The sequence below is a fragment of the Rhamphochromis longiceps genome, linkage group LG10 (assembly GCF_057381845.1).
Source record: "Rhamphochromis longiceps isolate RC_006_pf linkage group LG10, R_longiceps_female_GT1.1, whole genome shotgun sequence".
Classification (NCBI taxonomy): domain Eukaryota; kingdom Metazoa; phylum Chordata; class Actinopteri; order Cichliformes; family Cichlidae; genus Rhamphochromis; species Rhamphochromis longiceps.
In genome coordinates this window covers 20,721,311-20,862,325 of record NC_140566.1, presented here as the reverse complement: position 1 = coordinate 20,862,325, position 141,015 = coordinate 20,721,311, and the positions used below count along the sequence as shown (strand labels likewise).

At 39.9% G+C, this 141,015-nt stretch overlaps 5 protein-coding genes, 3 long non-coding RNA genes and 4 other non-coding genes across 20 annotated transcripts; 10 read left to right on the top strand and 2 right to left on the bottom strand.

The window, feature by feature from the left end:
• Positions 1 to 46,178: 46,178 nt before the first annotated feature.
• Positions 46,179 to 71,064, top strand: caln2 (calneuron 2). Its single transcript, XM_085420840.1, has 5 exons — positions 46,179 to 46,296; positions 51,670 to 51,813; positions 53,693 to 53,805; positions 66,346 to 66,499; positions 70,937 to 71,064. Exons 1-5 carry the CDS (start codon positions 46,179 to 46,181, stop codon positions 71,062 to 71,064), a joined length of 657 nt encoding a protein of 218 aa, XP_085276966.1.
• LOC146660807 (uncharacterized) lies at positions 56,055 to 56,899 on the top strand. The gene is made up of 2 exons (XR_014913461.1): positions 56,055 to 56,564; positions 56,737 to 56,899. It is a non-coding gene; the product is annotated as an uncharacterized LOC146660807 (long non-coding RNA).
• Positions 71,065 to 75,981: 4,917 nt separating the features above from the next.
• On the bottom strand, positions 75,982 to 82,548 carry sdf2 (stromal cell-derived factor 2). The gene is made up of 3 exons (XM_085420839.1): positions 81,638 to 82,548; positions 79,813 to 80,009; positions 75,982 to 76,789 (listed from the first exon to the last, which is right to left on the bottom strand). Exons 1-3 carry the CDS (start codon positions 81,819 to 81,821, stop codon positions 76,490 to 76,492), a joined length of 681 nt encoding a protein of 226 aa, XP_085276965.1. The 5' UTR covers positions 81,822 to 82,548; the 3' UTR covers positions 75,982 to 76,489.
• Positions 82,549 to 83,674: 1,126 nt separating this feature from the next.
• Positions 83,675 to 100,780, top strand: supt6h (SPT6 homolog, histone chaperone and transcription elongation factor). 4 transcript variants are annotated; one of them, XM_085420833.1, is made up of 37 exons: positions 83,675 to 83,829; positions 85,177 to 85,287; positions 85,370 to 85,540; positions 87,489 to 87,562; positions 87,674 to 87,851; positions 87,951 to 88,032; positions 88,243 to 88,498; positions 88,589 to 88,690; positions 89,351 to 89,464; positions 89,570 to 89,659; positions 89,798 to 89,940; positions 90,044 to 90,189; positions 90,275 to 90,382; positions 90,469 to 90,749; positions 90,842 to 90,996; positions 91,789 to 91,984; positions 92,199 to 92,338; positions 92,458 to 92,575; positions 92,670 to 92,746; positions 92,855 to 92,990; positions 93,137 to 93,274; positions 94,196 to 94,363; positions 94,451 to 94,578; positions 94,719 to 94,926; positions 95,186 to 95,333; positions 95,501 to 95,643; positions 95,749 to 95,889; positions 96,063 to 96,258; positions 96,387 to 96,532; positions 96,724 to 96,816; positions 96,893 to 97,006; positions 97,131 to 97,255; positions 97,424 to 97,536; positions 97,631 to 97,708; positions 97,808 to 97,983; positions 98,478 to 98,737; positions 99,024 to 100,780. In XM_085420833.1, the coding sequence occupies exons 2-37, from the start codon at positions 85,188 to 85,190 to the stop codon at positions 99,214 to 99,216; spliced, it is 5,235 nt and encodes a 1,744-aa protein (XP_085276959.1). In that variant the 5' UTR covers positions 83,675 to 83,829; positions 85,177 to 85,187; the 3' UTR covers positions 99,217 to 100,780. The 4 variants fall into 4 exon arrangements, with proteins under 4 accessions (XP_085276959.1, XP_085276956.1, XP_085276960.1 ...); XM_085420830.1 differs by having other exon boundaries at positions 85,367 to 85,540; XM_085420834.1 differs by having other exon boundaries at positions 83,700 to 83,833.
• Positions 100,781 to 101,339: 559 nt separating this feature from the next.
• LOC146660803 (ras-related protein Rab-34-like) lies at positions 101,340 to 110,188 on the bottom strand. Of its 4 annotated transcripts, XM_085420836.1 has the most exons (12): positions 109,931 to 110,188; positions 109,655 to 109,752; positions 109,165 to 109,222; positions 108,658 to 108,749; positions 107,974 to 108,039; positions 105,892 to 105,993; positions 105,422 to 105,486; positions 105,268 to 105,319; positions 105,091 to 105,172; positions 104,627 to 104,717; positions 104,427 to 104,534; positions 101,340 to 101,775 (listed from the first exon to the last, which is right to left on the bottom strand). In XM_085420836.1, exons 2-12 carry the CDS (start codon positions 109,747 to 109,749, stop codon positions 101,717 to 101,719), a joined length of 870 nt encoding a protein of 289 aa, XP_085276962.1. In that variant the 5' UTR covers positions 109,750 to 109,752; positions 109,931 to 110,188; the 3' UTR covers positions 101,340 to 101,716. The 4 variants fall into 4 exon arrangements, with proteins under 4 accessions (XP_085276962.1, XP_085276961.1, XP_085276963.1 ...); XM_085420835.1 differs by having other exon boundaries at positions 109,655 to 110,188; XM_085420837.1 differs by having other exon boundaries at positions 109,165 to 109,280; positions 109,655 to 110,186.
• Positions 110,189 to 110,231: 43 nt separating this feature from the next.
• Positions 110,232 to 112,627, top strand: LOC146660798 (uncharacterized). Of its 2 annotated transcripts, XR_014913559.1 has the most exons (8): positions 110,232 to 110,373; positions 110,770 to 110,854; positions 111,051 to 111,098; positions 111,188 to 111,281; positions 111,478 to 111,532; positions 111,992 to 112,036; positions 112,227 to 112,282; positions 112,521 to 112,627. It is a non-coding gene; the product is annotated as an uncharacterized LOC146660798 (long non-coding RNA). The 2 variants fall into 2 exon arrangements; XR_014913558.1 differs by having other exon boundaries at positions 110,233 to 110,373; positions 111,051 to 111,281.
• LOC146660802 (small nucleolar RNA SNORD49) lies at positions 110,901 to 110,972 on the top strand. Its single transcript, XR_014913626.1, has one exon. It is a non-coding gene; the product is annotated as a small nucleolar RNA SNORD49 (small nucleolar RNA).
• Positions 111,329 to 111,403, top strand: LOC146660801 (small nucleolar RNA SNORD65). Its single transcript, XR_014913630.1, has one exon. It is a non-coding gene; the product is annotated as a small nucleolar RNA SNORD65 (small nucleolar RNA).
• Positions 111,841 to 111,918, top strand: LOC146660800 (small nucleolar RNA SNORD49). Its single transcript, XR_014913627.1, has one exon. It is a non-coding gene; the product is annotated as a small nucleolar RNA SNORD49 (small nucleolar RNA).
• LOC146660799 (small nucleolar RNA SNORD65) lies at positions 112,079 to 112,151 on the top strand. Its single transcript, XR_014913632.1, has one exon. It is a non-coding gene; the product is annotated as a small nucleolar RNA SNORD65 (small nucleolar RNA).
• A 5,202-nt stretch (positions 112,628 to 117,829) lies between the features above and the next one.
• On the top strand, positions 117,830 to 130,800 carry LOC146660797 (calpain-1 catalytic subunit-like). Of its 2 annotated transcripts, XM_085420829.1 has the most exons (13): positions 126,663 to 126,771; positions 126,854 to 127,120; positions 127,261 to 127,348; positions 127,809 to 127,924; positions 128,025 to 128,158; positions 128,253 to 128,442; positions 128,546 to 128,608; positions 128,771 to 128,856; positions 129,281 to 129,352; positions 129,534 to 129,691; positions 129,839 to 129,996; positions 130,267 to 130,278; positions 130,405 to 130,800. In XM_085420829.1, the coding sequence occupies exons 1-13, from the start codon at positions 126,694 to 126,696 to the stop codon at positions 130,600 to 130,602; spliced, it is 1,620 nt and encodes a 539-aa protein (XP_085276955.1). In that variant the 5' UTR covers positions 126,663 to 126,693; the 3' UTR covers positions 130,603 to 130,800. The 2 variants fall into 2 exon arrangements, with proteins under 2 accessions (XP_085276954.1, XP_085276955.1); XM_085420828.1 differs by lacking the exons at positions 126,663 to 126,771; positions 126,854 to 127,120 and adding an exon at positions 117,830 to 118,066.
• Positions 130,801 to 139,552: 8,752 nt separating this feature from the next.
• Positions 139,553 to 140,004, top strand: LOC146660796 (uncharacterized). The gene is made up of 3 exons (XR_014913557.1): positions 139,553 to 139,584; positions 139,729 to 139,797; positions 139,958 to 140,004. It is a non-coding gene; the product is annotated as an uncharacterized LOC146660796 (long non-coding RNA).
• Positions 140,005 to 141,015: the final 1,011 nt, after the last annotated feature.

Sequence of the window (141,015 nt, the reverse complement as noted above, 5' to 3'; positions counted from 1 at the left end):
TGGGAGGAAGTCAGAGCACTGAGAGATGGGGTGGTGGAGTCCAGTTTAGAGCTTGGGAACATGGAGGACAGACTAAAGGACAATGGCAAGAAGGTGAAAGTATTAAAAGCTGAGCCGACTAATCAAAAGGTAAATTAAACCCACACAAGAGAAAATTTTTCTGTTAAGCGTTAATATAAAGAAATTGGTGATATTTAAGCTACAGCTTCAGTTCATTTTAGCTGAAACATATGACCAACTACACTTTTATATAAAATTATACTTTAGGCCTCTAGGACATGTAATATTTGAAAATGCTTAAAAGGTTTCATGAAAAGAAAGAATGAAAACAAGGTAAGCAATTTCAGGTTGGTTACCAAAGAGTCTCTTTGTCTTTCTAGGACTGGGATTAAACACAGGTAATGCTAGGGAACTAAACCAGCTCCTTTCTTCTTTTCTCCTGAGAGCAGAGCTCCAGTGCTGTAGTAGGTGGGATGAGAGTGGGTCAGGCAGAAAAGGAGGTAAGTCTAGTAGCTGGCTTCCAATATCTTTCTACAGAGGGGAATGCACAGATGCATAACTACAGGCAAAGGATCCAGGAAGTGATAACTTTGGGACTGCCGACACTACTGTACTACAAGTGGACGATGACCATCTGGTAAGATCTTTAGGTCAATACCATGAACAGAGGTCTTAAACTCTGATATCAAGCATAAAAAAATCTGACTAACAGCTCTCATTCCAAAATCAAAATTGAACTCATCTTAATAACCATGATTAATCCCTATCAAATTTACAAAACTTTAGAGTCTGTATATATTTATATTTAATATGCACAGACTGAGTCAAAGTGAGATTGAATTTCTCATTTTCAAATCCATGATTGATCAGCTGGAGAGAGAAAATGCAGGTGATGATTTCATCTCTTCATTCATCACAGATACGTTACATAACTCATTTAACCCGATTTAAGATAAATGATGCATTCCCTTTTGTGTTAGAGAGGCCTTCTATACAACTCTGACAAATGACTTTTACACTAAACCCAACAAAACAGATATCACCCTGAAATTCAATGTGGGGTTCATCAACACTGGTGATTACAGAGGAGGGTTTGGGCCGCTGGGGAAAAAAGGTAAGTGGAGATGAGCTTTTTTGTTTCCCTTTTCCAGTATTCTGGGGGGGGAAGTCAACAAATTTTGAAATCTCAAAAATTCTGACTTAAATCTCAGAATTCTGAGATTAAAGTTAGAGTATGGATAAACAAAAAAAAAAGACGTTCCTGCTTTTTTTTTCTTTCTTCCAGTGGCCCTAATCCTCTTCCGTAGGTAATGCTTAAAATCCAGCTACAGCTAAATATTGGAAGAAATATTAGTATTACTAGGATTAGGGTTCTACTATTTCTGTTTTTACTGTGTGTGGTAACTCCTGATGTCTTCTAGGTGTAAATTTGATCCTGGCAGGCTTGGTGTTTCTTGCTCCCAGTTGGAGTTGCAGGTGGAGTTGTGCACAAGTGTCTCTCGCTGGTTTGCCTGTGGGTGGAGACTGACTTCCTGGATTTTCCCTTATGCACCCATTCTGAGTTAATCCATCAAGATCCTGCTATTTAAGGACTGGATGGTGCAGTTGCTCTCTGCCAGAGTTGATAAATAGGCTCTCTTTGAAGTTAGTTTACTAGTTTGTAACTTCACTTCTCTAAAAGCTGAACCAGTTTCCCAAGAATCCTGTTCTAATGAGGAATTTTGTAAACAATGTTAGTCACACTCACCTGAAACATCTTGCTGAACTCCAAACCTGAAAGAGGAAATCCCTACCCAAGTAAGGCCACTAAACCTGATCTCGGGATCCTTACACCTAGCACCCTTTAACTTTTCTCCTCTCTGGCAGTGACTCTGTTTGCAAGATCTTTATTGACTTTTAATTAAAATTTCAAAACTGCAGTGGGTATGTGCAGTCTGCTTTTTGAGTCTTCTTTTAGCCCAAACTTGACAACATACTGGTAATTGCTGTGATACAAATCTGTAAAACAGCATGTTGTAAAGTCTGAACAATCCCCTCTTTTCCCTTTTCCCCATGCCATTCCATTTAAAAAAAAATCCTTGAAATCCTGAAGTTCCATTTTGAAACCTTGTAATGAGGATGTGCCAGCAAGGGGTGTGTATTACCGAGAAACGCCACGCTAACTGGCTAATGTATTATCAATTATAAGTCATTAGCCAGTGAATCTACCCTGGGTAATCTGCCTTTTTGACATGTAATATGATCAAAATTTACTAAATGGACTTAATGTTGTTGTTTTTTCAGTGTGACCAATAATGACTGACAGCAGAAACTCAATGGAAAAGTGTTTACAGAGGCCAAGTCAGAGAACCGTTTTCCCATAGACTTCTACAATACCTGAAGTCTTTTTGCAACCACAGCTTTGTACTCCAGGTGTCATTACAGATGGGGGAAGTTTAGCTATGATAATGCAGGAAATGTTGGAGAAGCTGACTGGAAATGGGACATTAGCCTGGACTTTTAAGATTAGCCATTCTTATGGTTCTTTGTGCAGGCTGCTGGGGAATTCCCATGATGCACTCAGTGTTTCTTCTTCACTCACCTTTTTTACTTCTGGCATTTAATCATGAGCTATTATTAATCTCTGGCTCTCTTCAGTGTTACTTTGTCTTGTCTTCCTCCCCTCAGCTGATGGCCTCCACTCCCTGATCCTGGTTCTCACTAAAGTTTCTTCCTGTTAAAATTGAGTCTTTCCTTCCCACTGTTGCTAAAATGCTTGCTCATAGGGAGTCAAAGAATTGTTGTCCTTTTCTCTGTTTTCACTGTATTACTGTAAAGTCTTTACCTTAAATATAGGACACCTTGAGGCAACTGGTGTTGTGATTTGGTGCTATATAAATAAACCTGAATTGAATAGCCTGCTGACGTGATTTAATGATGTGAAAGGGTGAATTTTACTTGAAACTCTGTTTTTCACAAACCCTAAACAAGCAGTTTTAATGTCTAAGCCGAAGTGGGTAATCCAATGGCTGAACTTAAGTAAATTTTCATTTTCAATTTCAGTTTAAGTTTTAGTTTAGTTTTGTTTAACTATAATAAAGTTGGTTAGAGATCATGTTACTTTATTGTTTTCACTTTCATGTCATTATTCTTCCTGACGTTCGAGACAGATGATAAATCCTTTTAAAATAGAAGCCGTTCCTGACAAAAGTTGGGAATAAGATGCAGCCCACCCAAGCCATCCTCAAATCCAAAGTAATTTTAAGCATGTTTGTTAGCAGCTAAGGCTGCTAGACAATACAATTGAATTTTCGAAAGCCTTAGTGATTAAAAATTATCAACCCTAAAGCTCATAAATAAGTCAAAACTTAATAACAGGGGAGTGTTTATTCATCCATTTATCATAATTTCATATGAAACAATGTGAGATAAGTAATGAGGTGAATAAAAGAAAGAGGCACTTCTCTTGGACTTAATTTATAAAATAACTCTCAGTCACACTAAAAGGAGTGAGCATAATGATGTGTGCTTCTCAGTGTGTGTTATGAAACATTATGTATGCACAGCTGTGACTGAATGAATTAATGTGTATGAAAGCAGCTTGAGTATTTTTTTCTCACCAGCACAAAGATCAGATCTTAAATCTTCTCCGAACCCGCGTTTCCCATTCAAACTTAGTTTGAAGCTCACATACAGTGCTGTGGAAAAGTCCTTTTTTGAATATTTGCCACACTAGACTAGTCACATTAGACAAAGATCAACTGAGTAAATACAAAATGCATTTTTTAAAGCGATTATCACCCCAACATATTATTTGTGAATAACCACATTTTGTGTAAAGCTGAATTCAATTTTGCCTGATGATTGCCAGACCTGTTCAAGAAGAGATAATCAAGAAATCGCTGCCTGGCGAGCGATCTAACGAAATTCAAGAGGAGATGAGAAACAAAGTCACTGAAGTCTGTTTTTTACTGTTATAAGAACAAAAAAACAGAATTTTGTTGTATTTGTTCTCACATGCCAATACAAAATAAGCTTCACATCTTCAGGTAGTCTTGATTTATTTTTGGTTTGCAGGCTGTTTTTTTTGGGGGGGGGGGGGGATCGTCTCAGAGGATTGTATTGTCTGTGCATCCGCAATGACTGAGTGCATCTGAAGGTTTTAAACTTACTATGCGTTACACGTATGTGGACTTGATTCACATAATCAGTATGTAAGCCATCGTGCAGGATGATTTGGTATGAGTCTATTTCATTCTTCTTCCACAATCCCACTTCAGAAGTAAACTCACAGGGAGAGGCTTCAGCAGTGGTGGAAGCTGCATTTGGATCTCTTATTGCTCATAACATTAGAATGCAACAGTGGAAAAATACAATACATGCTACAGTCACACAAGGGAAAATGGTGGTTGGGAACCATTGCACAAAGAAAATTAGAGTGACCATTTGCAATGAACTTGCTGTCTTGTTCCCTTTTTAAATAGTTGCTTGACAAATGGAGAGCAGATGTAGGGTGAAGTTTGCAGATACATGCAATTAGTTTGTAATGATACAGCGAGTAACTGAGATAAAGCAGTCAAAATCCCAATTCTCTTTCAAACTGCTTAATTACTTGCAGCCAGAACCCCACAGAAATTCAGACATTCCTCCACAAATAGTGACATGGTTGCTGTGATTTAACTGTAGAATGAAATGAGGGCTTGACAGCTTTGATTTTAAATAGGAATAGAACCAGTCGGCAGCCAGTTATGTCAGGTATCCTACTGCAGAGAGACGTGACACAGATGAGACACACCCATCAGCACAGGCTGACTCAGACTGGTTGCAACATGTTTGTCACAGTTTTTAAATTCGACTTCCAAACCTTTGCCAGTTTCTCTGAGAGTGATTGCGGTGCATCTGAATTGGACTGCAATTCTTTGGAAACAGGTTCATCGACAGTGGTCCCCAGCTTGTCCTCTGGATGAACAGTTTAAACTGTTTAAATTCCAGGTTTGCTCAGATGAAGTTCATTCTATACTTTCTTCATTGTTAGCTTAACAATGCTCTTTAATTTTTAAACTGATCGTATCTGAATTTCAACACAGGACTTGCATTGCAGATTTTCTGTTTCCTTGCTGCAGGGTTTCCCCGGCTTTTGTTTGTTTTTACTTTCATGCAAAGGAAGCTGAAATGAGGTGATCTGGTTGTTTCATAGTAATATATATTTAAAAAAACAAAAACCCTGAAACATACCTTTATTATTACTATAGGGGCTTTTGTCTCATTGACAATGATAGATCTGCCAGGATGAGATTATGATTACACAGAAAAAAGGATTTTCAAAGAACTAAAGAGTGCGGGAGATAAGTTGGTGGTGAAGGAGAGGGTTTCCTTCACAGGGATTCATCACAGCGTGGTGTCCAGCAGCCACAGGAATATCAGATTTGGGAGAATGAGTATCATTCAGAGAGTTCATTTTGCCTGGAGATTGGTTTTTTACCTCTTTAACTCTGGACACCCTGAGACTGTTTCTTCCATCTGTTTTAACTGCGATCTGTCCCACGGCATTTGGCACACAGATTAGAGTAACAGTGGAGAATGGGCAAGGGTACATTTAGAGACTGTGAATTGCATTCAAGGCAGGGCTGACTGGAGAGGAAGGGACACGGAGATATAAAGGAGTGAAATCACGTTCTACACGGCGAGAATGAGCGAATAGGCCTTTGAAGGGGTTTTGCTGTGAAGGCATTTAAAAGAGTGAAATAATTGGATGCTGGAGGCCTCGTCTCAGCAAAAGCAGGAATGCAAACCTCATTCTTTCCATGAGTGTGCTGCATGTGAAGGAGGCAAAGTGAAAGGTGCTGTCATCCAACGAAATTGCAAACAAGAGGTTTTAATATTATCTTTTCCCATTAGACCATATATTCAATCTAAACAAAATCATTTTTTTCTGCAAAATTTGATCTTGGGAAAAAGCCAAGTTATCCACAGGTATCAAGGGATGTACACAGTGTATTGCTTTTTCCCAGATATTGATTTTTTTTCCATCCTTTCATGGCTATTCTGCTTTGAGCAGCCATGTGCTGCCCTGCTTTGTATCATCCTGGTGAACCTGATGATAAACGAATGAATTCCTGAGAAAGAAATGGAATCAGAACACTTGAATGTAATCCTGTGACTTACTCTAGCAGCAACTGGGCTGTGGTTTATAGAACAATACAGCAAGGACGGACAAGTTCATCTTTATTCATCCTTTTTCTGCTGATGACAACTGACTGAAGCTGAGCTTAGGTTATTTAACCCATTTCATTCAAAAGTATCACTGTTGAACACGTTAAGATTGAAGTAGTGTTGCAGTGTTGGTTGATTGGTCTCTAACCTGCAGATATATGCCTCATCTGCAGCGGCTACTGAATACAGACACCAACAATATTTATTTAGCGTAACTGTAAGTCATACTTTATATTCTCCAACTGTAAAAAATTATTAGCTTATAAACCAACGTTTAAAAAGAATGTTGAAATGTGAGTCATTGGCTTTTTTCTATCAACTGATACCCTGTCCTCTTAATTTTTTTGAACATCAGTAGTGGTAGTGAGCATGATGGAAAAACATGCACTGGCCACTGTTCAGCTGCATGTTAATGCAAATATCTCATTAGCCACACATATGACAACAGAAACTGTTGATCTCCTGGGATTTTCCCACACAACCCCCTCTAGGGTTTACAGAGAATGGTGGAGAAAAGAGAAAATATCCAGCGAGCAGCAGTTTTCTGGGCGAAAATGCCTTGCTAATGCCAGAGACCAGAAAAGGATGGCCCAACTGACTTGAGCTGACATGAATATGGCAGTAACACAAATAACCACTCATTACACCCAAGATATGCACAACACATTGAACCCTAAAGCAGATACATCAGCTGAAGTCTAGACAAAGTGCCACTCCTGTCAGCTAAGAACAGGAAACTGAGGCTACAATTCACACAGGCTCACCAAAATGGCACCGTAAAAAACTGCTTTCTCTCTGAGTCTTGACTTCCTCTGCAGCATTCGGATTGGTAGGGTCAGAGTTTTCCATAAAGGACAAATGCATGAAAGCATGGATCCATCCTGCTTGTATCAGCAGTTCAGGCTTATGGCGGTGTTATGTTCTGGGGGATATTTTTTAACTGATATCCAAGAAGTTATCAGTTAAAACTGAAAATTAGATATGTAATATGAAGCAGTAACAGGCACAATTTTTATACATGTGTATATATTTTCTTGACACAGTTTGCACCCTTTAATACAAACTGACCATCATTTCAATGCCACAGTCTACCTAAGTATGACTGCTGTATGTTTTTTGAATTTTGACAGTTAAACACAAAATACTATTGATATTATCACATGTTGACTGTCTAGTCAGTAGTATTTTAATCTTTACTTTGTTGCTGACTGGTGATAGTCATGAAGACACCAGGCACACAGATACAACTGCAGTATCAACAGCACACACACAAACAGGCAAAGCAAAGGAAAATATAAATATATCCCAGAGTATTTGCATAAACATGTTATGCATGTGTGTGTGTATTTTGGTGTGTCTTTCTGTGTGTGCACCATTTCTCTGTACCTTGCAAGGTCAATGCTGTTCATCAGTCATCTAGGCCATTGGGATTCCTCTAATCTGTCAAAATCTGGCATCACTTGACTCCATGGAACAAGTGACAGATGTAGACTTTCTGTTTTATACCTAAAGGGCTTGTTTCAATGCAATTTATATGCGTGGTTGTGCGTTACTTTTCTTCCGTCTGTGGTTTGCTGAGACAAACCTATTTATGAGTATTTCATTTGTGATACTGCAATCACTGCAGCCGCAGAGCGGACTAAACAGGAAGGAAAATGAGAGCTTCGTGTTCCATTTAAATTGACACAGAGAGTACAGCTAAGGAAACCAATGATTTTCTTGTGGTCTAAATGGGCCGTTACAGAGCCTTTTTGGTGCAACTAAAAAAGAGGGTCTTCTTTAGCTGATAAACTTTGTCAATGAGATGCAAATCCATGCAGTACTGAGGAGAAAAAGAGCCAGCGGAGCTGGGCAACTTCACACACACACACACCGTTAAAACAGGTGCTGCTGTTCATGCTTCGTATACAAATTAGGTCATTTCGAGCTTCACACAAGAACTTTTTTCTTTGAAATATAATTTAATTGTCATTGTGTTCGTTTGCATAATTTTGGCTTGCAATGGTTTCCATTTTTGGAACTTACTTTTATTCATAATGCATGCCTTCTATTGCTTGCCTATGTTTACATGTACCTCCTCAGAGTGGAACATGCAAACACACACACACACACACACACACACACACACACACACACACACACACACACACACACACACACACACACATAAAAGCCTGACTTTCTTCTTCAAACATGCATGCGTTTTCTGAGACACTGCATCGTAAAAATGTCTGCCTGCTTGATCAGTCACTTAGTGATTCACACACCATCAGTGTCATCTGCAGCTACACAAAGCCGTCTGGGCAATCCTAAGCACAAATTGAATCAAGCCAATCATCCTCACAAAATCCAATCATTCTGCAATACAGATATGCCATGTGGGGCTTTATTCAATAAAAGAGGAATTATATTCCAAAACATGATATATCCATTTCAGATTTAAAATATATAACCAAAAGTTTCAGTTAACTCAGAGGGGTTGATGAGATTTAATTTGTAAATGCTATTATCACAATCAATGTTAAATGTTCCTGGAGGTAAATCCAGCAGAGCTGCAGTTACAAAAGCAATTAGTGTAAATTAGAAAAGCTTTAGTGTAAAAGCTTTAGAAAAGTCAACACATTGAAACTTGAGGATTCGTAGAATTTGTGCCATTTTGTCTTCGGTAACGAGGGCCTCAGCCTGGGAAGACAGGCAATTACTGTGACACCGACTCGAACATCAGTGAGTGTAAAACCATTTTGTCACTCCTGCTTTTGATGTGTGACTAATTTTATGGATCTGAAAACACAATGTATTTTTGTTTACTTTTTTTTTTTTTAAATAGTGGCTGTGAAATATTAAGCCAAAGATAAATCATAAGTCATAGAGAAATGCTCAGTGCAAAATATAAGTCAATAAATTTCCAGAGACTCACCCACACAACATGTCTGAATTTACAGTATAAGAATGTTTCTAAAAGAAATACATACATTTCTTGATATGTTTGGAATATAGCCTTGGGTTATTTGACAATGAGGTAGAGGTCTTTCCATATTTGCAGTTGCGAAGAAAAGTAATGGAGGAAAAGATACAGTAGAAGTTCAGTGTGTAACAATTTTTGGTAGTTACACATGTTGACCCTGGAAAGTGAAGCTATATGCCATGCAATATGAGTATAAGATTAGTGTGCTCATAACCAATGTTGGGATTGTTGCTCATGTTATAACACACTACTTGTTACTTTTAAAAAAAAAAAAAGTAATTCAGTAAGTTACTCAATTCCTTGACAAAGAGTGTAACTTATTATACTACGTATTACGTTACTTTTGTGTTACTCCATAAGATAACATAATAATTTATATGAACAATGAAAAATCATTTTGCAGCTCTTTGGTTTAAGAGAATAGCTCTAAAATACACTGTGACATAATTACAAGTAAAAATTATAAACTTTAGGCTACATTTCCACAGACCAACACAAATCTCTGTCCTATATGATCTTTCTTTCAGCTTTAGCATATGAACACAAAAATGACAACACAAATTGGTTGAAAAGACTTCTAAATGATCACCACAATGAATTTACTTTTACCCCCGCCACACGTACACACACACACACACACACACACACACACACACACACACACACACACACACACACACACACACACACACACACACACACACAAATGTCAGTGTTTGCCGATTAAAAAACGCTGTATAGTCACATATAATTTTCCTCCTCCCAGAACAATCGGCTGATTGTAGTGTAAGTGTGCAGGAAGAATAATTCAGATTCAGATAATTGAAGAGCCTTTGTAACACAAGCAATGACATCATTCTGACTTAAAGTAATCACTGAATTTAGTACAGTAATGTGTTACATTACTGCATTACTTAAAAGATTTCATATGAGCAATGTCTTACTTTGGAATGTGTTACACCCAAGACTGCTAATAACAGTGCAATACTTCATTGGAAATGCAATACACTGCAGACTAAATGGTTTCTATCTTGACTTCATAGAGGGGCCAACTCTCAGTTTTCATCCAGTCACTGGAAAATGTGTCAGTGAAGATGGTGTTGCCAATGCTACCACTAGTATTGGCTAGATAGCCACGCATTGCTAGGTAGTTGCTTTCTAGCAATGGCATTTTGTGTGTTGTCTGGATAAATTGTACTTGATGTAGAAGAATTTAGGGTAACACGTGTAGCTCAAACTGAGGCTAAACAAGTTGTAAATCTTCACAAAAAACATCACAATGAAATGTTGCTGTAGATATTTAGTGCAACTTGTCATGTTTAGAGAGTTTGACATACCATTATCCTGTATGAATGTACCCACTGTGATGGTAAAAAAACAATTTGTTTCTCATCAAAGAACAGCAAACAATGTCTCAAATGAGAGATACTGGTTTTATAACCCTAAAAAGGCAATTATTATGTATGTGTAATAGACACACCGGTCCACCGTGTCCATTTCACAGTTTGCCTCTCCAAAGCATGAAATGTACACGCATGCAGAAGTTGCAGTAAATTGCTGTAAGCTGCAGTAACAGTAAAAAGAAAGTGTTTAAACAGACATTATTAACACATTTACATGTAAATACATATTAGCTGCAAATGTTTTTCGCTCACTACCGGCTTCTTGTCTTCAAATATATTATCTGCCCCTGCTGGTAATGCAACTTCTGTATGCAGTAATGTGGTTTTTGAAAACATGTCCATATCTAAATGGACACGGTAGACCGAAGTGTCTATCACAGGCTTTGTCGTGATAGTGCTGCTTGGTTGTGTTTAACTGTTACTAGTGTTATGGCCCTAGCAGGGCCTCCTCCTGAAGTTGCCTGTGTGGGCGTGTCCTACCAGCTCTCCTTTTCCTTTTCTTCTCCCTTTTCAGATCCCGGACGAGCCCCCACTTGTTATGTTCCCCTAAAAGGTTCCAGGCTGTCAGGGGGGGAAGGCAGCTGTACAAGAGAAAAAGGTGGCACCTAAGGCAGGAGAGCTGGTAGGACACGCCCACACAGGCAACTTCAGGAGGAGGCCCTGCTAGGGCCGTAACACTAGTAACAGTTAAACACAACCAAGCAGCACTATCACTATTGTAACACTAGATTTTCATCCTTATGTGGCAGCAATATTAACTGAACTTTCTGTAAATAATCAAAATTAAGTGCTACTAAGTGCTACTAAGTGCTATTAAGTGCTATTAAATACTAGGGGTGTGCGATACTGCATATATTGGTATCAATCCAATACCAAGTAAATACAGGCCAGTATGGCCGATACCGATACTTTTCAATAGTACCGGTATCGTCATTGAATTGATGCGTCATTGAATTGCTAAATCTCAAATAATTTTCATGACCTGAAGTGTTTTTTATGATGTTTACTTTTATTATTATTATTATTATTATTATTATTGTTGTTGTTGTTGTTGTTGTTGTTGTTATTATTATTATTATTATCATTATATAGTTAAAACCCAGGACATATTAGGACAAAGTTTATAATTAAATAGAAAATGCTTTATTATCAATTTTTTTTTAGAAGACTTAAATAAAAAGTGCACGCAAACCAGTAAACAAATTAAAACAAACAAGTACTGTTGAGAAACTATAATACAAAACTTACAATTAAAATGCTCAACAACAAAAACAACAACTGGTGAAAATATAAATAATATGTAAACAACTTACACAGACTGAAACAATGAAAAGATGTCCAAGTTGCAATTTCTTCACTTGCAACTCTTTTAGTGAACCAGAGACCTGAGTCTTTTCTTGTTTTCAATTATTTAAACAACAGCACATAACAATATGGATGATACTTTATGACACACTACTGAGAATGAAATGAATGTTATCTGTGTTCCTGCATGCACTCAGGGGGCGCTATGATCTCTCCCACTCACTGAAAACAACCTGTATGGTCACTGCTCATTGTTCGGAGGTCATACTGTGTTTTGCTTTGCTCCGCAGATCTTGTGAAGTGGATGGCTCTGTCAGATTAGATATTGATTTCATGTGTGAGCTTATGTAGTCTTATTTTTCCGGTCTCCCTATAATCAGGTTACCTTAATAGCCTTATAGTTTTTGTAAGCTGCAGGTCATTCTTTGATAGCAAGTAGCTCGAGGCATGTTGGTAATTAGCCAGCAGATTGTTAAATATTTGATGTCTTTTTTCTTCTGTGAGTGATGTGAGTGAGTGAGTGAGTGTGTTGCACTGAGGAAATATTAATGAATCAATTCTCGTTTACGTGGACGGACTCTGAATTTGAAGGTGGACTTTTTTTCTTTTTATCTGTTACACTGCTCACCAGCAGGAGGTGACATTGTTAATTCAATGGCGGATCAATGGGACAGGATACTGCCAAACCAGGGGATAATTAGACATCTTGCATCATCAGGTGTTTATTGAATACATTTTATTGATTACTTATTTTGAAGGCTAAAATGTGGGGAGGATAAGGATCCATTTTTCAATGTGAAACACATGAACTGCCACATAAAAGTTTATTTGGACTTTTTTCAGTTTAATAGTTTCAGGGTCTATAAAAGCTCTCAATCATTTTTGGAAATTTTAGCAACGAAGTAAATGTCCAATAATTTATTTTTATTATTCAACAAAGTCTAACTCTTTGCCCACTTTTATACTCTATTATTGCCATGCTATCAAATCTCTGAAATTAAATACAGACTGTACACTTTTACTGCATTTTCTGTGTATCTTCTGCTCTGAAAGGGAATAGTCCAGAATAATTTATTTAGAAATCATTACCTAGCTTCCTCAGTATTTCCTTGAGCTTAGATATTTTCAGTCTGTAACATGATGCATTTGATCCCCTTAGTTGGCCTTCGTGTTAAAAACTTCACCTGAATGAATGAATAGGTTATAGTGCACTATGATGTCTGCGGCTGAGCCTCTGATGATTAGATTTATGAAAAGTTTTTATTATGAGAATGTAGCTACAGCACAGCAGAAGGGAGTTGTTAATGATATTAATTCCTTTTAGGGAAAAGAAATTCACAAGCAAAGACCTTAACTCAGTAGTGTGCATATTATTAGACATTAAATGATGTTAACAATCTGGATAATTAGTAATTGTTAAAAGGCAAGTAAGATAAAGAGGGGAAGCCGCTGAGTTAGGCTGGTCAGATTACAAGGTCGAAAAGAAAGATGAACTTCCAAGATATTAAGTGATTCTAGACACTCAACTTCTATAACCAGGAAAATTACAAATTTATAGAGAATGATCCAAATCAGTGCAAGTTTTTGTGAGCGTTTTGCTGCTTCTATGCTAATCAAGGTTGCCCTATATACTACATCCAGGGAATAGGCATACTCTCTAACATCAGACATTACAGAAGCACTGTCGTTCTCGGCTTTCATATATGGCTTCACCTAAGGCAATTTAGATTTTAAAAACACACACACACACACACACATGTGCAACTTTATTTTCATATATTGCCATTTACAGGTCCCCAAGAGAGGTAATCAGACTTTGATATGTAAAACTGGTGGAGTTACCCTTTAACTGTAATATATGATAATTACAGTAACTTAACTGTACTGCACCCTGATTGTTTCTATATTAGCGGTGGATCCAATGTGCACTGTGAAGGGGGTGACCTATACTGATAAATAATCATCCTGCTCCACGCTTTAACATTTTCCATTTCATTATTTTGGTTTAATGTTTGTTTTCTCACTCTCAGTGGTGTGATCAGCAAAATTTTCCATCGACACAGGCAGCTGTTTTCAGCACAAAAAGAACAAACCCCCCCAGTATCCCCCTGTATACTACCTGCTCAGCACCATACAGCAGACAGACTTAATGACTTGCTGGTGAACATGTGGAGCATTTAGTAGCCAAAGAGATATATATTTCTCTGAAGAGACCAAAAACAGAGATAAAAGCGAGAGAGCGCTGAACTTACTTTTCCCAGGTGGGCAGAAAGATGACTTCAAATGAATGCTTATGAATGTTTATAGTGCTCTGTGTATATATATATATATATATATATATATATATATATATATATATATATATATATATATATATATATATATATATATATATATATATATATATATATATATATATATATATATATATATATCAGACACAGACAGACACAGCTGTTTACAATGAAAGCCACCCACTTATATGATTACATCAGCCACAACACTGAAACCTCTGACATATCAACAAAATAACACGTTCTGTTTGAAAGCCTGTAGCCCAGGTATGTACCACCATCCTAAAACACTTTCATATTCATAATCCTCTTTACAGCCTGCACAACATGCACAACAAATTCAGGCCTAAACAACCCACTTTAGATCACATCTTGAACTAATTGCAATCAACCACATATAATATGTTAATATAGAAATGTAGCCACCGTTATAGAATTGCAAAAATATGTGCCTTAGATTGCAAAGTGTACAATACAGGAGAGACATTTTCTCAAAGTGCAGAACTGAATTGCACAAGTTGGCGTCACTAACTGTCAGTGCAGAGTCTCCTTGACACATTTCCATTTGTTTTGCAATTTGTGACTGGAATCATGCTTTAAAACTAGCTGCACAAGCTAATGTGTGACATCTCTTTGCTTCCAAAGAGAGATAAAGGGGATGTCTGACCTGCATAGCGCCCTCCACTCTAAAATCAGTGTTTTTCTCAACTGCTGTTGATGCACTAATTTACTGTTGACTGAAAAGCTTGGTTATTACTGCGATAACTTATCAGCTAAGGGGGTCTTTAACCTTTTTATTGCAGAATTGTATGATTTCATTTTACTTAAAGTTTTAGTAGAGTTGTGCTGAGGACGTACAGTGTCCTTTTTGGTCTGGCCTGAACCGGTGGCCCCTCCATAACACTGTGATACTGTGTCCAAGGTACTGGCCTCAAAACAAACCTGACTAACAGAGGCTCCACCCCATCACTGTCAGGTTCTCCCAGTGCCAAACATCGCAGGACACCTCCAGACATCTTGTGTCCATGAAGTAACAGTTGAAGTTCTGAGTGGGACCTATAAAATATTAAACAATACTAATTTTAATATCGTGTCTAATCGCTCTATATTGTGTTATTGCAATTAAAGTCTCCTTTATGCCAAACTGTGTTTACAATTTCACAAATTACTAATTACATTAGGGGATTGTCGGAGCTGCCAGAGCCACAGTTTCAGCTGTCTGCTTTAAAAAATGATTTGGAATGAACAAAGACAATTTGCAGAAGATGAGTCAGCAGACAAAGCTGCAGAATGATAGATGTTTGCACAGAACAACAAGCTGCAGCTCTGGCCTCTGTTGTCAGAGGCTGGTGCGAGAGGAGGATTTTTTCCTTATCTCTGAAAACATAAAATGCTTGTGCGCATTTGCGCTGTCAGAGTTTGAAGATGCCATCTAAAATAGATCTGTACTTATCTATATGTAACACTGTAAACGTGTAAATAAAATCAAAAGATATGGATGTGGTGGTGGTGGTGGTGGGGGGGGGGGGGGGGGGGGGGATCAGGTGCTGCTTATCTTTAAGAGATTTCAGTAGATTTGACTGAGAGACTGAGGGTGAGGAAGTGTATGTGTGTATGCTCATGTCATAGGGAAAGAAATGTATCACATTTACTGTTGTTTAAAGGTTAAAATAAGCTAATATCTGGGTTAGAGTTAAGCTAAGAGTTACTTTTACTGTACCAAGTACTGCTTATGGCTTGAATGAGCATATGTCTCCAGAAAATGAATATAAGCCAATGTAATGTCCTCTGAAAAGATGGAAGCCGTGTGTGTGTGTGTCTGATTTGGCACAGCCTCATAAATCCTTGGGCTGTTCATCTTGTCATCTGAGATTTGGCAGCTTCTCCCTGTTTGTGTATGTATATTTAGATATTAAAATGTGTGTGTATGTGTGCCTCTGTGTGTCTTGATATGTGCTGGTGGTCTAAGTATGCTAATACTCTCTCTTTTTTTTTCTCAATTATGCTTTTGCTCTTTCTCTGTCTCACACAAAAACCCCTGTCTCATGCACTTGTGGTTTTCCCTGCTTGTCTATTATGGCCTAGTTCCTCTCTAATCATGTGACCAGCAGGTAAGAGAGTGGGAGAACTGCAGGTCTAATGATGCCAAAGGGCACTGCAGGCCCCGGGGTGGAATGGGGCGCTGCTCTGCTTTCTTTGGCCTCTTGAGAATCCTCTTGTCGGTAATTACAAAAACTCTGGTGTGTGTGTTTCTCTGTGTTTGATAGGTAGATTTTTGTTTGCACTTCTAACAGAGAATATCCAGGCCCGAGCTGTTCTCCGCTTTTAGTCTAAACCTCCAGTTGTTGTGTATTTGTATATTAAGTGCTTTACATTTGTGAACAAAATGGAACACACTCTGCAGCAATAAAATCCCTGTTGCAGATGTACTTATGTCCTTTTATGGCATTTTGCAGACACTCATCAATTTAAAAAGAGTGGAATTTCTTACTAAAGTGCACTCTGACTGGACTTTTAAAGAACTACAGTTGCTTTGTGAAGGGACTGAATTAAAAAGTGATATCTGAATGTCTTTAGCAGCATTACAAATCCCTCTAGACTCAACAGAGAACACAATCGCATGCTAATTGTAGAGAATGTAAAAATTATTCACTTTTCTCATTACATTACTGAGGGCTGATGGGGCTAACACAGAGGTCCAAAGCCAGCGATTCTCATCTACAATTAGAGTGAGAAATCTTAACATTGTAATTTCATTAGCAAACAGCAGATTAGCTCCACATTAACAGCTACCTGCTTCATTTAGCACTGCAAAGGTTTTGTCTACACAGTGATCCCATAGGCAACTGGATTTTGTATTTGAAATGAAAAAATAAAACCTGCATTATCCAGAGCTGTAAGCTCGGGATAGTAACAGAATACATGCACTGGTCAGTTATAAAAGCTCTCTGCAGAAGATCAGAGTCATTTTAGTATAAATGTTTAGTGTGCTTCCCGAATGCAATGCAACCAATTTAGCAATATAAAATGTATTCTGTTAGGCTGCCTACCCACTCTTCAGCAAAGTCAGACAGTTATTACTTTGTGCCGGTACAGAAATAAAAGATATGTCTCCTTCTAAAACATCTGCTCTGTGACCTCAGCTTTACCGTTAAAGGAGAGCACAGAGGTTGTACTGCAAACTTATTTCCATTCATATAAGGGTCAGGATGAATGTATATCAGAGGTGGAAATGACTAGCAAGCAAGACATATGTTCAGTTGTATCCTTCTGGCTAAATCAGGGTGTCAAACATGCGGCCCCTGGATAACAACTGGCCCTTCTTAATAGTCCAACCTGCCCAACTGTAGGGTTTTGCAAGATCCACTAAGTGCAGATAAAGAGAGCATCATTTTTTAACTTTTCTTTTTACTTTGCATTGGATTGTCTTGTTAAGATTAACTCACAAAATGCTCTCTCAGTTTTTAAATTCATCCAGACCAGAGGTCTCAATGATTGTCTGTTTTTCAACTGTACCCATGGCCTGCCACACCACAGCAAACTAAGACGTTTAAGTCAAGAAGCCATGCGTACAGATTTCTTTAAGTAAAGTTTCTGCAGAACGAGTCAAATGTGAAAAAACTATTAATAACATACAGTTCTGTGCAAAAATGTTGAGTGACCCTTTACATCTTTTATTTTTTTCTAGGGAAATAGGACATATTTTTATTCAAACATGTGCAAACAAACAAGTAAACACAGCAAAAACAGAGTTTGTACAATTCTAGTTTTGAAAGGCCATTTGGCATGTACACCTTTATTCTTCAACACAGACTGGGCTCTCTTAGCCACACTTTCTTGTAATTTCTGGCACATTTTAATAATAATTCTCAAGGCTTCCTAAAGGACATTGGATGTTTTCTGCCTTTGTTTTGTTCTCTGTCGAGATGATTGCACGCGGCTTCAATAATACTGACTGATCATGACTGATAGCGCTCTATTCTGTGTTTTTCTATCCAGGTATGCTTTTACTGCATCTCTACTATGTTTAGGATCACTGTCATGCTGAAAAATGATCCTTTTCAGCTTTTACCGTATGGTGGATCAAAATCAGACTGTGAATTTCTGTGTTCATAATTCCATCAATTTGGACAATTTCCGACAGACGGATGTTGAAAATTACTGTTGTAATTCTCTGGCACCTTATGTACATATTGACCATAACTTGAACAAAAAATGTAAAATTTGAATTGTTCACTCTATAAAAGCTGTTGCCAATGATTTTTTGTCCTGTTCTTGTGTAATTTGGAATTTGTCCTCGTTTCCCTTCCTTACCGATGGTTTCTTGACCATTTCTGATGAGGTTTCAGTGAAAAATAGATGGATCAACTGAGGGAACAGATACATTTCTCATGTAGGTCTCTGCTAGATTTTTTCCAATTATTTCTTTCTGATACTGTTGATCTGCTGTAGATAGATTTTTAGACGTGTCACTTCTTTGTCCTCTGCTTGTCCAAAGTTTCCTGCTTTTATGTTTGTTTGTTTTTAATTGTGGTCTACACACCATGCAGAGATATGCCAAGTTTTCAGGTAATAGCTCTACGAGAATCACCTTGTTGGTGTAAAAGTACTATTTCATGTCTGTCAAACTGTGTTATCTGTAAATTTGTTGTAAATTTAACTAAAAAAATAGGAATAAATGATACAAATGATTGCAACATGCTGGTAATGAAGTGATTACAGATACAATTTAAAAGTAATTCTTTGCAAAGTTTTCTCTTTTTATGCTTGAAGGATTCATAATTAATAAACAAAATAGTAAACAAAACAAAATAAACAACATACCTCTGAAATTGCCAGGTACAAAAGTGAAAACATGAGTGAAAAAGCAAAGAGAAAACTTCGAAAGAATATCACAACTGCTGCTCAAGAGCACTTTAAAAATCATTAGAAAGTCTGGCTCCTTGGATACAAAACATAAAGAAATGATGGCTCAAGTCATGTACCGTACTGTAATTGTCAAGTCTTTTTGTCATTAACACTTCTCATACTTTTCATCTATTGCTGTGTAAACAGATATATAATTAAATTCGATTTTTTTTTGTCAAACGGTACTTGAAATTGTTTACACTAAAGAATGAAACATTTTTTATTATATCGGTAGGTTATTATGCAGCAGTTTTAGTCTGGCAAGGCAGAAGACCTAACCCCTCCCCTGGGCTAAATAGTCAATAGCAGGGATTATTCAATAAAAAAATAAATACATTAAAAAAAAACTCTTTTGCTCACAGTTCTCCTGAAAATAGCCGTGACAAAAAGAGTAAAGCGAGGGTGTTCAGGTGCTCTCGTTTGGTTGCTCTTCAGTTTGCTGTCATGCTAATGGGAAGCATCTCTCCATATTAAGTGCGCCCTTGATCTTGTCGTCCTTCCACCAGTGTGTTTCTGAATCACATTATAATTACACACAAACATGTACACACACGTGCATTTTAAGCTCACAAATCCACGCACGTGCACAAACAACAACACGCACACACGCCCATTCACCCAGCCTTGTTTTATGTTATCCAAAGTCCAATCACCTCATTCACTCAAACTCTATCGGATCCACTCGCTTATCATTTCCCCATTCTTTCCACATTACGTCGCTGGCTCATGGTCTCTCTTTTATGATGAAGCTACTAAGCAGACAATGACAGAGGAAATTAAAAAATTAGTTTAGACACAACCCTCATTATTTCCACTCACAGCACCAATTGCAGAAAAACCTTCTTTTTCCTAACATGCACCATTTAGGGCTGAATCCCAGAAATAACAAGTGATTGATGTCTCTCGCTCTCTCTCTCTCTAAACCCTCCACTCCCCAATTTCCTTTCCACGAGCTCTCTTTCATGTTCTTGGAACATCCGCCACACATGAAAAGACCACATGAATATTAAAGGAAGAGAGGTAACCTTCAGCAAGCGGGTGAAGTTCTCTGTAGTCACAGTGAGTGACACAAACTAACCTCCAAGTGTTCGCTCAAAAGCTTGCTTCCCACGTGCCTTTGATCTTCTTGTTGCAGAATCAATACTGTGTTTAGAGACACACATGGATGCGTACTGACAAGCACGTGCACACCGTCACAAATGAGGACACACAGAAGCGCCGGCATTCACACATAATCGATTGGCGCATTCAATCTCAGTGTTTTGATTGGCTCTCTCGAAGAAGTGAAGAAGTGAATGTAGGAAAAAACAGTGCTCTTCAATCTGAAGGTAGCTCTCTCTCTTCACACCTATAACAGACAGACATCAGTTGCCACCATCTGCGATCGTGGCTCAAGAGTTGGGAGTTCGCCTTGTAATTGGAAGGTTGCTGGTTCGAGCCCCGGCTTGGACAGTCTCGGTCGTTGTGTCCTTGGGCGAGACACTTCACCCGTTGCCTACTGGGGGTGGTCAGAGGGCCCGGTGGCGCCAGTGTCCGGCAGCCTCGCCTCTGTCAGTGCGCCCCAGGGCAGCTGTGGCTACAACGTAGCTTGCCATCACCAGTGTGTGAATGTGTGTGTGAATGGGTGGATGACTGGATGTGTAAAGTGCTTTGGGGTCCTTAGGGACTAGTAAAGCGCTATATAAATACAGGCCATTTACCATTTACCATGCTTTGTGTTTGTGTGTGCAAAGTGGGTGCATGACGCTCCCTGACAATGTGACATAGAGATGGTATCACTGCTAACCCACTCTTCTGCTTGTTGTTTTTCTGGCACCACATGAAAAGGATAGATAGCTTGGTCTTTGATTGGCTGTTCATACCAAGGTGAAGTTGTCCCTGAACATCTACCCTGCTCTGCTCTGTTCATGTTTCAGTCTCTGCAACTAAAAGCAGCAGCCTGTGCTTCAGTATGCTGTCCATCCATCCATCCATCCATCCATCACTTGATTTTACAGCTGTGCGAAGGTTAAACACCTAGACTCAAATTTAATTTGTGTTTGATGGCACGCACAGTAAAAGAGGAAGCAGTTTATTATGAACACCTGGATATGTGTACATGCTGCATGTATGTTTGCTCAAGCTGATGGCAGATGGTGCGGCAAAGAAGATAGATCTAATGAAATATGAACGAAGACCTGTACAACAAGATTTAGAGATTTTTTTCACCTCACTTTCACTCAATTTCCTACAACACCCTAATGAGTGGATAAGTATTGGAGATTTCGTTTTGTTAGAACAGAAAATGTGTGACGTCAAACCCAAACCAAATGTAGACCTTTGCCCGCAGTTCAAGATCAACAAGGGCAAGGGTAATTTTGTCTTGTTCCTGGTCTCATTTGAACCTGTGCAAATTTGTGTGTGTGTGTGTGTGTGTGTGTGTGTGTGTGTGTGTGTGTGTGTGTGTGTGTGTGTGTGTGTGTGTGTGTGTGTGTGTGTGTGTGTGAGAGAGAGAGAGAGAGAGAGTGAGAGCGAGAGAGTGAACTCACACCTGCTTGATGTTGCTAATCTGCGCTTTATAAATTAGTATTAATGAATCTTGCTGCATCTTATTATTTCTGTCTCTTTCAGATGAATTCAGAGAGACATTATTAGTGAACATGAAACAAAATATAAAGCACATAACAGGAAAGACAGAAAATCAATATTTATGACCTATAATGACCATGGCCATGGATGATCAGCCTTCAGACTTCAGCACAAAAATATGGATGTCATGTCTGATATTTAGAGAGCTTTAGCCATTTGTTGATACCATGCAAACTGCTTGCAGAGTGAGCAGCAGCTAGCACAGATTAGTGTACACCTAGTACTCTGAGACAGAGCTTCTCGAAATCTCGATGACCGAGTGCCAATTTGGGACCACAGCATGTAACTGAGCTCTTTACAGGAAAAATTCTCACACTACAGTCAAAGATTGTAACGTGTCTGTGCAGTCTTTGGCCGTTTATGTTGCTACCTGATATTTCTGTGCTAGTGTAAATGTTTTGTAAGCATTACTGAGGTGGTTACTTCTTTCCTTGGTTCCTACTGTATTTATCAAAGTCAGGAGGGTTTGTTCTGGGACAGCACAATGGTGCAGTGGTCACCTCACAGTAAGAAGGTTGTGGGTTTGTGAGGTTGCATGCATTCCCTGTGTGTACCCCAGCTTTCTCTCACAGTCCTAAAATTAGGTGAAACTGTGATTCTAAATTGGCTGCAGGTCTGACTGTAAAAGTAAATGGTTGTCTATGTCTCTGTGTTGCTTGTGTTATAGACTGGTCACATGTCCAGGGTGAACCCTGTATGTGTATCCTACAGCCAGGGATAGGCTACAGCCCTCCCTGCAGCCCTGAGTTAAGCAGTTGGGAAAATGGATGGTTTGCGCTATAATGACTCAATTAGAAAAGTTGAAATTTATGAAAAGTGCTTCCTTAGTGTTGTTGGGCACTGCTGCATCATGGTATGTCATGGATTGTGGAGGAATGAAATGTACAGCAATGCTTCTTTCCTTGTTGTGCCTGAGAGCCCCATAAAATGTTACCAGTGGCCACTATGGGCCAGAAAACTGCACTTCAGGAAATCTGGCCCTGAAAAATCAGCAAAGAAAGTACTACAGAGCTATCCATCCATCTTTCCACTTCGCCAATTCATAGCTGGAGCCTACCTGTGCTGTCATATTGCAAAAGCTGGAGTACATCTTGGACAGTATATCGCAGGGCTATTTCAAGAGATGCCACGTTCAATTCATGTGCTGCACTAGTAAAAAATGAGAGAAGTCTATAAATGTAAATTGGAAAACAGGTCGATGAAATATTGCCCATTTTTCCAGTTACTTATGCTTAGCTTTGTGTGGTAGCAAGGATCCCAGCTGATGGTCCTTCTTCACCTTGGTCAGACTGTTAGGATATCACAAGGCTAAATCGATAGATGCACCCACACGGGCACAGGGAGAGTGTGCAGTCTCCACACAGAGACACCAGTCAACCAGCAGTTTTGTACCCACAACGTGATGAACCTGCTAATCACTGCAGCATAGTGATGTGAATTTTGCACCTGCACTCAACATTTAAAAAGTCTTTTTTTTAAATATTTTCACTGCCCATAATTGTACTGTCATAATTCACTTGTTGTTCTACTCAGTCTTGTTTTAAGCCAGCAGCTGTTTCCATTAGTCAACATAAGAAAAATTCACTGTACTAAATGTTTCAGCACCAAACAACAGGTTAGAAAACAGCTGGTGTTAGTGAAGCATTTAGCAGAAATTTCCCTCTGGACTTGACCAAAATAGAGCTTCAACAAGAGAAAATATTGGACTTCATTCATCAGGTGGACAAACACATGAATGTTATAGTTGCGCCTCAGTTTCTCTATTTGTACATTAATGACTTTTCTCACACCACCATTACATTCATGACAACCTAAATTGAAAGACAGACTTATCTTCTTTCTACTTTGTTATCTTTGGTCTTCTTTAGATTCATTTCTCTCTAAATGATGATGTCTGCTTTACAGCTGCTCTCTAGCCCAGTGGAAAAGCCCCAAACCATCAATTCAAGATCCAGGCAGCCCCATCGCAGTGGCAATGAAATGAGAATCTATGTTGTGACAAAGCTGACCTCCTTTTCCTTGTCTCGAGAGATTTTGCCAGTAGGAGGTGAGAAGAGAGGATGGGGGAGAAGGGAAAAGGGAAAAGGGAAAAGGCAACTGTCAACGAAAAACTGAGAAAATTGGGTTGGTGGAGGCACAGATGAGGTAAGGCAGTTAAATGAAATCTGCAGAAGCACTGGAATGTAATGGGGAGGGGGAGGAAACTTGCAGGAATGTAAAAAGGAAGAGGCCAGGAGGTGGAAAAGTATGGGGGAAAGAGAGGGAGATTAAAGGAGAAGAGAGGTCAACGAAATAAGGGTAAGTTACTGCCAACAGGAGTTGGAGTGCTATCCTTTTCTCTTGTTTCATCCTCCTTGTGCCTCTAGCAGGAGTTGATTTACTGCCCACTACCGAATGAAGATACCCTCCACGGTCATCTGCCTCCATCTCCCCAGTTTACTGCTCCTTCCCAGAGGTGATATTAACACCTGAGGAAACACAGTGCTCCTTTTCCCCTGCTGTAGCAGGGTCTTTATGGAGCCCCGCACTGGCAGAGAGAAAGAGCATTACTCAGGCAAAAGTGTGTGGTGCTATAATAGTTGCAAAATATCTCTGCTTTGCAATAGCGACACTCCACAGAGTTGTAATGGCCCTTCAGCAGAACTTGAATGGAACAAAACAGCCTTTTGTTGTAATGCTGCACTAAACTCAGTGGCAGTCTGACTCTAAAATCTGGAATAATATTGTCACAGAAATTAGTGCTATCTCTAATTTTGTCCCAAAGAACACATGGGTAAGAAAGCCAGCACACACAGAAGGTCCTTCTGACTCCTGTGTGTGCTTGTGTACTCTCACCTCTCTGATCTCTCTTCTCACCACCTCGTGTTACTCCTTCCCTGTTTCATTTTTGCTCCCTTACTTCCCTTTCCTCTTCTCTCCCATCTTCACCTCTCTCCCTCCACGACCTTTCTTTCACCTTAAAGCCATATAATCAGTTTTGCTGCCTCTCTTTGCCACTTCTCCTTCCCTTCACTGTCCCCACGCCACTCTTCCATCCTCTCGTCCATGCTCCGCTGTGATGTTTCATTTACTTTAATCTAATTTGATGTTATTTAATTTAGAGCGCAGTGACTTGTGATGGCTCAGCAGGGATTCGGGGGTGTAGCTGCACTGTTGCACTATTATGTGTGTCTGTGTGTCTCTGCATGTGTACAGTCACACATATGCATACGTTCACAAGTCTGCAGTGTGCACACATGCACGGATGTGCCCTTCGGCAGAGCAGAAATGTTTAATTTTTGCAGCCTGTGTTTGTCTCTGAGAAAACAAACGAACTTACAATCATGCCAAGATGGTCATCATTTATTTACATGGTTGAGTAAGATTTAGGAGACAGTGGGGAGAATGAGAATGAAAAGATGATGTGGGTAATGTTTAGACAGCCATACTTACAAATAAATGAGGGGTGCAGGAGGAGAAATACATGGTGAGAAGAAGGGGAAGAAGACAACGAGTGACCTTGGGGAGGACAGATAAATAGACGTATTGTGATTTATATGACTTCATGCATTATTGACAAGGAAAGTATTAGCTGCAGGGAACATTTTTCACTTGCAATAATCTCCAGACTGTTATGACATGCTGCTATAGACGCCGACTATCAAGACAGAAGTGTATTGAACATTAAAAATTCAAGCCAGTGGACATACTCCAAGCTACAGAGGACAGATCACAATGTATGAGATAAAGTAAAATCTGGTTTCTGCATTACTATCTTTGATATGTATCTGTTGGAATAAGGTGCCTTTGGCACAAAGCTGCTACGAGAGGAATAAAGTTACAAATTGATTGTAACTACAGATATTTTTCAGATATCTTCAGTACAATACAGCATGCCGGTGAACACAAATAATGAAGTAATGTTGGACATTTGTTTCTTTTTTTTATGTTATATACTGTGATAATACTCTTGATTTGTGAATTCAGGTGTTTTCAGCCACATTGCCACAGGTGTGTAAAAACAGCTTAGGCACAAAGTGGGAGACCACATAAAGTTACAGAGCAGACTATGTGTTGAGGCACGTCGTGTATAAATGTAATCAGTCCTCTGCTGATTCAGTACTCTCCAAGTTCCAAACATCCTCTGTTATTAACATCTGCACAAAAATCATGGAAAGTCATGGAAGCCTGGAAACCCACGTTTCATGGTGTGGATTTCTATGGCTGATCAGCTCCTGCAGGTGTGTAGTGTGCGTGACCAATACTTTTGTACATATACTGTATGACTAGAAATATTCTCTTACATATTCATTTGCTAATTGAATAGAGTGAATTGTTTCCTGATGTAGTTACTTGTCATAATAAAGAATGCAAATGTAAGTAAGCAATACAAATACAGGAAAATATGAAATCCAATTTCAGAGTGTGTTTTTATGTCCACAATTGACACTTTGCTTTTTTGCTTCACCATTGTGTATTCTGTATTGTTTGTTTACCTAGAAAGTCTCAAAGCTTTGAGCTCAGATGAACTTGTAATCCTGTTAGTTTTATCCCTCAGACGTTCTCAGAGAGCAGCAGGGATGCCAGCAGCATTACCATATCATGAATTAAAAGTAATTTAATCGTGTTTTAATTAAACCTCATTTGGGTCTGTTGCCAGCGTGTGTGGGTGTGTGTATGTGCATGTGTCTTTGTTTAAGTGGAAGATGGGTTTTTTAAAAATGACTGTCTACAGACTTGAGCCTTCTCTCTATATCGCTCTCTCTTTCTGTGTGTGTTTGTGTGCGTGCGCACATGCGTGTGTGTGCTTTACACAGTGTGATGGGTTTTTTCTGTCTTTTTAGGGGAACTCTTCTTGTTAGTTTGTGATGATGCTCACACAGAAAGAGGGTACTTTTCTCTCTTTATGTCATTTATTAATTTTTTTGTTTGTTTTTTTCTTTTTGCCACTTATCTCTCACTCTGGGGTTTTTGTATTTACCTTTCAATGGCCTAAATTAAATCAGGTATGGCTGTGTGACTTTAATGTAGCTTTTAAAACTGTTATACACAAAGATCCAAATATATGAACACGGAAATAATACGTGAAACATTTTTATTGGTTTGCTTGTGCCTGCGTTTGCACTTTTTGGATATAACTTGCACCTGATTCAAACTCAAACCATTTGGAACTTGACAGGGATGAGAAGAAAACTGCTGCTGCTGCTGCTGGATTCGGATGTCTGAAGGGATGATGGACTGGCAGCTGCCTGGCTCAGAAGAGAAAACAGACTAGAACAGCTTAAACCTACCAAGGTGTGAGATTTATTCATGCCGTGTGTGTGTGGGTGTGTGTCTGCTGAGGTTCAGCTGATATGGGTTTTTTGGATTTTCTGATATTTTTGAACTAAAGTTTCCTGCAGCTGGTGCATTACATTTGAGCATTTCATGGTGAAAAGGACATGCACTATATCAGTATATATATATATACACATATATATACACATATATATACACATATATACACACACACACACACACACACACATATACATATATATGAACCTTTGGAGGTAGCATTTAGCAGCCAGGGGCACTGAAACACTGAAAGTTCCTCTCGAACACATTAAATATGTAACTGTTCCAGGATTTAGCAGCCTCTATTGAATGCTCAGGAAATCTCTGGGATAAAATGAGTTTTTAATCTGCTGAAACATTACTAGGTAATTAAACGAAGGAATGAGATCTGCAGAGAACATAAGAGATGGATCTTTGCATCAACATATCCACAATAATAAACACTGACTGTCAGTGTAGCAGGGTGATTTAAATGCTCCGTTATTGTGCGAGCTTTCATGCTTGTTAGTGTTTGTGTGCCGCTCATGTGCATCACTAAGTGTATCCAGCTATTTCAAGCAGATGATGAGTCACCAGTGGTAATCTCCAAATGACAGTGGGTTACATTTTGAGGGTATATCCATCATGTTTGTGGGAAGTACCTGCAGGTGATCAAGGTAGTCCCTGTGCACAGTTAACTTGTTAGCTGTCCTACCAACTCTGACTTTGCCAGCCGCTGCTCTAAAAGGGGCAGTAATTTCTAATTTTATGGTCTTGTGGGCAGCGGGGGCAACAAGCTATGTTAAAGTTACCGTGACTAATGTCATTACAGGCTGTCAGACAGACTTTGCTTTAGATGTGTAGCTCACAGCTTACAAACAGGGAGCAGGTAAAGCTTCATTGACTTTCCCAAAGGCACTCTCTGTCCCATTACAATTCAAACTGTGTTTTCATTTGTGCAAATACACCACTTTTAGAGTGGAAAAAGTTTTAGATTAGATATGCCTAATAATGAAAGCATGCAAGCTAAACCAAGTTCATTTTGAGTGTGGCACTGATACACACTGTTACACCCTAATTCAATTTGCAAAGGAAATGGAGGATTTATCACTGAAAATAAATTGTGGAAACAGTGGATGGTTCTGGAAATATATCTTAATTTTATATGCACTACTTGTATATGCGCTAATCAGCCACTTTATTTGGTACAACTGATCGACTGTTTGCTAACACAACTATGTAATACGCCAACCGCATTGCAGCACCTTAGTGCATTTAGGGATATAGATACTGATCCACTGGAATTTTCCCAAATAACCACAGTATTTGCAGAGAATTGTCCAAAAAGAGAAAATATCCAGCAAAGAGCAGTTTCCACTGTGACAGTGCCTCCTTCATGTCAGAGGTCAGAGGAGAAGGACCAGAGTGCTTTCAGATGATGGGAAGGTACCGGCTGATTACAATAAATAACTACTTGTTACAACCAATATGCAGCAGAGCATATTTAAACTCACCAGGCATCAAACCTTGAAGCAGTGGTGTGATGAGTCAGAATCTGGTGTAAACAGCATGAATGTGAGTTTAAAATACACATAATTATCTGAAAAAATGTGTTAGCCCTGTGACAAACTGGTGACCTGTCCAGGGTGTACCCTGCTTCGTGCCCTAGGATAGCTGCGATAGGCAGCTCGACTCTGACCCTGATAAGGATAAGAAGAAGAGAATGGATGGATTACTTTAAAACTATTCAGATGTAAGTGGCATTAAAGTTGTATTCAGATTTTTTTTCATGTGCAGTGGTGATTGAAGTTTTTTATTTTATTTGTGCAGAGCTACATGTCTCATGATGTTAGTTATCTTTCTCTTTTTTTTATTTTTCAGTGTCACATCTGTCAGCAGCTGGCCCTCCACCCCCATTCTCCATCACACATGCTTGCACACACTCTTTCCTCCAAAGGTCTAGATGTGAAATCCCATAAGCGTTGTATTATTGATGTGGTGTTGCAGATGTAACCTTCTGAGAGGGAACTTTACGTTTTGCCCCGGGGCTTTTGAGCTTATTACTTTTTATAGAAAGCATATTTATTTGTGTTTAGGAAACAGTTTGAGGCAGAGTTTTATAAGAACACTCGATGGGCAGGCTTATTGTTGGCTGTCTGACCTTTCAGCCGTACCGTTATGTGTAGTATATTTATGTCTGTTCCATTTCAGGCATCCAGCTGTTTACCACAGATTTCTTGTGATCTCTTCCTCACTTACACACTTTGTCCCTTTGTTCAACCTGTATGTATTCATGTATGCAAACACATATGGTAGAGCCAAAAAGGCACTATATCACTGATTTTTGAGTATCTCCTCATAATGTTCCCGATCCTGGGTACATAGGTGAAAGTGAATTACCCCGCATAGGGAGTTTAAATTTAATTTTCGATGATGCCCACGGTGCTAAACTCTAGCTGACAGGATAAATTTTTTCCCCATGGAAGGTCATCATTGCTTCAGGACTTCAAATAAGCATGGCAGGGAGGTGGAGTGGAATGGATGATGACAATATTTAAATGCAAATGAAAATGAGGTTGGATTTGGTGAGATGACGCACGTATTATCGAGCAGGGTAGTGATCTGAAACTGTAATCTGGTTTCTCAGGTTTCCACTGCATGAGGGAGCAGGAAACAAGATTAAGGCCCAGTTCCTCAGCCAGCTGCAAGTTTACTAAGTAGACAGAGTTTATGTAAAAAGTATTTCAAGTACCACCCAGATATAGAATATGGTGTCTTATACACTTTTGCACGGCAGTAAAAAAAACAAAACATAAGGTCACAGTTCATTTTCAATTATTTCTCTACTGAAATTACAAACGTTGTTGTCCTTCAAGACAGTCCTTTCATTCTCATGAAACTGTGGAGGAGGCTATTAAAGCAGTACATTATCATCACCTTTCACTCTGGTGGAGGAAATAAACTGCCATATCTGAACGTGGACTTTGAAATGCTAATGTTCTTGCTAGGAGGCTGATGTACTATGACCTCAACAGAGACTCTTTCAGTCTGTATACTTAATCTGGCCTGTTTCACTTAACGATCTGCTCCTGCACAATTCTGTTTCCCTGTTTAACTTGAAACGCTTGATACTGTTATTTTACTTACATGCCAAATATGTTTTGACTTGATTTGAGTCTTAGGGGCATCTTGATGGCAGGTCAGAGTTTCAATTCTGACCTTTCTGTTTCATTGCATGTCTTTCTGTATAATTTGTTGGCACTCTCTGCTGTCAACAATCTAAATGTGTGAAGTCTGTCTCTCCGGGCTATGATTTGGTCATGGTCCCATTTATGTAGTGATTAAAGCTCAGGAGGCCAAAAGCGTGCCTCTATTACCAAGCAATAAATGGTGTGTGAGAGCAAAACATGTCCGTGGTAGAAGATGCAATTTTATATGGTGCAGTTTGCTGATGCTGATGGTTGAACATCAGGGAGGTTAGTAAACTTAACAAGCTCCTTAGGGTTGCCAGTTCTGTCCTAAGCTCCATGGACACTCTGGGTGCAGCGGTGGAGAGAAGGACTTTGTCCAAACTAGGAGCTATAATTGACAACCCCTCAGGAGGAGTGTGTTCAGCAGGATGATCCTCCAGCTGAGATACAGGACAGCAGAACCGAGTGCCGGGATGCAGCTTCTGTCTGCTATATAACCATGTAATTCCTAAATAGTTAATGCAGCACTTTTGTTAAACCCTTTGAATTAAAACTGAAATTCTGCAGTTTAATCACATCTTGAATATTTGATTTAAGCCCCTCTTTGGTGGTATACTGAAGAAAATTAATTCAATTAAGTGTTATTTCTAGGGCTGGGTATCGTCACTGATTTCTAGAATCGATTCAATTCCGATTCACAAGGTCCCGAATTGATTCGATCCACGATTCGATTTAATTCGATTCGATTCGATTCGATTCGATTTGAATCTGGGAAATTCTGACAGTCAGAAATATTATAATTCAGATCAGTAGATTTACATATTTTTGTATCTGTAAAAAGGAAGCTGACACACGCAAGACTTTATCAAAGGTGTAAGCGTCACAGCAGATGCCTTTGTGTCAAAGTAGCTGAGGATAAAACAGAAAAACATGAAGGTGATTTTCCTGGCCTGGGATTTTATAAAAATATTCTGCAGTACATCAAAAACGAAAGAAAACCATTAATCAACACATGAACATTGCCTCTGAAGTTACAGAGGTTTTACTAGAGACACGGCTAGCCGTTTTGCATTTTGCTAATTTTAAAAAGTTTAAATTTGCTCAGAAGCCTATTGAACCTATTGAGAAATTAGGTTTTCTTTTCGGAAGTATATAAAACGGAAAAAAAAAACGTCGGCCGACAGCGCTGTGGTAGACTTGTGCTTAATAAACAAGCGAATAATGAAGAAAACAGATTTTTAGACGGGAAACTGTTGTTGAAGTACAGAGAGAGAGAGAGAGAGAGAGAGCTGTGCATCATGGTCGAAGCAAAACAGTAAAAGTCAGAGTGAATCCATGACGATGTTTATGTGAAGCTTAGTTTGGATCTTCTTTTGCTGCTGGTTCGGTCAATATTGTTTGGAGAGACATCAAACTAACAGCTTTAGAATCAGCGCATAAAGGGCGTGAACACAAAGTGCCGACCTGCCGACAGATCAGAATCAGCAAGCTGTCGGCTTTCAGCCCCGACTGTGAGAAAGGCGACATCTAACTGATTCTGATCCGCGGGTCGCGCTGTGTGTCTAAGTCTTTGTGCAGAATCCATGTTCCTGCTCTCATTTACTGTTTTAGCTGTTTGGTGGTTGTTGAAATTTTGTGAGATGTCACCAGAGATTCTGGCATTTCGGGCAAAATAAATTTATATTAAAAAATCGATTCAGGATTTTAATGAATCGATTTTACGTTATCCAAGCCAGAATCTATTTTAATCAATAAATCGATTATAAAAACCCACCCCTGGTTATTCCTATAGTGCCAAATCATAACAGCAAGGTGCTTTATAAAGTAAAAGACCCAATAATACAGAGAAAACCACAACAATCAAGCACTGTGAGCAAGCACTTGGCAACAGTGGGAAGGAAAAAACTCCCTTTTAACAGGAAGAAAGCTCAGGGAGGGGCAGTCATCTGTTGTTGGGGGTGAGGGGAGGGAGACAAGACAAAGACATGCTGGGGTTGAGAGCCAGATATTAATGACAACTAATGATTAAATGAAGAATGGTGAAAAAACATAGTAAGTAAAAACAGTGAGTGTAGAAGAAATACTCAGCAGCCTGGCCCTAGTGCAATGTAACTAAGGGTGGATCCGCGTCACTTGATCTAGCTCTACCTAAAAGCTTTATCAAAAAGGAGAGTTTTAGGCCTAATCTTAAAAGTAGAGAGGGTGTCTGACTCCTGAATCCAAGCTGGGAGCTGGTTCAAGAGTAGAAGGGCCTGAAGGCTGAAGGCTCCGCCTCTCATTCACAGAAGTACGCCTGTAGTCTGAGAGTGAAACGCTCTACTGGGGTGATCTGGTAATATGAGATCTTTGAATGTAAATGTAAATAGAAGTCAGTGTCCAATAATTTATGGATGTAACTAAATATATATGATCATTTCAGACCATTGTGATGGATTGCTGACCTGTCCAGGGTGTACCCTGCCTCTCCCCCTATGACAGCTGGGATAGGCTCCAGCTTGACTCTGATTCTGAATTGAATAGGCACAAGAAAATGGATAGATGTTCAGATTTAAAACTTCTTCTCGTCATTCCTCTGTTCGTATTTGAAGCTGCATGTTTCACCAGTTGTCAGTTCTCCAAGGTCACTTGGCAGGATCCAATTGTGAATGTGAAATCCATGTAATAGTCCAGGTGAGGTGTATTATTCAGTCAGCAGGGAAATGCAAAAGCATGAATGAGGATGCTGAAAATAATTCAGATTGTTAGACTCGGCGTGGAAACCAGTTATGAAGCAAACATAAAAAAGAACTGCTGACATTTGAGTTCTCAATACTGAAGAAAACCACAGTGAGTTCAACATAAAATTCAGATTATGACCAGACACCATCTGCACAGCTGGGTCAAGTGGATATTAAGGACGGATGGACAGATGGACTCCAGAAATATGGCAATGATGAAAGAAGGGACTGGACAGAATCCAGTAGTGGGCTGAATTTGAGTTTTCAATTCTGAAATTTTATATTTAGAATTTTGTATTTAGGAATCCCTGCTGTAACAGTTCAATAGTGGCAGAAAAAGGCCAAAGTTCTAACTTGTAAAGAAGAGGCACGGACTACATTGTAGACCTTTTACACCACATTCATCTAAAAATGGAATTAGGTAATATATATTTTAAAGAGCTCTCAGTTCTGCACTATATTTGAGATACTTGTAATACATGCAGGCTACATGGAGAAAAGGGAAAAAAAAACAATACCAGTGTTTGGTTGATAATTTTGTTGGATGAAGATATATTTTTTTGTACTTTTGCTTCTGGATGCTGTTACAGTTCTTTTAAAATTAAACAGTCATGGTTAATTAATATGCAGATGTTGTCCACGTTTCAGCTGAGATTCAAGGGGTTTTACAAAAAAATTCTAGTAAATGTTTACTCACTGGAGATATAATCAGCCCATTTTCAAAGGCTTAAAGTTAATTGGGCTACTGACTGTCCAGCTATTTTGTGGCCAGGTAAGGGCTGTCCACTTGTTATTTAATGAGAAAAGAAGCAGACATGATATAAGAATCAGAATCAGCATATTTTATTAATCTCTGAGAAAATTAGTTAGTCGCATCTGAAAAAGTGTTGAAATGTGTTTTATGGCTTTTACTGTATTGATAAAAATGAGGGCCAAACAAAGAGCTTGTAAGTTAGTGAGGTTGCCAATATAAATAGATAAATAGATAAACCTTTCATTGAGATACTAAAAAATGTAGAAGAGGCCAAATCAACAATCAATGGAACCTGGCCAGCTTAGCAACATCTAAAGACCCAAAAGGTCTAAAAAAGAAGAAAAGTGCATGATGACAGAATTATTTCTATAGTTAAGAAAAACAACAACACAACATCTGTCTTTGGACAAATGAAACCAAGATGAACTTGAACCAGAATGATGGGAATAAAGGAGTAGGAGAGAAACAGCTTATGGTCTTAAATTAATTAAACATACAACATTATATGTCTAACATAGTGGAGGTAGCATTATGGAAAAGGTATGTATGGCTGCCAGTGGAATCAGGTCACTAGTGTTTATTGATAATGTGACTGCTGATAGAGGAAGCAGGATGAATTCTAAAGTGTGCAGGGCTATACTCTCTGCACAGATTCAGCCAAATGTTGCAAAACTGATCAGTGTTTCAGTGCAAATGGATAATGACCCAAGGATGCTCCAAAAGCAACCCAAACGTTTGTCCAGATCAAAGAAATAGGATATTTTTGAGATCATGTGACCAAGAGCATGCTTTTCCAGCACAGAGGCCTACAAGCAAGCAGCAACTGAAGGTTGCATTAAAAGCCTGGAAGAGAACCTCAACAGGGGAGACGCAGCATTCGGTGATCCATTTGTTCTAAACTTCAGGCAGTCACTGATTTTCATCCAAGTGTTAAAAATCAATCATTATTTATTTAAAAATATAAAAAATACAACTGCAGGTCAAAGCTCTATCATGCACAGAAGAAGCCAAATGAGAGCATGCAGCTATCTTAAAGCGAATCTAAAATCAGCTGATCAAAAGTAGAGAAGTGTTTTGTGGTAAGATTAATCAAAATTTGTAATTTATCATTTCTTTTTAGAACTCGTGGAAAAAGCATTCTCCAGACTAAAGAGGATAATGACCACTTGCCTTGTTATCAGCGCTCAGGTGAAAAGCCTGCATCTTTGATGGAATGGGGGTACATTAGTACCTATTGTATTGGCAACTTGCACATCTGGAAACGCTCCATCCATGCATAAAGGAATATACAGGTTTTAGAGCAACTAATGCTGCCATCCAGAAGACATTTTCTTCTAAGGGAAGGCCTTCGATACATTAGTAAGATAATGCTAAACTGCATACTGCAGCTATTACAAAACCATGACTTTCCAGTGGAAAAGTCGGATGCTTAACTGGTTTGCCTGCAGTCCAGACCATTCAGCAATTAAAAACATCTGGTGCATCATGAAATGAAAAATACAACAAAGAAGACTCAGTACTGTTCAGCAGTTAGAATCCTGTGTCAGACAGGAGTGGGACAATATTCCTCTTCCAAAAGTCCCGCAGCTGCTTATTTTTTCAGTATTCCAGACACACTCAGGATCACCTTCACTTCTCAGGGCATGTTGATAAACCTGCAGGTGCAGAAAGAAAAACAGAGGAGAAGGTTTCAATTTTGTTTTGCAGTTTAACCAGTGTTCTTAGTTGGTTCGCTAATCTTAAGTTAATGTTCCTTGTTTTTCTTTTACAGCTTCACTAACATATACTGAAAAAAGGGGACTGGCCATCTCTTGGATTTATGTAGGCATCTTGCGTGTATTTAACACAATTGCCTCATGCTTTAAAGTTCAGTGTAACTATAGAAATTACATGATATGCAGAGAGGGTATATTAAGTTGTTCATATCTTGTTCGAGTGAAGTACGTCAATAATATAGCAATGTTAAATCTCGCGACACCGCACGTGATTTTGTCTCGCGCCCTTTGGATTGTGGTTTGAGGAAGGCGTCCATCTCGAGTCTCAAGTCAAGCAGCCGCCTCTGCTTTTTTTGGTATACCAAAAAAGGAAATTGGGTACTTGTTTCATTTACAAAAGTCTAACTTGTAATTTGAACAAAATAATTTCATGTTTCTATGGTGAACGCAATTAAATCATGTAGGGTCTTAATGAAATTCAGCAACTTAATTTGTTCTTGTTGAGATGACATGATAGAATCTAGTAAGAGTGGTTAGTAGCTGGACTCATGAAATTCACAAGATCACATAAGATTTCAAACTGCAGGAAAATCACTGGAGTTATAAGAGGCAGACAACTATACACACACCATCCTAGCTGCTATCTGCATCAAGCCTTGTAATCATAGCTTTCTTACTGTTGTTAAGCCTGGATTGGTGGCGTGGTGGTTAGTGCTGTTGCCTCACAGCAAGGAGGTCCTGGGTTCAAATCTACAATCTAACTAGCTTGCAGTTGCTTCTCTCTGGGGATTCTTGTTTCCTCCCACAGTTAGAAGTCCTGTACTCATTAGAGTTAGGTTAATTGGTCATTCTAAACTACCCATGTATGTGTGAGTGCAAATGGTTGTTTGTCTCTATGTGATAGACTGGTGAGCTTTCCAGGGTGGACCCTGCCTCTTAACCTATCACTTTGGGGTTATGCCCCTGCAACTCAGATAAAGATATGGAAGTTGTTGTAAATCCATTCAATTTTTTATGTTAACTAGACTTTGTTGATGTAATATGAAGACAACATGTAGTATTTAAGTGACCAAGTAGTACTGGTTATTGAATAGTGTTGGAATAAAAATGACAAAATTGTGAAGGATTAATATATTCCAAGAGCTCAACTTACAGTGGGGCAAAAAAGTATTTAGTCAGCCACCGATTGTGCAAGTTCCCCCACCTAAAATGATGACAGAGGTAAGTAATTTGCACCAGAGGTACACTTCAACTGTGAGAGACAGAATGTGAAAAAAAAATCCATGAATCCACATGGTAGGATTTGTAAAGAATTTATTCGTAAATCAGGGTGGAAAATAAGTATTTGGTCAATAACAAAAATACAACTCAATACTTTGTAACATAACCTTTGTTGGCAATAACAGAGGTCAAACGTTTACTATAGGTCTTTACCAGGTTTGCACACACAGTAGCTGGTATTTTGGCCCATTCCTCCATGCAGATCTCTCAAGAGCAGTGATGTTTTGGGGCTGTCGCCGAGCAACACGGACTTTCAACTCCCGCCACAGATTTTCTATGGGGTTGAGGTCTGGAGACTGGCTAGGCCACTCCAGGACTTTCAAATGCTTCTTACGGAGCCACTCCTTTGTTGCCCGGGCGGTGTGTTTTGGATCATTGTCATGTTGGAAGACCCAGCCTCGTTTCATCTTCAAAGTTCTTACTGATGGAAGGAGGTTTTGGCTCAAAATCTCACGATACATGGCCCCATTCATTCTGTCCTTAACACGGATCAGTCGTCCTGTCCCCTTGGCAGAAAAACAGCCCCATAGCATGATGTTTCCACCCCCATGCTTCACAGTAGGTATGGTGTTCTTGGGATGCAACTCAGTATTCTTCTTCCTCCAAACACGACGAGTTGAGTTTATACCAAAAAGTTCTACTTTGGTTTCATCTGACCACATGACATTCTCCCAATCCTCTGCTGCATCATCCATGTGCTCTCTGGCAAACTTCAGACGGGCCTGGACATGCACTGGCTTCAGCAGCGGAACACGTCTGGCACTGCGGGATTTGATTCCCTGCCGTTGTAGTGTGTTACTGATGGTGACCTTTGTTACTTTGGTCCCAGCTCTCTGCAGGTCATTCACCAGGTCCCCCCGTGTGGTTCTGGGATCTTTGCTCACCGTTCTCATGATCATTTTGACCCCACGGGATGAGATCTTGCATGGAGCCCCAGATCGAGGGAGATTATCAGTGGTCTTGTATGTCTTCCATTTTCTGATGATTGCTCCCACAGTTGATTTTTTCACACCAAGCTGCTTGCCTATTGTAGATTCACTCTTCCCAGTCTGGTGCAGGTCTACAATACTTTTCCTGGTGTCCTTCGAAAGCTCTTTGGTCTTGGCCATGGCGGAGTTTGGAGTCTGACTGTTTGAGGCTGTGAACAGGTGTCTTTTATACAGATGATGAGTTCAAACAGGTGCCATTCATACAGGTAACGAGTGGGGGACAGAAAAGCTTCTTACAGAAGACGTTACAGGTCTGTGAGAGCCAGAGATTTTCCTTGTTTGAGGTGACCAAATACTTATTTTCCACCCTGATTTACGAATAAATTCTTTACAAATCCTACCATGTGAATTCATGGATTTTTTTTTTCACATTCTGTCTCTCACAGTTGAAGTGTACCTCTGGTGCAAATTACTGACCTCTGTCATCATTTTAAGTGGGGGAACTTGCACAATCGGTGGCTGACTAAATACTTTTTTGCCCCACTGTACTTCATCTAGACATGTTTCAATCATGTTTTCTCAACACAAAATGCACAGGTTTATTGAATATGAATGAGTTGTGTTGATTTAACTCAGTTGTTTAAGTTTCTGCCAAAGCAAAACAATTGTGTGCAACCAATGTCCACTATTGAATTAAATAAATCCAACATGCTCTGTGTTTCAGAGTTGAGATGGACAAGATTAACAAAACTCATCCTGAAAGACACGTTTTGAATATGCAGAAAGCTTGAAATCTTGCAGAACTACATCAGAATATATGCACATCTTGTTACCCTCCAACATCTGAACCCAGGCTAACAGAAAAGGAAGAAGATTAAATCGCTCCTTTGTGTGTCTTGAATAATAAGACAAAATGAGAAATGTTAAGAAATAAATCTATTTGAAACCAATACAGAAAGTATTTCAGCATAGTGATGCACATGGATGTATAAAGATTCACATGAATGCAGGGCATAAACAGTCTGATGCTCAGAATTTCCTCGAAAAGGACAACACCTTTCTCAATGTCCTGTCATAATGTTTAAGTTACATATATACATAGATGTTTCCTTGTGGTACGTGTTTTAGTGTCCACCAACTGTACTAAAAAAATACATTATTATTTTTTAAAGACACCTTTTGTATAGTTCTGTCCTTAAAGTGCGGATCTTAAAGTATTAGAGAAGTACAGAAATTAGATTTTGACATTTAAAAAGGTCAGCGAGTGGCCATAGAGTGTTATTTTAGAGATGAAGTATGATAATATGTTTACGTGTTTTTAAAAAAAATATCGTAATAGATCCCAAATCCTTCTAAATGTTGAGGCATTTTACTTCACCTTCATTTGTCCCGCCTCTAATGGAAAACAAGGGGGAGCCATTCAGCACCATGGACAGCGCCCCCTTCAAGAAAAATGCTCATGTTTAGGAAACTTTAGAAAAACAGAAGTAAAGTTCAGAGCTTTGTAGGTCAGGTTCAAAACCTTCGATAGCCTCATTAACTCTGTACCCAGCACCGTCAGAGCGCCACGGTGAAACATTTATGGCTCGCTTGTGTTGTCTTTACTTTTCACTGATGTCTCAAATCCCAGGGAGAAACAGCAGTCTAGCGGCCCATCACGCTGCTACATCCCTGAGGCGAACGCATAATGTATTAACCCTTTGCGACCAGCGCGAGGAGAGTGCGCCGGGTGTTGAAAAGGGCTGCTCCAACTACTTTTAAATATTACGGCGGAGCAGCGCGGTAGACACAGTTTTCAACCTCAAGGCTAAAGACTGCAATCGAGCTGCTGCGGTCCCACTGATGGGGGGAAGCTGAGGCTTCACATGGTCTATTATATAATTAGTATACGGAGTGTAAAATGGGGGTATTTTCATCAGAGGCTGGAAACACAGACAGCCTGATAAGAACGAAAGGAAGGTCTAATAACAGTGGTTTAAAAATAAAAGGAAAAGAAAGAAAAAGGCTTGGGTGGAGGAAGGTGCCTTGAATCTTGCAAGAAGATGAAAAAGATGAAGACCTGGGAAGGGTGGTGGGAGTGAGGGATGGAGTGGGGGGTAGACACACTGCATCATTTAAGTACTGCGGCTGATGTCACTTCCTAAACACCATAATTGGTCATCAATGACTCTTATAGCTGTGAAGAATGGCTAAATGAAAAAACACAAACACACTTCCCCGGGGCTTTGTTTCAGTGATTCGTTGAACCCTTAATTGCTCGGACCTCACAGCCTCTCTCTCTCACACACACACCTGATAGAAGGGCAACTCCCACTGAGGACGGCGTCGCATATCTTCCCGCTCACCTATACACAGCCTGCTGCCGTCGCCCCCCTTATGTGCCCCCTCCCTTACCGGACTGGACTGACAAATGGGTTAAATCTGTCAGCAGGAGTAGCCGTGATAGATGCACCAGGAGCGTCGGGAGATCCCTTCCCGTCCCTTTGCTGCTTGACAAATCTGCGCTCAAAGCTTTCGCCGTGCATCATCCACGCTGTGGTTTGAATTCGACAAGGAAGACTGAATTAGATCGTGTTTTTTCTTCATTTCTTTCTTTTTAAAATTTGTTTTATAACAGGCGACTGAGAGAAGCAGCTGCAACAGCAGCACCGGTTCTTAGACCCAGACCCGTGGGCGGCTGGGTGGCGTTCGTCTGGGCGAGCTGATAGGACGCAGATTTGGCACTCTACCTACCAACTGCTTCATCCCAAAACGACCCCAAATTCTCGAGACATGGCGATGAGAAGTGAGATGTAGGAAGCGGACATAAGGCCATTCATGTGGGTCTGTGTTTCAGCCAAAACGGACAACATTTCACACCATCACCACCACCAGCGTCCTCCCCATCTAACCAGTTGATTTTTTAAAATAACTATCTAAAAAGTGTGGAACACATGACACGCTGGTGAATTCCCCAGGCAGGTCCAACACACAGACTGAATGAGTCCATCTTTGACTGTCGGACGGACTCCTCAAGAGCACAGGACGGATGCAAACAGAATAAACACATCTTGGCAATTCACACAAACACCTTCAGCGTCTCCGCCAACGGTGCTCTAACAGAACGGGGTGACTCGCACACCGGAGGAAAAGTCGTTTCACGGGCAGGTAGGCTATACCCTCACGGCCAATTAGCGTGCTGCCTCCGGGGCGGCGTGTTAAAGGTGATAAAGGTGATTACCGCGACCTAGAGCCCATGCGTCGGTCCTTCTGATCGCCGTGGAGACGCGCAGGCGACTGCACCTGTTGTAATCTCGTCCGTGTGAATGTGTAGGGCTTGTGTGCGCGTGGGCGTATGCGCGTGCGGAGCACATATAGACCTCAGTATGCGTTGACGAGGTGTGAGCCGTGCTTTTTTTGTTAATGGGTGACAAAGTGACAAAACAGCGTGGTGTGTGTGTGTGTGTGTGTGTGTGTGTGTGTGTGTGTGTGTGTGTGTGTGTGTGTGTGTGTGTGTGTGTGTGTGTGTGTGTGTGTGTGTGCATATCTGAAAATATATATTATTTCTTAAAATCTTTCTGTCTGCGCGAGTCAGAGCGCTGTGTGGGTTTGATCGATATGATTAGGTGATTATAGGTCCATCTCACACGCGCCATAAGTGTAATTACAGTATGATTGTCTCAGTACGCAGCAGGGTGCATAACACTCCATCTCACTCTATGCATTATGCTCTGTGGCTTCTTCAGCCGTTCTCCGGTTCTCTCAGGCTTTAGCAGCTCACATATTGGTTCTGATAAATGGAGACTGGCTGCAGTCTAAAGCCCAGTTGTATTCGTTCTCATTGCCAGATGCTCTAAAACTCCACAGTCATAAAGCGTGATGGCCAAATCTGTCACCTGCCTTACACACATTCATCATCTGATACCCTGGAGGAGACTCGCCTGTGGATGGTAACGGATGGTGGGTATTATAGGTAATTGGGAGTGTAGATTTAGTTTGACTTTTTTTTTTTTTTCGTGTAGTCTTCGTTTAAAGAGGTTGAGGTGGGGGGTGGGGGGGTATTAGCATACATGAATGTTTTTCTTTATTTTCAAATCCTCGCACACCCCATTATGCGGTGAGTGTGTGTGACAGATCAGCAGCTTGGCAGCTTGGAGTGGTGTGTGTCCAGCTGCGCTCCCTCCGCCGCAGAGGCGCGCAGTATGGAACACTATCATGAGTGTCCAGCTTTTTTCCCCCTTGTTGGGTGGGATGCTAACAGCCTCTTTCAAAACACCTGATATAAGATCACATACTCAGCAGAGCTGCTCAATTAGCGCAGCAGCTGCAGATGGGGATTGAAATTGACCCAAGTTGAACTCCAGCAGAGGGGGTTTGGGGCGGCAGGATTCACAGCCCATACAGCGCCTCGTTGGAGAGATGTTTTTAGAATACAGCCTTGATGGGCAGAAGAAAGACAACTGATATCACAGCTGTGCAGTGACAGCTAGACAGTTTGCCCAAGGTGACTTCAGTGGGATGCTGACAATGTGACATTGTGCAGAGGCACAGTGAATTATTTAATTAACCATTTCTGTTGGTTTAAAATCTGTAAATCTAATAAGACACAACTTTATTGTGGGCTTCTTGTCGATCTTACACATGTCTTTCTTTGATCCATAAATTCACAAGACCTTCTCTCCATATTTCTTTTTCCTTTGTGGTTTATAGTAACTGAAGGATGATGAATCACAGAGTGGCATTTTAGCTGTTTCCAGCACTGGTGCTTCAGATGATCAGCTGTGCTCTTTCATTGTTGTTGGCAGGTGGCATAGGCTTTAACTGAAAGTGAAGGAGACATGAAGAGAAAAAATGATGTTTTACTGGCTTGAAGTGCAGAGAGGATCATTGGTTCGTTTATCTGGTATCTATCTCCTGGGCCTGCTTACAGCTCTTGTGCACATCAGAGAAGCCTTGGATGATGTTTAATGGCTTAGTTGTAGTTAGTAGTTGTATGTTTCGATGGTTAACTGTTGGCTGCAGTAGAAGTAAAAACCTGTTCTCCTTGATGTGGAAGAGAAAATCTGATATTGTTAATCTGTTGTAGGATTGCCTGCTTTTGATGGTTGCACTGTGCATATGCTGCTGGAAAAAAAGCAATGGTGTGATCCCCTCATCTCTTTCCTACTATTCTGCTAATGCATTTTACTCCATGGGGAAGAGGTGAGGAAGGTGAGAAAAAAAACCATTATTCTCCATTTTCCCTATGCAACGCTTTTTTTTTTCTCTCTCACTCACAGTACCTCGTTTCGCTTCATCTCAGCCTCTCCTCTCTGAGCTCAAATCTGTTCTGATCACCACCATTGCAGACTTGAAAATGGGCTACCTGGGGTGCAAGTGACCCCACAGTTCAAACACTGTCAGTCAGCCCACTTTGATTCGCTCCTTTCATCCCCTTTGCCCCTGCATGCCCCACGAACACACCTGCCTTTATGTCCACTATTCCACTATTCCTCATCCTGCTCTCACACAGTGAATGAAGCTTATCAGATGGTGGCTCTCTGCTAAATCATGTCAGCGCTAATGTCCATCTCTGTGACAACAGTGGGTGATTTCACAAGTAGAAAAAAACCCACCATCCAAAAATATACAGGAGAAGGATGGAAAACAACAGAGAGAAAGGACCGGTGTGCAAGTGTTTGATTTTTGTGCACGCGTGTCTGCTGGTTTTTGCCACGAGTGAGTGGGCGTTTCTGTCAGGGGAACAATTGTGTGAACAGATGGACTGTTGCAATACATTCTCATATTAATTTCATATCATATGTCTTATTTATTTGTCCGCTGATTGAATAATTCCCATTTCCTGCTCATTTGAGTCGTTGAAGAATTTGAGAATTTATTCTGTGGCTAATGTTCACACATTAAATCTTCATTACTGCCGTCGTCGTTTTGTTCCCATAGGCTAAATACTGGATATCTGCAGCAGACTGCTAAACCATGACAAATAAACAGCATGCATGCATACATCAGAACAAATGTGCCAAAAGCAAGGATCAGGTTATGCACATGACTTGTTCTGAATCCCCCAAATCAAAAGTAACTATCGTATAGCTTTTAACTGCAGCACTGGAGGGTGGAGTGTCTTATCAAATATGCAGATAATGCCACATTTTTAGGCTGGACAGCATTCATAGTGCTCACATATGGGGTTAGATTTATGTCACTGTGAATGAACAAAATCTGACAGAAAAAATAAAAAAATTAATTGAGCATGAAAGATATAAGTCGAATGAAAAAAAATGATGTCAGTGGCAATAAAATTCGGCATCAATGCTGCATTTGACTAGGAGATTGTCACCTTCTCATCTTTTGCACATTTTCCCAGATGCAATGTTTATTGTTTTAGTTTTAGTTCAGACTGAGATGTCATGTGTATCCCAGTGCTGGGTTACTTAATGGGAAATATTCATTTTAAGTTATTTTATTACATTTTTTTTCTACCACAATACAAAGTAAGAGTCATTTTAATTGTCTTAATTTATTGTTAATACTATTTCGTTAATGGGCAGCAGGCTAACATAGACAAAATTAAGAGGAGTCTTAAGTAATAATGTGATTAGGTGAGGGGAAGACAGTTTATAAAGCTGTTCAACTACCTACCTGCTGCTGCTGAGCTTAGCAACAATGAAACAAAATGACTTGACAAGTATGACCCAAACCTTGCTTTAAGTTATTAAATTCTGCTGTGAGAACGTGAAGATGAAGGATTTGAACCTGCAGCCATGCAAGCCAGTTTCTAAATGAGCTGAATCTCAGTGTGGTTGTATTTCACTGATGTTGCCAATCCACACAAAGCACCTTCGAGTAATTTTTGGAAAACAGGAGCCAGCGTGGCAGCAAAGTGCAGTAAATGTGGGGTAAAAGCAACAGAATTAATGAGCCATTATCACACATGCACTGCAGCCCTGGAGTGTTTTTGTGTTGTTTCTCACTTCTCTGTAGTGCTGCATGTGACAAAGCAAATGTCCGAATAGCTTTGATGTGATATCAAAGCCTCTTTTACCTGCAGCTCCTTATAGTTTAAAGTCTGCGAGATGACCAGTCAAGCCCATGTGGTCTTCTTTGTGCATGCTCTAAGTAAGCACCACCCTTCTCCAAAACCAACTGGAGCTCTAGTAGTGAGAATGCATTTGAAGTTTATGTGTGAAAACAGCTCAGTGTCTGTTACAAAGCAACAGTAGTTAGTAACAACCACCCTCCACTGGTCACACCAAAGTAAGTATAGCTGAAGCAGAAAGCCCTGTGATTCTATTAAACTGTTTGGAAACATTTGAACTTTTTAATTATGAATTAACGCAAATATTCTCACATTAAGCTTTCATTTTATTTCTCCATGTGACATGCAGCCACTGCAGGTAGTACCTGGAAATGTTTAATAATGAGGCCTCAGTGTGTCTGTGTGTGTTTGCGTCTTGTTGGCTGAGACCGATGTCTGCAGAACAGATATATGTTGCCACGGTGACCGCAGTACCTTTAATGTGCAGGTGAGGCACGAGTAGACCCAGGAGCAGATGGACCGAAGAGCAAATTTCCTCCGAGCGCACAAAACTATGGATACATAAATACTTCCCCGCACGCACTTTGTTTGCTGTCTGCCTCTGTCTCATGCACATATGCAATTTTCACCCCTGATGCCCTCCACAGATCATCAGAACAGGCAATCGCACTGCTCTTAACCTTTTAGGCTGTTTTTGTCTTTGCACACTTTGGGTAATTTTCTTCCCTCTGCTCCAATTCCAAAATCCAAAAAGGATTTCAGTCTAGAAGGAGAGGAGATGGTTTATATTTCTGCCATGTTTCCCATCTCATAGATACCCCCACTTCCAAATCTATCTCTCCTGTCTGGCAGTGGCTGGCTCGCAAAATCCTATTGGGATCTCTATCTCTTCCTACCTACCTATCTATCCATCTATCTTTCTTTCTTTCTTTTTCTCCCTCCTTTCAGCTCAGTTCACTGTGTACTATTGGCAGGAATATAACATGAAGCATATCGCCAAAGTGTCAAAATATTACAAGCCCTCAGAGGCATGACTCTCATGAATCAAAACAGAGAATGGCTCTGATCATACGACAGCGTGGGCCACGGTTGATTGATGCCCTGTCTCGCCCCGAGGTGTCTCAGCGAGGTGTTGGGTGGCGTTTGGGACTGTCTGGAGGGACAGCTAGTCAGTAGATCTGACAGGGAGGGTTAGAAGAAATTATATCTGGCAAGCGTGTGGCGCTTCTCCTCTGTGGACCAAGGAGACTGAACAAAGACCAAGCAGGACAAAGACAAAAGGAGATGAATCGCCTGACTGTACTATGAGGGTATTATCAGAACAATAGTAGTGGAATATTTTCTGTGACTCCGTTGAATTATAATGTGATTACATAATTTGTCACTGCGATTCTGAAAGGAGGAGACTGGATTGAACATTAGAAGTGTGGAAGGAACAATGTTGCCTCAGCAGGACCTCGTGTTTCTAAAAAAGGGCTCATGACTGCTTAGAATACCCATGCGTTGCCACACATTCTCACCTCATTCTTACCTGTGGCATGCATAGCTTATTTAGATTGTGTGTATGTGTGCTCTGCAGGGAGAAGATGCCATTCCACCATGTGCGGGCGGGCCTGCTCTATCCAGACAACTACCTGAGCAGCTCCCTGGCAGAGGGGAACGAAGCCTTCCAGCTAACCAGCCTCTCCACTGAGGAGCTGGGAGGTGAGTGTGCTGACAAAGGGAGCGAGAGAAGGGGGGAGTGTGTGGGGATGCAGAATGAAGTGTGAGGTACTAGCAATTAATGGTTCGCTGCCAGAACAATGCAGTTACACTGCTCCAAGTCTCCAGAGGAAAAGTTTTTCCATTTAGCCACTTTGTCTGAGCTTGACTGGATTCATTGGTTTCCAATTATAGTGCTCAGGAAATAAAATCAATTCAATGGGCTCAGAAGGAAGCAGTGTCTGACAGAATGTATATATGACCAGTTGATACTGGTATGGTAATTTAAGTTTTCAATTCAAATTCATCTTCCATGAAAATTGATGTTACGTGTTCACACCAAAGGCTTTGATGTGGCAAATAGATTCTTGGAAAGCAACGCTACACATTAATAATTTGAGCAAAAATACACCTTTTTGTAATGTTTGTGTGTGTAAATAACCAGAAAAAGACTATTTTAAGGAGGTTTATTTTTGCAGCTCTGACCAATACTTTTATCAGTTAAGATCTTAATCTACTACGAGGAATCTAGCAACATTACTAAAAAAAAAACATGGATTCAGTACAGCAAGTGTTCCCTTTAAACTGGTTCATAGACTCTTTGTAAACAAATCCCCACAGTTAGTCAGATTTATAAGGACCACGAAAGAAAAGTGATAAAACTGCAGCCATGTTATAAACACAAGAATCAACATCTAACCCACTGTGGGGCCCAAGTTTTATCTGTTTATTGCATCATGAAAACTAACTTTTTGAGCGTCTGGCTCATAAAGGTCTGATGAAGAGCTGCAATGTGCAGGCTGTTTATTTTTCTCTAGTGAATGCTGGGTTGTTTCAGCCCAAGACTTGCCTCGACTCTTGTGTTGATGCGCATGTAACCGTATAAACATTCACCACAGTAGGAAGAAAGACTTCCTAAATCAAATTCGACATCCAAAATAAACAGTAGATGTGTCCTACAGGGTTGATAACGATCAACCCTGTAGGTGCTAACTGCCAGTAGTGCTGGTAAATTAAATGGCAACTAATCTGACGTAATTATGCTTTTCTTTCCCGGCGATTACCTTGGTGAGTGAAAATTTATCTTTATTGTGCTTTAACCTGGGAAAACAAATAGGGTTTTCCTTTAAACTGGCCTTTACTGAATTTATACATCATGGGCGCACTTCACTGAGTGCCAGCTTTTCTGCAGCGATCCAAAATCGTGCTGTGCATGCAGTACATCTGGGTCCTGATTTGATGTGATTGACCAGGTGTAAAAAACAAAGACTTCTTACCCTGTGGTTGTGCTTTGATATGAAACAAACCGCTAATCCTGCCATAGACCGAGGAATGAGAGCATGAGCGTTTGTCTCTGACTCTCTGACTGTGCCTGTTTGTTTGTGCTTATACATGTGGCCCATTGTAGCTTGCTCGAATGAGCTTTAGTATGAAGTACTTTGTAGTATAAATCTTTTAATCCAGCGTCCCTTGTGCACAACTAAACTCAACCCAGTTCAATAAAACAGTTGCTTTACTGCGAGCAGAGCAGGTACAGTAAAACGTCTCATCATCATTAGTCTGGTTGGCCTCTGTCTGTGTCTTGTTAGTCAAGGGCAGCAAGAACGTGAAAGTAGTCTGGCCGTGTGTAGAGCTTTTATATAAATTGAATCTGGACTCTTAGGTTCCAGACATCCTGATGTGGTCTTATCTAGTGCCTGTCAGCTACAGCTTCGTTGTAAGCAATGGGACTGTTTGATGTGGACCAAATATCAGTGGTATATGCTGCCAGCATTTGAAAACTCCTAATCCCACTTCAGAGAGATGCTGAAGGTTCTTCTAGGATCATCTGTTACTGCAGATAGAAAGCTAGTTAATCACCCCTGTGTAGATCCCTCCTATCATTTCTCTAGTTTTAAGGCATTTCATCAATCACATCAAGAACATGTATAGTCCTGGGGGTTGACCACATAATACCGAGTCATGCACAGGCAGGGTTGGAGCCTAACACACGAACACACGCAGGCATTTCACAGTAATATATCAGGGACTAGCTCATTTGTACCCTGTTGAAAATCTACTCTTCACTGTTGAGCTGCATACAAATACATTTCACTTTGTTTTGGGAGGCCGCGCATTCACCCGCATTCCCAATCCCTCGCCTCTGTTTCTCACTTTATTTTGTTGGGGGAGGCAGTGGCATGGTGCTTGAGTCTAGTTATCAGCCGTAGGGGATATTTACAGGCTTAGGCGGGGGCTGTGACTGAACTTCAGCTCTCACGCAACTGACAGTGAAAAGACAGGCATAGGAGACAGATCTGAGGCTGACTTAATACACAAAGGAAGGAAGGAGCTGCATGTCAGGATAAGAATATTAATGACACGAGGCCTGAGAGAGACACAGAGAGATGAACTTCATGTAAAATTCATTGTTTAAGGTTTGAAAAAGGGATTAGTCTTTGGGAAATTGTGCTTTTGGTTGTGTTCCTTCTGTAAAGATTTGCAAAACGCTAGGTGAAATGGCACCCGCTCCGACCCCTGAAGCAAAAAAAGATCCGCAACGCACTGAATGCTTGCTCGCTAAAAGATATTAGATAAAGTCCTGCAAAGCTTGTCCCACCTCTGTCGTCTTTATAGCGTCGTTGAGTTCGACCCCTAACTCCAAATCAGAGCTCCCTCCTCTTCTCAGACAGCGCTAACTGATTGACAGGTAATTAGCCCCGAGATTGACCAATGTATTTTGTAAGACGGTCCTCGGAGGTTTGAGTAATTCTGCTGCATGAAAAGATAGATGCCTTGCAAGCCGTGTGTTTACTTACAATTTGAAGATAGAAGTAAGCCTTTTATGTGGGAGGAGAGAGTCGGAAATGCTCTTGGCAGTTCTTGTGGTGATTGTGCTGCGTGGAGGGATTGGGACAGTTCCCTCGGGGTTTGTAAAATACACTAAGTACACAAAGATGTAAAAGAGCAAGAACAGGGAGAGAGGGACAAAGGGAGCGAGGGCGGGAGATCACTCTCACCTTGATTTGTCTGTGGCACTTCCAGTTAATGGGGAAGCCTGTTATCAACACCAGGGAAGCACCTTTCAGCACCAGCTACAAACCTGCTAAATCCTGTTAATGATTAATTTCTTTCCCATGGATTAGTCCATCTCCCTGACACCATCTGATGACTCACAATTGCATTTTTAGTTTTTCATTTTATGAGGCTGGAGACGGTATGAACATTGTTGTTAAATCGAACCAGAGAGCGGGTTGTTTGCAATCCGATTGTTCAGTCTGACGTCACTAGCCGTGTCTGGGTCTAAACTCCGCTGCAGGTCCATATATCAAACGATCACTATGGCATTACTGAGAGTTGAAAAACTGTCTAAAGTCTTTCATCTTTAATAAAATGATCAGCGTTCTGCTCTACCAGGTGTAACAATTGAGTTTAACATCCAGGCATCCATGAAAACGGAATTTATGACATTTAACGGAGTTAGAAGTTAGCAGGGAGTTAGCTCGCTAGCTTCTATCTAAATACAATATAGCATGTCCTGACTGCGGGGTTTTGGAAACAAATTAAAACGTACAGCTCTGTTATCACTTCCAACATAAATGAAGATGGAAAACTAAACAGCAGTGACGTTTGTAAGGTTACTGAAGTTGGGCTAGCTGGTATATAATGATGTGCTACGTGACCGCTAGCGACACAGCTATGTTAGCATAATATAAACAAGCTAACTTTTTTTTCCACTCGATAAAAGTTAACGTGAGTGTTCTCGGTGGTCAGGAACAAATGTAATCGCATGGCAGGATGCTGTTAAAGGACCAAACTTCAGCCAGGAGAACAACTGAGATAATCCATCCACAATACGAGGTTAGTCATTCATATACTGCTGCATGGGCTGAGCTGTAGTTACATCCAAAGGTTTTAAAAACTGAGCTTAAATAAATAATTAGCGGTAATAAAAGCCGAGGGAGGTCAACAGGGATCACTGACTGTTTTAGGAGCTTTTTGAGATTAAATAGAAGAAAATACAAAACATTAAACATGTTAATAAAACAAAAGCCATATTAAACGCAAACTACTTTAGACCCGGAAGTAGGATTCGTCACGTCATCACTGAACAACCGGATTGCCCTCATATTTAAAACATTAAAATGTATTTTAGTTTCCCTGACAACATTTCAAATAAGTCACATGACTTTGACCTGCGATTAAAATGATTAGCATTGATTGTGGCACAGAAATTGTTGGGTTAAATTACACACACACACACACACACACACACACACACACACACACACACACATATATATATATATATATATATAGATAGATAGATATACTTTTTTTTTTTCGTTTGGACTTTGTTTTTGTCTCTATAAACTCTCAATGATCTTCTGTCCTGCCGCTTCATGTCCATCAGTTAGCAGCTAATTTGTCTGTCTGCTGTTTGGAGCTGAGCAGGTTGTGCACAAAGAGGTCAAGGAAGCCTTTTAGCTCATTCATCCAAATGACCAGTGAGCCCATGCCATACAGAACCTTCATTGTATCTTTATCCATTCATTCATTTGTCAGGAGTTCACAAGAATTACTGCTCCTTCTGCAGCATTGCCCAGAATTTAATCACACTTAAACACAATGATCACCCATATTATGCTCAAGGTCAAGGTCATATTTGTTGTTTTACGGCCAATAACCTGTGAGATGTGGTAGATTGTGAGGTGGGAAGCTACGATGCAGAAAACAGCTGCATCATGCAGCAGCATGCGAGACTGAATGCAAACAGTCACGCTTAAGGCTGGAAATTCAAAAATGTGAGCAGAAACTCTATAGAGCTGAGAGGAACTGACTGTCACTCGTTGTGACCCATTTAACGTACAAGTAGGCATTTGATCGATTGCTGATGTGAAAAATATTGATGTTCGCCACTTTTTTGTGGTTCATGGTAATCTTGTTTAATGAACAATCCGTGCAGTTCAGCTGCTAGACATTTAATCGACACCATGCTGCTTTGTTCCCAGAGACAGAAACAATTACTATTAACGCAATTGCATTTTGCGTATCAATCAAAGTAACTTAAATATGAATGAATTAATGTAAATGAATAAAACAAAACATAATTTAATATAAACACAAGAAAGAGGTTTGGGAAATGCCAATAAAGAGATTTCACTGGCTGTTTCAGTTTCCAGCTTATAACATAAATTAAGAAGTTTGCAACTTTATTCCCAACTAACCAGAAACCAACACAGTGACCTCAACAAGATAAATATTTACAGAGAGTTTTATCTATGATAAGTGTGTAGGTTTAACTTTTAAAACATGTGTCTTATCTCCTCAAACAAGATAAAGAAGCTGAGAGACTGACAGTGATGCACAGCGATGTGTTGTATGTTTGCTGCGCAGAGATCCGTGAGGCATTCCGTGTTCTGGATCGTGATGGGAATGGTTTCATCTCCAAACAGGAGCTGGGCATGGCCATGCGTTCCCTGGGTTACATGCCCAGTGAAGTGGAGTTAGCCATCATCATGCAGAGACTGGACATGGATGGTAAGATGCTACATAAGGACACACTCTTGGGTGCATGCATGGAGCAGCAAACCATGCATTTTCACATATGCAAAACACAGAGTGCAACTCTGCATGTGCGACTGTTTTACATAAAATATTTGTGTTTATATTGGAATAAAAAATGTTGTAATGTTATCCTTTTAGAGAGAAGCTTATCATTATGTTTAAATGTGTTGCATTTTTAATGAAGTGTAAATGACTTAAGTAATGCAGTCTTGCAGAACTTAATTCCTCTTTCACTTGCTTGAGGCTAAAAAGGGGTTTTAGTTTTAGTTACAGTGTCCTTCAAACTTTGAAGTGCCTAAATGGCAGCAGGTGGTCACTTATCTAAAATTAATTCACCTGGAGACAACAGAGAGAGAACCTGCCTCCTCCTTAAACTCCTGCTTTGCTTGTAAATTCTCAGAGGGCCGCAATTTCTCATCAGCAGTCCCTGAATCACAAACCAGCTAGTCAGTCTTTCGGCCGGTTCTTATCAGCCTGCTCTTGATTTCACGGCTCGCTGTAAATATCAAAGGTCAAAGCTAGAAGCTTTTTGCGTCCATGAGCAGCTTGAGAGCAGCACTGCCATTTGTTCTGCTGAGAGACAGTATCTCTTTTAAAATCCTTTACCCCTGACTGCTATCATCCCAATGTCACCGCTCATAAAGCACTGAAAGGCAAAATTATTTTAAGAATGAGAAATTTTATAAGGTGTCAGAAAACCTGCGCAGTTCTTCGGATGTATTTTATATGTATAATTAAATCAGTTCTTAAGCATTCTTGATCCTCTGATATCCGGCATTATCCTTTTCCCTCAGCTTTAGGCAAATAGTCTTAAAAAAATAAGATTATTCTATATTATGTTAATTCAAATTTCTTTTGAGAAGCTGTAGTCAGGCTTTGGAACCAAGCTGATGCTCTTTCATGTGCGCAGTATCCTATAATACAAGATAATGGTTTATTTTATGGGTCTGTAATCTCCTAGTCATTTTTGAAAAATAATTTAAAAGTGATAATAAGACATTTACTGCAAAAAATGCATAATTTTGTAATAAGTATAGGAAGATATATTTTCTTCAGAAGAATGACTTCATATACCAAAAACTTAATTTTGTATTCAACATACTGAATTGTTGGTGTGTTTATAGAACATTTTCAGGCTCTCTAGCGTTATCTGTGGGTATTGTTTGAATCATTTTTTTCTCTATTATATCTTCCAAATTACAAATAATTTTCAGGAGGGAATAAAAAAAATAATTGACACACACAACGGTGTTCTCACACAACATTACCGCACCTTGTCCAGACTACTAATGCGTCTAATATGCTCCTTACGATAACACGTAATAATCCGAACATTAGATAACAATTTTAACTGGTCATAAAATCAATATTGGCAATATACAGTGTAATAAGTCTGGGTGTTTTATGGTGTTTACAATGTGCTGCCATAGTGCGTGTATTTATTCCACGGGGCGCTGCCTGTTGACTGTTATCTATAACAACATACGGCTGCAGAATACATAATGCAAGCACACGCAAAGTTGTCTCTTTTGAATTTAAATCTGCCAAATGATCCCTGAATTGTCACAAAAATCAGTCACACAGACACACACAGGCACACACTCGTGCAGGTCCACGCATTGTATCCGAAAGGTGAATTAAGGCCGATGCTGCACGAGTGCTCGTCATGGATGAAAGCACACACCCATCTGTTGATCTATCTCCTTTGTTTCTGGAAAGAAATGAACTTTGTCATAAAATGCATTATTTAACTCTGCTTTGCCATCCTTCCTGTCTCAGTATCTGATTGTTTTTTTGTGCTGGTCTGTCTCCTTGCTCCTCTTTTTCTGTGTGTGTGTTTGTCTACCTGCAGGGGACGGCCAGGTGGATTTTGAGGAGTTCATGACGATACTGGGGCCCAAGCTGCTGTCATCTGACAACAGAGAAGGATTTCTAGGCAACACCATTGACAACATCTTCTGGCAGGTGAGAGACAAAGATTCCTCCTCCCAGCTGGTCAACAGTCTGTTGCTCATCACTCACTCTCCTCATCATTTATCAGTTCAATCCCTTATGCTTCCTCTTACTTCTTCCGCCTCACCTCTGACTATGTATTTTAACAGTCAGAACAAGTCTTACATCTTTGAGAACAGCCCTAGTTTCTCCAAGAACTCTGCAGGCAAGCATAAAACATACACACATACAAAATACACTCTCAGCCCCCCTACCTGCCTTTGCTGTTCCCTTGCATGGCTTTTTCCCCCCCTTTTTGGATCTGAGTCTTAAAGGAAAAGAGACCTGCTGAGAATTAAGTGTGTTTCTTTATGTACGTTTTTGGAGATTTTTGGGCATACATGTGTTTATCATTTAATGTGTTGCAGAGAGCATTATCATAATGAGGGGTTTGGGGATGCACTGTTCAAATTAGGCATCACAGTAAATAAAGCTCATTTGCATGTGCTTACTTTGTTTTTGAAAATTGTTGTAGACAGAAATTAGCTTCTCTCCGAGTCTTTTTTCTGTGCCTCGTAGGTAAGACATGCAACAATAATGAAAAGTGCAAAGTTTTGAGTTTGTGTACGTGCGCTTTTGATGTGTAGGGAGGAGGCTGAGTGCAAGGACGGTTGGATGAGCACAGCGACAGTGCTCAGGAAGCTGTTCAGTGCTTTCCTTGAGTCAAATGAGAGGAGAAACAGGGTGACTCATTGAAATGAAGAAGTGTGTGTGTGTGTGTGTGTGTGTGTGTGCCTTTCAGGTTACAAACACACACAGGGCCACATTTGCATTCTTCATCCTAGGTTTCAATGTTCAGTTACTTTAGACAATATAACTGGTGAAACAATGAGCCATTCACGCGCATTCACAAAACAAAGAAAATTCTTGCAAAAAACAACAACCAAAAAAAAGGCAATTTTTAAAACGAGGAATGCTGTGTGAAACAGAACACCTTTTATAAATGAGACACGCTGAATCTCTGACAAATAGATGGAGCAAGACAGACAGTGTGCAAGCCAGAGAGGCTGAAAGAGATGACAGAATAGAGAGAAGAGCTGGACAATAAGCGGGGAGTTTGTGGGGGTGGTGTGGGGGGATGCCCCACATAAAGATATCGAAGTACAAAGGAAAAGCACACAAGAAAAAAAAAGGGGGGGGGGGGGGGGGGTGACAGACGGAGTAAGAGAAACTGTGAAGGTCGCAGACAGTGTGCATCTCAAGGGTGATTTGAAATGTTCACCTCACAAAAACAAGAAGAAGAGATGGGGGAAATGACAGTAGAGTCAAGAAGCACAAGGGAGAGAATGGAGCAAAACAATGTAGGAAAAGCAAAAGGGGGGGATTTTGTGTGTGTGTTTGTGAGCCTGTTTATTTTCCACAGACCTCAGTGGGAGACGGGAAAAGAGGCAGAGCCATCATGTTGAGAGAGATGGAAGAGGTCCGCCATGATGGATACATTGTGATGGGCCATAATGACTCAGTTCAGTATGTTCGAATAATATCTGCGCTCTGAGAGATGCATGATGGTTTCACTGGGGAGAGTGGAACTGCCGTGCGTACCTGTTTATTGACTTCTGTGCAGTCGTGTGATTCTGCGTTCTTTTTGTTTGGTGTACCTCTGAAAAAACTCCTCTGGTTCACTGTTGATTTTCCACTGTAGCGTGGTGTGAGTGCGATCTCACTGAGCTTTAGATATCTGCTTTGAAAAACTCCCGAATCAAGTTACCGCATTCGCTCTGACAGCCAGTAAATTAGATTTGAGAAAGCTAGCACCCACTCTTCCATTGCAAATTAAGCTGCAGCACCTAAAGACAGTCACTTACAAACAACAGTTTTTAAACCAATATCTTAACAGTGTTTATAGCTTATGAGAAATATGTTTATGCTGAGCGAGTGGGAAGGAGGTCTGTGGGATCGCCATCGTGTTATGATTGTGGCCAGCCTTTCATTACATTTATTTGGCAGGCATGTTTTGTCCTAATGGGCTTCCACATTTTTCCAAAACATGCCAGGAGCATTTCCTGGATTCATGTTCACAGGCACAACATGCAGACAGGAGGAATCGGGCATTGAACCAACCCAACATTTAATGGCCAGCCTGCTCAACCACCTAAGCTACTCCTGCCACCAAAGCATGTTTAACCTCATTTGCAGAAACCATGTATAGTGTGATGTTACAGTGATGACAGGACCCAAACACTGGCCACCAGAGTAGAAAGTGTGGCAGGATGAATGTTATCCCTCGGTCCAACCCACTTTTAGCCTGGCCCATTAGGGGGCGCTGGTATAAATAGTGGCCATTTGAGTGTCTCTGCATTGCTTGCCTGTGATCTCCTTTTTGGTCACCTGACTTCCTCGGTGTGGTAGAGATCGTTTGTGGGTTACTCCTCTAAAGTCTCCATCGCGGCTGGTCGTAGCTATAGAAGCCTCCTCTGAGCTATTCTGCTTACATTCTATGACCCGGCTTACTTGGAAGTGTGGACCTTAGTTTTGCGCCAAGCTACGCGAACTGAAGTGCTGCTGTTTTGCCTTGCTGTGCTTTTACCGTCTGTTCCCGTTGTGAGAATTCTTTCCCTGCTGCTGTCGGCTTTTACAGTGGACGTCGGCGTGGACAACGGCCATATGCATGCCGGTTATCGGAGTCAGCTGGCGTGCATATTGATCGACTGTTAACTTTTCGTCGTGTGGACGGCAAGTTGGAGCAGTACGGCGATTCCGTTTGCTCCAGATTTTAGAGTTTTATCCAGATTGTATGTTGTTTTATTGCTTTTGATTTGTAGTTTGGATTTTTGTTACACCACTGGTGGGAGGCCCTTTTTCTAGCTGTAGATCACCAGTGTGGTCTTGCAGTTGGGTTATCCCCCGGTGCTACACATTAGTTTGTTGTAATATATTAAAAATTTTTTTGTTTCTTTTATTCAGATGCGGAGTGCCGACGTGGAGGAGACTAGGGTGCCTTGGTGGTGGGATCCCTTGAGTGTACACACCCGCCTTGTTTAGTTTATTAGTGTGATAGTGTGTTGCACCTGTGTGTTGGTGTGTTTTCTTTCTTTAGTTTGTGTGTGGCATCCCTGCCCCTCCACTGGTAAGCCTCAGCTCTGAATACCCTTTTAAGCATATTTGTATTTGAATATTTATGATTGTGTTTTTATATGGTGTTTTAAATAATTATTAATAAATTGTCAATTTGTTTATTATTGAACCTCGTCTCTGGATTGAGTATAGCGAACCTAAGTGCCTTTTTGGTGATTTAGTGTCATTTCCAGTATTCTCTGGGTGAAATTCCCAGGGTGGCGTTGTCGTTCTTTAAAACTGAAGAGTATTTACGTTATATCCCAACCTCGTCTCGCCACAAAAGCCCAAACCTGTAATGAGGCATGCAAGGTTTATGAGCCAGTGGGGCAACCAGAGTAGGCAGGGAGCAGGGAAAAGAGACAAAAATATCACAGATATAGTTTATAAAAAGAAGATTAAGTAGGAAAGAAAAGGTAATCGAGAGCACAGAAAGGATTAGATTATTCATTAGAGGTAAAGGGTTAAATGAAACAAAACGATTTTTAAGTGACTTATTTTAAAACATCATGTTTTATTAAAAATAAAAAAACAACATCTCAAATTGTGTATTGCTATACTTCTTGCTATACATGTAGTTGTAACTTCACTGTGAATTATAGCTGATGAGCCCAACAGCTTTCAGAAAGCAGCATCGTATGTCATCAAAATCTGTCAGCAGATTCTTTCCAGGCATTGCAGGTAAAATGTGCTGTAGCCTTGTTTTTGTTTTCACTGTGGAAAAAGTATATGTGCAAATGTTTGCAACAATTGTCAAATTGTTGTGTTTGGTACTGAAGTCAAATGTTGCTGTTGTTGTTTTTCATTCAAGTTGTACAAAAATAATTAGGTAGTGTGTATCGCAGCTGACATACAGAATAATATGTGTAATAATAAGTGTTACTTAACACTCCTGCAAATCTTCAAGAGACTGAACTTGGTTCTACTTTGCTGTAGTAAAATCTACACTTCAGCAGGGCAAACTTCAGAGCTGTGTAGATATCCGTAAGTTGTGTTTGTAGTAGAGATGGCACGATACCACTTTTTTATGTCCGATACCAATATCATAAATTTGGATATCTGCCGATACCGATATGAATCCGATATAGTGTTTTTTAATCAATAAAACTGTTGTTTTTTTTATCTTGCTGCATTTTGTATAAGTTCATACTGAAGTTTATTTATTTATTTATTTATTTATTTTTCTTCTTTTTTTTTTTCTTTTTTTTTCAGGAAGTAATGTTTGACACAGCAGGAGTCCTGCCTTTCAGATGATCAAAGTCATACTCAAGTTTAAAAAAACAACAAGACTAAAGGTATTCTGTTATACCTGTATGCAAAAAAAAATTTTCATAGTTCAGCAATACTGATCAATCTAATAAACTTAAACCTACTCCATCCTCCCTATTCTGGTATTTTAAAGAGTACTTAGCGTAAATATTAAGCAACCTAACTAATCCGGTCGTTAAGTGATGACATGACGAATCCTACTTCCGGGCCTAAAGTAGTCTGTGTTTAATATGGCTTTTGTTTTATTAACATGTTTAATGTTTTGTATTTTCTTCTATTTGATCTCAAAAAGCTCCTAAAACAGTCAGTGATCACTGTTGACCTCCCTCGGCTTTTATTACCGCTAATCATTTATTTAAGCTCAGTTTTTAAAACCCTAGGATGTAACTACAGCCCAGCCCATGCAGCATATATGAATGACTAACTATCTCAGTTGTTCTCCTGGCTGAAGTTTGGTCCTTTTACAGCATCCTGCCATGCGATTACATTTGTTCCTGACCACCGAGAAGACTCACGTTAACTTTTATCGAGTGGAAAAAAAAGTTAGCTTGTTTATATTAAGCTAACATAGCTGTGTCGCTAGCGGTCACGTAGCACATCATTATATACCAGCTAGCCAAACTTCAGTAACCTTACAAACGTCACTGCTGTTTAGTTTTCCGTCTTCATTTATGTTGGAAGTGATAACAGAGCTGTACGTTTTAATTTGTTTCCAAAACCCCGCAGTCAGGACATGCTATATTGTATTTAGATAGAAGCTAGCGAGCTAACTTCCTGCTAACTTCTAACTCCGTTAAATGTCATAAATTCCGTTTTCATGGATGCCTGGATGTTAAACTCAATTGTTACACCTGGTAGAGCAGAACGCTGATCATTTCATTAAAGATGAAAGACTTTAGACAGTTTTTCAACTCTCAGTAATGCCATAGTGATCGTTTGATATATGGACCTGCAGCGGAGTTTAGGCCCAGACACGGCTAGTGACGTCAGACTTAACGACCGGATAGGGTTCCAACTCCCAGCAACAAAAAAGCAAAAACAAAATAGGGAACTACCCCTCACGCTGCACCTCATGATACTTAATCGACGTAATCAACCTTAATTTGATGCAGTGTGAAAAGAAAATGCACAGAAATCAATTATTTTTCAAGAATAATTAAATAGATTCAACATCTTTCTTTAACAGAATTGCAGACTGCACAGATGGTACCTTCCCAAAGGAAAAGCTTACTGGGGTATATATTAGACTTAATAGTTACTATATACAGTAATGGACTTCTATTCATTTTACATCAAATTAAAACTTTGGGTGTCAGATAATTATTTAATAAAAGCTAGACATTTTAAATGAGAATAAGAAAGAAAAGTATGTCTTTGTGCCCCCTTTTCCCTGTTAATGCCCTATCGGCCCCCTTGGCTAAACTTTGCTAGATCCGCCCCTGCACAGTTACCAGCCGTCAGCTACGTAGAAAAGGATCCTGGTGTACAAAGTAATATTAAATAAATTCTAACAACAGCTTAAGCTTAAACGTGCTGCTGTTGTTCAGTTGCTGGTTTCCTCTTTCTGGTGTGAAGTGGGCCAAAAACAAACAAGAGAGATGGACTCCTGACAGAAAAGCCGATCAGCTGATCATTGATCAGTTTCATGACTGAAGTAGCAGCAGGAGAGGGAGGGAGAGAGAAGAGGCAGTCGCTCCATATATCGGTTGTTAAGCTTAACGCGGAAATGCTTTATAAACATTCAGAGACGAACTTACGCACTTGCTTTACTTCTCTCTGGGATAACTTCCTTGGAGATGAAATGCCAGATGGCCGCTCTATCACGTGATGCACACTGCTCCGACGTGCTACGGTTATGAGCCGAGTTACGCCATGTTGCAAGTTTTGTGAGGTTTTTTGATATTTAATGGATCGGATTACATTTTTTATTTCCCTCCGATATCCGATCCAGTAATTGACGTCAGTATTGGACCAATACCGATACGTAATATCGGATCGGTACATCTCTAGTTTGGAGTATGTGAGTATCTAGCTAGCTCTACAGAAGAGGAGCAAGTATAAAGGGAGCAACATTTTTTAAGTGGCAGGCAATTTCAAATGCAACATTTCAAATGCAGCTCAAGAAATATCAGCAAATATACAGACTGTTTGTGCGCAGTTTGTCACTCACCGTGTCTGTAGCTACTCTGTTTCCCAGCCAGAGAAAAAAGTTCTCTCAGAGATGGAGAAAGATGTAAGAAAGACAGGGCAGGACAGGAAGAAGAGAGGTTAGATATAAAGGTAATGTAGTGAAGTAGATTTTTACGTGATGTCCGCAAATGCAGCACTAACATCCACACCTTCCCAGCTGCTAATTAGAGGCCCTATAAGAAACAGCTGCGCTTCACTACCACATGGAGGTATTTGGCAGTCTTTTCCCATCCAAGGTAGCTGAGACCGTTAGGCAGCTAAGCACTGCAGGTCTGCTCATGAAAGCTGTTCATTTTAGTATCGCCCTTTAGAAAGTGGATTGTGCCATACTGCTGCGGTCTTGTTCGGTTTTATTCTGTCTTGTTGTGGCCTGTTATCTTACAAACGTTTATGGACTGGCCTCGACTGAGTCCTGGTTTTATGATCTTTTACTCAGAATTATTTTCTGTATTTTAAATCTTGCTTTTATAAAGTACTGTAACTTAGGGTGTATTTGTTTTATCTTTTACTAATTTGTTTAAGGTTTTATGCTGTGTCTTTAGTGGCGGTGTGGTCGCTTGTTGAGGGGCTAGGCACGATGTGGAATCCCCTCCCCGATGCATAAGAGTGTACACACCGAGCATAGGTAGATTGCACCATTTAGATTTCAGTGTGAGTGACAGTGAGGTTTGCAGTGGAACTACACGGGTGAGTAATTGGTGGCACCCTGGAGCACTCCTCTCTGTAGGTTCGATTCAGGAGGCACCTGAATAGTCACCCATCTACAATGTAGGCAGAAAATATAACTATTTCCCTGCCTGTGTCTTACATAAGAGATTCCAGCTAAGTACATTCAATAGATTTAGATTGGCATGACATTTCATTCTCATGTGCTGGTATTATTTTGTTTGTTTGTTTTTGTTTTAAACACAAGTGTCTGTGCTTCTACTTCAGTAAAGAAAGTGTGTACTTTAGCCACCTCTGGAGTCAGTGCCATTTAAAATACAAGAGATGAATTTTTACAGGGACTGCACTCAGAGGTTTAATTCATTCAAGTCATGTAATGTGTCAAAGAGATGATTAATCTGTGTCAAATATTCATTAAAAATATTAACTGATATTTAAGTCAGGGTTCTAAATTTCTATCATCAACTTGTTAAGTTTTCATCTTTTTTAAGCGTAGCCAGCTGTGAGTTATTTTATCAATGAAAACTGAAACCCAAAGGAAAGACTGTCTGCATCTACAGCTGTTAAAAACACACCACAGTGTTCATTCTAATAAGCAAAGATTAGTGCGTTTTAAAAAATGTTGTGTCCCTGCTTCCCCATATTTTAAAGTGCAGTGAGATTAAGTGGATTACTTTAACACGTGTTTGAAAAGTGACCAGTATGGTGCCTAGTGAGTTTCAGCAACTTTCAATTGAGAATTTTCCTATTTTCAGTTTTATTCCCTCACATACATCTGCAATTGATTTCTGTTCCCGTGGCTCTTGTTTATCTATTATTCATTTCTGGTTGACTGTAGCTTCTGCCTTTTTTAAGTCAATTTTGCACTGCCACATGCAGTCAAACCAAAAACTTTACTTGAACTTGAAGATGACGCCTAACTGTGACAGCACTGCTGCAAGACAGAAGAACTAGGTGGTGAGGGGGAAGTGTACAGAATAAAAGAAACATTGCTTTCGGGATGTCGCTCTGGGTGACTTTTTAGAGAAAGGGTCAGAAGACGAAGCAGGTGGACGAATGACGAAACAAGCCTGTGTTGTTCGAGGACAGGAGGATTAGTAAGGAAGGACGGCGTGTAAGCACCTGTTCCTCTGATTGATGTGTCCTGGCTCCTTCGATATGTCACCGGTCACTGCTCGCGATCCCCTGCTGCTTCTCTGTCAACCATTCACTCACATACAAACACACATTTCTATATAGAGAGACACACAAATGACATATTTGAGCTCAGTCAGTGAAAGACAAAATGCTCTGACAGGAAAACTCTTGGTCTTCATTGTGTGTGTGTGTTTGGGGAGGGGGGATGTCAGAGACCTGGCAGGAGGAGAAATCACTCTGCTGCTTAGTAACAAGTACCACTGTGGATTTCACCCAGTCGATAGACAGTCAGGAACATTGTACATTCTCCATGCTCCTGCCTCACCTGTCATGTCGTCTGTCCTGCGGCTGCAGTCCGAAGAGGTTTTCCTCCATTTCCTTGTATCTATTCAATTTAGAGACAGCTATGGCAAGAAAGATAGCAGAAGTCAGTCAGCTCATGCCCTCCAACTGCTGCTACCAAACCCTATTTATTTGCCCTGGAGCACCAGACAAGGCAGCATTATTCAGTTAAAAGTCTAAACAGGTTTTTTTATGCTAATTGCAAATTTAACAGAAGTCAAGACAATTTATTTTCATAGACCAATATCACAAATTTGCCTGAAGGTACTTTACATTGCAGTCAGCTCCCTCTGTGAGTTTCATTGAAGTAAGAAAAAAAAATTCCCAACATGGAAAGAAATGAGAGAAAAATCAAGAAAAGCATGTGAAGATGGATCCCTGTTCCACTGCCAGCTTTTTGGGTGGTAGAGTGACAGTTTTATTTAAGCCAGGAATTATGATTTGTTGTTGCAGTTTGTTTTTCAGCTCTGGCTAAGATGATTACAACTCATACCCCTGCACTGAATCTTGTTTGTTGTGTCTTACAGCCCCTCTATCTTTACCCACTCCTGTCACTTTTGTCCTTTTGAAAATAAAAGTTGCTTTAGTTTCATGTTTGCCAAATTGTGAATAATCTCCTATGGGTTGTTTTACCTTAGCTAACCAAATAAAAGCATCTGCATGCGTGGGTGTTGAATTGTGTGTGTGTGTGTGTGTGTGTGTGTGTGTGTGTGTGTGTGTGTGTGTGTGTGAGAGAGAGAGAGAGAAAGCGAGAGAGAGGGAGAAGAGGATGAGATAGAAACCCAGAGAGGGTGTCTGTCTGTGCAGTTTTGTGTCTGCAGTTATTTACTGCAGTGTCTCAAGTTTGCTTTCATTTGTGTGGGTTTGTGTGCGAGTATGCATCCAAATGCATGTTTCCATAATTAAAGCATAAATCCCCAGGAAAGGCAAGACGAACAGTTAGATTGGAATCAATACACATTTGCAGAGCACAGAGAAGTGGACGTGCAAAATACATAAAGACCTGACACAAGTCCTTGTTATCATGTGTATCCATGCCTGTTCAAGGACATTTCTATTAATGGGTCAATATATCAGTTATGATTCACTTTTTTCTTTTCTTGCAGTCTTGAGATCTGTTATAAATCAGAAATTCCCCAAATTAGCTAATAATTTGGGGATTTTTATGTGTAAGATTTTTTTTTTCTTTATGATACCAAAAGGAATTCATTTTATGACACAGAATTTTGTTCCTTCTCAAAACAATTTTCAAATGTTCAGTGTAATCAAAGCACTAGCATTTAGGAACCTAGATAAAATACAAAACATGAGCACAACGCTTAAATGCACAAAATAGAAACAGAAGCTTAAACAATCTTCATATTTGCAAATCATCTGAGATGTTCTTGCCCCTCCTCTATCCACTGCTGGCATCGATCCTGATTTTGGGCCCAGTAATTTTGTGATGCCATGCTGGTGCCGGCTTTTTGGCACCGTCTTTAGTCAGTGGAAATGTGTGGAACTGGTTTTAGATTGGACACTGGGAATGCATCCGTGGAAAAGAGAGGCCTGACATCAGCGGCTTCAGTAGTGGCCATGGCGGGGGAAAAAACTACAAAAATCAAACTTCTTCTTCCTGTTATGTTTAGTTCTCAAATCCGTTCTCGGACCACTACTGAGCATCATGATGTTAAGGGAGAAAAAACTTCCAAAGAGAAATGCTGAAGAACATGACACACGATACAAAGGCAATTAGGCAGAGGAGAGGCTACTAAACGCATAAATGAAGGACAATTAGACACAGGTGACAGACAGTAGGGCAGGACAGGCAATGAAAGGAAGTGTAAGTATGACAAAATACAACAGGACACAGAAAAAAATAATAACAAAGACAAAGAATGATCTCAGAGTCAGGACAAGACTCACTAATACATCTCGAAGATGATGCTATAAATCAATTATTTTCTGACACAGAGTTTAAAAAAAAAGCTTAATACCACTCTCATACAGTATCTGTCCAAATATGCTGTCACAGCTGTATTCACTAATGTCTGGAAATGGGAAAACCTTTATTCTGACTCTGTAATTTGTGAGCTAAACAAGCCTATATTTGGCAAAGGACTGTTCCCCCTTTGTTCCATATCACTGTGCGAACTATGTACTGGCTTTAGCATCATATTTAATGGACAGAGACGAGACTGCACATTGAAATTCCAGAAAGAAAGCAAATCAGTTTGTTTGTTTTTTCCCCAAAATGTGAAACTTGTCGATTAAACAAGAAATGGGCCTCAACTTCAAGCCTGACCAGGCAGGTGATGTAAGGATTAACCAAAAATTTGTAAGTCCCAAAGACATGTTTAGGTTTCACGCAAGGTCATTGATAGGTTTGCAGCGTAAACCTATTCGCTGGAACGTTCAAGACAATTCTACTACACAGCAAAAGCAAGACACGAGTAGGCAAAGTTCTTTATGTTTCTCCTGCACGGGAGAGAACTGGACAAACGCCGTTCCTTCGCTTGACCCCAGTTGCTCTCGTCCACTCCCCCGTAACGCTGCTCTTTTATTGAGGTTACATGAATATACATAGGTTCATTAACATATGACGTCTACATACACACAAAGCATATAAGCATATATGAGTAGATATTTCTAAGCATAAATGACAATCAACAATACAAATCTAACAGTCATGCTTCTAAAATCATTTATAAGCCCTCCCTCCCCTTTTCATTCAACATCTGTGGTTTTCCCTAAAGTCATTAGTCATAAAGCACACTCGTTTTAGTATTTTAGCGTATAGTGAGCAAGTCAGTAAAGCAAGAGCAGGATTATCTTCTCGTTAAAATGAGCATGGTAAATGGTAAATGGCCTGTATTTATATAGCGCTTTACATATCCAGTCATCCACCCATTCACGCACACATTCACACACTGGTGATGGCAAGCTACATTGTAGCCACAGCCACCCTGGGGCGCACTGACAGAGGCGAGGCTGCCGGACACTGGCGCCACCGGGCCCTCTGACCACCACCAGTAGGCAACGGGTGAAGTGTCTTGCCCAAGGACACAACAACCGAGACTGTCCAAGCCGGGGCTCGAACCGGCAACCTTCCGATTACAAGGCGAACGCCCAACTCTTGAGCCACGATCGCCCCATCTCTTCTTCACAAACGCAGCTCTTTTACTTTTTTACCACCATTGTCTGCCAGTTCTGTTTTCTCCATCTGTCTCCCACTACTTCACACATCTCCCTTTTCTTTGACCTCATCGTGCTTTCCTGTTTTCTTATCTCTGTGTCTCTCTCTTCCTTTCTCCATCAAACCCTTCTTTTCTTCGTCTTCGCCATGCCTGCCTCTCTGTGTCCATCTGCCGTGCTAAACCAAGCGACTGATTGTATTTCAGGCAGTCAGTGAGGTAAATAATCTAGGCCTGCATGCTGGGCTTGAGGGATATGTCCATGAGTATCCCTGGATTGAGCCCCTGGGTGGTTGGGGGGTAGAATAGATGTTGGACAGAGGCAAAGATTCAGACTTCAAGTCATGGATATTTGATACCCTTATTAATAATATGAAACAATTACACAAAACGACCACCTACATTGAAGCCAACATGCCAGTTTCTCCGCCTATACATGTGAACAGGAAAAACAGGATCATATCATGACTCATGCACCAAAAATAGCTCCAGTTTTCTTTACATTACAACTGACACAGTTCCTACCTACATACTGTATCCCTGCGTTACACTGTTGACTAATTAAAAATATATTTATATATAGCGTCATTTCCTACACCTCATTCTTCTATATTTATCTGCCCTCATGAAGTCGGCCTGTGTTTGACTGTGTATCTGCATTGATTGCTGTGTGCCCCTGCAGTTCGACATGCAGCAGCTGTCTCTGGATGAGCTGAAGCAGGTGCTGTTCCACGCCTTCCGGGACCACCTGACAATGAAGGACATAGAGAACATTATCATCACCGAGGAGGAAAGCCTCAATGAAACCTCAGGGAACTGCCCTGAGTATGAGGGAGGTGAGGAAGCAGTTCTCGTGGAAACTTTGTTGGTATAAAAAGGTGTTTTGGGCAGTAAACAGTAATCTCTTAATGATTCAAATAACAACATGCACTATGCTTATTCGAACTGATTAAACAATCCAAAGTACACATATTTGTTTTTTTGCCAAGAGCCTGGTGAGTAGATCAATATCGCTTTTATTACTGTGTGCTATGAAGCTACAGCCAAGAGGCAATTAGACAAGAAGCAGGGGGAAACCAGTTTCTTTCTCTCTCCACATCTCTGGATTATCCCTGGTGGCTGTTTATGAGAGATAATCAACCAATCAGAGCTCAGGAGGATGGAAATTAGGGCATCATCTTCCTGCATTGCTAACTAGCCATATTCATTAAAAATGGAAAGAGAAAAACATGGTCAGCATGTATAAGATCAGGACATCTGTACAAGTTGCTGTGAGCTAACTTAATGCAAACTCTGACTTGTTTCTTCAGTGACTGTGGAAAAATCTTCACCAAAATGCCTGTAACAAGACAGATAAGGCAGCTGCTACTTATTGTTTTGGACAAAACTAAATCATACCTCTGGCCAACTTGACCACAGTTAAATGGATGAGTAAACGGAGTAAAAAAGAAATGCAATTTCACTTTGGCAGCTAACCTGGTTGTCTGCAAAGAATAATACCCAAAAAGCCTCTAACACTCACAGTTTGGTGTGTTTTGTTTTGGGGGGTTTTCTGTCTTTTATCAGTACACAAAATGAAGCGGTTAAGCTGCAGAACACTGTGTGTTGACTTCCTCAAGTCTGCTTGGCAAACTCAGTGAAACGTCTCAAGCAAATAATTAAAGCACACGATAACACTCATAACTATTTGCCATGACACCACAAATAGCTGTATTTACGGTTTAGGTGTGGAGTTTTGTAGAGTGCCAGGCTAGCTCTCTGATTCCAGACTTTTTCGCTATGGTGAGCTTTATGCCTTCATACTTGAGGCACAGGCACGAGTCGTCTGATCTCAGCAGTGTGTAAGAAAATAAGCAACACTCCAAACATTATACTAGCCATTTACCATCAGCAAAGGATTATTGCAGTGATCAGTTCTCTTACAGGAGCCCTCGTGCACACTTTACCTGCACAGAGTCATTGATTTTGTTTTTCTGCTTGTCTAGTCAGACATGATCTTGACAGCTGCCCTGGTTTCATTTTGACTATGTCTAGAGAGAGCCACTGATGCAAGTGTGTGCTGTCAGCCAGCTTATCATTGTCTACAAACTAAACCAAGGACTGAATCATGGACTGTATGTGAGCTTTTGGCTGATGTGGAAGTGCTTAAGCCAAAAGAAGGTTAACTCCTCTGACTGCAAAGACAGGTTTGACTGTACAGATAGCCGACAGCAACAAGTAAAATTCTAAAACCTTTGCTTTAAATACAGTCTTTTGACTGAATCAAAACAACTTCAACAAATGAGTGAATGTGCTATGGGACTTGACTGGGAGTCATGATGTGCCAGAGCAAACCAGCTGCTCACGAGAAATAAAGTTAAGAGAAATGAAAAGTCTGAGGAAAGGAGAAAACTTAGTGCTACTGGAACAAAGTGGAAACTACATAGCACTGTGCTATGGGTGAATCCTCAGGCTCGCAGAAGCAACCTTTTAAGTGTTGTTTAGCAAAACTTTGAGGTGAAATCCTTCATTTTCTAATCTGTTGCTATATCCATCACAGAAGTTTCACCTGTAAAGTGTTGATCATGTCAAAAAGACTATGAAAAATCAAGACTGCTGAAGTAATATTTAGATGATAAAATCTAAACATCCTGCAGTCATAAATTAATGTCTGTAAGTTTTTGAAGCCAGGAGTAAGACAGATTGAAGATTGACGCCCTGCTAAATGTTTGACTGAACAGCTGAAAGACAGGCAATATTTTTCCAGCCTATGAACAACTTATGTCGCTGTAGGGAGAATAGGGAAATGAAAGCCTAAACCTGACCCTGCAGAGCCCAAAATTGCCTGTCTGCTGTGAAACATCCACTGAGTAAGACTAAGACAAAGGTAAAGAAAGATCAAACACATTGAAAAACTTAGAAAGCCTTAATGAATCCACTGGGACTCAGTCTTGGGGAGACCTTAAAAAGAGACAGCTGGAGGGAAATGGTGAAACTAAGCAGAGAAGGGACAGAAGATAAGAGGCTAAAGAGGATCAGGGAACTGCTGGCTTGGCACTCTCTTTCACGAAGTTTTTGGTGTTGAGGGAAGGCTGTATCGTGGAGTTAGGGAGAGCAAAATGGAAAGTATAAAAATGTTGAGAGTGGGAAAATAGGCAGGGGGAGGATGTAGAAGACATGAAGAGGTATAGACATCACTTCTAAAGGACAGCTGTACACCTCTCCACATTTAACCCTCTTCCCATATACTCAGCTTCCCTCTTTCATGGCTGCTTCGTTCCCATCTGCGTCCTGTCCAGTGGGACCCCAGTGCCTTTCACAGTTCCTCTTAGATCCCCAAGTCTGAGCGCTGACTTGATTTATTGATGCAGTGTGTGATACTAACAACCTGAGACAAGCAGGCTGACAGCAAGGAAACTTTTGGTTGTTACTCCTGCTTCAAGGCCTGTTGGAGGACACATCTGTCTCTGCTCATCTTTTTCTCTCAGTCTCCAAAGATAATGTCTTTAAGGAGGAAAGCAGGGGCCTGTCATCCCAAACACCCCAAGCAGAACAAAAGTTCCACCTTGCGCCTCTTGTCTTTGTTTTTGCTTTGCAGCTTTGCGTGCGTTGTAACCAGTTTTTGCCTCTGATGAATTGATTGTCTTTACACTGGAGACGCTTCAACTCGACGATCTGGGTCACCGAGATAAGCTGCAAAACATGGCAACCAGAAATGTTAGCTGCTACTTCACCTGCATTTGTTTGAGTCAAAGAACCAACATGTCTCCCGAGGAACAGGTTAAAATGGTAAAAGCTGAATTCTTCATGAAGACCATTAGACACTTGGAGAGAAAATGCCCGTTACCTTTATTGTTCCGCAGACTTCATTTTCTAAACCTTCACACATTCTTTCTTGAATGCCGTGTTAAAACAGTCTCAACTCAAAGGTCCATTTAGTTGCATTTTGAAGCTTTTGGTAATATGTTGGAGTTTTCACTCAGCTAGTGGAAGTCACTTAGATTTGACATGAGCTTTGATTATATGATCATGGAGGTTGCATATGGGTGGGAGACTGTATCCCCTAAAACTGCCTCACTGAGATTGTGAGAACATCCACTGACTTCTTTTTTAATGCTGCACACCAAGACGCGGTTGTATAGCCATTATAAATCACCAGATCAGCATGTAACAAGGCCTGCCTCCATATAAAGCCAATTAACTGTTTTGTTTTTTCTTTTTAAAGACACAATCAACTGTGAGAGCAGCAGAAAACCAAGGGGGCTATCTATTACCTGTTTCATACCATGATGCAACATTTTGAGAAAATACTGTGCTTGTTTTTCTTGTGAGATATCTCTTGCACCTGTGATCTAAGTATAGTGTGAAGCTAGCTCCGGCAAGTGGTTAGCTTAGCATATATGCTAACACAAAAGAAAGACCTTCCAAGAAATTGTCCGATCAATTTTACCTACAAGCAACCATAAAACTCACCAGGTGTTATTTTTGGCCACCTGTGTTGACTTCGAGTATCTGCTGCTTGCGAATGTTAGAAGGTTATTCACGGGTACAAATTTTAAAGCATGGCAGAGCATTAGAGATGCTGTAGTTTCACCTGACTTTTAGGGTGAGTTAAGCTGACTGCCTCTTAGCTCTGACTCCACACCTAATTCCTAACATAAAAGTGATATTGATCTTCTGGTTTAACTCCCTGCAAGGGAGCTCTTTTCCCGAAATGTCAAGCAAACACCTTACATGACAGAAGGACCCAAATAGAGGCAACCAGGGCCAGGATAAAATCCAAACCTCAAATATTTTGCCAAGTTGAGGTCATATACAGATGGCCACTTGGCATAGCAAAGAATGCAGAAGATGTAATGGGAGAAAAAAAGAGGAACAGACAGACAACCCATGTAGTAAATCAAAGAAATGAGGAGAATACCACACAGAAGGAAGTAAATTGTTTGATAACTTGACGACTGAGCGGAACGAGACAATCTGGGAGCTTATTACTGGAGAGCTAGGGATATGTACACTGGGGAGATGGATTAGATTAGTAACAGGTGGTGCACAAAATTGGTGGGAAAAACACGGGGAGAAAGTAAAACAAACCACAGTGCATGAAAGTGAGTGACTTCTAACTAAAACAGGAAGTCACAAAGACTATTCATTTGAACGTCCAGTTTCTATTTCTTTGTTTTCAAACTGAATGCAGTAGCAACTGAATTTACCATGACAAAAAATAAGATGTACAAAAAAAAAAAAGACAAATTATAATAATCTCTTCATTTCTCTTCTTTTTTCACTTCTCTCAGTTCATCCCAAGAAGAAGAATAGGCAAACGTGTGTCAGGAAAAGCCTGATCTGCGCCTTTGCTATGGCTTTCATCATCAGTGTCATGCTTATCGCAGCCAATCAGATGCTGCGGAACGGCATGGAGTAACCAATTGCACTGTGAGCATGGGGAGTGGACAGAACAGCCATGACCTCACATCTTGTCTTTGCAGCCAAAGCTGGACCACAACCCAAGCACTTCTCTAAACAATCAGTTGAGTTTTGTTTTTTTGTTTTTTTAAGTTTTATTTGAACTGAACTTACAAAGGCAGACAATGAGTAAAATAAGTAAAATGAAAGGAGTTGTATTGACGATGTCACCACATAGAGTCACTGGATTTACTGATCGTAAGGAACCTGAACTGCAAAAGAATTCTGTTTTTATATAAAACACTGAAATTAAGGGGGGAGGGTATTATTTTGTTGTTTTCAAGAACAAGACCACCCTTTAAACTTGATTTTCTAATTACCGAAAATGTGTATCAGGTGCTTTGAGCCATTCCTAATTACAGAAAACAAATAATGGTTATTATGGACAACTTCAGAAGTTGCACTGAATGTGGAATGAGTGAATGGTGGGCACAGTATTGAAATGCACACACACACACACACACACACACACACACACACATATATATATATATATATATATATATATATATATATATATATATATATATATATATATATATATATATATATATATATATATATATATATATATATATATATATAGTTATGTATACAAAAGACTTTGTGAAACATTTACATTAGTCCACCAGTCTTGGGTCACATACGTTCTATGTGAATCTACAAGAAGCACAACTCAGTACTCAGTGACAACCCACTCAACAGTCATTGCTATCCCACTAGTAGTATTGATTGATTCATTGATTGATTCATTGATTGATTGCTTGGTCAAGGAAGATTTGTGTGAGATGTGAAAAACAGTGGTGTCCACGAGTAAGCTTGGAAAGGTTTTAAAAAAAATCTAATCAAATGGAGTGAGGACTGAAAAATATGTTTAGGAATGTACTGGGAGAAAATGTTTCATCTCAGCATGTCACTGTAATACTGCCCAGCTGTGGTAAACATAAACCAAGCAAAAGCATGCCACAATACACACTGCCATACCAAACATTACCCCTACTTGTTCCCCATGGATTTCACTGTATATATAATACTACTTAGCTTATGTAATGTATTATTCCTCTCAACAGCAGAATGTATGAAAGATAGAAACTACTGAGCTATATCAGGGATAGAGTTGTGACATGCTGTCTAATACAGTTGTTTTCTTGGACAAGGTTGCCGTCTAGTGGTGAAAATAAGTACTGCAGGTAAACGCCTGAACAGCCATGTTTACTATGTCTACAGGGGGGAAGAACACCGCCAATAAATCTGAGCTTTGATATGTTTTTTGTGTCAGTGTCACAAGGGCACTTTGGTCTGTATTGGTCACTTTTTTTAACAAACATTTCTTTGCCAAACTGGATTGTTGCAACAGTTGATCAAGGTTGGATGAAAGACTGAAGGTGATACCTGTTGTAGTTTCTGGGGTCAATGCTGTGTTCTATGGTTCAGATTTAATAGAGATTTTTATTTTTTATTTTTTACAAGGCTTACTGGGATGAAAAAGTCCAAGAAAGACCTTGTAGGAGATTAGAATCATGCTCCTCTTCTTGCGTAATGGAGACAGCCAAGGTTGAACATCTCAGTGACACAATATATTAAATCTGAGGATGAAGCTGTACTCGGTGGTGTTGGTTTGGGGCTGGGGAATAAATAAACATCATTATTTATGTGCTGAGATTAGAACAGTATTGTGGGGACTGAGCAAAATGTTACGTTTTCATAAACAAATTTAAGGAATTAGTGAAAATTACAGCAAATATTGTTTACAGTTATCTTAACCAAATAGCCCAGCCCTATGTAGATGTAGCTTTATATATGCTAGTGTTTATTATTCCCGATTGCAACACGCCATAACAGCAGTGTAAGCGGACTGCACTGTGCTCCCCTGGGATATTATTGTAGACTTGTTTGTTTCCACTTAGAACTTGGAGCAATTTCACTCTAGCACTTTGGCAGGGCGGAGAGAAACAAAACTGGATGTTTCAGTCAAACTAATGTGCAACCACAAGTCCGGCTTAGACAAAATATAAAGAAGGTAAGAGGGGAGAGGGCTCTCTTTAAAAATAAATAAAAAATTTAAGAAAGCTTTGTAAGATTACAGCAAAAATGTATAATACTGTAAATCAGTATGCATGTTCTTGTTTAGGTTTTCATGTCTTTGAAAGACAGGGAATCCAATAATCTTTCTTTGTGGTGGCACAGCCTTGGTCTAAATGTAGGTATGTATGTACTACTGTCACATACTGTATTTGACTTTCCAATTTATACAGTAATAGCCATTTTTCTAGTTTCTACCAGCTATTAATCAAATCAGAGTGCGGAAGAGGGCATTTTCATAAATATGCAAATACAAGGTCACGTCACCAACATCTCTGTTTCACGTCACCTAGGGTAGAGTCTGTAGGCCTCACTGTGGATGGTTAAACTTTATATTGAATTCAATATATCGTGTGTTTTCTTCACATTAGGTTTTACTGGAATGTTCTCACTGCCTCATTGTCCTTGTATAAACTGCTGTATAATGTATGCTACACTTATTCCTGTAAGTCGGTTCGTCTTTGATATTGACATTTGACCAATGGGCCATCTCTTCGCCTTTGTCGATTAGCATCACAACCCTTTTGAAACCAGCATAGAGCGCTTTATCTTAACAATTCTCCGATAATTGTGCCATTCAGACATCCTTGCATGGCTATGTAAGGGAAACAAGACCTTTTATCGACACTTTTGATGTTTACATTGTTATACTGTACATCTGTATCAGGACAGGATCAATTCATGATTTTCATGTTTTTGAAAGTTGCTTTTAAGATTTGTTTTTACCAAAACATGTTTTTACCAGTTGTAGATTGTGTAAAGACAAATCCTAACACAGATATGTAAAACAACCTTGGCATGCTGCTTAGAAAAGGAGAAAGAAAACAGCAATAGTTACCAACTGAATGGATATTTAAAAATGCAAATAACGAGTTTAATCTGTTTAATCTAAAAAAAAAATTTAAAAAAAAGTTATATCCATATATGTTTATGCAATAAAATTTTGTTTTGATAGAAAAACTATAGTAACTGTGGTTTATTTTGAAAGATGTGCAAGAGAGTTTGAAACAACTTACAAGAATTAAAGCAGCACAGAACGGTCAAACTTAACATCAGTTCAAGTGTGAGAACTTCTGTAACAGCAGAAGTTTGGGGCCAGTCAGGAAGATTCCTGTGTTTGTGAACACAATGCCAAGAAGGAAAGGTGTTGGCAGTGATCTTGAAGAAGCAATTGTTTCTGCCTGTCAATCTGGGAAGGGTTACCTATAAGGGCAATTCCAAACAATTTGAAGTCCATCATACGACAGTGAGAAAGATTACTGAAGTGGAAAACAATTGGAAAACATTCAAGACAACTGCCAATTTTCCAAGACGTGGGTGCCCCAGCAAATTCCCTCCAAGGTCACACCGTGCAACACTCAGAGAAATAAAACAGAGGAGCTATATTTCAGCCTTCACAGGCTTCAGCCTGCACGTTAAATGTTCAAGATGTTTGTGTGTATTTTTATTATGTTCAGACACATAAAACCTTAGAACTGAAAGTGAGTGTACTTTTTTTTGTACATATAATTTTTGGCTCAAAGTAAGTTTGTAAGCAGCAGTGCTTTCACTTAGTGTTTATAATTTAAAGCTCAGGTTGTTGCTTTGTCACTTGCTATCATCGTTGCAGTGTCATTTCTAAATATCAGGCTTAAAAATAGAATGACAGCATGGTTGGCTCTGAGCTCCTCTCATTCCCCACATACAGCAACGTCCCAGAGTGAAAGCCCAGTATGACATCACCTTCATACAAATGCTCTGAGGCCATTAATCTTAGTGGGTGTTACAGACAAACTGCTTCTTAAAACTCGATTTGGCGTGATGCAGTCTGTAATGTCTAGAGGGGAACTAACACGTTTGTCAGCTCGTGTCAGACGGAGGATTCCAGTGGAGCAATGCTGGCATCAACGCTAACACTAAATCATGATAATTAGGGAGCATAGGTCAAACTCTAGTGAGAACAGCCTCATAGCAGATGCACCCGAACTCCATTAACCGCCAAATAATGAACCAAAGATGCCATTAGGTGGACAAACAAGGCATTATGCTTAGTGTAATGGTCCAGATAGATATTAACAGCCCGGCTTAGCTGCAAATCCTTCACTCTGTTATCATTGTGGGTGAAATTAACGGGTTGGACTTCATAAGTTAATTCCAGTTTGCTTTAAGGTATAATGTAAGAAATGGAACAAAGAAGTCACACTGACAATGATTTGCATTAAAAAAACTCTTTAATATGAGGTATTCACTGCAGATTCATTTTTCCTTTGAACCTCTGGAGCACATATAAATGCACAGGCAGCATGAATGTCAAACATTACTTTCCCTCTACACTTCTGAGCAAACAAAGATAATATTTTCTCCAAACTTTCTGTCATTCACATATGATGGTGGGTTCTGCTCATATTAAATGTGGTCAAAATTACAGTCTATTTAACAGATTTTTTCCTTTACATGTTTATACAGACATTCAGTCCAGACAATAAGCACAGATCCCTGCCCACTTGTTGTGCAGACCTACTGTTTGTAAGAGGTAGCCAATCAGAAGAAAGCTGGCTCGAAGGGAGGGGTAAGGGAGATACTGTCTGAGAAGTGAGGGTCTACACCAAGGAAGAGGACAGAATAAATAAAGATAAAGATTATATTGGACTTTAAATTCTGAAAAATATGGAGTATAGGTCCCCGTTAACATTAACAAATATCCACAGAAAAAACTGTTTATTTTCTTATGCGTTATCAGTGTGGGGTAAATCATATGCAACACTGACTTAAAGGGGGGGAATCATTTTCTGTATTAATACTGCTTCGCTGTCACTTGTGTAAAACATGGTATAAGATACCATAAAATACAATAAAGACTCCACTATGTAAACAATTACAATGTTTTTAGCATAAAGGCACAACTGTAACAATGTCTTTTTAGATCAACTAAACACAGGACGACTTTTATTTATTTTTTTATGTGGAAAACCTGCAGTGTCTTCTGTGTTATAGTTTAACAATAAATTAAAGCTAACAGGACAACTTCTTGTTTGACATACTTGTTACAAAATGCAAAAGAAAAAAAACATTAGTGTTGGCATACAATAAAACAGTACGTTCAATACTCAATGTCTTCTTGTACCTTTTAAGTCAAATTATAGTGCCATTCACAGATTAAGTCTGAGTGTAGCTGCTTAGCTGCTGGATCTATGAGTTTCTTGCATTGTTTCCAAAGTATGTTCTGGTGAAGGAAAGGGACTGCTGGAACAGATATAATTAGAGACAGAAATAGGTAGAGAGGAAAATAGAAAAAGACAGAAGCAGAGAAAGAAAAGTGAAGTTTAGAACTCTGTGTGTGGGTGACTGTAGTCTCGACTGCCTCCTGGGCTCTCACTGGGCTTCATGAAGATACCCTCCATGGCTTTCCACAGACTGTGCTGGCTGGGGCTTGACATAGCATGAACTTCTGTCTGACCGTGGATCGGTCGTCCATACTGCTCCCCCGTCACAGACAGCAGTGCATCAGTGGCCCTGTGACGGAAGCGGATGGCCTCCTCCCGCTTCCATACGGATCCCCCGCACTGAACCGTCCACTCATCGAGGTGGTCTCCTTCTCCGTTTTCGCCAAATGCGCTCACCTCCTGTGAAAAATGAGAGAGAGATCAGAGGACTAGTGAAAACAGAATAAAGAAGAAGATGAGGTGCTTTCTTTTGTGGAAGCTCTTTGAAACCCTACAATGTTTAGACATTTTTAAACAAAATAACCTCCTGATGTTTTTATGCATGCACGGCAGACTAAACTTTACTAGACATTACTGAGCTGTGTGTGGGAATGAAAATATCTAGATCAGTCAGATTAGACAACAATCTTTTACCTGGCAGCCCCCTAATCTATGTAATATTAGACTGAGCCCATAGAACTGTCTTCAAAATTGACAGCCAGCATTAGATCATTATGCATCCTGTAAACTCTGAAGGTGCCACCTCTCACCTAAACCAAACAAAATTATTAAATCACAATTCTGTAAAATTCCTTAACCTGCAGGATACATCCACCCTATATGACCCCACCCCTTTGACCCAATAGGCTCATTTCCCTCCAAATCCAAATGAAAACAAAGGGGGTTAATCACACGCTGACTCTGATAAATGGTTTAGAAGATACATGCATGGATGCTTGAATGTGCACATCACATCCTATTCAGAAGCTTAACCAGCTTCGGTCTGTTTTTTCAGGGGTATTTACTGGAGTGAGAACAAATCTGTTGTAGATGCAATCGCCTGTCCATATCTGACCAATGTCCTGCTCTTTACTGCATCTAAAGCCTCGGTCACACAGACCTAGAAGTCAGTTGGGGAGTACCCTGGCAAACCAAAATCCTTGCAACCTCCAGCAAACACTAGACCAACTGAAATTAAAAAAATTTATTCGTTTGTGGTTAGCGTCGGGGAATACAGCTTTTTTCCTAGCAACTTGTGGTTGTCAGGGGTTTCCAAGTGGTTTCTAGACCTGTGTGACTGTGGCTGCCCCTGTGTGAATGGGGCTGCCCCTGGGACTTGTGCAGTGTGGGATACTGTCTGAATCTAATTTACATGTTTGGATTTTATATATGAAAAATCCAGATGTGCAAATCACTCATCTTTTGACATGACTGAGGCAAATCTGCCCAGACTTAAACGGGGTACCCTGATGGCAGGAGGCATTGCTGGTTGTGGTTGCCAGGGGTCACCAAACAGTTTCTAGGCCTGAGAAAGAAAGTGATGGTTTCCTTTTTTTTTATAATTTTTAGATTTTTCAAAAATCCTTATTCTGTCCTTTGCAGTTTCCCAGCTGCGTAAATATAGCTGTTGACTGTGTTAAACAACCTTCACAGATTTTAATATTTATCAGTTAATAGATCACAACGCCATGTATACCATTTTTTTTTTATCTGGTGTCTTATCTCATCACCAAAGGTTCGGTGAAATACATCCCAGTCCACTGAATGGTGTACTAGTACCGCTCATACCAAATTACTGGGCTTCATGAGTGGATGAGAGCTCCTGACAATATAAAGTGTATATTATGCAGTCATAGTTGTCTATGTAAATGAAATTATTTACTATTGTGCTAATTTCACATTGATATACAGTTGTACTAAAAGCTTAAAAATTATTATAGGAATGTTTATTATTGGCTATTGACCGGATAAACTAATCTTTCAATCAGAATCGATCTGGATGAATCAGTCTTGTAACTCACAAAGCAAGCTTTTCCACTAATTTTTCGATCACTCAAAATGATCTAACACACCCAGATATTTATTGGCCAAAAACACGTGATACGATCAGCCATGCCAGATCCTTCTGAGTCCCCATACAAATGGAAATTATAGGTGTGGAAACTGTTCCCAGTGCCATACTAGTAAAACCACATAGTTTTTTTCATCCACCTACCGGTAAATATTGTCAGACTATAAGTGTGATTACAAATTTATGAAAGTGGCAAATGCGATTTGCCACTTTCATAAGTATTATGCGATAGCAGCCCATTTTAATAATATGTAACATGATATAGCATCTTTTGACAATTTTGTGGCATTGAGCATTGCCACCACCCCCTGGGGATTTATTATTGAAGAGAAAAGAATTTGCAGAACTTGTACTCAATGTAGTTTCTTCATAATTTTTTTTAAAATTAGATTTGTTTTGAGATGTGATTTGTTAATATTGGGATGTTGGTATTTTTTTAAAAATATACATCACTGATTTGTCCAAAGTATGAATATTTGTTGTAAACTGGTTTTATAATTGAGGTAATTTATGAATTTAAGTGACAATTTCAGAACAGGAGACATGGATGGTCCAGTTTTCGGATCAGGTGGTGATGTTAAATGTTATTTGGCTTTTTGAAGATTGTGTTGAAGTTTCGAGTGGACTCATTCATTACCTGATTGATAGTATGCAGTGTGAGATGTCTAGCCAGGAAACTGTTTTTTTTTGTACATGACGAAGGTCACACAGACTGAAATGTTGTAAGTCAATAAAAAATGATGATAAGCTGGACAGTGTGTGGAGGTTATATATTGTTACACCCAATTATTACAATTTCAGCATTTCTTTATCATGTAGAAAAAATATGATGTACAGTTGTAATTGCACTTCTTTTTATTATATTTTAATATCTCAGATATTAAATGTAAAGAAATATAAACTAAAATTTCTGTTTTCCTAAGGTACGCGTCTTCCAACCCTCTGACACTTTGGTCAGACAGTGTTCTCACACTTTCTCAGGATTTGGGAGTTTTACGCTGACCCGAGGCTGTTTTCCCAGAGAGTTTGTTAAGTATAAAAGCTGCTGTCAACTCAGTTTCACTGCAAAAATGTTGGTTTAGTTTTGAATAAAAGTGAAAGGCAGGCACCCTTTTTTTGTGTGTCTGTGTGTGTGTGTTTACACAAGACTACACATTAATAAATGTTACAGCTGTTTATCGCTTCAGTGTTTTTCCTAATCTTCCTAATTCCTAAATTTATTATCAGCTTTTTTGATTAAGAAGAAAAAAAAATAAAGTCCATCTTCTACACACTGACATCCTTCCCCAATTTTTGCAAAGAGAAACCTGGTAAATCCCACACATAGCCCCAAAGCTCTCAGCTTTTCCCTTGTACTTCTCCCACCACCCACCTGGTTAGATGACAGCGGGGAGGCGAAGTAGTGGCTATGCAGGTTACGTCCTGTGTTGACATGAGTGAGGCGAATCGTCTGCCCACACTTAACTGGGGTACCTCTGTGGCACAAGGCATCACTGGTCCCGCGAACACTCCAATAGCTGTTGCTGTCTTCTACTGCAGAAACCCCTGTTACAGACTGCTGTCCACTACCTGCCTCAGAGACACAGTCAGCAGAGGATTGTTAAAGATATTAGAGACAGTTCAAATAAAAAAATAAAATTTCATCTAGAATAGAAGATTGTTATTTAAAACCAGTCCTCTGCATAACTTATGAACTTTGTGTATGTGATGAAGGTTAGGTTTGCTTTATTGGTCGGTTTTTGGCAAACAACAATTCCATATGCTGGTGTGCAACTACAAGTCAGTGCGGTGAAACAATGTTATACCTAGAGTTTTCTGAGTATACAGTAACATTTCTTGTTATTTCCTTTTGTGACGCATTATTGCATACACCAGTGCCAAATGCTGATATTAGGATTAAAACATGCAGGTACTCTAATAGGAAACAGTAGAGGTGGAGGTATTCACTGGAGACAAAAGGAATGAAACGTCACGAATATCAGGGGTGATTTGTGACAGAAGGTGTGAGAAGGAAAGGTTTACAAGATGGCAGTGAGACCTGGTGTGATGTATGGTTTGAAGACAGTAACACTGACAAAAACACAGGGTGCTGAGCTAGAGGTGGCAGAGTAGAAGATGCTTTGATTTTTGTTGGGAGTGACCAGAATGGACAGGATTAGAAATTTATATATTAGAGGGAGACGTGAGGTCATGCAGTTTAGAGACAAAGTTAGAGAGACAAGGCTGAGGACATGCAGAGTTTCTTACAGAGGAAAAAAGAGTGACATGGTGGCAGATGATCTGCTGTGACGACCCCTACCCAGAGCTCATGGCTGCTGGTGAGGGTAGGGGTGAAGATTCACTGGTAAATCAACAGGTTCGCTTTTACACTCAGCTCTCACTTCATTACAATGGACTGGTACCATGGGCGCCAATCTCCAGCAATCTCCCCCCATCACTCATAAACAAGACCCCAAGATACTTGAACATCTCCACTTCCTGACCAGGAGTGTGCCTTCCAACCTTTACCATCTGAGGATCAAGGCCTCAGACTCAGAGGCGCTGATTCTCATTGCAAGGGCACCAGCTTATTGATTATTGTTGTATCATGATACCATCCATCTTCTTGGAAACATATCATGATAGTATTTTACTGTGTACAGGTGTCATTTGCATCTGTACTCAGAGTTTATGGGGTTGTTATAACTGATACCTCTAAACCTCTATCGCTGACTAGTACTTGCACATATTTAACACCACCCTGGGTTCTTGCTCTGTCAGCTAGTACAGATGGAAAGAACCAGTGTAAACACAGTTTATGCTGCTGACTTAGAGGGGCTGCATTTTGTGTTGGAGATGTGATTTCACCTTCGCTTCTTCTGTCTGTCAATAAAAGACCACAAAGAAACAGAAACAGTCGTAACTGTGTTCTAACTGTGGTTGTGCACATAAACGTTTTTATTTGTCTCACCAGCAAACCTTAGAAACTGAGCTGACCTCCTAAAACGTGTCACATTTAACTGCAAACATGATGGAGTTAAGTTGAACATTATGACAAACTCACACTGACACAGTTAATGGATGAAAATTAAAAAGTCAGAATTGTATTTTTATCCAACAATGCAAACTTAGTTACGAAGGAAAATAACTGTAGTTATTGTTAGCTGAAAAACACGAGTGTTTATGAATGAAAAGATTAGTTTTGACAGCAAACTTACCGGACCCGTAGCGTACGTCGTGCGAGTGTAGTCTCACGTTGTGCTTTAAATTCAACAGTTTAATGACTGATCCGCAGGTCACAAAGCTCAGTTCCGTGCCAAGGGAGAGTCCAAACACACAGGAAAACAACAACAAAATGGCCTGTACAAAGCGTGGCATACTTTCACAGTTTAATTTACCCATTCCTTCTTTGTTTAAAAGCCAAGCACATCCAGCCGTTGATCCTTCTCAGAGATTTGCCTTATTTTTCGCTACGTCATTAAAAACGTACAGTAAGCCAGTGTTGAGCTCAGGAGACAGCGCCTCTAGCGGCTCGGAACGGCATCTGCGCGGTCTTATTTGGTTTTGGGGTTATTTAAGCGTACTGTTTGGCATCTTAAATGATATTTATACTAGAAAAAATACCTTAACGATAGTAAAGGTTGTCATATGGCATGGTGTTATTTTAGTTGTTTATGTGTGTATAGAATCCAGGTAAACCGCAGGGTAGTGATGGGCAGATGAAGCTTCATGAGCGCAAAGCTTCTTGAAGCTTCATTTGCTCTAGTAGGACATCTACTGGACGTAAAAATATTAGAAGAGTGTGGCCTTTTGCACACACCCTGTAAATGTCAACAACAAAAGGAGTGTGTAAAACATGTATATTGTAGTGATGGCAGTATACTGTGTATATTTATACTGGCAGTATGGGAAATGATTATTTGGAAATGCTTAAAATGGAAATGATCATTTACTGTGAGGTGAGGTGTGGTTGGGGGTGTGGACAGTAGTTGTGCTTTTGTAACGTTGAGGTATGGACAGCTACACACTGAGGCTTTGAGCCTCAGTCCTGCCTGTTCACATTTTATTCTGTAAAAACAACATTTTCACTGCTTTTATGACCTTTTTACTGGGGAGAACATAGCTAGGATTTAATGATTTAACAAGTCTTTTAAATCCTTTGTCCTCCACAATGCTAAATGGCTGGGAGTCCTCAATCACCATGCTAACCAGGTCTTCATCTATTTGAGATTGTTCTCCAGAGGAAAGACAATAAAGACAAAGCACAAATATAAATATCACACACGTAACTTATAACAGCTGTATAATATTGTTATATTATTTAGTAACATTACTGCATGCTATATTATCATGGCATTTGATGGCTCACCTGGTCTTGCTCCACAATCGGTGTTCCCCTTATTCTCATGCAAAGCTCTGTAGTGCCTAAGCATGGATGAGGTGTTGTTGTTATATCCCAGCTCCCTGGCACATAGCAAACACTTCACCTTGTACAAAAGTAAAGCCGCTTAACATAAATTGTATTGCACCATCAGTATTATGAAAATACATCTTATGTAGAAATTTACATACCTTGTTGGGAGAAATAAAATCAAAATGTTCCCACACAAGGGAGGACATCCTCCTCTTCTTAGCTGGCTCCATTCTTTCCTGACTTTCTCTCCTCACTCTCATAAACCTCCAAACTGTCTCCAAACTCTCACTAACCGCAACTCTCCATCAAACACCCACATTTTTGAATGAAGTCTGAGGGGTTTATATCTGTCATAGCTCGCGGCAAAGTTCGAACCACTTCATGAACCAGTCACGTGGTACAGCCGGGCAGCGAGGCTTCGGACGTCATCATTTTCAGCTCCTCCCATAAATGAAGCCCCGGCCAAAATCCTTTCCACGCCCACCCCCGTGACATCACGCTTCGAAGCCTCGAAGAACGTCACATCACTACCTTGCAACGGAATTTAAGACTAAACCAACACTAGCTTACTGGAAAAACGACTTAAACCTGTTGGTTAAATCTTTGACTTTAGTTAAAAAGAAAAAGGCTGCTTTTTTTGTTTCCTTTATGGAAGATTTTGATTTAGTGAGTTAATAATTTGTTAAATTATGTGACCCCATCTTTATATTTTATTTTCACTATGTATGAAAGTTGCTAATATGTAAGAAATGTCTATTCTCTGAATCTGTAATATATGGTGCATTTTGTTTGTATGTTTATATTACTAATAAAAAAAATAAAAAAATAAAAACCTTGCAACGGAAGAGGTTGGAAGTTCACTTACCGCATCCCGGAATTGTCATCACGCCGCTCGTTCTCGGCCATTTTTACAAGTGCAAGCTTCGAAATATAACATACAATACAACTCAGTTGTTACCGTTAATATATTCGGAGTACGCTACCCCACTGATACGTGTAAGTAAGTTTCTTTTAGCGTGATTATATGCTATGTCTTCACTGCGATGTCTTCTTTTTCAAGTAGTTAGTACTAATGCTGATGGCTGTTGTTGTCTTCCCAGCTAATGCCAGGCTAACATATCGACATGCTAAAGCGTTAACTAGCCAACGTTAAACTGCGAAGTTGGTTTGGAGGCCTTGGTTAATTTATGTAATGGTGAATTTACTTTAGGTACAGCAGCCTTTTATTGCCAACACGTTTCAAAGCAACAACGTGCCACCGTTGTACTAGCAGCAACGTTCCTTTCTAGTTTATTAGCATTGCTAATTGTCGTTTAGCCTCGTTCGTTGCTAGCGAAGACGTTAGCTTTAGCTACCTTTATTAACAAAAAATGTTTATACAACAACCTTTTACTCCTTTAACTTGAAGATTTCACCCGGATAACTCACTCTACCGTTATATTTAAAGCAAGTATGCTGTTTGTACGGTAATCACGGCCAGTGTTTTGTATGTGTGTGTGTACGCATTGCGACATGACTAGGTGAAGTCATTGTTAAAGCCCGCTTGTTAAGTCTTTCTGGCATTATAACAGTGCTAGAGAATAAAATCATTCAAAGGGCTGACTAAAATATACCCTTTTGTTGCTGTTAACGTTAGGCGTTGTTTCTCAACATTACACACATATGTTTTATGAAGCTCTCAAAAGGCATCGTTTTCAGATGTAATCTTTCGCTTTATTGTGAAAGTCTGAAGCTAAACCCTCATTTCTTTATACTTTACATAGCTCAGCGTGGTGTGTAGTATATTCATAAATAGTTGAGGGAAACTATCTACAGCAGATAAACAATATCTGGAAGACATGTCCTCAAGAAATAAGAAGAAAAATCATCAAACACCTGACACAGGATATGAGAAATGCATCAGGATGGATCAGGATGCCAAAGCATCATCAAAAATTGTCTCAGTAGAATGCAACACTTTTTTAGCAGAATACGAAGAAATGAGAAGGAAAGTAAAGAATCAAAATTCCTGCACAGCACTATTATACATTACTATCAAATTGTTATCATGTTAATCACAAAGTCATTAATAATCAGTAATAACCTGATAAATAATCTATATGTAATACAGGAGACATTATAACATCTTTGGTAATACATTGAGATATGTAAAAAAAAAGTAATAGTTTAAAGGGACATTAAGCAATCTTTATATTAAGGATTACATTTCTTATTCTAGCACAATGTTATCCAGTATAGTGTAAGATTTGTGTGTATTTGGCTTTTGTCAGGAGAATTTTGGGAGAACCCAATATTGCCTGATTGATGACATTTTTATTAATAGCATTTTAACCCCTTTCTCAGGAATAGCAGTCATGTCGGACTTTATTGAAAGTGAGGCAGAAGAGTCAGAGGAGGAGTTTGAGGAGAAGGACTTAAAACCTAAGAAGAACCAGAGATTTTTGGAAGAAGATGGTAAGATCTGATTTCTTTAAATTTGGGAATGTGTGTTGAAGTTGTATGGCATGTGGACCCCTCATCTGTCATTTCTCAGCAGATGAAGAGGAAGAAGACGATAACCCAGAAGACCAGGATGAGAAAGGGAATTTACGTGACTTCATTGATGATGGAGACGAGGTAGAAGAGGAGGAAGAAGCAGAAAAAAGTGGAAGTGGCGGGGGGAGTGATTCAGAGGAGGAAGTGAGGCGTCGACATAAAAAAAAGCGCAGTAAGTTCACCTGGTGTTTTTAAAAAATTGTTAAACCTGTGTGATTAATTACATATATCTATTTAACCTGTCCAGTCAATAGAGTGAAAACACTCATGCCCCATTATTATGCCATATCACACCATATTAGTGAGTGGAAGATGATCTTGGTTACTTCAGTCTTGCAGCCATGTTGGTACCCTACTAAGCAGCAATTTTGAATCCTATAAGTAATGCATTGAAGGAGAACCATAAGGCCACAGTATACCCACCGCTTTGGTCACTCTGCACTCTGCTGAGAAGGTCATGACACAATCAAATCCATTTATCCATCTATGTTCGCCATTATAGCGCTGGTAGCAGCTGCAGTATTCTCCTGAATAATAGGTGGTGCCACTCAGGCAACACCTATTATTCAGGAGACCATGTAAAGGAGAATTAAAGGCAGTGCCTTTTTTTTCCAGAAAATCTGTCTTTTTAAGCAGTTGCAACAACTCTCAGCTTCTGTACTGATACATCATTAAAAAATTGCAAACCTGACACGATCGGGTGTGACAATGTGTCCCCAACCCAGCAGCGGCAGCACTATGCATCAGGTTACAAAAATCGAGGGGTGCATGACCATTAGAAATGGTTACTTGCAACAGCAGGTGTGATGTCGTTTTTATCCTATGGTGTTGTTTGCCAGCCACCACATGGTATGTTTAGTGGAGTCTTAACGTTCAGGCCAGTGGTTTTTTAGCAGAATACGAAGAAATGAGAAGGAAAGTAAAGAATCAAAGGTTTAGTGACTTTGCCCACAACAGAGTTTTAAAGTTTGTTTTTCTTACCACAAATACACAAATTTACCCAATATTATGGCTTCATTAGCAGGTTAATCTAGAGTACCAACATCAGAACAAATGATATGCTGATTTGAGTTATAGGTGCAGTAAGGCCTCAAAAGTGAAAACATTTGACTATATCTTTTCTACGGTAATGAGTTGACACTCCTGCCCTATTATAAATGCTTTTTTGTATTTCTTTCTTTCTTTCTGAGACCAAATGTAGTCTGTATAAACACATTGCTTGATTAATTGTGATCATTTGGCTCGGTTCCTTGAGAAGTTGACATTAAATATGCCAATATATTAAAGGTTACTGCAAAAATTAAGTAGTAGAAAAATGTTAAATGAGGTTAGTAATTTTGGAAAAGCGGTACCTTTTACTTAGGTGGTTGAGCAAGGAGCACTGATAGATTTTAAGATATAACATTTTCAATTATGTTCTTAGCATAATATTAAATCTCTGAAATTCTGATGCCTGCTCTGGCAGAAAAGTACATTTTATTTACAAATATAGGATAAACAAAGTATATTCTGTCACATCTTAACTGAAAAATAGCCTCATATTGTCATTTTTACAGGTACCTCAGCCAGTAGTGTATTTCTAATATAATACAGATATAGTTAATGAGGCAATAGATTGAAATTTATGACTGTTTTCTTATACTGTAGTTGCAGTTTTCAGTGTTATGGCCTTTCTTTTTGCACAGTAGAATTTAAAGTCGGGGGAAAATATGTTTCTAAATAATGAGAGCTGACCTTAAACAGATTCCAGGCATCTGTTGGCCACATGTTGCATCTTTCACATTTAGCTCCATATGTTGTGGATCCAGATGCATCCCAGTGTTTACCCAGGCGGGTGATGTTTGATGCAATGCTAGTTCTCTGCTGGTGTGCTTTACAGTTAACATTCATGTTGTCCATTTTTAAAGAAAGTAAAGGTCTAACACAGATGAGTTATTTGCCGTTCTTATAGGAAGTGACAAAATGGGATTTTCAGTGACTCTGGTGTTAATGTGTCAAGTAAATCTTTATATCTACATTAAAAAATATTTCCAGTCTTGTATTTAAACACTGGAATAAACATGCTTTGGCAGTGGTAGCTTGAAGTTGTTTCCTCTGTTTAAGACTTTTCACCTTTGCAGGCTACGATGACTACCTGGATGATGATGACCTTGACCTAATTGAGGAAAACTTGGGTGTCAAAGTAAAAAGGAGGGTAAGTTCCTGTCTACATTTTTATTTTTACCCTTACATCTAACAATTTCAAGTCACTTTTGTACACTTGAAAGAGTTGAATCCACCTGAACTGACTTGTCTTGAATCACAGAAGAAGAAATATGACCGTGTAAAAACACTGGATGATGATGAAGATGATGACGAGAAGGACTTGATCGCAGATGAGATATTTTATCCGGATGGTGAAGGGGAGCTGGAGGAAGGCGAGGCTGTTGATGAACCTATGCAACAGCCTGATGATGATGAAGAAGGAGAGGATGAAGAATCAGGTTGGAGTCTTAAAAAATAATGAGAAAGTAACACATTTTATTTGAGATGTTCTATTGGATTGGGCTGTGGGGTTGTAAGTTTGTGTTATACTTCCACAGATATCGATGACTTCATTGTGGATGATGATGGCCAGCCCATCACCAAAAAGAGGGGCAAGAAGTTCTCAGGATACACTGATGCGTGAGTGTTGGAGTTTATGCTGAAGATCTTTGGGTGATTTATTCCTTAATAAAAAAATATATATATATATAATTCAGTGCAGGGTAATGCACTTTTCTATTATTTCCTTTGCATTCAGTTATTTTGTCTCAAGTGTCAATTAGTGTGAAATATTTAATCAAACTAAACACAAAATAAAAAGTCACAAGCTCTCTCTCTGTGTCTCCACAGTGCGCTCCAGGAAGCTCAGGAGATTTTCGGTGGCGACTTTGACTTTGCTGACTTTGATGCTGATGCATATGACCAGGGTGAGGAGGAGGAAGAGGATCAAGATGAAGAAGGCTGGGACCGACCCAAGAAGCAAACTAAGAGGAGGCTGGGGAGGAAAAGCATTTTTGAGATCTACGAGCCAAGTGAGCTCGAAAGTAGTCACATGACTGACCAGGACAATGAGATCCGCTCCACAGACATGCCTGAGCGGTTCCAGGTGTGTGTTTTGGGGTTAATTTATTGTAAACGTACTTATTCTCTGCGAACCTGAGGCTGCTTTCATGACTGTTCGTTTTTTGGCTTGTAGCTGCGAGCTATTCCTGTCAAACCTGCTGAGGATGATGAGCTGGAAGAGGAAGCAGAATGGATCTTCAGACATGGGTTTTCCACTCTTACAATCTCCATGCAGGTAGAGGCTTCATGCCCCATGGCATACATACAGTACTGTGCAAAAGTCTTGAGCCACTCCTCATTTCTTTAGATTTGTCTTGTGCAATAGTTCTCCAGGTTTCCTGAAGATCTTTCAGAGCCTTTCTTTGGGCATTGACTACTTTTTCACTCATTTTCAGTCCAGCCCTTGTACCTTAGCAGTTTCAGGAATGTTTTTTTTGTTTAAGCTAATTAACACTGAACTATGAATCATTCAAGCATAAAAAGGCTCGTAACTCAAGGAGTGAACCGGTATTCTACACACAATAGACAACTTGGCAAAGAGCCAATTTTAAATAGTATTTTCTAGCATTTTGTTACTAGAAGACTGTTGCACACACATAATATTTTCTCATTTCTCTTGCTGAATCTCACAATGTAACAGCCATAAAATAGTATCTTTGCACCAAGGTGATTTCCAAAGAGTTTATTGCTGAAAATCTGGCAAATTTTAGCATGCTGTGGCATTTGTTCCTTTTGTTCTGAAGGACAGAAGAACTGTCTATAGCAGATTAACAATGTTTGAAAGTCATGTCCTTAAGAGACGAGGAAAAAACAGCAGATATTTTATACAGGAACTCAGATGAGAGATGCATAATTTCCTGAAGCCTCACTGAAATATTTTTTATGCCTTTAACAGGAGAGCACAGATTACCTAGACAGGGGCACAACCACAAACTTCAGCAGAAAAGGTCCCAGCACAATTGCCAAGATCAAAGAGGCCCTTAACTTCATGAGGAATCAACAATTTGAGGTAGAGTGAGCTGCATATTCCTTTCAAGATACGAGCTTGTCAGTGTTATTTTAATATGAATAAAATATGGGACACTGTAAAGAGTTCTTGTATCTTTTTCCCCAGGTTCCTTTTATAGCTTTCTACAGAAAAGAATATGTTGAACCAGAGCTCAACATCAATGACCTGTGGAAAGTGTGGCAGTGGGATGAGAAGGTATAATTGCGTTGTCAAATAAGAAATGGATACAGACTAATCCATCAGTAATCGTTTACATTGCTTCCAGTAGCTGCATTAAAAAAACAGCAAAGTTTTCTGGTTTCTATTTTAATATTTTCCTCTTCCACTCACCAGTGGACTCAGCTAAAGACCCGGAAGCAGAACCTGACCCGTCTGTTTCAGAAGATGCAATCTTATCAGTTTGAGCAGATCTCTGCTGACCCTGACAAACCTTTGGCCGATGGTATTCGTCCTCTGGACACTACTGACATGGAGAGGTATGACTTTATAGCACTACTGAGCCTACTGGTGAAACGTAGGCTAGAAAAGTAATCGTTTATTTAATTTCTCCTCTGAAATTCTGCTTTGTCCTTATTCAAGGCTGAAGGATGTACAGACTCTTGAAGAGCTGGGTGATGTCTACAATCACTTTTTGCTCTACTACGGACGAGACATCCCCAAGATGCAGAACGCTGCCAAAGCCAACAAGAAGAGGCTCAAGAAGATCAAAGAAGTGTCAGAGGATGGTAAGAAAAACGTGGTTCACTAAATAATGGATAGCTATATATTTAAAATAAATAAATAAATAAATCACCATGGCTCTTTCTTTAGGAGATGAGGAGGAATTAGAGGTAGAAGAAGAAGAAGAGCAGAAAGGACCTGATCTCAAGTTGGCATCCCGTAGGGATATGTACAGCATCTGCCAGAGCGTGGGACTTGGTTAGTCTCCCTTTCTGCTTTGGAAAATGTAATCTCAGTGGTTAAGGAGGATTACTAACTCTTTTCTGCTTTCTTTCTCTCTGCAGATGGCTTGGCTAAAAAGTTTGGTTTAACTCCAGAGCAATTTGGAGAAAATCTGAGGGACAGTTACCAACGTCACGAGACAGAGCAGTTCCCTGCTGAGCCCGTAGAGCTGGCCAAAGATTACGTTTGCAGTCAGTTCTCTACTCCAGAGGCAGTGCTGGAGGGAACTAGGTATATGGTAGCCATGCAGATTGCTCGGGAACCTCTGGTCAGACATGTTCTCCGACAGACGTTTCAGGAGAGAGCCAAGGTTAACATCAAACCTACAAAAAAGGGCAAAAAGGTACACAGCTATTCATAAGAATTGGGTTTAAAAAAAAAAAAAAGACATATAAACCATGCTCTTTCTAACCCTGCCTTTCTTTCTCCCTGTAGGAGGTAGACGAAGCTCACTTTGCCTACTCTTTCAAGTATCTTAAGAACAAGCCTGTAAAAGAACTGAATGGGGATCAGTTCTTGAAGATGTGCCTTGCAGAGGATGAGGGGCTACTTACCATTGATATCTGCATAGACCTTATAGGAGTTAAAGGGTAAATAGAGTGACATTTTTAGTGCATATTAATCAAAATCTTTAGAGTATTCTGGTGTGCTTAGCTGCAGAAGCTGAAACACATAGGAATGTGCTTTAAACGCAATTTTTTTTTAAAATATTTGTAGTTTAATGACAACTGTTTGGTGTAAAGTTCAACCACTAAGCACAAGGCAGAACCCCTATTAACATTAATCCCACTGGGAAAATTAAACATGTGTGCAGTATAGCGTGGTCAAAAGTCTCTGGCACCTTTGCATTTAAAATACTGTTTGTTTCTTAACTAATTTTATCAATGGTGTCAAATAGTTCTTTAAGAAAGAGTAACTGTATATGTGTTTTTTGTTTTAGACTTGATGATTAAGCTAATCTTTTAAGCTAATCTTTTAAGCTCATTAATGTTTAGATTTATTTCACCATTTGAGGAGAATCATAAAAAAGCATCATCATAAAACATCCTGAGTTCTTATGAATCCTATCAGTTTTGTAATTAATGAACATTCCTTGGCCTTTGGACACCAAACACAGGCTCTGATGTGACTAACGGTTGTCCCATTTTTAGCGCCTGCATAGAAACCTTGCTTGGATGTCGCAATAAAAGAGTAGTAAAGTAGGATAAACCCGTTGAGTCTAATTTCTTGAGTTTCTGGCTTTAGCGTGTTCTTTTTTTTTTTCTTTTTTTTTTCTCTCATCCTTGTCAGGAAAAAATTAGGCTTTTGAATTATTAATGGAAATATTAAGACACTCTGCCCTTTGTCCACGTTTTTTACATTTTTTCTGTGCTTCTCCACAGGTATGCAGGGGACCAGACGTACTTTGACGAGATCAAACAGTTCTACTACAGGGACGAGTTCAGTCACCAGGTGCAGGAGTGGAACAGGCAGCGAACTTTAGCCATAGAAAGAGCTCTCAATCAGTTCCTCTACCCTCAGATGGCCAAGGAGCTTAAGAGCAAACTGATTGCTGAGGCCAAAGAGAGCATTATCAGGGTAATTTTCTATCACATTGATGTGATCTGTTCTTCCATTTGTGCTATTATTCCCTATCAGTCTTGCACAGACAATCAAAAGCGCACAGTCTGAGAAGCTGGACTACGTTTGTGATGTCGTAGATATAAAATCTATTTGTGTTTTTAATCTGAAAACTAATTATGATTTATCCCCCCCCCCCCCCCCCCCCCCCCCCCCCCATTTATCATTGAAGTCCTGCTGTCGCCGACTGTATAACTGGCTGAAAGTGGCTCCGTACAGGCCAGATCAGCAGGTTGAGGAAGATGATGATCTGATGGATGAGAATCAGGGAAAAGGCATCAGAGTGCTTGGTGTAGCCTATGCGCCCAGCAGGTGTGTATATATCAGTAGCTTGAGTTGTTGGTGCGTTCAGCAAAGCACAGACATTTAAGTATAGCATATACGAAAAAAAGTAGTAAGATTTTTCGTGTATATAAACTTTACTCTGGCAGAGATACTCCAGTATTCTGTGCTCTGATCAACGGGGAAGGAGAGGTGATGGATTTTCTTCGTCTACCCTACTTCATGAAGAGAAGGAACGCCTTCAGGGAGGATGAGAGAGAGAAGAAGGTAGAAGCAGAAAACACAGCTGTAGCACCTCTGTAATGGTTTTTTGTTGAAAACAAGTCACTTAAAAGTCTTTGTTTAAATTGTGTCTAATCAGGCCAGTGACATTGAAAATCTCAAGAGGTTTCTGTCAGGCAAGAAACCTCATGTAGTAGCTGTTGCTGGAGAAAACCGGTAAATCACCAGATTACCTCCTGTTTTTTCTAAATGTATGCTTGTACACATTTTTAACAGCATTCACAATGTAGAGCAGAAATGTTAAAAACATGAACGTGTTTACAGAGATGCCCAAATGATAATGGAGGACATCAAGAGAACTATCGGCGAGCTTGAGCAGGAGTCCTCTCTGCCTGCTGTAGGAGTGGAACTTGTTGACAATGAACTGGCCACGCTGTACATGAACAGCAAGAAGTCTGAGGTACATATTTGTTATGTCACCTACAATAGAATTACACAAAGATGTCTGTGGTTTAATTGTTTGTTAGTCAACCGGCAAGCGTGTTCAATTTCAACCCTGTGTTAGCTCTCATTATTTCTTGTGATCCTGTTGCTTTCTGTCTGCAGGCTGATTTTAGGGATTATCCTCCGTTGCTGCGACAGGCTGTTTCAATAGCCAGGAAGATCCAGGATCCGCTGGTGGAGTATGCTCAGGTCTGCAGCACTGATGAGGATATTCTCTGCCTCAAACTACACCCACTGCAGGTGAGTGAATGAAGACATTGATTTTTGATTGGCTAGTATATACAGGGTAAATCAAAAAGAATCATCCAAATTCAAAATGCTTTTACTGTAATGTTAGAAAGAGGGGATTTTTGAGTTTCACAGGGTTGCTGGTGAAATGCATAACAACAGCAGTTGCTGCTTTGACTCCAGACATGCTCGTAAAAGTCTGGGACTTTGAGTATTGCATGGATGTGTGTCTGGAGAGGGGCAGATTAACCTTGTGAACGTTGTCATTTTTGGATGCAAAACTTAAGCCATTTATTTTAATATGTACTTTCAAAGAGAGCTTTTTGAAATCAATTTTTTTTATATTCCCTGTATTTTTTGCTCAGTATTGTCTTAGCATTCTTAGGTATCACAAGGTGTTTTATACCAGCTGCTGCTTCACTACAAAGATACCATTACTCATTTTCTCTTGTGGGTAACATGAGATTTTTACTGCTATGTTTGTCTACTTTGTTTTCTTCTGTAGCATCATATACACCTGTTACTGCAATCAAAGCTTGTCCTGCAAAGTTAAACTGTAGAAACCTCTCAGTCAAGTTTTCAGCCTAGTCAAACGCATCATTTGTAGGAACAAATTATAATAAATTAGATTTATGTCAGTTTCATTATCAACTCTACACTCAACTCATATGCAAGCCTTTTCCATTGTAGTGAAATTGTTTTTACGGTGTCCCACTGTAATGTCAGTATTAGTAAAAAGAATTTTTAAACTTAGAAATGTACAGGGTAAGCAGGACAGACACTTCTCGATCTCTGTCTTGTAATCGTGTATTAGTCAATGTGAATTCATCAATCGTAGGCCAGCTTCAATCATAGCATGACTTGCTGTTTTTTTTCAGCAGCTACATACAGTGCATATGTAAAAAGTAGTTTGTCCTCTCTTGTCCGTCTTAGGAACATGTGGTGAAGGAGGATTTGCTCGATGCTCTTTACTGTGAGTTCATCAACCGTGTTAATGAGGTTGGAGTAGATGTGAACAGAGCCATCGCACACCCTCATACTCAGAGCCTGGTTCAGTATGTGTGTGGTTTGGGACCAAGGAAGGGTTCACATCTTCTCAAGGTATACATTTCTGCTGCTGATATGTAAAGCGTATGTGCAAGATATCATTGATAACATTATTAACCACTGTGATTTTATTTTGTGTAGATTCTGAAGCAGAACAATACTCGTTTGGAAAACAGAACACAGCTCGTCACAATGTGTCACATGGGACCCAAGGTTTTTATCAACTGTGCTGGTTTCATCAAAATTGACACGGCTTCGCTTGGGGACAGGTTGGAACTTCGTCTTGAAATTTTCAGACCATTTCGATATTTCTCAAAGGGCTGGATGTGCACATGTTTGAGTCTATTATGCTTCTGTGAATTATTTTAAATCAGCCTCGGTTTTTCATTCTCTCAAACTCTCCTGGCAGTACGGACTCCTACATTGAGGTCCTGGATGGCTCTCGTGTACACCCTGAGACATACGAGTGGGCTCGCAAGATGGCTGTAGACGCGCTCGAGTATGATGAGTCGGCAGAAGATGCCAATCCAGCCGGAGCTCTGGAGGAGATCTTGGAAAATCCCGAACGTCTCAAAGACCTGGACTTGGATGCATTTGCTGAAGAGCTTGAGAGACAGGTCAGTGTCTGTGTGTTGTACCTTTGACTAATTTAGTATCATACTTTATCCTGCCAAAGAAAAATACGCCTAAGAGGAACCAACACTCCAAAAAAAGAAAAAACAAGAAAAACAAGCATTTCTTTTTATTTGTCTTTCATGTGTCCATTTTACCTTTTTATTCAGAAAAGGGAGAGTTCTATCTTCTACCACCATTGGATTCAGGAGTCTGGTCACAATATTTTTAAACCTGTCATCCTACTGTGTTATGTGCCTGCAGGGTTATGGAAACAAAGGAATTACTCTGTATGACATCCGTGCCGAGCTGAGCTGTAGGTATAAAGACTTACGAGTTGCGTACAGAGTCCCTAACACTGAGGAGGTTTTCAACATGCTCACCAAGGAGACTCCAGAGACCTTTTATATCGGTAATATACACCACATTAAGATATGATGCCTCGAATTAAGCTCAGTTCATCAATAAGAATCTCATTCACTTGTTCAATGGAGTGATGCTGGTCAATTGTCTGCCATGGTAGAAATGTGTAATTCATAATTTAGCCTATGATTAAGGTTTTTCATATCTTTCTTTCAGGTAAGCTGATCACTAGTGTAGTAACTGGCATCGCTCACCGGCGCCCTCAGGGAGAGAGCTATGACCAGGCCATCCGTAATGATGCTACAGGCCTTTGGCAGTGCCCCTTCTGCCAGCAGGACAATTTCCCTGAACTGAGCGAGGTACCACACATCGAGTTTTCTTTATTTCTTTTTCTGAGTGAACTTTGTGTTACAGATATGCCATGACGATCATGTTTATAATTTTGATTGTGTGTGGCGCTTCAGGTGTGGAACCACTTTGACAGTGGGTCATGTCCAGGTCAGGCCATTGGAGTACGGTCCAGATTAGATAATGGTGTTCAGGGTTTCATTCCCACCAAGTTTCTCAGTGACAAAGTGGTCAAACACCCTGAGGAGAGGGTCAAGGTGAGGCATTTTTTGTTGTGCCCCCTTTATTTGGTTGATCTCACCTGCAATTGTTTTCCTGTTTGTCCACTTACACTGCCCAGTCCTGATAGAGCTGTATTATTACTACTTTCTATTTTTCATCCTTCAGCCTTGGTTGGTGTGTTAACAGATTTTCCCTCCTTCTACTTTAGGTGGGCATGACAGTTCACTGTCGAATCATGAAAATCGACATTGAGAAATTCAGCGTTGACCTCACGTGTCGCACCTCTGATCTAATGGACAAGGCCAACGAATGGAAGCTCCCTAAGGACAGCTACTATGACTTTGACACAGAGTCTGAAGACCAAAAGCTGGAGGAGGAGTTCAAAAAGAAACAACAGCGAACACGTGAGTATATGAAGTATACAAAACATATTTGGTTGTTGAAGTTGCAGACAGCACTGCATTTTTTTAAATCTTAGTAGTGTGGACTTTAACATAATTAATTCTTATACCATTTGTCTTTGGCTTTTTAGCATATATAAAGCGTGTGATTGCCCACCCCAACTTCCACAACATCAGTTTCAACCAGGCAGAGAAGATGATGGAGACCCTGGATCAGGGTGACTTAATTATTAGGCCCAGTAGCAAGGGAGAAAACCACCTCACAGTCACCTGGAAGGTAAGAAAACGAGCACTGCAGAAGGGTTAAAACTTTGGTTGATTGAAAATAACAAATGTAATAAAATGCTTCTTGCTTAAAATGCTGTGTCCAAGCATTTTAAGCAAGACCTGGCAGTAAGATGCGACAAAGACTTAAATGATTTCTTTGGTACCAAATGCTCCACTCTGACTAAATATAATGTTTTATAGGTGGCTGATGGCATCTACCAGCATGTTGATGTGAGAGAAGAAGGCAAAGAGAATGCTTTCAGCTTAGGGCACACTCTGTGGATCAACAATGAGGTAAGCTGGTTTTGTTGTTGGGGGGGGGGGGGGGGTGTTGAAGTGTTGCTTACAGAGTTTTTTTGATTCACTGCAGGAGTTTGAAGATCTGGATGAAATTACTGCTCGGTACATTCAGCCAATGGCGTCATTTGCCCGGGATATGCTGGGGCATAAGTACTTCCAGGAGTGCAACAGGGGAAGCAGGGAGGTATGTATATTGAGTTTTTTTTTTTTTTTTGTGACATTGTTCTTATAATTGAGTTGTGAGCTGTTTGTTTGTTTTGTCTTGGCTTGCACATCTTATCTTGCTCATCTTGTTCTTTATCTGTCAGAAAATGGAAGAGTTGCTGATGCGGACAAAGAGGGAGAAGCCCACCTTCATCCCTTACTTTATTTCAGCATGCAAAGATCTACCAGGAAAATTCATCCTGGGCTACCAACCACGTGCAAAACCACGGTATGTGGAAATGTTTGTTTCCTACTTTCATGAAAGAAAATGTGAAGTCGGATGTATAAATGTGGTACAAATATACATTTCTTTATTTATTTGTTGAAAGGTTTCTGGTTGATTAACAGGAAGGTTGTCCTTCATGTGAAATGCTTTATTTTTTTATCCTCTCCATAGGATTGAGTATGTGACTATTACCCCAGATGGATTCCGCTACCGTTCACAGATTTTTCCTACGGTGAATGGGCTTTTCCGGTGGTTTAAGGACCATTTTCAGGACCCTGTGCCAGGTATGAAAGTGCTATAACTATACATTATAAAATGTATCACAGCTCCTAAAATACATTATAGGTGATTGTTTAAACATTTTCTCCTTCATTCAAGGCATCACTCCCAGTAACAGCAGCCGAACAAGGACGCCTGCCTCCCTGAACGCTACCCCAGCCAATATTAACATTGCAGGTGAGCCCCGCAGTCTTCCCCCAATTTATTAATCTAGATTTTCAATTTAGGCTCTATTAATTTTACAGTTTTCTGCTGTATTCCCTCCTTTCTCACTAGACTTGACACGAGCTGTCAACGCCCTCCCACGCAACATGACATCTCAGATGTTCAATGCCATCGCCGCAGTCACGGGCCAGGGTCAGAACCCCAACACCACACCTGCACAGTGGGGCTCCAGCCAGTACGGCTACGGTGGCAGCACAGGAGGTGGAGGGAGTTCGTCTGCCTATCATGTGAGGACAGCTTTCTTGTTTTTAAAAGAGAAGAGGATGTTTTGGGGATTGTGATTACTCCCAACAGACTGTTGGGAGTTGTGCACGGTGTCCACTAGAGATAAATTGGGTTCTGTGGAAATGGTAAATACCAGCTTGCGATGGTGCAGTTTGGAAAACGGATCATTAGCTGATATGGTGACCTGTCCCGGACACTATTGGAAACCTGAATTACAAGATAAGATTGACCCTTTGTCTAATTATTAATAATTGAGTTCCTAAGGTTTTTGCCACATTAAATATTATCTATCAGACTACTTCTGATGATGGCCACAAGACCAAAACATTAGCATGTTTGTTGACATGATCAGAATGAATTGGTGACATTGTCTACCTTTGGGTCCCCATCACTGAAGGAAATTGGAACCCAAAAGTTTTTTGGCAGCATTAAAGCCGACTGAATGTGGTTTTACCTCGACTCATTTCACAATCGATGTGTACTTAATTTCCTGCAGGTGTTTGCCACACCTCAGCAACCTATGGCGACACCCATGATGACGCCCAGCTACTCGTATACCACACCGAGCCAGCAAGCTTTGGGCACACCGCAATACCCAGGCTCCACCCCTCAGTCTTCACATTCTCATGCCCACGCCCACCCACATGGAAGCCACATGTCACATCACGGCCATCACAGCAGTCACCACGGCCACTCATCGGGCACACCGTCATCTTCCACCTCATCCCGAGGACGGACGCCACAACAGCAGCCAAAGTAAGTACAAAATGGCAGTCCTTCAGTCTTAGTTATTTGTGCTAAGACTTCATCTGCAGTTCAGATTTTTCCCTCACCTCCAACTCTTAAAAGTGAAATGTCTGTTTTGAAGTTTGTCACTCTGCCAGGCAACAATTTATGTTCATGTTGCAGTTTTCTGCCACAAGGCGGTGCTAAACCTGTAGTAAGAATTATATTAAATCTAAACAGCCTCCCAATGTTCGGTTGGGTTTCCTTTCATATGCTGTCCAATAAAGCCATCTCCCTCTGTCCTCTGTTACTGCAGGCCAAGCAGCAGCAGCTCCACCGCAGTAGACTGGGGCAAGATGGCCGAGCAGTGGCTGAAGGAAAAGGAAGCAGAGGGCAGAAAGAAATCTCAGAGGATGACGCCACGACCGTCACCCAGCCCTATGATCGAGAGCACACCCATGTCAATCACTGGAGACGCCACACCCCTGCTGGATGAAATGGACCGATAGGGGACAAAGGGGGGCGTTGCTGTACCCCCCCACACACCCAACTTTGTCCCTTTGTACTGCTTCTTCATCCAGATAACCCATTACCCTTTCTCTCCCCAACATCCCATCAGCCCCATCTTCACCTTGACTCTTCATGTTTTCCCCTTCACCTCATGATATTGTAGCAGCAGTTTTCACTCTGGTGTCACCCAGCCCATATCTCGTCTTCCCGTCGACCCATCAAATGTTTCATAACCTCACCTCCAGCCACCTCATGCTATGGCTGCATAGTATTTTGTACAGTCAGAATAACACTGTATACATCATTCAAAATGTCAGTAGAATGACATAAATAAAGGAGAAAAAAAACACTTGAAGTATGTGGAAGCAGTTACGTATAGGATATGGACCTACACTGACATTGCCATTGGTTTTAGTTTGATCGAGGAAATAGGTCTGACAGATGGGGAACAACAACCCGGTCATGTTTGGCGGAGTTTTATGAGCAGTTGCCAAAAGAGCTCTTTGCCAAGCCAATGAGGAAATTGAGTATTTGTATGAATGCGTCAGAACGAATAAAGACTTTTTTTTTTCTTGTTTGAATCTTAAGACTTCAATCTTCACATCTGTCAAAGCAAACACACATGTTACTGAGCAGACACACCCGGTGACAGGATTTATAACGCCAGCCTCTGTCAGGCATGAGTTACAGATTATTGTCTCCACCACACGCTGTGATATGATCAGCTGACACCGTGTGATTGGCTCCTGTAGATAGCCTCTAATGTATTGCTGAAATTTAAGTGGCCTGTTCTGTGTGGTCATTAATGAAGTGCCACACTGAAAACAGGGTGTTTTTGATGACTTCTTGTGTTTCAATATGCAGAAGTTGTCTTCAGTTTAAAACTGTTGTTTTTAGTACCTGCTCTCTGACTGGCAGATTGTTGACGAAACTTTCATTAGTCTGTCAGATGTTGATTTTAAAGTTTACCCAGATCTGAATTTCGTGTATGTTAAATGTGTGCAGTTCAGTGAATACTGGTTTATGATGTTTGCCATCTTAAAAGATGTGATCGCCACGTGCTGCTGCTGTAATTCTGTCTGAGTCAGTATCTCTTTTCTCACTGATATCACCGCCTTCAAAATTTCCAATATTCCAGTGGATGAGCTAAAGTTTTTCTAACACTATCAACCGAATATACTATCAGACTGACTTCCCACTGCTTATATTCCTGAACTCTGTGTAATGTTCTGAACTGCATGACAGTTTATGGCCACCCTGGTTCTCTCCTGATTCATGGATTCAGTTTTACTCTTGCTGTTTGTGCCAGAGTACAAACAGGCAGCACTGGTATTCAGAGGTGTGTTTAATTTTGCTGTGTGCGAAGCAACATGGTCCCATAATATGCATAATCTTTTTAATTATGGTTTTGGAGTAAATGCTCTGGGTTTTACATTTCTTGCCAGGTGGAGATCTCACATGTGTCTCAGCGAGGCTGTGATTGGTTGTCGGCAGTAGCTGGTCTCCAGCACTGCTGATGGCTTTTTCTACCTGTGATCCCTTTAATAAAAGTGTTCATATGAAGCTTCGTGTCTTATTCTTGATGATATGATGGGCACGTTTGTCTGTTGTTTTTATTTCCTTACTGGCAGCTTACGTCCAACCTTGGAGTCAACAATAGGATAGAGAATGTAATTTTACCTTGGTTTATAGTTAGAGATGTGATGATAACAATTTAATTTAGCCTCTTTTATATTATTTACAACACTGTGGAGGTGTGGGAAAGATTTCAATACCTAAAGAATCTGTATAATATGAGTTAAAACAATATATCCAAGACACACCCACGTTCTTGCTGTCTGGCTTACTGACGAAATTCAGTGGAAGCAGATTGAGCTTGCTGCTTTTTCCCATTCCTGCAAACAATCCCTCCATTTTCAAGATCATGAGAACAGTTATCTCAGAGGAGAGGGATGTGTAACGGGTGTGACCGTGGTCACTGGAGTTGGCGTACGCATCAAATTAGCAGCAGAGAGACACATGACAGGAGGCCTCTAAGGCCCACTCCCCCCTTCTTTTAAAAAAATGCAGTCAGCCCATCACTGACATTTCAGCAGGAGAAAAACGCTCCTTCAAACAGATGTTTTAAAGGCATCAACAAAGTGCAATTTAATGGTGGTTGTAGTGGAGAATAATCTTCCTCTTCTCATAAACGTTTACATAATCAGGGACATCACAATGGCCTGTTTGTTGTCGCCGCAGTCAGCTGTAAACATTCCTGAGATTACACTGCTCCGATCAGTCAGCTGACAGGCCTGTTTACAGGAACCACTTAGAATTTACATCTTGACCTATTGCTGAATCCTTCTCAGGTTATTATCAGCACTGTGACCTTTCTTTCATGGGTTCTACTCATGATATTCACAGCGAGCCGTACAGTCCGCATTTTATCTTAATTTTCCTGTTGCACGTCCCATTTCGTTTTGCTTCAGAAAATTTCCAGCAGATATTCATCCAATCTCAGCAGCAGTTGGGCTTCTTCTTTGGTTTATGGCTGGTCTCTGTGCTGTCTGTGATCCCTGTGAGCAACATAAATAAAAACATATAATTTTTTTCACTTTTATGTTATTCGTATAAGCAATGTGAGCTTTCTTTTTCTCACTGGAAGCAATAGAACAATCAATTTGTGAATGGATCTTAACGGTTAGATTTCCTCAAAGATATATCTATGTTAACACACAGAAGTCACACCATTGAACTGGCAGATGCAGTGAACACGGGGCATATTGGTTACGCAGGAGTTCTCCCTTCATCAGTACAAATACATGCCTATGCTACATTACTGTTTGGTCTGTTTATGCTATCGGCACATTGATATGGTTAATTACACAAAGAAAAGTTAAAACATAGGGGTGGTGGGTGTTGTTTATAGAAATATATAGAAGACCAATATAAGAATGATTGTAAGTTTATAAGCAGTAAAATGTATTTACATCTTAAATTTAGTGAGGAACCACTTCACCAAAAACGCAGTTATTTATCTGACATTAAACTTTTGATATAATCCCTAAATACAGTAAACTTCATAAGCTAATGTGTCAAAATCTGTAATAATGATACTGTAAACATCAAGATGCTTTTATAAAGTGTCATAAGTACACAAAACCTAAAAATGGGTCATATTAGCCTGTTGTTAGGTGGTTGCTAGAGAATATGCTGACATATCTAATATATATAAGAACCTGTAGGGGCTCAAGATGTACACGCGTGCCTTGACTTTTGATTTCTCAGCTCACGGTTGTGTAGGAGGAGTTGGTGGATAAACAAACAAACAGAGATTGCTTGTGTTATAGTAGGAAACATCAATAGCAGAGCAGTGGTTAGCATTCAGGGGTGTAAAATATCAAGGACACAAAATGATTTGAGTTTTTTCCTATATAACTTAACTTAGTCCCTATTGGAAGTAAAAATATCTTGAGCTCCAATTTTGAAAACACAGCTTTCTTTCTTTCTTTCTTTCTTTCTTTCTTTTTAAATAAAGCTCTGACTTGTATTATGACTATGAGTCTGTGGTCTGGGAGAGAGTCCTGGTACTCTCTCTCTGCAAAATACAGTATATAATGACCAGTGTTGGGCAATTAATTATATAGTTACTTCTTCAAAAAAGTAACTGAGTTATGCAAACAACAAAGTTTTTTGCAGCTGTTTACCTAAAAATGCAGCCAAGGCGTTTTTTAAAAATAAACATTTCAAACTATTTACAGAACAATCAGGTTTGCTGCATCGAATCTGATGCCACACAAATTATTTGTGCCACTCCAAAAACTAATTTCTGTCCACTATGAGATAAAGGAGAACAACAGCCTGATACCTGCAGGCCTGACAACAGGAGATGTATCACTCCTGTAACACCTGTAACATTCAGCAGTCGCCTCATTGTTCTGACACACACAACAAAATTATTGACTACACTGCACACTAACTACACAAGATTTACGCTAAACGTTGCAAATCTCTCACATCTCAAAACACCACCGTCACTCCTAAAACTTTCCCCCTCCCTAAACAACAAATGCCATGTTTTGTTTGGTCGACATGGTACATTTTTCGACCAATGGGAAAGGGTGGGGGTGTTTTTGGTTTTGCTCACAGGCTTTCGAGCCTTTTTTCTTATAAAACGCCAATTTAGCCGTTTCTTCCTGCAGTAAATATAAACAACGATAGTATTCAGGAAGAAAACCAAACATTGCATTTATTTTTATCATTACTCTGGTTTTACGTGGCCTATCAACACAATTGAAAAACTGGTATAAAGTCCACAGTTTTTCCATCAATTGTTCCGTCTGTCCTGCTCACATCTCCAATGCTTGTACACGTTGTCATTAACGTGGCTTCACTCCACATCAGCCACGCCGCTTTGCTAGCTAAAACACCGCTGTCGGCACATAAGGACGTCATGGCCTGTCAATGACATTGATTAGGTGCGCATTATTGGCTGGACTATGGGATAAGGTGGCATCGTTCTAATCCCATACTGGAGCAGCCAGTCACTTACTGACTAACACTGCAAAGCAGAATTGTTAACATATTTACTTTAATTTCAATTCAGGTTAGATTTTATTTTTGTGCGCAACGCAGATTTTTTCTGCGCAGAGATCGTGCCAGCAGTGCGCAATTGCCCAGGCGCGCAGCTTAGAGGGAACATTGCTCAAAACATTCCCGAAGCTCCTCCGGCAGCGAGTTGGATAATACGAAAAGCAATAATCTCTGCACACAGAAAGGAAGAGAGTGATTTCATGACAGAGGATCCCAGATTACTATGTCACAATCATTCTCTTTTTTAATGAGAGGGGGTAAAGGTCACAGTGGGCTTGTTTTAGTGCTGCCAAGATCATTTTTATACGTATTAACAATTTTCAGTGGCATACCACATTTGTTTGATTAATAGCAATTTATTTGGTGGATCACTGTGCTACAGGGGCACTTACAGAGTCTCCAGACCTCACTGGAGAAGGTCTGGCTTTGACCCACTGTGGAGTGAGTTGGTCGAAAGCCACTCCAGTGACAGTCAATGGAGGTAAGATTAGAAAACACTCCGTGTGTCTAAGCAAAAAAGATTTTTTTTAAATGTGTTTTTGCCTACTCACAAAAAACATAAACAGATAAAGCACAGCCCCTTTCATTTTTGTGCTAACAACCAGATAACAACCACTGAATAATGTGGACTCACTGATTATGTCACCAACATGCCTCGACCCGCTCCTCTCCAGCTCAGATAAAACATTGGCCTCAAAAGTCAAAGAAGCCACACGGAAGAAGAAGTCCTTCACACCATCTCCTGGACAAAAACAAAGTCACAGAGTTTACTGAGAGAACAAAACATGAAAATGAAAAGCATTCAGGCTTGATGACCGACTGTTTATCTCCCACCTGACTTTGCAGACACGGCCCAGTACTCTGCTTTGATTTCCTCAGAGAGCCTCATGGCTTCCTGCTCAATCTGAGCCAACAGGTCAGGAGACTGAAGAGCAAAACACAGACAGAGCGAGAGTGATGAGTCACTGCAGGGCAACTTCAGCAACCAGTCAACCCATTATCAACAATCTGACTGATCAGAACGAAACTCCCCAATATCTGGCATTTTACAGAAGACTAAAATTGAAAGCAGAAATATTTTTATTACTGTTAAAGTCTGTCATGTATGACGACAAGAGTTTTTATTATTAACTAAAAAATTCCTATCATTCAAAGCCTTTCATTTTGAATGAAAGGCTTTGAATCAGTAACAATCCTCACAATCTCACCTCACATTTTCAACTTATTAATCAACTATTACATTAAAAATGTCAGGTCAAATCTCAGTGTTTCATAATTTTTTCATAAAATTCACCCACACTGAGGTCCTTCTTGGTACCGACAAGGAACAATAAGACACTGGACGGGTCATTTTCCTTCATAGCATCTTCCAGCCACTGCCTGGATGCACACACACATATACACACACATACATACATTTTATCGGCTTTTTAGAGAAAATATCTGACAATGACATTGTAATGGAAACGCCTTACCTGGCATGAGCCAGTGAGCCCACACTGCTTAAGTCAAACACGACAATAATGGCTGGAGAAATGCAGACAGTTTGATATGGGTCAGAACGAGAACACGAATCTTTCACCAGCTTTAGTTAAAAGACAAAAATGAATATTTTGAATCTTCATTCACCTTGTGCTCCTCTGTAATAGGTGGAAGCGATACACTTGAAGCGCTCCTGACCTGCTGTATCCCACCTAAAACAGATCACACGAGAGCTTTAATGGTCGTCTTTGGAATATTTGGTGAATGTGAAAGAAACAGTGGGATTAAAAGTGAACTAGAGTCCTAATGTTGACTAGATGCCAAAATGATTACCTTAATATTACACTGATTCTACATGTGCACTCACAGCAGGTACACGCACATCTGAAGGTGACATAGTGAATTCAAGGCATGTCATTTAAGTCGCACTGAGCAGCCTGAACAACCAGATCGTGAAATTATCAGGCGGATGCTGCACAGCCCCACAATTATCTATTTATGTGATCTCATTACACACAGACTGCTCATATTTGAACTTCTTCGTGGAGATTACTCATATGACCCTAGGGCTCAGTCTACGAACTGGATGTTTCTCTCTGGTTAAGAAGTACACTTACAGCTGTAAACTGAAGGGAACACCAAGCACCTCAAAGCGCTCCATCTCAAAATCCACCCCTATAGTCGCTTTGTAGTTCTTCTCAAACGCACCCTTACAGAACCTGAGAGCAACAGGGGACAGCTGGCAGACTAAGAAAGGTAAAACGAAAATCTTTTTAACATTTGTTGAATAAAATGCTTCATTTCTTAAGCATTTTTACCAAACAATACAGTAAACTGATTCCATCCTACTACTGAAATACAAAATATTCCAAATATTCATTAGTAATTAAATGTAAATGACATTTGTGGTATCATAAAAGTCTTCATCCTGAGTGGCATGGTTTCTGCTGAAACTATTAACCTGTAATGAGTAGGGATGGGTATCGGTTCTGACATAAACGGTAGTAACCAGACCGAAACGCAGCGCACATTTCGGTGCTTTTGTTTTCCTAAGATGTCATACACTTTGGATTCTAGCCAATCATTTCACCTTTGCGAGCGTAGTAGGCGGGCCCAGGTACATACGTTCTTTTAGAGCAGAGCTACAGATTAAAAATGCCCAAAGCAAAGCGGTCAAAGTCTGGCTGTACTTCAGAGTAAAATATGCAAACTCAGCAGCCTGCAACAAGTGCTTTAAGCTGATACTGTGATACTGTGAAAAGGAGGAAACACCTCGAATCTGATGAAACACCTGGCGATGCATAGCGTTTTTTTAAAAGCCGAGAAATGCGCCATATTTGATAGCTTGCTGCGAGACCTCACACCGAGCACATCTACTGCGGGTGGGTTGCCAGTTATCAGACCCGGAGTTAGCAACATCCCCCAAAAAGACGAAGAGGAGAGTCCTGGCCCCTAGCCCTGCCAGTGTAGCAGAAATGATGAGGATGATGATGCAGCAGCAGCCGTTCTTCTCTGCGTGAGTAGCTTAATGTTGTTCGTGTGTAATTTACGTTGAGTAGGCTAACCACGTTATTACATTAATGCATGTAAGGTGAACTAGCAAACATCATCATAGCTACATGCGACTGTCCTCTTGTTTGATGGCAGATACTCCCTTCACCCTGGCCAAAAAGGCTAAAAAGACCAAAGAAAAAGTGGAAAACAGTTAAACATGAGAGGTTTTTGGACAAAGTTTGTGTTTTTTCCACTGCTTCCAGCAAAGAGTGATACCATATATGCCCTATAGCTGCAGGGGATAACCCTTTTTATAAAAAATAGCTGAACATGAGAGGTTTTTGGACAAAGTTTGTGTTCTTGATTCTTTAAGCACCGGTTCGAGCACCGTTTAAGCACCGGCACCGTTTCAAAAGTACCGGTTTGGCACTGGTATCAGATAAAACCTAAACGATACCCATCCCTAGAAATGAGGATGAGAAAAACAAATGAGCCTCAGCTCTGTGCACATGCTCAGTGTCTTTAGGTGTGATTGAAAGTTTCTGCCTTAGTATGTTATGCTTTAGGTGTAATTTAGGTGAACAAAAAGTGTTAGGTAAATTCACGCCCCACACCATTACACCAGTGACACAAAGCAGGTGGGATCAATGTTGTCATGCTATTTACCCTAAATTCTGACCCTACCTCTGAATGTTTCAGCACAAATTGAGAATCATCAAACCAGGAAACATTTTTTCAGGTTCTGTGAATTGTAAATCTCAGTCTCCTGCTTGGATGACAGGAGTGACACCTGGTGTGGTCTTCTGCTGCTGCAGCTCATCTGCTTTAAGGTTCAACATGCTGTGCACTCAGTGATGGTCTTCTGCATACCAGTGGATGCTTGACTTGTTTTTGTCTTTCTAACAGCGGTCTGGCCGTTCTCCTTTAAACTCTGAAATCAGCAAGGTGTTTCTTCCACAGAGAATTACTGCTCACTGGATATTCTCTAGATTCTTTTTCTGACCATTCTCTGTAAACTGTAGATCAGCATTTTCTGAAATACTCAGAACAGCCAGTCTGACACCAAAAACTATTCATGTTCACTTAAATCACATTTCTTCCCCCATTGTGACATTCAGTTTTAATTTCAGGAGGTCATGTTCATCATGTCTCTATATATCAAGCTATATAACATATAGAGCTGTAGCTATATAAAAGCTTCTTACCTGCTGATCAGACACGTTTTGCCAACTGCAACATCACCCACGACGATGACCTTAGCAACATTAAAGCTGAGAACAGAAATCCACAACTGTCAGCATTCACTCAAAATCATGAAAATACACAGCAGGGTATTCCACAGCATGGAGAAATCACTCAAACATTTAATTACATAAATACTTGATATGTTGGAAGCATTGGGAATTTAGTAAAGTGAAATGAAGACTTAATTTAAGGAGTTCTGCATCACTGCCTCAGTAATGCAGGAATTACAGCTATTTTTATTCATAGCCCCCCCCCCCCCTCCCTTTTCACACACTGGGATGGTAAAGAGAGGCTAAAATGTACCTAATCCTACATAAACCTTACTGTATTTACGTGAGACTAGTTTGTTCAGATTTACTTCTTTACGAGGAGTAAACATCTAAGTAAAGTCAATGGTTTTGGCCTTTTTTTTAAAAAAAAAGTGGTTTGTAAAAATAAATGCCATTAGCCTTTTCTTTAAAAACACCACCAACAGAAAGTGGTCAGATGTGGCAGGAGCGTCAGCTGACACAGTCAGTCTAATGTGATTTAGAAGACCAAATTAATCAGAAACTCATTAATATAATTTAAACCCACAGTGTAGAGATGTGTGTAGTAGCATGATGGGAGGCAGAGAGTGTTTATTAATCCTTATGTGACCTTACCTCACTGTGTCTGCTTTCTGGACCTGGCATGCAGCCTTCACGTGCGGGTGGAAGCCTTCTTTGGTGTGCAGTGCTGCATTTGCACTAAAACACTATAAAAAAACATGTCCATGTTTTATCATGCTTGGATAAACTGACCCATTCAGGAATAAAGACTCAACATTCATTTCAGTCATGATGTAAAACTGGAGATTCCGTCTCTTCATGCTCTGAGGTCAGGCTGCACGGCTGGAGATACTTTTTTTTATCACTTGCCAGATGGCAGCAAGGTTAACAGCCTGTGCCTTTTTGTATCCATGGAGATTTTTGTTACCATGGGGATAAACACAGAAGTCATTGTGGAGTACCTTTATTGAGGATTAAGACTAGGGTCAGGTTTGCGATAAGGTAAGGGTAGGAGATTCAACTACAATCATGGGGTTTGTGTGTGTGCGCGTGCGTGTATATGTATGTATGTATGTGTGTGTGTGTGTGTGTGTGTGTGTGTGTGTGTGTGTGTTGACTAACCTTTGGGAGCTGAGTAATAACCCGGTCCTTCTTCACAGGTGGCAACATGCTGATGCAGCTGATCGATGCACACACACGCATGAACACACACCTCCTTCAAGAAGCCGCTATCACCACTACAAGCACACGTTTCATTCACTGCAAGAGGACGCACTTCTTGTAATTATCCCTTTCTCATAAATCACCCACAGAACTACAGAATCCACGCAGCACAATGCCTTCTAAGCTTGTCAGAATTTAAAATTTAAATTCTATTTTTAGTAGTCAATGGACAGTAATGTAGAAATACACAAACAAATAAAGTTTTTCTTTTTAACAAAGAAATCTTAATGGATTTTCACCAAATGTTGTAGAAACGTAGACAGTCACCTGAACAAAGTTACTACTGTCATTACTACTACTTCTCATGGCAGCACTGCAGACCCCAAACTAACATTCCTTACGGGCCTGTTTGCTGGTCAAGGATTATGCAAGTTGTAAAAATCTTTACCTGAAGCACTCAGAAGATGTGTTATCCAAAGTCCGCAGAGGAAACAAATTCAGAACAAAATGACGGTCCCACAGCCTCAGAGAGAAGACCCACATACTCTGAAATGAGCGACGAGACACAGAGTTAGCTGTCAAACAGCGACAATGTGCGGTCACAGGTCACATTTTATATTAAGAAATAGCTGCATTTGTTAACGGGAGAAAAAAAATAAAATTCACAGTTAAGTGGACAAACATAAATTACTAGCTTGAGCACATAAACAAATAAATAACACACAAAAGTAGGTGATGACCACTATAATACAGCTCTTAGCTGGTAATTAGATGCTAAAATGCTAACAAAAAATCCGGCACGTTGTTATAAATAAAACAAAAATGTTCAAATGGTTAAAATACACGCATTTAAAAAAGTATCTATCACCACAATTAAAGTGTTATTAAAAAAAAAAGAAAAGAAAAGAAAAGGATTATCAAAGCTAGCGAGACGTTGGAGTAAGTGAGTGACGGTTTTCTCCGACAAAATGCGAAGAAAGCCGAAGTAGCACTGACGTTTTATTTCCGCGACAGCCGCAGTATAAAAACGCGCAAACGCGCATTGTTCGCCCTTTTGGTCTCTTCTCGTCCAGTGTGGTTCATTGTCGCTAGTTTCGCTGAACTTGCGAAGTGCATTGATACGTGAGAAGGCTGCCGTGGTTTTAGATGAAAGGCCCTGCGTTAAAGGTTAGTTTGTAAGCGTGTTTAAGTCGTGATTTTAGTTCGTTAAAGTTGAAGGTTAGCATTGTTCTTAGTTGTGATGTTGTAGCCACGTGGGGAGGACTGCTGGTCCTGTGCTTTTTGCTTTCTGCATATCTTAATGCAAGCATTGAATGCCTCCTCGATGCCTCATGTCTGCCATGAGTCTGGAAAATCATATTTCTGAAAGTCTGACGCACTTATGCTACTGATAAAATGTGGTTATGCAAATTATTTCAAACCCATTCATTCTCTTTATCTTTGTGTGAAGAACATAAAATAGTGAATTTTGAATTCTCAGAAAGCTGTCAAATGGCTGAGTAACAATATGAACACCATAGAAGGATTTAAAAAATAATAATTATTTTCCTCTCACTCTCTCAGGTGGACCTAGCGCTTTTGGGTCACAGTATGAGTACAAAAATTGTTCTGTTCAAGTCATCCTGTGGTCTCCTTGTGTCCTTGGAAGGTGAGTGACCATAAAGTGGACCCAGCTCTTTGTCTGATACATCTGTAACCGTGATGAAAACTGTGAATAGGAAGTGCCGTCTGATGCGATAACTGACGATGTTTCTCACTCACTGTTCTGAGCCTCAGTCTCAAAAAAGCTCTGTGGTAATAAGTCTGTTCACATGAGTAGAAGTTAACTTCTGTTTGCTCTTCAGGCTACTCGGAAGATGCCAGATCAAGAGGATGACAAACCAGGATCATAGGTTGGCTTAATAGTTCTGAACCCATGTAGTTCTGATGCATGTCAAAACAAATGAACTCACACGCTCACGGTTTCCTCCTCCGGGTAAAGGAAGAGAACTTGAGCATCCGTGAAGGATGTTTGTCTGCATGGTGCGTGCACTCCCAGCTGAACTAGTGGACAGATGTGGATTTGTTACACACAGGTAAATTTCCATTCCTGCCCATAAGCAAGAAAAACTGGCTGCTTCTGTTGTGATGAAATTTAAACTGATAACAGCTGGAATTACCGGCAGATTGTTCAGTGTTGATCATTGGTTTTCTGAACACAAAGTGAGAATAAATTTGTCTAGAATTGACTTGATCAGTTCAAGTGGCTCACCATTTTGAACTTTGTTTCAGATGTCTCTAAGTGAGCTGGTTGAGATTCATCTGAAGACATGCCTAGCCAGTCTTCGTAAGTACACTTATAACAAACCTGACTGTATTTAAAGATAAGCTCACCTTTGTACAACAAGGACTGATTTTTAAAGTACTCACTGTGCACCACATGGAATTGACGACATTTTAAATCCTGCTGGGATTTGTTTGTATAATTGTGTCTGATCCTAAAAAGCTTTCCACATTTTGTCCAATGACAAAATCTGTTTAAAATTGAATCCAATGCTATTCATCATTGTGTGATACTTCAGTGTGCTTTGTTGTGCGAAGGAGAGTTAATTGGAAATGCATTTCCTAAGAGTCCTATGAGCCCTGAGTGGCTGTATCAATGATGAAAACCTGGAATAGGAAGTGCCGTCAGATGCGACAACTGACGATTGTCTCTAATCCACCTTTCTGAGTCTCTTCAAATTAAAGAAATTGATGCTTATCAAAGTGTGCTGCATATTCTGATGTCTCCCTTTTTTATTATCAGGTCTGTCAAATGATGACTTAGTTCACTGTCCAGTGAATTTATCAGGTAACATTTTTCCTCTATATGACAAGTACTTATCATTAATTGTGGTGATGAAACCTAAACTGAAAAGCTGGAATTACCGTCAGATTGTTCAGTGGTGATTGTTGGTTTTCTGAACAGAAAGTTGGAAGCGTTACATTCTGCTGTTAGACGAAAGCTTCTTGACATTAACTTCCTCTTATTTATGTCTCAGAACTTGATTCAGTGGCTGCAGAGACGCTGCTTCAGTATACATGAATCCAGAGCTCGGTAAGATACATGCATGTTGAGTTATTGATTAAAGGGTCAGATGTCTTAAGTCCTATAATTGTCTTTTAGCAATAATGTGGTCTGTTTAGTGTGACCTCTGCTGGAGAAATGCAGTGATGAAGTTTGAAAAATAACATGATGCAATAAAGAAACTTTTTGGAATTGTTAGCCTATTTTCACTATAATTTGTGTTGGCTTTTTATTTTGCACATCGTTCAGTCTATTTCCTTTCTCTCAGGTGAAAAGAGGACTTGGACTGGATCTTTATGTGAAGATGGAAAGCATTTATTGCTTGATGTTTAAGAGCTGATGTTGCTGTAATTTGAATAAACTATTGACATGAAACCAGTGTTCTCATCATTGTGTTAAACCGATACGCTTGAATTATCAACACCTGGTTGGCGCTCAGTAAAATACAGGCTTACTTTTTAGTCTCAAAGTGTTTTAATGGCTTGGCTTTCAATATTATCTGACTTGGACTTGAACCACATCAGGTGACTGTAGCTTTACTCCAAATTTACTGCAAAGAGTCCTGCTCTGAAATGAACAACGGACTTGACAAAATATATGGAACATCAGATTTGGGTCTGATTGCATCACAGCAGCTTGAAATGAGAACCTGCCATCAGCAACCCTGTTACTCTGGAAAATCACTGTCAGGTTTGAACTAAATCTACATACATTTACTGAGTTGTAAAGCAGTCTGGCTGCTGTAAATAATGAAGTGGCTGGTGAGTGTTTATCATGCTTCTATTAGATTTATTTTTATTGTATAGCACCTTTCAGAACTCAAGTCATTCAAAAAATGGCAATTTAGCTAGCTTAGGTGTAAAGTCACTGACTTTTCAGAACATGTTTCAACAATCAGAATTGGTAGCTCTGTTCCTGGCTCTTCATCGGAATCTAATGAGCAAGATGAGCAACTCCAAGTCAGCCCTGGCAATAAAGTTGAATCAACTTAAATTGAAGTCTAAAGCTCAAATGCGTCTGTTTCAGGAAAATGTCTTTAACAAGTTTGGACTGGTGAATACTTTACGTTGTGTGTACTCTCCTTCCACTACTTAATGACTGAGTGAACTCGTGATTTTATCTTAGAATTGTTTAACAGTTGCGCTCTCTGCAGCTGGCAGAGCAAAGCATTTTATATAGTTGGCTGTAAATATAGGGACAAATGGCAAACGGAGCATGTTTCTTAAGGCTGTAATCACCTCACTAGTAATGGGTAGATGAGGCTTCATAAAGCGTTTCAGCACATTCCTCAAACTAGCAAAACAGCAACACTGTGTAGACACAGTGTTGCTGTTTTGCTCCATACTGACACCTGCTGGACCTTAAATATCATTGCAGGCAACTTACTTGACACAACAGACACTGATTTAATGACCTAGTCATTCTTGTATACACTGTAAGGTATTGTACTTTCTATGGAATCATTTTATATCTTTTACATATTGTAGACATCTTTAAAATATATTGTGAATGACATTAAGTGAAAATTAAACAAAGTATTCTGAATATCACCCATTTAAATGTAATTGACTCAGAGTTTGTTATAAATTTCTATTCAAAAAAATAAGTTTTTGCATTCAGTTTATTGCGTGTTTTTTTTTTGGGGGGGGGGGGGGGGGGGGGTTGACACCATTTCCCCAGTTTTGGAAAACTGACAGGCATAGATGAAGCTGGGGTACACAAAAAATGTAAAGCCAGGTGGAAAAGGTCATCCTATTCCCCCAGTACATTAAAGGATCCTCTGATCTTGGAATGTTTCTCTTTGACACTCTCCTCAATACTAAGAGGTTGGCAGTCCTCTATAATACAATTCAGGACTGCCTGATCCAGAACGGTCTTCCTAGATGCTTGTTTTCAAAATAATAACACACATTAATACAAAAAAAAAAAGATGATAAAGCTGTTCAGTGTCTATATAGGTTTACCTGTGTTCATTCTCGGTGTGTTTGTCTCCTCATTTTCATGTTTGGCTCTGTAATGCCTAAACACTGAGGTGTTTATGTTTGTGTAAGAAATGCAGAACAGATACGACATTTAACCTGCATAAAATGAAATAAATAATTTACACTGCAAGTCTCATCGCTGATGGATTACACTGAAACAAAGACAGACAAACTATTTGCAGTTAAAAGATCAAAATGATCCCACACAGCAGAAACATTTCTTTTTCTTTCGGGCTCCATTTTGTTATGGAGAGATGTGTAAATTTTTTTTATTTGTTTGTTGTTGTTTTTTTTTTTAATCTTTGCGAGAGTAATTTCGTGTTGTTGTTTTGGTGACTCATTCCGTTGGCGGATGCGGATTCTGTACCTTTTAAACACAGTTTGGCGCGTTGGAAATGAGCGATACAGCAGCTGTATCGATCACGTGACTTTTTCTTAAAGCGACACACGCACCGATACAGGTTTCACTCTGTGAGCTTGATATATGCGCCTGTGCGTTAGTGTTGCTGGACCCATCACTACACCTCACATTCTTTTCAGATGAGCGTTGAACAAAAGTCACCAATATTGTCTGATGGTGTAAATAAAAAGAGGCAATGCACGTGTATCTTATTGCCTCTGCTGCAGAAACATGATTCAACATAGTGAAGGCCTTCACTATGTCGAATCAACTATTAAACAAGGTATTTAATTTATCTACCGGTAGATAAATTAAATACCTTGTTTAATAGCTGGAGAAAAACTCAGAAGTTTAGGAGGCATAGTGGAAACATTGTCTAAGTTTGTTGAATAAGGAGCTATGACACAAAAGGAAACGGGAACACCACAGGGATAGGCCATGCAGAGCATTAGTATGACAGAGGAGTATGCTAAGGAACAGGGTGAGATAAAAGCAAGTGATCATGTATATTCTTTAAATCAAATCAAATCAAAATTTATTTATATAGCACATATTAAAACAACAGTGTTGACCATAGTGCTTCACAGTCAGTAAAAGCATGATACAATAAAAAAAAACAATAAAAGAGGACAACAAACAATAGGTAACAACACAACAAGCTAGACCAGCCAACTAGACAGAATCAAAAGCCAAAGTAAAAAAATAAGTTTTAAGATGTGATTTAAAAGACTGGATAGACTCGGCAGTACGAATATGGACAGGGAGGTTATTCCAGAGTCTGGGTGCCACGGATGCAAAGGCCCGGTCACCTCTCGACTTCATTCGAGACCTAGGTTGTGCTAGGAGCCTGTGGTTGGACGATCTAAGTGCTCTGTTGGGATTGTATAAGTGGAGTAGTTCAGAGAGATAGGTGGGCGCTAAATTATTCAGAATATTAAAAGTGAACAAAATAATTTTAAAATCTATGCGATATTTAACAGGGAGCCAATGTAATTTGGCTAAAATTGGAGTTATGTGTTCATGGATTCTCGTACCTGTTAAAAGACGCGCAGCTGCATTTTGAATTAACTGAAGCCGGCAAAGAGAAGAGTGTTGGAGGCCCAAGTAGAGGGAGTTACTATACAGGGAGTGCAGAATTATTAGGCAAATGAGTATTTTGTCCACATCATCCTCTTCATGCATGTTGTCTTACTCCAAGCTGTATAGGCTCGAAAGTCTACTACCAATTAAGCATATTAGGTGATGTGCATCTCTGTAATGAGAAGGGGTGTGGTCTAATGACATCAACACCCTATATCAGGTGTGCATAATTATTAGGCAACGTCCTTTCCTTTGGCAAAATGGGTCAAAAGAAGGACTTGACAGGCACAGAAAAGTCAAAAATAGTGAGATATCTTGCAGAGGGATGCAGCAGTCTCAAAATTGCAAAGCTTCTGAAGCGTGATCATCGAACAATCAAGCGTTTCATTCAAAATAGTCAACAGGGTCGCAAGAAGCGTGTGGAAAAACCAAGGCGCAAAATAACTGCCCATGAACTGAGAAAAGTCAAGCGTGCAGCTGCCAAGATGCCACTTGCCACCAGTTTGGCCATATTTCAGAGCTGCAACATCACTGGAGTGCCCAAAAGCACAAGGTGTGCAATACTCAGAGACATGGCCAAGGTAAGAAAGGCTGAAAGACGACCACCACTGAACAAGACACACAAGCTGAAACGTCAAGACTGGGCCAAGAAATATCTCAAGACTGGTTTTTCTAAGGTTTTATGGACTGATGAAATGAGAGTGAGTCTTGATGGGCCAGATGGATGGGCCCGTGGCTGGATTGGTAAAGGGCAGAGAGCTCCAGTCCGACTCAGACGCCAGCAAGGTGGAGGTGGAGTACTGGTTTGGGCTGGTATCATCAAAGATGAGCTTGTGGGGCCTTTTCGGGTTGAGGATGGAGTCAAGCTCAACTCCCAGTCCTACTGCCAGTTTCTGGAAGACACCTTCTTCAAGCAGTGGTACAGGAAGAAGTCTGCATCCTTCAAGAAAAACATGATTTTCATGCAGGACAATGCTCCATCACACGCGTCCAAGTACTCCACAGCGTGGCTGGCAAGAAAGGGTATAAAAGAAGAAAAACTAATGACATGGCCTCCTTGTTCACCTGATCTGAACCCCATTGAGAACCTGTGGTCCATCATCAAATGTGAGATTTACAAGGAGGGAAAACAGTACACCTCTCTGAACAGTGTCTGGGAGGCTGTGGTTGCTGCTGCACGCAATGTTGATGGTGAACAGATCAAAACACTGACAGAATCCATGGATGGCAGGCTTTTGAGTGTCCTTGCAAAGAAAGGTGGCTATATTGGTCGCTGATTTGTTTTTGTTTTGTTTTTGAATGTCAGAAATGTATATTTGTGAATGTGGACATGTTATATTGGTTTCACTGGTAAAAATAAATAATTGAAATGGGTATATATTTGTTTTTTGTTAAGTTGCCTAATAATTATGCACAGTAATAGTCACCTGCACACACAGATATCCCCCTAAAATAGCTAAAACTAAAAACAAACTAAAAACTACTTCCAAAAACATTCAGCTTTGATATTAATGAGTTTTTTGGGGTTCATTGAGAACATGGTTGTTGTTCAATAATAAAGTTATTCCTCAAAAATACAACTTGCCTAATAATTCTGCACTCCCTGTAGTCCAATGGCTTTGCTTTGGAAATCTGACGCAACTGGTAAAAGCTGTTTTTTACCACAGTGGACACCTGTTTCTCAAGTTTAAAAGAGCCATCCAGGAACACTCCGAGGTTTCTTACAGTGGGCGAGAGATGGCTAGCGAGAGGGCCAAGGGCATCAGCTAACTGGTCTTTAACATGTCTGCCACATAGATTTGTGGAAATTCATCAAATCTGACAAAACAGCAGGCTCAGAGTGAGGCCTTTCTATCTTTTTTTTTTTTTACATTATATCCAATCTACATGTTTAGGGTTGGGACTCCAGTCTTATGTATTACATTGTCAATATATAAAAGAGGGTGTGTGCTGCACATGTCACATCTTGCAATTTCAAGGAGGGATCAGTTGGTTGTCACCGTGCACAGGTAATAATCTCTGTTCCTTTCAATGATAGCTCTCACACGGAGTTAGGTGTCTCTGAATTATTATTATTTTCCTTGCACCAGAATCTGTCGGAAGACTTTGATCATCATCATGGCTAAATCTGAAACTTGTCTCGTCAACTTGCATTACCAGGATGGCAGCGAGGGAAGCCCCTCCAACCCTGCCAAGTTCAAAAATCAGGACTTCGCTCAGATAAAAGCTGACTGCCTCCGGAAAGGAGAACTGTTTGTGGACAATGAGTTCCCACCAAACGGTCTTTCTTTGGGTGACCTGGGTGATATGAGTTCCTCACAGGAGAGTGAAGTGAAATGGCTTCGACCAGCAGTAAAATCATTTTAATCATTTTAACCTGGACAGGATGTCAGGTAAGTGACATGGCAACCACACATCACATAATTTAAAAGAATAAACACACATCATTTATCTATTTTAAAATGCGCTTAGACTGCATGGGTCTTTTCTCCACAGACATTTTCAAGAGCAAATCATCTGATGGAGTGATCCACCTGACATGGGATGAGGCAAGTATATTTCCATAATTTCCATACATTTTTTAAAATGTAAATATGCAGTTTCTTTTGATAAGTGTTACTATTGTCATTTACAATTGTGTGTAATATGCAAGTGTTACAGTTTTTAATGTGTAAACAAAACTAAACAACATTCATACACAATGGTCATTAGTTATACTTGCAAGTATTGGGTTTCATCCCCTTTTTTCCTCAGAATTGCTTTAATTCTTTTTTGGTTATTTCTCAAATATTTTGGTCCATGTTCATATGATAGCATCACACATTTACACATCCATGATGTGAATTTACGATTCCACCATTTCCAGATCTGTTGACTGTGACGGCCAACTGAGTACAGTGAACTCACAGTCATGTTTGGGAAACCAGTTTGGGATGAGTTTTGTCACATGATGTGTTATCTTGTTGAAAATAGCCATCAGAAAACAGTTATTTTGCGGCTTAAAGGGATGGACATGGTCAGCAGCAATACTCATGTGGGCTATGGTGTTGAAGGGATGCTTAAGGGTCCAGCAGACTGAACCATTAACACAAGGTAGAATGGGTCCATGTTTTTTGTGTTGTTTATGACCTACCATCCATATATAAAGATTGTAGGGTATTTTTCCTTTTCTCAGCTTACAGGAGTGGTACCTGGTGAGGTATCCTTCATCTTTGGGCCGTCTGCTTCGACCTTTGAAGTGCTGTGTGTTCAGAGATGCTCTCCTGCATTCCTGAATACCTGCATACGAGTGCTGTTACTGTTGCCTTGCTATCAACTTGAAGTAGCCTGGCCATTCAAGCACCTCACTGAATACTTGGTCTTTGTGGACCATCTTGTCCAAAGATTTCGTTTTGCGGGGAAATCCAAGTAGAACAGCAGTTTCGGAAATACTCAGAACAGCCTCTCTGGTACCAACATCCATAACACATTCAGAGTCAGTTAAGTCACAAGTAAACAGAGAAAATTAATTTTACTGCATAGACATTAGCCATAACCAATGTTCCCTCTAATTTTTCACGTGTCTGAGCGAACACACAAACTCCCTGAGCAATCCCTTTGACCACTGTGAGCAACATCAGACGTGTGCACTGTGGTCACGCCGGCATCTTATCCATCCAAGTTACAGTACATGGTTTATTAAAATAATCAAATTACAGCGTTTACATTTATGTTAGACTACTTTTAATTAACTGCTTTAGCCCACTTACAATAAAAAATTATAAATAAATCTTGTTCATGAGCTGTGTATTGTGTTAACACTATTGGAAGTAAAAATAACTTGAACTCCAATTTCGAAAACACAACTTTTTTTTTTATAAAGCTCTGACTTGTATTATAATAATAATAATAATAATAATAATAATAATAATAATAATAATAATGGATTGCATTTATATAGCGCTTTTCAAGAACCTCAAAGCGTTATACAATTCCACTATTCATTCACTCTCACATTCACACACTGGTGGAGGCAAGCTACAGTTGTAGCCACAGCTGCCCTGGGGCGCACTGACAGAGGCGAGGCTGCCATATCGCGCCATCGGCCCCTCTGGCCATCACCAGTAGGCAGTAGGTGAAGTGTCTTGCCCAAGGACACAACGACCGAGACTGTCCGAGCCGGGGCTCGAACCGGCAACCATGCAATCGTATGAGTCTGTGGTCTGGGAGAGAGTCTGTAACTCTCTGTCTGCAAAATACAGTATATAATGACCAATTTTGGGCAATTAATTATATAGTTACTTCTTCAAAAAAGTAACTCAGTTTGGCAAACAACAAAGTTTTTTGCAGCTATTTTTTTTTTAACGCAGCCAATGCGCTTTTAAATAAACATTTCAAACTATTTACAGAACAATCAGCTGTTCTGCATCAAATCTGATGCCACACAAATTATTTGTGCCACTCCAAAAAACATTTCTGTCCACTATGAGATAAAAGAGAAAAAAAGCCTGATACCTGCAGGCCTGACAACAGGAGATGTATCACTCCTGTAACACCTGTAACATTCAGCAGTCGCCTCATTGTTCTGACACACACAACAAAATTATTGACTACACTGCACACTGACTACACAAGATTTGCGCTGAACGTCTCAAATCTCTCACATCTCAAAACACCGCCGTCACTCCTAAAACTTCCCCCCGTTTCTTAACAACAAGATGCCACGTTGCCATATCATTTTTTGATTGGTCGACATGGTACTTTTTTGGACCAATAGGAAAGGTGGGGGGTGGAGTTTGTTTTTGCTCACAGGCTTTCGAGCGTTTTCCTTATAAAACGCCGTTTTTACCGTTTCTTCCCGCAGTAAATATAAACAACGACAGTATTCAGGAAGAAAACCAAACATTGCATATTTTTATCACAACTCTGGTTTTACGTGGCCTATCAACACAATTTAAAAACTGGTATAAAGTCAACACTTTTTCTGTCAATTGTTCCGTCTGTCCTGCTCACATCTCCAATGCTTGTACACGTTGTCATTAACGTGGCTTCACTCCACATCAGCCACGCCGCTTTGCTAGCTAAAACACCGGTGTCGGCACCAGAGATGGGCAGTAACGCGTTACTGTAATCCGATTACTTTTTTCAAGTAACGAGTAAAGTAAGGGATTAGTATTGCAAAAACGGTAATTAGATTACCGTTACTTTCCCGTAGGAACGCTGCGTTACTGCGTTACTAAAACCGTTATTTTTTTTGCGAGAATGTCTCATGACAGTGACGGAAGCGAGTGTGATGTTCGTGACAAAAGCTGTGTGCAGATCAACAGTGGATCATATATCCAGTGCGGGAGAGATTATGAGCGTGCAGCGTTTAAAGCGTGGAAGTACTGACCTTACTTTGAGTTTGATTCCATAAAAAGTGACAAAAACATTAGTTTCCGTTGTGCGTGGGAAGAAAACTTCTTTTTACAGCGAAAAAAAACCCCCTAAACTTCCAAGCAAGCACCAAGTGCGCTACCACGTAATGGGAAACTCACAGAGAAACTCGCGGATTCTTCCACTGACCGCTGCGGCACACCTGCACCAGGGTAAACCTCCGCCTACGCCACTCCTGCTTTACAGGTGAAAATAGAGCAAAAGGACCGCTAGTCTTTGACTTTATTTATTTTCTGCTGTGTTTTACTTGCATCTATTTGAAAGAGTGAGTGTAAACACACAAAAAAATTTATGTGCTGGAATGTGCAGAAAATAGGTTTAAATGTTAAACAAATTTCTTCCAGTCAGAGAATGTTGCATATAATTTAATTTTTGCTTGATGCATAAAGTTAAAAGATTAAAACTAATAAAACAAGTTTTAAAAAGGGACTTTTCCATTTGATTATATTTTGTATGATGGATTATGCAGAAAAAGTAGAATTGGGCTGAAAGATCTATCGCTTTATTACCTATTCAGGTTGTAAATCGTGCTTTTAAAAAGTAACTAAGTAACTAAGTAATTAATTACTTTTGAAAATAAGTAATCAGTAAAGTAACTGGATTACTTTTTTGGGGAAGTAATCAGTAATTAGTTACTGATTACTTTTTTCAAGTAACTTGACCAACACTGGTCAGCACATAAGGACGCTGTCATAGCCTGTCAATGACGTTCGCTGCGTATATACGTATCGGCTGAACTATGGGATAAGGTGGCATCGTTCTAATCCCATATGGGAGCAGCCAGTCACTTACTGACTAACACTGCAAAACATGATTGTTGAAGTATTAATTTGAATTTCAATTCAGGTTAGTTTTTTTTTGTGCACAACGCAGATTTTGGACATAACCCTAACAAATTTAAATTGAAAAAAAAAAAGCCTCTTTTTTTTCTTTCAGTGGTCCATCATTTCTATGTACAACTAGACCCAACAAAATCAGGAGACTTGCTGTTACAGGAATAACGTCTTCCTTCACCAATGGGAAAGCAGGACATTTTCTGTCAGGGTGACAAGGCTGACAACATAACCCTTTTTGATTTGCTTGGAGAATCACCGTAGACCAGTTAATCTTTTGTGATCAGTCCCTTCTACCATTTTTTCATATAAATATGACTGCAACATAGACATTCACCATGTGACACCTCCACTGTCTCACCATTTGTTTTCAAATAATTTCATTAAAAAGGCAACAACAATATAAACGTGGTTCAGATGGATGTACTACAAAGCAAGTTAAAACATATCCAGCTCTCTTTGCATCATCTCACTTAATAAAAACTCAGTAGGAGGTAATTGTTAGAAAGAAGTTTTTTGATAGTTTCTTTTTAACATTGATTCCAATATATGCTAATAATAGAGTTGATACACTCCTCGTTAGATATAAGCACACAGTGTGAAGGGTTAACTCAGAGGCAGGAGAGGTAAATGGCTAAACACTTACACAGTTTCAAATAGGGAGAGACTGCTTTGACATTTTGTGAGCAGTGTTGCCAAGGGAAGCAACAGCTTTGCACATGCACAATTCATTTGCAGTTTGTACGCATAGGGGTGAATATCTCCTGCTCCGACATAAGGTAGGGGCGACTGCTGCATGAGGACTAGCTGCCACCTGCCAAGTTTTCTCACACAGGACAAGATCCCTGATTGGAAACCCAAGACCACTGACATGCAAAAGGTCACAAGGAGAACACAGTGGAATCTGCTCACCCATAGCCAATCACAAACATTTCCCAATGTCATGTGTCTAATATATGCTTTGAGCTATAACCTGTAATTCACTTCTCTGTGTGCAAACTGCCTGACATACAGAAGTCCACAGCTTTGCAACCCAACTATTTAAATGCATAATAATAAAATAGATTATCTTCTGAACTCCTGAAAAAGAACACCACATAAAGTGTATTATGACAAATAGTGATGGGAATTGAGAAGTCTGCTTGTCTAACAGTCCCACTTATCTGTTAGTGTGTCAGAGGAGGAAAATACCGGTGCAGACAATATGCTTCTTAGTATTGGTGGTAACTCTCAAAGGCGGGTATTAAGAACCGATAAGAGTATCGGCAAGGAATTAAATCAATACGTAATATTTGTAACGGAATGAGAGTCAGAAAATTATTATCAGTTCCCATCCCTGATGACAACACTCATCAACTTTCTTAAACTGGTCTCTAGCCCAGGCTTTCTGTTTCAGGATTTGTGCATCTTCAAATCTAAGGCAGCGTTTGATACCTAATTTCCCTCTTCTGCACATAACAGGTTAATGCAGTATTGTCTACTCCAATCAGAGACCTTACAGTGTGACCAGGTCATTCAAAATCTCTTAAGTAGATAATCTAGATAGCACAGCTATGTACTATGAATAAAAGAGTTACTGAAATTTTTTTCATTCATTGTTGAAGTAAAAATGGTAAATGGTCTGTATTTATATAGCGCTTTACTAGTCCCTAAGGACCCCAAAGCGCTTTACATATCCAGTCACCCACCCATTCACACAGGTGATGGCAGCTACATTGTAGCCACAGCCACCCTGGGGCGCACTGACAGAGGCGAGGCTGCCGGACACTGGCGCCACCGGGCCCTCTGACCACCACCAGTAGGCAACGGGTGAAGTGTCTTGCCCAAGGACACAACGACCGAGACCATCCAAGCCGGGGCTCGAACTGGCAACCTTCCGATTACAAGGCAAACACCCAACTCTTGAGCCACACTGTGGTGCTTACATGCATGTTAACTCTGAATATTACCTGGTTCAGGGCAGGTTATGTGCTCAACAAATTGTATGTTACCATAGGGATCTAGTCAGGAGAAAAGAACCACTTTCATGAGGCATTCGAAGTCTGATTTTAGGCCAAACATACCTCAGTAACCCATTAATCTCCCTTTGTAGTACACCCCTCAGTTCAATGACTTAGATTAGCAGAGGTGAGGCACAGCAGACAGCTCAACCCATATGGAAAAGAAATAGTAAAAACTTATATGTGATTACTCATGAAAGTGGCCACTTTCTCATTACTTTCATATATTGTTTTAGTAAGTATCCAAAACATACAAGTTTCATTATATAATTTTTCAAGGGATCTTACATCTGTTTTCAGTCTTACATGCTTTTCATACAAGTTTCACACAAGACAGATACAAACTTTATAAGATTTATATATATCTTTTCCATATGGGAAGGCCTGTGCCTCGCAGCTTTGTGGAGTTTTGTCTGCAGAGGGTCCTAGTGCTGTGGAAAACGTCACGCCTCATTCCTGTACCAATGACTCCACATCCTGGAGACCCCCAAGATTGCAAGCCTGTTGCACTGACTTCTCACGTCATGAAGATGCTGGAAAGACTCATCCTCGACCAGCTCTGACCTATTTTCAGGCTACATCAGGATCACCTTCAGTTCGCTGCAGGTTGATGCGTCTCTTGTGTCCTGGATTGTTGATCACCTCACAGGAGGACCACAAGATTACAATATCACCGTACGTTCTCTATCATATTGAGACTATCTCTCCACTCCGTTACATATTCCATATGTAATGAGGAGACAGTGCAATTGAAGCCAGAGTTAATTTACCAACTTGTGCATATATACACAGCACGCCTCCATTGTGGTCATGAGAGGCGACCATGATCAGTGGTCACCTCTCATGACCATGATCAATGGACATGACATAAGAATTTACATATTATTGATCAAGGAACTGACCTCCCAGCCCATTGTTCATTCAGTGGGCTGGTTTCAGTCATTATGCAAATGTATGTTTATAAGATTGTGGAAACCTGCAGTTAGCTGAGACTGAAGAAGTCACTTGGACGAGTGACGAAACATTTCTCCCACTGAAAATGCTACGTCCATAGGAACAGAATCAACTTTTGGAGAATTACTTACCTGGATGATTGAGCATGCATCAAGACGACATTTAACTCATTCACTGCCAGCCATTGGCAGTGAATGAGTTAAACCCATTGACTCATTCACTGCAATTGACGGCTATAGACGTCAATGGCAGTGAATGAGTTAACAATATTTCATAATAAACTTTATTGTATTTTATTACAAAAGCAAGAACTTAAAATTGCATTACCTCATCATCTAAAACCTGAGACTTGGTGATGTACAGGATTCCTATACAGTATCTGCATTTTTACAGACACATCACTGTACATTACTATCACAACCACAACACTCTCTCTCTCATTTTCTTCTCTCATTCCAATTAAATGAACATTTCTACAGGTAACAATCACAACCACTTCAACTAAATAAGATTTTCTTGTTTGTTTTTTTCAGTCGACATTTTCAGGGAACATGATATGGTATTAGCTTCGGGCAGCAAAGAAATATGTCAGGCATCCTTTGTTACGCTAACATGTTAAAACATGGTAAAATGTGTGTGACAGCTCTACGATAAGAGCGAGCTTGTTTCAAACTCCAGGCCAAATGCACACCCCATATTTAAGTGAAGTACAAGAAAAACAAACGCAGCAATCACTCTTTGTGTAGGCACTGCTGGAAAAAGACATACTGAGATGTATTTATTTGTATTGATCACTGTGTAGAAATGTGGTTAAATGATTGAAACACTGGAAACTGATCTGCTCACTGTAACTCAGCCAACAGTTTTGTCAAAACATCAGTTTTAATGAGGAACAGAAATAATAGTTTTAACACACTCCTCCTCATATTTCTGCCTCTTATTCCAAAAACATGAATATGATAGTGGTAAATATCACAACCACATTAACGAAATAAGGTAAAATGCTCATGACAGTTGTCCCAACTTCTAACAGCCATCTAAAACTTTTTGTAGGACCAATGCCCAACATGTAATAAATAAATATATAATTTCCTTTATTTGATTTCAAACCCCAAAATTTACTGTCATTACCTCAGCCTTTTTTCTGCCATAATACCAATACAAGTTTCCTTTTTCTATTTACTAAATAAGACAAACATTAACCCGAGTGACCAGCTGGAAAGAAAAAAAATAACTACTGGTAATGTTTTTAATTACATTTAATAATTTTAACTGAAAGATAGACTCAACAGGATAATGTAGTAGCAGCAGCACCTTTGAAGAAGATGATATTTTAACATGTTCTCCTAAAAGACGTGGAAAACTTCATTCTGATCACAAAAACAAAGCAAACAAACAAACTGTATTTATTTATTCAGTTATATTGTGCTAAAATGAAAACACTACATTATTTGATGCCACAGTGTGCATGGTAAGAATGTATATACAATTTTTTTTCTAATACAAGTGTAAGCACAGCAAATTATTGAAAGTTAGACTTCATGCCTGGTTGTTGACTGTGTGTGAACATGTCCAAACCCATGCTGGATTTCAGCAGATGGAGCAATATGCAAATTACAAGAAATCAAAATATCAGGTGTCATGGTTCTGCATCTGTTTTTTCCAGAGAAAATCTATTTTGTTGTCCAACCCATTCCTCTCAGCCACAGCCTATAATAGCTGTTCTATATTTTTGGGGGTGGGATTTCAAACTTGTGTAAGACAGTGTGAATATAAGATGCTGCACATATCACATTTGGCAATTCCAAGGTGTTTCTCTTGCGAGGAAGAATCAATTGCTTGCCACCGTGCACAGGTAATAATCTCTGTTCTTTCAAGCAAAACCTTTAAATTAGAGTTTTGTGTCTCTGAATTTATTTATTTTTTCCTTGCACCAGAATCTCTCTGAAGACTTCGTCATCATCATCATCATGGCTAAATCTGAAACTTGTCTCGTCAACTTGCGTTACCCAGATGGCAGCGAGGGAAGCCCCTCCAACCCTGCCAAGTTCAAAAATCAGGACTTCGCTCAGATAAAAGCTGACTGCCTCCAGAAACGAGAACTGTTTGTGGACAATGAGTTCCCACCAAACGGTCTTTCTGTGGGTGACCTGCCTGATATGAGTCCCTCACGGGAGAGTGAAGTGAAATGGCTTCGACCAGCAGTAAAATCATTTTAATTATATTTATTTTTCTTTCACTTTCAAATCTGATGGATTGTTAGTTAGCGTTTCTGTACAGTAGGAAAAACAGATTCTTTTTAAATGCTTGTCAACATCACATTTTTCTCCACTGTCTTTTCAAGGATTTATTGAGAAAACAAGGAAAGAAGGATCAGCCTGCTTTCAGTAAAGATGGTATGTCACGATTTGACTTTGGACAAGGCAACGTGGGTAAGCAAAACTTTCTTATTTATAGCTAATGACAATGACAACTATGTTCCACAGTTCAGTTCATTTTTATTTTAAACATGTACGTTCACGATCATTACATAATATCATTCCATTTTTTTTGAAAGGGAGTAGATAGACGTACACACTTATTTGGCCCTACCCCCTCAAATTTTACATCTCATTCATTTAATTTTCTTTTAGTCTTAAATTAAACAAACAAACAAATGAAACCAAAACAAAACCAAAAAAATCACAATATAGTTTCTTTCATATAAATAAAGACAGAATATGTAAATATGCAGATTCACAAATAATGTGTTAACCCCGTTTTCTTCATTCTTATATTTGTTTAAAATTAGTTTTGGTTTATGTTGTTACTTTCTTTTATTTCTGCTTTTAGACTGTTCCATAATTTAACTCCGTCAGCTTGAGAAAACTATTAGTTTCCTTCTTTTATCAGGTAACTGCTGGTTTGTGTCTGCAATATCTGCACTGACCTTTCAAACAAATCTGATGGAACAAGTTGTACCAATGGATCAGTCCTTTGAGGATTATGCAGGAATATTTCACTTCCGGGTAACAAAGGATTAATAAATGTGTCTAAAGAATACTTTTACAAAACAGAAACACAACACACTGGTTATTAATCCTTATTAAGCTGTTTTCTCTGTTTCAGTTCTGGTGGTTTGGAAAGTGGGTAGATGTTGTCATTGATGACAATCTGCCAACGAAAAACAAGCAGTTACTGTTTGCGTCCTCGAAATGTGGAAATGAGTTCTGGGCTCCTCTGCTGGAGAAGGCATATGCCAAGTACAGAACCACGTCACACACTTTCACGTAAATCAGTTCAGAAGGTTCAGAAAAGATTTACAAATATTTTTCTTTCTCTGTGTGTCTCCTTCAGACTTTGTGGTTCATATGCAAACATGCGTGGTTGGTCATCATCAGATGCCTTCAAAGATTTCACTGGAGGTGTGAACCAGATTTACTATCCCACAGAGCCCAACGCACCGAGTTGCGATGAGCTTTGGCTGACACTAAGCAGAGCCACTAAGTGCAAATCACTGATTTGCTGTACGACTTCGCGTAAAGAGGTGAGAAATAAATTTCTAGAGAAACAATAAAACAAAACAACAATAATTAAAATCAAAACCAAAGAACCCTCAATACATAATTTATCTTGCGTGTCTTTTCCAGGATGCAATGGCCAACACTGGATTGGTGATGGGGCATGCCTATTCTGTCACAGGCATCACTGAGGTAAATTCTTGAGTTTCAAAAGTATATTCCATCTAGGAAAGGGGCTTTTGGTACGAGGTTAATTGCAGCAAAATTGTAACAGTGTCAATTAAAGAATACTTGGTAATAATGATAAAGAAGAATTTCGTTTAAAAAAAAAAAACTTTATTATTTCATCTGAAGGTGGAATTAAACGCCTCTAAAGTACGACTGGTGCGAGTCATGAACCCATGGGGCAGACGGGAGTGGAACGGAAAATGGAGCGACAAGTACTTGACTTAATCAAACAACAAACAATGTCCATATACCACTGACAATGACACAATTTTTACTAGTGTTGCACCTACACATAATCAACTCATTATTATTATTATTATTTAATTAAAAGCTGTTTTTTACAAAACCACAGCAGGGAGTTCAAGAATTTCTAAACATGAGATAAACAGTATAGTTGGAACAACATCAGTGGTCAATCAAAAAAAGAGTGAGAGAGAGAGAAAACACATATGCGTGCTGTGCAAAATGAAAATGGCCAGACATCCACAGAGAACAATACTGGTGGATGACCACAGGATGCTTTCTGTTATAAAGAAGAACAACTTAAGAACTTCAAGACAAATGAAATTGTAAATTAGATATATCTGTTTTGCAGCATTAAAGTCTGTAATTAACTTATTTGTTTTGTGTTCTCAGGTCAGATTTGTGGGACAAAGTAAGTCCAGAAGTTAAAAAAAAGTGTTTCGACTGTGACGACGGAGAGTTCTGGTAAATTAGAAATTTTGCACACTGTTTACTCTCAATATTTTAAAAAAGCATTTTAAAAACTCAAAAACAAACAAAACAATCACACAATCATTTTGATGCATTACCAAAGAGTTTATGTCTTACTGCTTGATATTTAATGTTTATTTCCTATTTTATCTCTATCTGCTCATCTGGCTGTCAGGATGCAAATGGAGGACTTCTGTTCCTGTTTTGCTAAAGTATACATCTGCTGTGAGACCCCTAACTTTCTTGATGGAGACTTAAAATGTCAGTGGAATTGCATGATTTACGATGGGAGCTGGGTAGCAGGGACATCTGCAGGTGGCAATGTGAAACACTGTAAGACAAGTTCACTCCTATCTAAACTTTAACTATCACTAAAGGAATATTTTGGTTTTTACATTTTTCATTTACCTGTACAAACACAAAACCCACCATAAATTTCTAAAACCTGTAACTAACAAATAAACTGTTTCCTCTCTGTAGCCACCTTTGCAACAAACCCTCAGTATCGCATTCGAGTGACTGTTATAGACAAGAAGGAGCCAGGAGACAAAAACATCATGCTCTCCCTGATGCAGAAACCTCATCAGGGAAATCGCATTGAGATACGCCTCCACAAAACTACACTTACCATCTATAAGGTATTCATCCTGAATCCGCTTCCTTTAATTTAAATACTTGTTAAATACTGCAACTGATTACCAAAGGACAAGAAACTAAATCTTTAAAACAATTGTATCACCCTGTTATTAAAACACAAGCGCTTTTCCTAATTTAGCAGCTGAGTTAGTAAAACAATAATAATAAAAAATGCCTTCACTGATTTCACATTCATTATTTAAAGTTACTATGGAAAATGGTTCCTGTGAAACAGTTTAATGAAGTTATTCTTGCCATTTTCCAATTAACAGATTCCACCAGGGGTAAGTGAAAACAATAACAAATATATGAAACTGTCTGTGCACCAAAAGTAAATTCAGCATTTTAATAACAATGTATACTTAGACTCAGAAGACTATTTCACTAAAGTTCCTTCATATTTCTCCCAGACCCCACAAGGACGCCTGCAACAGGATTTCTTTCAGAGGAACAGCCCTGTGAAGGCAGAAAAGACTTACAGCACTCGGCGAGATCTCATTGAACTCCACAGTCTGGAACCTGGAGAGTATGTGATCATCCCATCCACCAAAGAACCCAACATCACTGCAGATTTCGCTCTCGCTGTCTACACCAAGACTGATGAATAATATCATGTAAAGAATCCTTCACATAATGAAGGATTAATATGATTAACTCAGGATAATAAACTACATGAATTATTTACTTAACAAAAGACACCATAGGGTAATTTCCTATTTGTTAGCCAGACATCAGGTGTGTTATCTCTGCTGGCTGTGAAATATGGGCGGTGGGGTTCAAAATGGTCACATGAGTCCAGTGTTGGGGAGTAACGGAATACATGTAGCGCCGTTACGTATTTAAAATACAAAATATGAGTAACTGTATTCCGTTACAGTTACCATTTAAAAGGGTGGTATTCAGAATACAGTTACTTTGTTGAAATCAATGGATTACACTGCGGTACTTTCCTGTTTCATTTTGTCGCGGGTCAGGACTGTTTGGGTTTTGTTTGACAGCTACAGTACGTTCTGTTGTTCCAGGCGGCAGCGTTACAGTTGCCATGGTTACAGGGCGACGCTCTCTCTCTCTCTCTCTCTGCGACTGTGTGTTTCCTGGGTGAGAGAGCGCCTTTTCGTTGTTGTTGTTGTTGTTGTGCTAAGCTAACAGGCAGAATGCTACAAGCATAGCTCTAAAGAATGTAGCATCATGGGCAGTGTAGTCGATGTTGCAGGGAGAATGGACTGCCATACACGTTATGTGTCTGTGAGCGCGAGGAGGGAGAAAAAGGGGAGTGGAAAGGTACGAGTTGTCATCGAGGAAAAACGGGAGCTGGAAGCATGTAAATATAATAATAACCACTTCAGCCAAGAAGAGTGCCTGACGAGCCCAGTTGTAAGTAAGCTATTAAGACTCGACTGTACACTGTGTTCGTGTTTTCCTCCGAAAACAACAAGTTCCGTTGGAGCAGACTTTCGACGCCTCTCTCTGTCTCTCGCAAGAAAAATTGACCCACACAACAAAGTAAAGCTATTTTTCGGCTACGAGCCGACAGGGACCCCGCCGTATTAGTCAGAGGTCCCTTTACTACAGTTCGGAGTCGCGGATCTTCAGTAATAGTAATAAATCACACAGCAATAGTACATTCACGTTGTTGTAAAAAGCATGATAATATATTAAGTAATCCAAAGTATTCAGAATACGTTACTGTCATTGAGTAACGTAATGGAATACGTTACAGAATACATTTTGGGGCATGTATTCTGTATTCTGTAATGGAATACATTTTAAAAGTAACCTTCCCAACACTGAAAATAAAACAGGATGATTTTTCAGCTCTGACTCTGTCTGTTCTTGTTTTCCCCTCTACTTTCAATAGAAAATATTATTTGCAACATTAAGTGATGTCATCCTCAGTATAAACCGTTACACACACTGTGCTGCCATAAGGAAAATATTTATAAGGTAAAAAGAAAGTTGGAAAATTACACAAGCTTGTGTAAATAAAGCTTGTGTAGCTTATTAGTTTAGCTTAATATGTAGCCCCAGATAATAGTATGTTTTGATGGCCAATTAGCAGCATTCTATAAAGGGCTGCCAGTCAGAGGTGGGTAGTAATGAGTTACATTTACTCTGTTACATTTACTTGAGTAAGTTTTTGAAAAAAAAAAGTACTTTGAAAGTACCTTTTTTGCACGATACTTTTTACTTTTACTTGAGTACATTTGTGAAGAAGAAACGGTACTTTTACTCCGCTATATTTGCAAAATTCAACTCGTTACTTTTTAAAAAAAATAATTAGTTTAACACATTAAATAACATGCCACCAGTGGAGTTTCCGGTAACTTTTTTACCAATCAGATGTGGCCATGCAGTCACATGACCAATTTGAAACACAAAAACATCCTCCAACCACACACACCCTTATTTTGCTCCATTGAGGTTTATTTCACACCTCAAACATTTAGTAAACAATTAAAAATGACAGGTAGTAATAAAATAAACTACTAACTCTTTTACACTATGTCCACACCTACACGGGTATTTTTGAAAACGCAGCTGTTTCGTCCACACGTAAACAGCGTTTTGAATCACCGAAAACGGAGATTTTTTAAAACTCCTTTTTTGCGTTTACGTGTGGACGAAGAATACAGAGTTTGTCACACAACGTCAAAGGTATGTACCTTTTTTTCACGTCACACTGTGCGCCACGTTATTGTTTACATGAGATGAATTGCAGAATGGCGGATAGAGACAAAATACTGTTAATCTGACTATCTTCAGTTTTTACAGGCTTACATACACACGCAGTTACTGTCCCTCCATTTACGAAGGCAGAGGCGTCACGTTGTGAATATTTTATGTGTAGTTGTTTTTTTACCTGTGTAATAATATTCAACATTGCTATCAATACATTTTTCAAAAAATGCCTCTCTGTGCAAAAGGGGTTCAAAAACATAAACAACTGTGGGATACTGTTTGTCTGTGGTTTGAACCAGGGGAACAAATCACGGCAGGATCAGCCTGATATTATTTGTATCCCGCTGTAACTTTACTGTATAAAGAGCAAACATCTCCAACATGTCAGGAGTAGTTAGTCATTACAACAAGTGTTTGTGAACTAAAAATTAAGAATGTGGGATACTGTTTGTCCGTGATTTGAACAGCCCAGCGCGTGCTCCCGACGCAGGGAAAACCAATTCTGCTGAGGAGACCTACCTTGGCACTTGTGCAGGTGAAGCCAAAGGGAAGACATGCTTCATCATATTTTATAGTCTTTGGCTTAGAATGAAGTTGGTTTGGAAACATACTCAGCGATGCTTCATCTCCTGCTTTGCGTTTCTGTGGCCGCTTGTGCTAGCAGTGTCCAAGCGTTTTGGTTTTTTCCCCCCCTTTTCATACCGTGCCTCCCCTGCAATGGCTCTGCGCCCCCCCTAGGGGGCGGGCCCCACACTTTGTGAAGGTCTGAGCTAGCCCAACTGCAGTAACCCTACAAACTGTTGTTTAGTTTTCTGCCTAAATTTATGTCAGAAGTGATACCAGAGCTGTACGTTTTAATCTTTTCAGAAATCTCTCAGTCAGAACATGCTATATTATCTTTAGATGGAAACGAGCGAGCTAATGCCCTGCTACCTTCTAATTCTGTTATACTTCATAAATCCTGTTTTCATGGATGCCTGGATTTTAAACTTAATTGTTACACCGGGTAGAGCAGCCACAATGCTCATTTTATTAAAGATCAAAGAATTTAGACAGTTTTTTAACTCTCAGCGATGCCGCAGTGTTCGTTTGACATAGGTACCAGAGGCAGAGTTTGGACCTGGAAATGGCTAATGAAGCCAGACTTACGTCCACACTAATGCGTTTTCAAACGTAAACATATTGTTTTCTCTCCGTTTTGGCCTCCTGTCCAAGGAAAAACGCAACGTTTTGAAATCCCTCCCCGACAGAGCATACATTTCAAAACAGAGCCGTTCAGTCGCAGTGTGGACACTCAAAAACGCAGACTTTCTAAAACGATGACGCATTTTAGTCATGTGATGCAGTCATGTGACCAAATAAACAAAGATAGTGGAGTGCATTATACAGCAGTTGTTTTAATTGCTCTCAATTTTGGCAGCCCTAAAAAGGATTAATATCAGCTTATACATGCTCCAGATCTTTCTTCAAATTCTTTAATACTTAACCGCTTTTGCGCATGCGCAAAAAAAAACGTAAGCGCTTTTGGCCGTTTTAATGTGGACGCACAACTCTGTGAAAACAACTGAAAACTAGTGATGTGCGATACCACTGATTTCCTTTCCGATCCGATACCAAGTAAAATTCAGGGTGGTATCGACGATACTGATACCGATACTTTGTACAAAAACTTATTGTATCTCAAATTATAGCGTCATAATGATTACAGGACATCAGATTACTTGTTCTTATAACTTAATAATGCAGAGTTCATCATATAGAAATAAAAAAAACGTAAGTTGTGCCTGCATGCAGCACTAAAGGACTCCGTGCGAGACGTCTGTCTCGCCCTAGCAGCACCTGTCCCTCTCCTCCTCTTCAGTTCGCCTCAACATACGCTCGTCATATTCTGTGATATGATTTACTCTGAGTTGTTTGACAAGGTTAGTGGTGTTGCCACAACCATACATGCCAACCCTCCCGATTTTTCCGGGAGAATCAAGAATTTCAGTGCCCCTCCTGAAAATCTCCCGGAGCCACCGTTCTCCCGAATTTCTCCACCCGGACAACAAAATTGAAAAACAATATCGCCGAATTCATAGCTCGGCCCAGCCAGTTCCAGTTTCCAACAATGGCGCAAGCTACTTAGTTTTAATATTACTCTTATTTCTCTTTCTGGGTTGCAAAAAATCTTTTAACATATTTTCAGGTGAGAATGTAGCTGTGTAAACTATCTGAGCCGACCGACACATCGTCTTCAAACCCCCGCGGTCTTCCGCTACTCGGGTTAAACATGATATATAAGTCACTTTGATAACTTAAAAATTTTATTGTTTGGCTTTTTCATTGTTTTATTTCTTCATGAGTAAATCGGTTTGGCTGAGATTAAAGTTATTAGATTAGATTCAATTTATTAATCCCTCGGGAGGGTTCCTCTGGGGTTTTCACACAGCTGAATAAACGTCAAACAGAAAACTGATTAAACAAAGTGTGAGACGGTCGAGAGTTTACGTCAGCGCCCGGTTATATTTTAGATAGCAAGGAGCAGACAGCAGAGTTTCACTCCACCGAGGGAGCTCATGACGTACTACCCGGCTTTCTTTAGACCGCGAAGGTGGAAGCAGCCTCTGGATTTGGACACCACCGCTGTTTCCGGGCTGGCCAATAATAACAGTGACATTTAACGTATTTTATCCGATAAATAAACACTGTAAAATGTATTTATCACCCCGCCCAACAGCCCTTTTGAATGTCTCCCTAATTCTGAGGTCTCAAGGTTGGCAAGTATGGCCACAACACCTCACTTTTTTGCCACATGTATCGCAAACCACGTCTCAGCGGTTTGTGGAGGTAAAGTATATCCGCACAATTATGCTCAGCCATTGTTGTGAGTGCGCACGCCAAGGGGCTGCGAGACATTTATACAGCAGTATTTCGCACATGACTATGAATCAGAATCAGAATCAGAATACTTTATTGATCCCTGGGGGAAATTATTTTTTGTTACAGTGCTCCATTTTAAACCAACATTAAGACAAGACAGACAATACGCTAACTAAGAATAGTACAATATATACATATATGTACATACATACATACATACATAAGTCACTTATAAATAAATATTTGGAAAAGAAACATGTGTAGTTGTAGCAGCAAACAGTGTGTTAAGTGGATGCGTTGTACAGGGAGATGGCCACAGGCAGGAATGATTTCCTGTGTCGTTCAGTGGTGCTTTTCGGTAATCTCAGTCTCTCACTGAACGAGCTCCTGTGACTGACCAGCATGTCATGGAGTGGGTGGGAGGTGTTATCCAACATTGTCTTTATCTTGGACAGCATCCGCCTCTCCGACACCACCTTGAGGGAGTCCAGCTCCATCCCCACAACATTGCTGGCCTTACGGATCAGTTTATTAAGTCTGTTGGCATCTGCGACCCTCAGCCTGCTCCCCCAGCATGCAACAGCATAGAGGATCGCACTGGCCACCACAGACTCATAGAAAATCCTCAGCATTTTCTGGCAGATGTTGAAGGACCTCAGTCGCCTCAAAAAATAGAGACGACTCTGGCCCTTCCTGTAAAGTGCTGTGGTGTTTTTAGCCCAGTCCAGTTTATTGTCAATGTGTACTCCAAGGTATTTATAGTCCTCCACAATGTCAACACTGACCCCCTGAATTGAAACAGGGGTCAAGTGTTTCCTGGTCTTCCTGAAGTCCACGATCAGTTCCTTGGTCTTTGCCACGTTGAGCTGCAGATGATTCTGCTCACACCACGTGACAAAGGAGTCGACCACAGCCCGGTACTCTGTCTCATCATCCCTGCTGATGCATCCAACCACCGCAGAGTCATCAGAAAACTTCTGAAGATGGCAGGTCTCTGTGCAGTGGCTGAAGTCTGTGGTGTAGAGGGTGAAGAGGAAGGGGGAGAGGACAGTCCCCTGTGGTGCCCCTGTGAAAGGTGGAAGAGGAAGTAGTTCCTTTGATTGTAGAATATCCGAATGTTATAGTTTCTTTCCACTGTGTTCCTATTAATGATAAACTACAAATTTATCCTAAATTACTAAAATATCAATATTTTAATGTGAGAATTGATTCTACAACATAAATGATTGGTATCGGAGGAATTGATATTTCAGGATCGATCCGCACATCACTACTGGCCGATGTGTAAAAATTATAGCTGTCGAAATTAACGCGTTAATTGCGATAATTAAATTTTGGAATTAATTACGTTAGAATATTTAACTATTTAGCGCAACACGCAGATAAGTCGCTCCCATAATTCCACTTGATTTGTTTACCGCGCCACTGAAAATGGAGAAGCAGGAACAGGATGGCCTTCTGGATGGGGAATTTAAATACAAGAAGAACATAGATGGGACAATAAACAAACGCGTTGTAATTTGCACTCACTGTAGTAAAGAGTTTCAATTTCACCGTTCAAATTCGACCTTAAAATACCACCTTAATGCCAAACACGCGATTGTCGGGGCAGCTGCTTCACCTGGCCTGCGTCAGACCACTCTTAGTGAACGCAGGCCACTCGGTAAGTCTTCTTTGGACAAACTGACCGACAATATAGCCAAATGGATAGCAAAGGACTGTAGACCGCTAAGCATTGTGGAGGACAAGGGCTTTGCGGATGTTTTAAAGGTTGCATCTCAGGACGCGTCCTACAAGCCCCCAGCGAGAAGCACAATAACAATTCGAATCCACGAACTGTATGAAACGGAGAAAAAGAAAAAAGAAGAGGCTTTAGTTCACACAGAATGCGTGGCTCTGACAGGAGACCACTGGACATCATTGAGTAATGACAATTACTTTTTTACAATTACTTCTTTTTACTAAAAATAACTCAGTTGTTTGGTGGTGGCTATGGCGGAGCTTCCACAGATTCAGTAAAATTAACAAGTGGTGGAGGCCAGCAGGTGGATGAGGGAGAGGGGAGTCAAGGAGGAGCAGAGACCCGAGGCAGCCGCCGGTCCAAGTGTCAGGTGAACTGAACTTCAGGTAAGAAATTATGACCTGCAGTCTATCTGGGTCAGATATAAACCAAGTTTAGGTTGGAAGTTGGAATATGGAATATGAATATGGAAGTTGCTTGAAGACGTTTCACCTCTCATCCGAGAAGCTTCTTCAGTTCTAAGGGTCAAATGGTGGAGAGTCCCAGATTTAAACCCCGTGGGAGTATCCCCCCAAAGAGGGACAAAAGGACCCCCTGATGATTCTTTACCTAATCACATGAGCAAAGTCTAAGGAGTTTGGAAAGAAAAGTGTCTGGACTTGTTTAAGTTGCTTGAAGACGTTTCACCTCTCATCTGAGAAGCTTCTTCAGTTCCAAGGGTAAATGGTGGAGAGTCCCAGATTTAAACCCAGTGCGAGTTACCCCCCAAAGAGGGATCCTCAATCTAATCACATGAGCCGAGGTGTAAAAATGGGTTTAAATCTGGGACTCCCCACCATTTACCCTTAGAACTGAAGAAGCTTCTCGGATGAGAGGTGAAACGTCTTCAAGCAACTTAAACAAGTCCAGACGCTTTTCTTTCCAAGCTCCTTAGACTACAATGACCTGGATGACTGAGAACCTTTACAGACACATGAGCCAAGGTGTGAAAACGGGTGTGGGTCACAATCAGCCAAGGTTTCGGGTGAGCTCATTGTGAAACCTAGCCCCACCCTATCATGTGATTTCCTGAGGTCATATGGCCCAGGGTGTGAGTGGGCGTTAAGGCGTCTGGGAAGGGATCTCAAAACTGGATTATAGATGGCAGACAGTTGGTGTCGTAAACCACCACCTCTGTTCAAAGATGGTCGCTCACAGTGGACGTAAATGGCTTCTTTCACTCCTCTTTCTCAAGCTTCTCAGATGAGAGGTGAAACGTCCAGACGCTTTTCTTTCCAAGCTCCTTAGACTACGATGACCTGGATGACTGAGAACCTTCACAGATTTAGTCAGCATTGATTTAACTTGAACAACATACACTGAAACTTGGGAAACAATTTCATCATATACATTCCTTCATGTACATTCCAGGAGGGGTGGTATGAAAAAAGAATGCTTGGACATTGCTAGCATAATGGACGGGGTTCCCACACAAATCCAAACCAACTTCCTTCAAGCCAAAGACTAGAAAATATGGTGAAGCATATCTTTGTTTAGGTGGTGGTGGTGGTGGGGGGGGGGGGCAAACATTTTTCTTATAAAACAAAGGGGGGCCTAGCAAAACAGTTTGGGAACCACTGACTTAAGGAGAATGGTTTGGTTTCACCTTCAGTGGACTTCAGTAGTCCTGCTAAGACTCTTTATGGCTATCATGATCCTGAAACGTCACATCCTGTTTTCTTGAGATCTTGAAATAGCTTGATGACAAATGTTAATTGTAAAGCTTTAAACCTTCTCTTCTGCTTCTAGGCCCTGTCAAGGAGGGGAAGATGAAAAAGATGACCATCTTTCTGAGGTTTGAAAAATCTGTGTTGTATATTTTTCCTCCAAGTGTTATAGCCTCTATTTCACACTGCTGCTGATAAGAAAGAGATAAATTTTGCTCTCTTGTAGATCTGAGACAAAGACAATGAGAAAGCCACTGATGAGGATCCAAACTATGCCTTATTTAAACTCTATGCTGATCAGGTGTCAATCTTTTTCTCTTTCTTCAAATCTTTACTTTTTCCTGATATGCATCGATACATTTTAGTTGTTTCTCTGCCTCTTGGTAGAATGATGAGCTGCTTTCTGTACAACTCCAGAAGCTCCTGAATGACAGATTCCCTCATGGTAAGATGAACATGTGTGCTATGAAAGGTTCAAAATCATCATTCATATCTTGTTGTTGATTGTTTGCTTTTATAGAAAAAATTAATGTTTTTCAACAGGGAATGGCCACAGGGGCTTTAGTTTGGATGCCCGCAGGTGTATGATTGCCTTGGTGGATGTATCCTAAATTATACAGTTATTTTCCTTTTGCTTTTATGTGATGCCACACCCAAAATGATCAAAGTTGATGATCAAACTGACAACTGGCCACATTTCTATTAGGAGTAAGAACTTTTTTGTAAGATATCCTTAACCTGCACAGCTCGATCAAAGGATGACAATGACCTTTACTGAATTCTCAATTCTCTGGAAGAAGATTCAAGAATACAAAGTAATGCAGCAAGTATAGTCTCCAAGATTAATACATAATTTAATTATTTCTTCAACTTTTAGAGTTTTTTTCCCCCAAAAAACTTTCAGTTTAAAATTTTAAAAATGAGATATGTTCAAACTACTATTTGCTTCTAAATGTAAGTTCATCCTGCTTGTAGAATCTCTTTCATCGCTCTGATGTGAATGAAAATGGATCCCTGTCTGACGATGAGCTCCAGAAGGCGATTAAAGCCGCAGGTAACACTAATTATTGTCACATTTGAACACATTTAAGTGTAGTAACACATTTGGAGCTTGCTTCGTGTTATAACTGGAGAACTCCTCACTGTCTCCTCGTGTCTTTATCAGGAATGGATGTTAATGATGCCAGTGTGGGGCTGATGTCGTCTCGGTATTCAGGCTTCTCCACCACCTCTTTGGAGGAGTTCACCACTCTCATGTTGCGCCTGGATAAGATGTCAGGTAATAAATCCACATCTTTTATCTATTCCAAAATGTGCTTAGACGTCTGTTGCATGGGGGTTTTCTCCAGACATTTTCAAGGGCAAATCATCTGATGGTGAGATCCACCTGACCTGGGATGAGGCGAGTATATTTAATACCACTTAATACTCTTTAATGGTGCACTTTAATAAAAGTGTCACTATTAATTAACCTTTGCTATTGTGTGTAATTATAATATTAGGATAAGTAAGAATTGCCTTTTACTATTATAGGTGTGTTAAGTGTAAGTGTGTTAAGAAAATGACTCTTTCAGTCTTTTATCCATGCATAATCATGCATGTTACTATAGTTTTATAGAGTAAATTCAGAACACATGAGAGAACTGTAATACAGAACCATTACAGTGCAGAAATTAGCCATAAACGAAATAAATTGTACGTCTAAAAGTTGCCTTTTCTTTCATTTCAGTGGTCTCTCATCTCCATGTATAACTAGACCAGACCAAATCAGGAGAACTAAAAAGATTCCTGCAATCATACTTGCTTTTAAGTCTTAATGCACCAGCTTTTACAGGGGTGACCAGGCTGAGATTATGTTTTTTTCCTTTTGCTTTTTCTTTCTTTCAAACCAAACCACTGTAGGCCAAAAATGTGATCTTTTTTGTCCATTTCCTTTCATAATTTTCATAATACAAAATGTTATCATTATTCAAGTTACCAGCAATGGCTAGCAAAAGTTCCATTCATAAACTATTAGGGTGCCATGGTCAGAT

What these genes read in the sequence shown, in the direction of transcription:
- caln2 (XM_085420840.1), top strand. Translation starts at nt 46,179, where the DNA reads ATGCCATTCCACCATGTGCGGGCGGGCCTGCTCTATCCAGACAACTAC. An exon ending in GCAGAGACTGGACATGGATG is followed by an intron (nt 51,814 to 53,692) that starts GTAAGATGCTAC and finishes GTCTACCTGCAG; the next exon opens with GGGACGGCCAGGTGGATTTT. An exon ending in TTGACAACATCTTCTGGCAG is followed by an intron (nt 53,806 to 66,345) that starts GTGAGAGACAAA and finishes GTGCCCCTGCAG; the next exon opens with TTCGACATGCAGCAGCTGTC.
- sdf2 (XM_085420839.1), bottom strand. Translation starts at nt 81,821, where the DNA reads ATGGGTAAATTAAACTGTGAAAGTATGCCACGCTTTGTACAGGCCATT. An exon ending in CGACGTACGCTACGGGTCCG is followed by an intron (nt 80,010 to 81,637) that starts GTAAGTTTGCTG and finishes TCTCTGAGGCAG; the next exon opens with GTAGTGGACAGCAGTCTGTA. An exon ending in CCCCGCTGTCATCTAACCAG is followed by an intron (nt 76,790 to 79,812) that starts GTGGGTGGTGGG and finishes CATTTTTCACAG; the next exon opens with GAGGTGAGCGCATTTGGCGA.
- supt6h (XM_085420830.1), top strand. Translation starts at nt 85,188, where the DNA reads ATGTCGGACTTTATTGAAAGTGAGGCAGAAGAGTCAGAGGAGGAGTTT. An exon ending in GACCTTATAGGAGTTAAAGG is followed by an intron (nt 90,997 to 91,788) that starts GTAAATAGAGTG and finishes GCTTCTCCACAG; the next exon opens with GTATGCAGGGGACCAGACGT. An exon ending in TCAAACTACACCCACTGCAG is followed by an intron (nt 93,275 to 94,195) that starts GTGAGTGAATGA and finishes TGTCCGTCTTAG; the next exon opens with GAACATGTGGTGAAGGAGGA.
- LOC146660803 (XM_085420835.1), bottom strand. Translation starts at nt 109,749, where the DNA reads ATGTGGGTCTTCTCTCTGAGGCTGTGGGACCGTCATTTTGTTCTGAAT. An exon ending in CTATTACAGAGGAGCACAAG is followed by an intron (nt 105,320 to 105,421) that starts GTGAATGAAGAT and finishes GCATTTCTCCAG; the next exon opens with CCATTATTGTCGTGTTTGAC. An exon ending in GGCTCACTGGCTCATGCCAG is followed by an intron (nt 105,173 to 105,267) that starts GTAAGGCGTTTC and finishes GTGTGCATCCAG; the next exon opens with GCAGTGGCTGGAAGATGCTA.
- LOC146660797 (XM_085420829.1), top strand. Translation starts at nt 126,694, where the DNA reads ATGCTGCACATATCACATTTGGCAATTCCAAGGTGTTTCTCTTGCGAG. An exon ending in TTGCTTGCCACCGTGCACAG is followed by an intron (nt 126,772 to 126,853) that starts GTAATAATCTCT and finishes TCCTTGCACCAG; the next exon opens with AATCTCTCTGAAGACTTCGT. An exon ending in AACGGAAAATGGAGCGACAA is followed by an intron (nt 128,857 to 129,280) that starts GTACTTGACTTA and finishes TTGTGTTCTCAG; the next exon opens with GTCAGATTTGTGGGACAAAG.